The 144179-nt window shown below is 47.6% G+C and overlaps 3 protein-coding genes across 3 annotated transcripts; 1 reads left to right on the plus strand and 2 right to left on the minus strand.

Annotated features, from left to right (window-relative positions):
- Positions 1–10270: 10270 nt before the first annotated feature.
- On the minus strand, positions 10271–19030 carry LOC144099479 (uncharacterized). Its single transcript, XM_077632810.1, has 4 exons — positions 18544–19030; positions 17584–17658; positions 17333–17508; positions 10271–15928 (listed from the first exon to the last, which is right to left on the minus strand). The coding sequence occupies exons 1-4, from the start codon at positions 18781–18783 to the stop codon at positions 14809–14811; spliced, it is 1611 nt and encodes a 536-aa protein (XP_077488936.1). The 5' UTR covers positions 18784–19030; the 3' UTR covers positions 10271–14808.
- Positions 19031–25902: 6872 nt separating this feature from the next.
- On the plus strand, positions 25903–92579 carry LOC144099480 (S1 RNA-binding domain-containing protein 1). Its single transcript, XM_077632811.1, has 20 exons — positions 25903–26378; positions 27581–27763; positions 29083–29151; positions 29927–30201; positions 30745–30862; positions 38455–38602; positions 42227–42323; positions 43324–43483; positions 47682–47893; positions 59272–59429; positions 59569–59659; positions 63941–64048; positions 66310–66401; positions 70075–70157; positions 75827–75933; positions 81773–81958; positions 85534–85650; positions 87981–88066; positions 89898–89996; positions 91412–92579. The coding sequence occupies exons 1-20, from the start codon at positions 26184–26186 to the stop codon at positions 91666–91668; spliced, it is 2841 nt and encodes a 946-aa protein (XP_077488937.1). The 5' UTR covers positions 25903–26183; the 3' UTR covers positions 91669–92579.
- Positions 92580–129169: 36590 nt separating this feature from the next.
- On the minus strand, positions 129170–137360 carry LOC144097392 (uncharacterized). Its single transcript, XM_077630122.1, has 4 exons — positions 136821–137360; positions 136326–136483; positions 132922–133027; positions 129170–131468 (listed from the first exon to the last, which is right to left on the minus strand). The coding sequence occupies exons 1-4, from the start codon at positions 137356–137358 to the stop codon at positions 131242–131244; spliced, it is 1029 nt and encodes a 342-aa protein (XP_077486248.1). The 5' UTR covers positions 137359–137360; the 3' UTR covers positions 129170–131241.
- Positions 137361–144179: the final 6819 nt, after the last annotated feature.

Below are 144179 nucleotides of genomic sequence, written 5' to 3' on the forward strand. Positions count from 1 at the left end.
GGGGCGTGACATCGCATCGGCCCTGCGCTTACCACTGTTTTTCGCCCAGGCTAGTTACCGGTTTCCCGCGCTGCATGTTAATGTAGGTCCAATCAATGTATTATTGCAGTGCCGTGCCCCGACGATTTGATTTGTGGTATGAAAAAGTGTGTTGCTAAATTGGAGCATGGGCATGGACTGCTATGTTAAAATTTTACTTTTAATATGCGGTGTTGTTGAGAGCAACCCCAGTCCCTGTTTTGATACACACGAGAGGAATTCGGATAATGAAGCCATTGATAACATCTACGCTGTAATAGAACTAGAACTTCGCCAGTCGCAGTTCCTTCAGGAACTGCATATGCTTAAACAGCAGCAGGACGCTACAAGTACAACCGGCGGCAGAATAAGTCGGGGCATGCGACAGGCGGCCAGAATCAGATAAAACTGCATCGCCGCGCCGTCTGACGTTGCACTTCTGTTGTCGAGACATCGCAGCACGCGTGCGCGTCCTTTCAATGCTCGCAGCCCTGTCTTTTTGAAGCGAAAAGCTTCACTGCGCTAGTCAACACCGCGCTTCGCGCGAGCCGATGTATGTCGGAGCACGAGTGACGTCACGCACGGCGCAGGTGGCCGCCGCCGACTTCGTCGCCTTTTCTCTCTCTCTCGCTCCCTAGTTCCACCGAGTCACAGGTGTTCCGTCACTGCGACGTCCACGGAAACTGCGGCGGCCCTCCCCTTCCCCCCCCCCCCCCTGGTCCCCAAGAGTGATGCCCTAAGGGCCAACATACGTTGGGGCCAGTATCCCCCTCCCCCCTTCAATGGTACAACCACCACCACCACCACTGCGCAGCGCCGCGCCTTTCCTCAAAATGCAACTTTCAGTTTTCAGTTTTCTTTCTTCTTTCCCTCCCTCCTTTATCCCTTCCTTTACGGCACGGTTCGGGTGTCCACCGAGGTATGTGAGACGATTACTGTGCCATTTCCTTTCCTCCAAAACCAAAAAAAATAAGTGAGCCGACGGCGTTCACAGAATTCATTTCAGTTGACAACTTTGCAAAGGCTGTTCATTTTCACGAAAGGAAAGGTGCATAACCGGCTCCGTGGGTGAGTGGAGACCTCAATCTCGCTTTCATGTACATGGCGCTGGTGTCAAAAGCCTCCTTTGATTGTGTTCCGCCCACTGGATAGGCAGCGCCCTCCCTGCCACCCTGGGAGGTCGCATGCAGTTAATGGTTGATCGCGAGAGATTGATCACCAAATGAACGCTGCGGCCTAGGTATTGCTGCAGTGCCGCATGTCAGCCACAACGCTGTCAGCGCTATTCCTTCATTCCACATCTCTCCCTCACTACGAATCAAAGCACGAATGAGGCGTCCACATATCCAGGGCGCCAGTTATGCTCCCTTCCTTTGCTCAAAGCCATCGCCGTCTAAAACATTGTCAACGCCAACGCCAGTGAACACAGTGAACGCCGATGTCCTTCGCTTTGTATATCCTGTATTAGCTGAGCTGATCCACATCAATTTTTTCTCGCCTGCTGTGGACTAGCTGATAGGATGCAGCGTTCGGCGGTAGGGGCCGCTCTCCTTTAAAGCGAAAGCTTTATTCGCTATTTCGCCGTGGCGGTATTCCGTCGAGGAACGTGACGTCACAACGCGCGCCTCGCCGCGGAAGGTTACTGTGCTTCGCTAGGGCGCTTCGATGCCAGCCCCGGGTGGAGACAACTTAAGCGACGCCGCCATATTGAATCACACGGGATCAGCGGCGCTAGCGTTTGTAACGGCGCCGTTCATGCTCTCGGCGAGCTTCAAAGTGCTTTAACTTGAACGGCCTTTTGCAGCGAGAGCTACACCGGGCTACCAGTCGAGCATTTCGCGGTACATGAAAGAGGCCAGTTGTGATTCAATATGGCGGCGTCGCTTAAGTTGCCTCCACCCGGAGCTGGCATCGAGGCATCGAGGTACCTATAGTGCTTCGCGCGCTCGCCGCGCCATCTGGGATGACGTCACACCGGGCTGCTCGCCGCCGCCGCCGTTTTGTAGGACGTGACACCGCGTTCCTCGTCGTTGCGCTCGCCTCCGCTCGCTTCGACAGCTGCGTCGCATGCGTGATAAAATGTCACAGGATTGAAAAGGACAGCTGGCGTGCGCTGCAACCACAGTAGAGGTGGCAGTATGAGGGCTGGAGGAGTCCTGCAATCGACAGCGGAACGAGATGAGGAAACGAATCTCCCAGGAAACAGACGAAAAGCGCGCCGAACGGCTGGCTAAACGCCGCCGTGAATATGCCGCCGCGAGACAGGCACGTTTAACGTGCGCTGTCTCGACCGCTAGCAGCAGCGACAGCAGCCGGAGGAGACACCTGAGTCCTGCTTCACTGAAGACGGCCCGTGATGAACGATGGAATGCGACTAAGAGACTTCAGCGGCGGGCTCAAGAAACCGATGAACAACGTGCCGTTAGCCTAGAGTATAGGCGTAAGAGTGACGCGACCCCTTCAATCCTAAGATAGCCTCGGTGCTGAAATCAGACATGGACCTACAGGTTATACTGGACGTTTATGCCTGTGCTTCATACGTTGTGGAATATGTGAATAAGGCCAACCGGGGAGTTTCACACTTGCTTTCGCTACATATATCCTGGCATAGCCGATCTAAGCCACTGCCATTTTTTATTTGCTACCTGATAACGCTCGCACTTTGACGTGTGCCCGCTGAACAGCGAGCGTTACGCTCTGAATAAAGAAAGCGACCCCTACCACCAAACGCTGCATGCAATCAGCTAGTTCACTGCAGGCGAGAAAAAAGACGGGGCTGTGAGCATCAAAGGTCGCGCACGTGCACTGCGATGTCTCGACACCAGAAGTGCAACGCCAGATAGCCGCCTGTCGCATGCCCCGACTTATTTTGCTGCCGTTTGTACGTCCTTAAAATTTTTACTGAGCAGGATCGCCACACTATAGAGAACGACATGCATTCCTCACGGCTGGCCGCAAAGGCTGGTGATTCAAACGCATCACCGTGTGTTGACACCTTGACAAGGGACATTGCCCATCTTAAGGCCTGTGTTGAAGGTGTTTCCAATAGGTCCCGCAGAAATAATTTGTTTATTATAGGTCTAAATGACTTCGCAACAAAGAGTTGGTCTGAATCTGAAAAAAATGCGCGCTAATTCTCGTCTCATGTTAACCAATATGTTCCACCTGAAAACATCGAAAGGACTCATCTAATAGGTCGCTTTGTTGAAGGCAAGCACCGACCGATTGTCGTTAAATTTTGTAGTTATAAATTCAAAGACAATATCTTATCGTGCCGCCCTAAGCTGAAGGACACTAAGTTTGTCATACGCGAAGACTTCACGCCCGCAGTCAGAAAGTCACGCTTCAGGTTTTCACAATACGCACGTGATCTGGCTTTTCCTTCCAAGTTGAGATTTTATAAGCTCCTCGGCAACAAAAAGTGTTTTCTCTATGATTTTGAACATGACCGAGTCGTCGAGCTTCGAGAATGACAAAAAGGGAGGCAACTGTCCGCTCCGCTGCTCGTGCCCACTTTTCATTCCACGCCCTTGGCGTCATCAAATTTTGAATTGATAATTCTCGTCGTGAATTGCAGGAATATCAAAAATAAAACTCATCATCTTGCTACTCTTGTTTTCTCTGTAAAACCTCATGTTATAATTTTCGCTGAATCGTGGCTGGATAATTCCGTTCTCAGCTCTAAAATATTTCCCACCGGTTATGACGCGTACCGCAGTGACCGGCACTTGCATGGTGGAGGGGTCTTTTTTACTTGTTGACCACTGTTTTAGCTCTTCATTAATAACGGCGCCCCTAGTTGATTGCGAGTCGAGGTGCAACCTTCGCCTAAACAATGGAAAGAATTTGGCTCCTGGCTGAGTCTACCGTCGTCCTTCCGCTACCACCCCTGACACTTTCAGATCGCTGCTGAATTTCTACTCAGCTTAAAAAATTACTTTTTTTTGGTGGGGACTTCAGCATGCCTGATTTCAAATGGTTATACTACAAACCTCTTCGTACGAACCATTCTTCATTGTCTCCATCCTTTTATGAATTAATTACTACTAATGACCTATATCAGTACGTCACTGAGCCTACACGGGAAACTGAGCACTCTTCTTCAGTGTTAGATTTATACCCCTTTTACACGGGCGTTTTCAACGGCAGTTCAGTTGATTCTCAGTTGAACTGAACGGCAATTAGCGGTGTTACACGGCAGTGCTAACTGCCGTTGAAATCTCAACGGCAGTTGAGTTCGACTGAGATCGGGGATCCCAGTTGAACGGCCAACTGACAAGATGGTGACCTACAGACCGAAAAACTTGCCCTCTTACTGGATTGTCTTGGCTCAGTGTGCTTCGATCCCGCAAATTTCTACCGCAAAGCAAAAAGTACACAAAAATAATTGTCACTATAGTAAAGAATATATACACTACGATCATTTACAACAAGAAAAAAATGCACACACTGCTTTTTTTCTTATTTAAACTTCGCTCTAGACGCGAGGACATGTGGTTAGAGTGCTAACTGAACTGAACGCGAAGTGCTCGTGTAACAGCTGGCGATTCCAGTTGAGTTCAACGGCAATTGAAATCCTCAACTGGCGGTTAACTGAACTGTCGTTGAAAACGCCCGTGTAACACGGGTATTACTGTTCTGCGACCGGTCTTCAGTAGTGCGTGACACTGTGATCATACAGTTGTGTTGTCGCTAATGTTCGGCAGTTTCCTTATTTAATTCCAAGAAGTCGACCTCGAAACGTTTTCTTTTTTGTAGCGATAGCTACATTACGGTAACATTTCGAGTCTTCAGCGTGGCGGCGCAGCCACCTGTGGCTGCGCCGCCACGCTGTCACGTGGTTGGTCACCTGGTACGGAGCAGCTGCCGGCGGCGCGGCACCGTGGCTGATCGCGTGGTTCGTCACGTGGTTGGTCACGTGACCAAGTTCCACTCGGCCAGCTGTAGCTATCGCGTCACTCCAGGTGTAACCAAAGCTAAACCACCGCCAATTTTTTTTAATAAGGGCGACTATACATCAATCAAGAAACAACTTGCGTCTTTCCTTCCTGAATTTATTAATCTTAGCCAGAATTTAGATTGTAGTTCCCTTTGGGAAGTATTCAAGAATACCCTGGAATGCCTAATTGATCAATATATCCCATCTAAAAGTCTTTCTGGAAAGCGCCGGCGCGACAAACTGCGGATCACGCGGCCGACAGGGCGGCTTATCAGGAAAAAAAACACCGCCTTCTTGAATCACGCAAAAAAATATCGGTGCCCTGCAGTATTGCAGTCGATTCATGCTCTTGGCGGTACACAAAAAAATTAAATTAAAGCTCCTAAGGATAGCTTGTTAAATGACTTGGGGTCAAAACTGCATAATATCCCAAGGAATTGTAGACGTTTTTGAAGCACAACGGACGTGAATCAGTCGGAATCCCGAATTTAGACCTCGATGGTGAAGTTATTACTAATGATGGCGATAAGGCATGCTGCTTTAATGGTTTTTTGTTTGCTTTTCCTCCAAGGTACATAGAACTTCCGTTAACTCGTGAATCTATCACTGAAATCATGTCTGAATTGGTTTTCACTCCCCAAGGTGTGGTAAAATTGCTTATATAGATATCAATTCATCTTCTGCCGGTCGTCCTGATGGTGTTCTTAACTTTGTTTTAAAGTCATGCGCGAATGAAATCTCTCACTACTTACTCGTCTTGTTCCGAGCATCCCTTAGCTCGGCGTCTCTGCCAAATGACCGCAGAAATGCTAATGTGGTACCAGTGTATAAAAGTGGTTCAAAGAGCTCCGTTGTTAATTATCGGCCGATTTCTTTAACCAGTGTTTGCTGTAAAACGTTGGAGGGCATAATATATAGCGCAGTCATAAAACACCTTGACTCTCATGAGTATTTTACAGATGTTCAGCATGGCTTTACGTCAGGTTTTTCCTGTACTACTCACTCGCTTGAGTTTAGTCATGATCAGTTTTATTCATTTGACCACGGCTCTAAAATAAATTGCATATTTCTAGATTTAAAAAAAAGCCTTTGACTCTGTACCTCATTTATTATTATTACTTAAGTTTTCGTGGTCTGCACCACGCTGTCACCGAGTGGCTTCATTGGTACTTCAGGGCCGCATTCGTGTTTTGATTAATAGTTCGCAGTCAGATTATGTAAATGTTTCCTCAGGTGTACACCAGGGGCCTGTTTTTGCACTTCTTCTTTTTCTGATTTATATCAATGATATTGTTTTGGATCTTACCTGCAAAATTCGGCTATAGACGCTTTACAGCGCGGAAGCATGGGCACCGCCATATTTGGTCACGTGACCACTCTTTCATTGCTGGCCTTCTGACTCCGCTGCCTGCCTGTGCGGAAGCCTCATCTGCAAGCGCGTTTTACTGCGATAGTACTTATTTTTGCTCGCAAAATGGATGCAGGATGGGTGGATGACACCAAGCTTTGGCCGAAGCTTCAGCGGCCGTGTAAGTGCGCTGTTTTTTTTTTTGTATTTTAGGACTCTGCTCTTGTTTTTGTGTGAGCCTTCACGCCACATCGCTTTGCTTGGTGACGATGGTATGCTCGCTGTCTGTCTTTTCCCGCTTTTCTAAAGCCAAAAACACTGCTTGGATTTCTGTCCTGGTGTGCTTATGACTGTTTTCGTGCGTGAGTTTAAAGCGAGAACTTCCCAGATTTGATTGCAGCACAAGTTAGTTGCGCAAAGTTGTACTTTTTGTGCAGCTGGCTCGTAACGGCCTCATTCTGCAAAAAATCCCCAACACCTGCGTACCAGTTGCTGACAAATAATGAAAACTAATTATTTGTGTCTGATCGGCCGCGTCAGTCATGCTGCGACCCGCCGCATATGTTTACGATGGCTGAACGGCTGGTATTAGCTCCTGATGTTCGACTTTGCATGAAATCGAACTTTTACTCGCTTGCGGAAAGGGTTTCCGAATTTATGCTTTTTGTAGCCTGCCGCAAGGAGCGCGAGATTCAACGTGCACTCGTTTGCAAACAAGTTAGCACTTGAGAAAAGCTCTTTTGCGTTTAACCTACAGCTGCTGCATGGCATCGCGCGATCTACTGCGGTAGCCTTGCGTACGATAAGCGAAGTTTCCAGCGTGGACAGTAAGCCAAAACTGGCAGCCGCTAGTAAAATGCGACGTAAAACTATCAGCACAAGTGACAATATTCCTCACTGCATGCTTCTGCGCCAGTCATGTTAGATCAAAAAAGGCTGGAACTGTGGAGACATTTAATAAGCAGTCCTTTTATTTTGGTTTTGCAAAGTCGAACATCAGGAGCTAATACCAGCCGTACAACCATCGTAAACATATGCGGCGGGTCGCAGCATGACTGACGCGGCCGATCAGGCACAAATAATTAGTTTTCATTATTTGTCAGCAACTGAAAGCATAAGTGTATTATGCAGAACCTTACTAGATTTCTTGGCATCCAACTTTCAGCATGGGGACAAAGTTTTATTACCACAAAACTAGCTACATAAATAGCACACATGATGACATACTGTACTGATATCATTCTTTATTTCAGTTGTCTACAACTACATGGTTGAAATGCCTGACACAGATGGCAAACCATCCCTCAACTACAGAGGATTTGCTGAAGGCAGCAACCTGCTTGACAGTGGCCATGTTGGCGTGGCACTGTACCAGCAGAAAAATGGCGTGAAGTGCATCAAGGCAAACATCAGGTCGTCGCAAACAGCGAGCAGGACGTACCAAACACAAATAAATTTTGGACAACCTTTCTCAGCAAGTTGCACATGCAAAGCGGGGCTAAGTGAGCGGTGCCGCCATATTTGTGCACTGCTCATGAAGGTTGTCGAGGCAACATCCAAGGGGCTCACCGGACAGTCATCAACTGACAAAGCGTGTGCATGGAATGCGGCAACAGCGAAGAATGTCACCCCAGCAACAATGGAGGTAGTTTATTGCCATAAGAAAACACAATCGAAGACGCAGCAGTTTTTATCTGAAAAGGAGATGCTCCTTCACTTCGAAAAATGCCCTCTCGACGTCAGCAAGCTTCAGAACACCATGCTACACACTGTTCTGAAGCCACGCCGGAAACTACCCGCAGGTGGTGATGAAGATGGCATAGAGGCTATCATTACGTGCAAGTAAGATTGCCATCTGGGTTTTGTTGTTGCATAAGTGTACATTTTGTTCATTTAAATGTAGTCAGTTTATATAAAGACATTATGCATAAAGATTTGCTCTTGCAATGTTCAAAACTGCCGAAATGCAAGTGACATGTGCTTGTGGTTGAACCATCCCAATATACTGGCAATAATGCTTAACTAGTAATTAGCATTACAGCAGAGCTTGCATCTCGACATTGGAACGTGGTATAGCATCAACAAGACCTCTTTCATGCTCATTTACGCAATCTCAGCTGTTCACCATGCACTGCTGAATATGATAGTGCATGAACTACAGGACCTCCTATCAAGTTGTGACAGTTTTTTGTGCGATGATCTCACAAGGTTACTCTTAGCACCTGTGCATAGTTCCTAAGTTCTAGGTGCACCGAGAAACAGCTATTGCTGATGCTGCAGCAGACTTGATTTTTTGCAACGGCTTTTGATTGTAAATTACACCTACACATGGCCCTACATTGCATACTGACTGAGTGATTTTCAGGTTTTAGCCACCATAAGCCTGTTTCGAGTATGCACAAGAAGTCGTTAAATTAAGCAGACCCTTCTTGTACTCCACAGTTCTCCAGCAAGAGCATGGCCAGCATGACTGCAAGCGGCTGTGCCAGTTATGCCAAGATTTCTTCGTCACCAATGTGCTGCTGTCTCCTGAGCAGGCTGCAACACTGGCAAACCACCCTCAGGGAAGTGCAGCATGGCACAAAGAACGTTTCTTGAGGATAACTGCCAGTGAGGCCCGTAGCATTCCCATCAAAGCTGCCCCTGAGAAGTGGGTATCAAAGCACATACACCCAAGCTTCTATGGTAATGCCAGCACACGGTAAGGAGCCAAATATCTCACTGACTACAGCCTTTGGTGTTGTGCCTCAGTTGCTCTGCATGGCATGCTGAAGTTTACACCTTGGATTCGAAAATGCTATGGCAAGTTTTATAGTACAAGAACTATTGCTAAATACTGTTTTGCATGTTTGGTTTGGTTTGGTTTATTGGGGTTTAACGTCCCAAAGCGACTCAGGCTATGAGGGACGCCGCAGTGAAGGGCTCCGGAAATTTCGACCACCTGGGGTTCTTTAACGTGCACTGACACCGCACAGTACACGGGCCTCTAGAATTTCGCCTCCATCGAAATTTTGCATGTGATGCTGACAATAGAGCGGTTGCAACACTATGCTTTGATTTTGTACAGCAGCACTTTTGCGTATTTGCAGTATGAACTCTCTATTACTGCATTATGCAAAGTGGCAATTTGCAGGCCGAATTTGCCTGCAAAGAATGGAAGTACCACTGTGTGGTTGTAATTTGTGATGTAAATTTCTATTCATTGCTTCCAACAGCAAAGCACAGCCTGACTGCTTGTTCATCGCAAATCGCATGCAAGTTACAAGCCTGAAAGCATGAAATTGGAGGTTGATATTTGTTACGTTGTGAATGCTTGGTTTGTGTATTGCAATATACTAGTCACTGTTGAAGTTACTTTAAGATGAGGGACACTAATTCATTACAACATGAATGTGATTTTTACATGAAGGTATGGAAGAGAGTCAGAAGCAAAAGCCCGTGCCTGGTACAAGAAAACAAAGACCACGGACGTTGTGGAATGTGGCCTTATCATCCGGCCTGCCACTTCATGGCTTGGAGCCAGCCCTGATGGCATAATTCCAGACTCGAACACAGTGCTGGAAATAAAGTGCCCGACACCACTGACTGTGCAAAAGCATGGTAGCCTTGATGCCCTGTTTAAGAGCGGAAAATATGACGTGATTAAGGAGAACAAACTCACACTCAGCAAGGCCGGGAAGAACAGATATTACCTGCAAGTACAGTTGCAGCTTTTCTGCTGCGAGAGAAGTCGGTGCGACTTCGTGATTTGGGCACCGAACGAGGCATATATTATCGAGGTGCCCTATGACAAGGAGTTCATAAGTAAGCAAGTGGCACATCTTGAGGACTTCTATTTTTCACACCTGCTGCCAGCAGTTGTTGACAGCAAGCAATGAACACATTTCTATTGGAATAAATTTACAAGATTTGACTAATTGTCTTGTCATTAAGACAATTTGACCCGGTTTATTTGTGCATGCAACATCAGAATTATCAAATACATCTCTGAACATACAACAAAGCAAAAGCAGGCATAGAACAAAAACCAACAGGCTCGTACCCTCACCTGGTACTGAACATTTTTTATCATCCCAAAGTGAACACAGGGAGTACAAGCAGTAAATCTTCAAAGAATGACATCTCCAATATGGTATCAACAAAGGTTTCCATCGGGCAAGCCAATGCAGAAACTCCCCAGCATAACTTTCCATTGCATTTTAAAAATCCACAATCCACATAAACGTCGCACCTACACTGTACACACAGCCGCAAAACAAGTGCCCCTAAGTGCACCAGCAAGACAATGAAATAGGCTCAGAACATCAACCTTGGCAGCTCGAACGTGCTTTGCAAGTGATTCCAACTTCACTTCCTCAAGGAGGAAGAGTGCTTTAGAGTTTGCTCTTCCTGGACAAAAGGTAGCGGACCTGAAATTGCTGACAAACACTTTGGTAATCAGACGGCATGAAAAAAAGGCTCCAACGCGAGTTGTTTGTAGCAGCTAAGATAGCTCAGAGCCATCAGTGAAATAGCTAGCAAAATACCTGAATAGCATATCTCTGACAGATATTCTTAGGGTCATCAACAGCAGCATGCCAGTACACCAGCATGCTTGAGTTAATTACATAAGAGTTGTATACTTGAGTAAAACACGTTTTTGGGCAAGTTGGTAACATTCTTGATTCATATTGCAGCGAAGAAGCACACACACACAGAGAAGGAACACGCAAAAAAACACGGACAAACGCTGCACTCACAACTGGTTTACTGCGAAAAGAATTCAAGCTTAAAATGGCTCACGCATCTGCGCACTACAGAAAGAAAACCAAAACAAACACGTGCCACGTAATAACATCTTATCGTATTGCCGCGAAAAGGTTGAATTCCGAAGCGTACAAACAAACGGATGCATCACTAATGCAGCAATCTGCTTTTTCCTTTATGTGAAAGGCCTCCAGGAGTTCACGTGCCGTTTTATACTTGCTTCTGCCTAGGATTCGAACACTATCGAAACGTGGCGAACATGTCACGCATGACTGGCAGTGCCTAACCAAGTGCACATTCTCTTTGATCTTTAAATTCCTTTGGTGCTCCCCTAGCCGGTCGTTAATACATCGCCCCGTTTGACCGATGTACACTTTTCCACATGAAAGTGGCAGCTCGTATACCACCTCAGAAGCGCATTGCACATAGGGCGTAGTGTGCTTTTTTCCACACCCGCTTCTCCTTGTTTCGCTTCCGGATACACAAGGGCACAACTTTGACAGCTTCACCGGCGCCGAAAAAACGAGCGGCACCCCACACCTGTTCGCTACCTTCTTCATGTTATGCGACACCTTGTGTAGGTAGGGGGCAACTTCCGGTCGCAGGTTCATGTTCCTTTCTTTCTTCTTGGAGTTCTCTGTGCGTGCCTTCACTTTTTTCAGGCAAGCTTCTGCAACAGAAGTCACGACCGACAAGGGGTAGCCCGCTGACAAAATTCTAGCCAATTGGTTCTGAAAGCTAGACTGCACCTCATGGACGCACGATTTCTCAAGCGCCGAATCCAGACACAAACTAACTATGCCTCTTTTTATGACCTTCGAATGAGTAGAGTCGTAAGGCAAGAGTTGCTTCTGAACACGAGGGGCGTACATCCAACAAGTATGACCTCTGCCCAACTTCACTCGAATATCTAGAAACTGAAGTTCGTCGTTATCCGGTGTCTCGAAAGTAAATGGTAGTCCCTTTCCATACTTCCTAAAAGCATCTAAAATCTTGTTAACAGTAGCGCAGTAGTGTAAAGGGCTCTGCTGGTCCAAAAATATTAAAAAATCATCAACATATCGGTACACTTTGATGACCTCGTCCGAGTTAAAAACAGTGCTTAAAACCTGGTCAATGCTGGCTAAAAAAATGTCACTTAAAATGGGTGCAACGCAAGATCCAATGCAAATGCCTTTCGTCTGTAAATAGAGGTGATTGTTAAAAGCGATAAATGTGCCTTTAAGGTAAAATTCTAAAAGAGTCAAAAAATTGTCAACAGACATGCCAGCCGAATTTTGGAAAGGGACAACACCACTCTTGTCAATGCATTGTCTCAAAGAAGCGAACAACTCTTGGTGAGGTATAGAATAAAACAGATCCTCTACATCGACAGAGAAAGCAAAGCCGATGTTGCGGTCGTTCTTGAGAAAATTAACTACATCTCCAGAATTTTTGACAAGGAACGGATCGTGAACAGTAAGTTGTTTTAAAGATTTTTGCAGATACTGGCTAACATGTAACTGCCAAGAGCCTTTTTCACTTACAATAGTGCGGAAAGGGACCCCGGGTTTGTGCGTCTTAGCACTAAAGAAAACATTCAAAGCATTACCTTTAGACTTACGTGACTCGCGTACACAAAGTATCATTCCCAACATCCTTGCAGAAGTCTGCTATCTTTTGTTTTGCAGTAGTAGCACGACGCTTTATAAGGGTGAAATTCTTTTCAACCGCTTGAAGGGCTTTTTCATGGAAAAGGCCTTTCGGCAACACCACAAAGCCTCCTTCTTTGTCAGCTTGTAAAAGCGACAACTCATTATCAACAAAGTGTGTCACCACCCTCTGCAAGGAAGTTGTTAGGCTCCTATCCCTTGACACACCAGCTGTTTTTTGGAGGCAGTCAACACCTTCAAGCAAGCACCTCTCCTGTTGCTCCATATGCGCTTTCTTGGCAATGCGACGATTCAGGGCAGCCAGGTCTTGAATAGGTACCGTGGGAGGTAGTCCGTACTTTAGTCCTTTGCTGAGTAGCCTGTGTATATCCTTCGGCACGTCTACACCACCCAACACCGTGAGGCCTGAGCTGGACGTTGAACATGTCTGTGAGTCATGAGGCTTGAGGGCTTCATTTCTTGTCCTGTACTCCTCCGGTTTCCTGAGGGCCAGCCCAAGCCAGTACTTCCACCACTGCTCGGTCAGCTGTCCCGTGAGGCGTTTGTAATGGCCTAGTTTGCATACCGCGAGCCACTTCGAATTCAGAGCATAACAACTTACGGATAACCAATCCTGGTAAAGTCGCACCTGACGCCAAAGCTCAGAACGTAAAATTTTGCAGGCGCGTTTAACATGCCCCCACGAGGGTCTAATACCCCTGTCACACGGCCAGTTTCAATCACCCTCGAGTCGAGGGTCTTCGAGATTTTCAATCGCCATCGAATTCGCCGCTGCTACACGGCAAATCTCAATGGCCATTGAAATGGTTCTCGTGTCTTACGCCACGGATGTGTGGCGCCAGAATCGATACTTTGGATTTTGCAAAAATAACAAAAATATTTGATAAATGTATACTAAATGCTGAACTACACTCATACGCGAAAACCCTTTTAATTGCACGTACGCGACGGACATATGCAGACGCTGCTGTAGCCACTCTAATACAAGACGAGCCAAAACCCAGCCAATCCAACTGCGTCGGAGCGCTGCTTCGTCAGGCTTAAGACCTGAGAAATCGCCATGATATCTGAAAAACAAGAGCTATTTGTCTCTTGAAACCTTATGCGAGGGTAAGAATGGGCAAATCGAAGGCGAATACAACAGCTTAGAACACGATATTGCTTTGAGGGATTAGCGACGAAGCTGTTATCGCTGTGAAGCGGGCGGGCAGGGTGCCGCCATGTTGCCAACGTTAAGTACGCAAGCAACGCAAAGATTGCAACGCAAAATTAATGCGCTTAAAACAAGTCTAATATAATTTTAAAATAATTTTACAGACTGCTTGCAATAAATTTTATGCGAATAATGTTTGTTCATGTTTTTGCCCCGTGAATGTGTCGTGTACGAAAGTGCGCTTGGCACCGCTCGAAGCAACGCTAGCAACCTTGGGCAGCGCTCTAAGGCCCTCGAAATCTCGATGGAGTTCTGCGCTACTCCGTTGACTCGATAGGCTATTGACTCGATCGCCATTCAAACTGCCCGTGTGGCAGCGCTCGATCGCCTTTGAGTCGATAGACGATCGGTTCGAGGGCCCTCGAAATGCCCGTGTGACCGGGGTATAACAAGGCCGAATAGGGCACTCACTTCTTCCGGAATCCTGCCTTTTCTGAGGCATACGGCGATGAATCAAGAGTTGTATCTTGGAAGTATTCACCTATGGGGCAGAAACTCTGAAGCTAATGAAAATGCTTAAAATTAAATTGAGAGCAATGTGAGCTATGGATAGAGACAGCAAACAAGTAGGTTGGGTCAGGGAATAAATGCAAGTTAATGATATCCTAGCTGAAACAGAAATTGCCATGAGCAAAGCATGTAATATGGAGAGCTGATAACCAATGGCATCAAGGGTGGCAGAGTCAGATGGGCAGTTAAAATTGGCAAGTTTGCTGGGGTAAGGTGGCTACAGCTAGCCCAGGAGATTTAACGATTTAACTGAATGCAATTTTGAGGAGCCTTTCTCTTGCAGTGAACATGGTTACGTTAATCAGTGAACAGAGAACATGGCAGGTGCATAAAAACAAGAGACGACTAGATGATGTGGCTACTCCACATAAATCTCCATGCCTCATTCAGGTGTGTTGTCTACCACTTCCAGCTGCTTGCCTGGATGCGATGGTGACTGAGCACCAGGTTCTGACGCATCACCATGATCTCTAATCAAATTCGGTTGCAGGTTGCAGAGCCCAGCGATGGCAACAAGTACATCATTTTTGAAGGGTTTCTTTGTGAATATACTAGCAGGGAATTGCTTCAAAATCCTGAAGCATTTGAGACGCCTTATTGATCGCTCAACATGAATCCGAAGCCTTGCCAGGTGACGCGAACTTACTACATCTGAACGACAAATCTGCGGCCGGCCTTTGGAAAAGCTTGGGAGTGAAACTTCAACAGATGGTGGGAGCAGGTCATCTATGTTAAAGCCACGGTCAGCGAGGACTTCGTCGCCTTGCGTCAGGTGGTTTAAAAAACCACTGTCCAAAGTGATGAAACGATCGCTTGCACGGCCACCATACGGTTTTGACAAAAACATAATAAACCCACTTGGTGCAATGACGTGAAGAATTTTGGCCGTATTGTGCGATTTGTAGGAACTGTAAGTTGTATTTCTTCGGTGCAGTTGCCCAGGTCTGTCAATGAAAATTTCGAAACAGTCCACAATGCAAGTTACGGAGTAATTCTCCTCAAAAACATAAGGCAATGTCCTCCTGATTGCTGTTCTTGGCAGCCAGAACACTAAGAACTCTCTGGCAAACTTGGCAAGTTTTGTTACAATGAAGCAGAAAATCCTGCTAATGGCTGCAGTGGATGCACCAAAACGTAAGCTAAGGTCATTAAGCAATAGGCCAAGACGCAGCCGCATCAGTGTAAGTAGGATTTGGTCCTCAAAGGGCATTGTGAAAGGGCTCTTCACAATAGTGGAAAGAGTCCGAACTAGTTCGTCAAATACTACTTTTGACAGACCTGTAAAGAAGCGGAAGTGACTTGGTGCAAGAGTTGAGTATGCACTGAATATAGTCTGGCAAGCACTGTCTGCAGTGACCGGGGCCTGCCTGCGAGTGGTTGCATACAAATGGTCATGAGCAGCCGCTGGCTCCACTTGAGTTCCTTTTTCTGATGTTTCGGTAATCTTGCATCTGCAGCCACAGGCCAAGCAGCCATCAACGAGACTCTCAGCTCCTTCTCTCCTGTACAACGAAGGATGTGGAGGAAAGTGAGACACAATATTTAGCATAGTAGTATGAGCTAACAAGCACACAGAATAAAATTACCATGCCGTGCAACGGTTATACTACCGGGAAATAAAGAGTGTTCTGGCTGTATAATTGTGGTCTGCATCGTACTCCTGTAACAACTTGCAGAGGTATTGAAAGCTTTAAAGGGACACTGAAAGAAAATTGAAACTGGCCTCTATAGATAAGGTACTGTGTTCTAATCACAAATGCTAAGCGAACACTGAGCTTTTATGAATGGGAAAAAAACTAAATACAGGGATTCCCATCATTGGCTGACAATATTCAGAGTTTTCCTCAGTAGCCCGTGAAACAGTGCTAATGCAGCAAACTGTCAAGCTTACAGCAGACGACGAACCTGTGCAGTGGAATGGCTGAGCAATGTATGTACATGCACTGACTGAAATCAAGTCTGCTCTCATGTGCATTGATTGCTTTTTGTTCAGAATTGCACAGCAGTAAACACAAAGCAACGTGAAAAAGTCTAGTTCCAAACATAGCAGCGTGTGGCAACCACCATCTCATGGGAAAAAGAATGAAAAGATAGTAATTGCTTCATTGAAATGCAGACTGTGTATGCCTGCAGAGATAGGCATAACTCCTGCGCACATGGCAGCAAGAGATGCACAATCCGGGTCCAGGCAATAAGCTGTAACTGGGCTAGCCTATATGAGTGGTTTCAAGAAATTTTACTGTTAACTGAACATGACAATGCTAAAGATGGCAAAACTAGTAAGCAAGCTTACAATAACCATTTCATGATATCAGCAACTTTATTTGTGAACAGATTCTGCTGTTCTTAACCCTTTCACACGCCATTTCTTTTTTTCTACTCAAAAGGAGCACTCCCACCAAAAAGGCATCTTCAAGCATTGACAAAGACAGTTTGTTAGTTCTCAAGGGCAAAATACTAGTAGAGGTGCCATTATGGAAATAGCAACAATAAAAATTATGCGACTTATGAACGATTGTGGGACTAATTTCTATTTCGGAGGTGCACATTACGCTTGAAATCCAAAAAAAAATTGTCACTAATGGTGGCAAACTATATTTGCACAAAAATGGTAGATGGCATGCTACCCCGCTGACGAAATTGCTGAATATTGTTTACTTCAGTCACTGTATGACATAAAAACATCTTATTTGCGACGTGAAGGATGCAAAATTCACTTGGAACGAAGAAAGCACTGCTAAGTGCAGCACATTCTCAGCTAAAGGTAATATCCATAGTGTACCACAGGTTTAAACTCTTCATATAACTAGTGAAAGCAAACGTGCATATTGTGCACCCAAGACAGACTTGCATAAAAGCATGTAAATGAGAACCCATGAAGGATAATTCACACCACTTTACCGTACCTATGTGATACATCCTCTGTTGCAATGTTGATAGGCAGATCATCAGCTGCAGCACTCTCTTCATCTTGCTCGTCTGATAAATGGTGTGACAAAGGTTCAGCTGTTGAACAGGTCTCAGGCTCCAAAGGTTTGACATCGTGCCGCACCAGCTTCCTTCTTCCCTTGTGGTGAGCAGTCTAAAATATTGCAGAGTATGAAAATACAAAAGAATAAATAAACTGCAGTTCAGAACAAACCTCCGAAAGCCATACCGGTGTTCCAAGGTGCAGTGTTGGGTACGGGTTGTCTTTAGAGGGACGCCCATCAATGAAATGAACTGAGCATACCTGCAAGAAATGTGTATGAAGGCCACTTAAGTTCTGACAACCAGTGCAAGCGGACTACGTCAAACACCACAAATACAAGGAAATATGTGATATGGTCATTCTAAATAAACATGTAATATGGTCATTTCATGCAACTGTCCAGGCATTGCACTTCTCCTTTGTGCTCTTCAAAAATATTGCACCATAATATTTTCACAATGCATATTTGAGAAGTTTTGTTTTCCATAAACCGGGGCACACAACCAAGAAAAATTCTTTCAACCGGCGTTTGCACTCACTCAAAGATAGCCCAACAGCATTCCTCGGATGTGCGATGCCAATATTCATAAACGAAAAAAAGTCCAGCACAATGCCTGGAAAGCTTCTGGCCGTATTATGAAAACGCCTATCTCACGTGCGCAAACACACGTACGTAGTACCTCCCCGTTGTGGCGAAAATGAAATGCAGCCAGCACCGCACGTTCGCGCAAGTATTTCGAAACGAGATGGTAGAGATAAGGTACTTACAATGCAAAGGATCTCCGCTTCAAGCGCGAATGCACAGCCGACTCGAAAGGCACCGACTAAACGCGGACATGTATGTACTTACGTAGGTATGTACGTACATCATGTACATACATACATCAGCCCGTTTAGCTCGGTCCTAGGTTAGATCATTTTTACAATTAAAACAGCAGGCTCTAAGCCGTACTATCCTACTCTCAGATGAACACTGAATGCAAGGTGACTGAAGCGATACTGGCAAACCAAAACATCCCATCAGACCATGCACAGAAATTCATTTGAACAGCGGCTCGAGCGCGCAGGTGACTGCCGGCGTTACAGGTATACCGTCAGCAAACAACCTGAGCAACCGGTGTTTTCACTTTTATCATGTGTACTCACCCTAGCCGATGAGCCGGGGTTGAAGTCTTTCCTCTGTAGATTCGCAATCCAGTGCTGTCGTACCAACTTGTTCTTCTCTCCTTGCGGAAATCTATGCATTGCAAAAGGCCTAGTGCACGGACAATCTTCGTGAAGTTGAGGCCCGTGCGTTTCGCAAACAGATATATTCCAAACCTTCAAATCTGCGTCGCAGTTCTTACAACCGAACACGGAACACGTTTTGCCTCTGCTTTTCCACATTTTGGCCGCAGAGCATAGCGGATACAGCAGCGAAGTCAGCAGCCCGTAGGCACCACCTGCAGTCGCCTGCTATCCAGAATAGAGATGGGTCGCTCAGGAGTGAGCCGGATCTTCTGAGCCGCTCTTTTAAAAGAGCGGGTGAGCCGTGGCTCAGTAAAAGTGAGCGGCGGTTCTTTTGGAGATCCGGCTCACTGATCCATAGGACCGTAGACCCGCGTGGTGGTCCGTGCCGAACGGCGAACTGTCTGTTCCGTCAGAGCTGGGTCGCTAGGTCTTCTGCGGGGTGCGATTTGCGCGCCATCTGTTAGCAGCGCGAGAAGCTGGTTTGTCGTTCAGTTAGCCGTGTTACAGTGGCTAGAATTGGGAAGTGTGACGACCGCGCCCGTTCGCGCGTGGCGCCTTGAGAGGAAACCACCAGATGGCGCTGACGCTCGTTCACACGTGGAAAGTGGATTTTAAGAGGTTAGAAGTAACCAAGCGAAGGTTATCTGATTGGTGGCTAAAAGCAAGACAGGAGTAAAATTTCACAAGACATGGCTAGGTGGCTTGAGCCACCGCCCGATGTAAAGGGTTCAGCCGTATCCATCCATCCATCCATCCAACGTTGGCCGATCCGAGTCGCGCCGTCTCTTCTGCACGCCGTCCGCCGCTGACCGCTGTCGGAAGTCGCGCTCGTTTCTTTTTGTGTTACAGCAACAGAGAAGTCTCTATGCGTACTCATGCCTCGTAAACAGAGTCATTGTTTTGTGCCAGGATGTACTACAGGCTACAAGTCGTGTAAAAAGAAACTGTCTTTGTTCGGGGTTCCGAAGGACCAGGCTGTGTTGGCGCAGTGGCGGCGAGCTATTCCACGTGCTGACAAGGAACTCGAAGAAAACTCCGCCGTGTGCGAGCTACACTTCGACGAGAGGTATATATCCCGCCACTTTGAACACATCGTGAACGGTGAAATTGTCCGGATTGACAGGGGTAGGCCTCTCTTGCTTCCGGGAGCTGTGCCTACACAGTTTCCTAATCTCCCGCATTACCTGTCAAAGAAGTTGCCTACAAGCAGGAAACGCCCAGCGAGGACTCCACTTTCAGCTCCACCTAGCAAGAAGAGTGCAGGAGACGAGCTTTCACCAGTGAGTGTTGAGACCGAAAGCCTCTCCAGCTCAGTTTTATTTGAGGACTTGGCCCTGCCGTCAGCTGCATGGGGAAAGCATACGTTAAGTGTTTCGCCTCTGACTGTGGCTTACAGCGTGTGTCGGACTGCAGTGGATAAGCGCATCTTGTTCGCAGAAAAGCTAGTTTTGTTTTCAGGACAAGGGGGCAGTGTGACGCATGATGTTTTTGTCAAAGGAGTGCAGCAAAAGAATGTCGCGTGTGAAGACCCTGCATCGCTCCTCGAAAGAGTGGACGCCATGAGCATTTGTCCGGGTGCAGGCACTATACACGAATTTCCATTCGTGCTTGGCAATAAGAAGATTGTTCTTTCAGATACGGCCATATCGAGCCAGAAATGCCAGGGCATCACCACTGAAGGCAAACCATGTATTCAGTGCAAGCATTTACGGAAAGCTCTTCTTAACCAAAGATCAAGAAAACGGTGCAGTCCGACTGGAGTAGCCCGAACTTCAAAGCGTAGAAGAGCACAAGCCCAAGCCACCCGTCGATTAAAAGTCAAGGTAGCACTTTGCACTCAAACTATTGAGAAGCTGAAGAGTCAAAGTGCAGAACTCGAAGAGGGCGTCCTCGCAGACCGGTTGAAAACGCTTCCACCAAAGCAAAGACTTGCTGTTATGCAATGTTATCAAGCCGCTCGCCGCAAATCAACAAAAGGCATGCACTACAACCAGGACTGGTTGCTAGAATGTATAATAATGAGAATGAAAAGCCCGAGGCTCTATGAGCATATCAGGCGGGAAGGCATACTCATTCTCCCAAGCAGAAGCTGCTTAAAGGTCCACATGCGCAAGTACAGAAGTGGGTTCGGATTTAACCCTGCTATAATCACGGGGATCGCAAAGAGAACTAAATCTATGGATGCATTCAAGTGTCACGGCGGCCTCATCGTGGACGAAATGAAGCTGACGGAATGCTTGAACGTTTGCACAGGAGGGAAAGTGGAAGGTCTGGTTGACTTGGGAAAATTCACTTTGGAAAACGACAGACATCTTCTCTGCGATCACGGTCTCATTATTATGTTTCAGCCTCTCACTGGTTCCTGGCACCAGATACTAGGAGTCTTTGCTTCCCGGGGCAACGTAAAGGCTCCGCTTTTGTCAAAAATTTTGATAGAAGCGGTTTTACTTGCTGAAAAGGCTGGGTTGAAGGTGGATTATATCACGGCGGATGGAGCATCATGGAACCGTTCAATGTGGCGTCTTTTTGGGATTTCCGGCTCCTCGACGTTCATCAGGCCATCTACACCACACCCTGTTGACGCAGCAAGACGCCTCTTCTTCATTTCTGATTTTCCGCATTTGGTAAAATGCGTTCGAAACGGCCTTCTCAAAGCAAGGTATAAAACACCTGAAGGTTCCGTATATATTGAACATATCAGAGCAGCACACAACGAGGATAAGTGTGCGCTTACTCTCAAAGTGATGCCAAAAATCACTGCTGCTCACGTGAACCCGAACAACTTTGAGAAGATGAAAGTGAACTTTGCTTTTCATCTTTTCAGTCCGCAAGTGCTTCGTGGCCTGTTCTTCTACCAGAAGCAAATTAAGGAGCAATGGGGTGATCCCGCACCAACGGAAGCCTTTGTTTTGCTGATGTGGAAGCTTATAAAGGCCATGACAGCACGCATACCATCTGAAGGATTAAAACCCGACTCTACAGCTGAGAAGCACATCAAGGATGTACTAAACTATCTAAACAGGTGGGAGGTTCATGCAAAAACTTCACCAGCAGGATTCCTTTCAGCGAGCACTGCCGAGGGGCTAAGAGTCACCCTTCAAGGTACGCTTGATCTAATGAGGTATCTTCATGAGAAACTTGGCTTTAAGTACCTGCTGACGTGCCGACTGAGCCAAGACTGCCTAGAGAAATTGTTTGGAATAATAAGACAATTTTCTGGCTGCAACGACCATCCCACTGCTGCGCAGTTCTTGCTCACCGTGAACTGTCTAAGTTTCTACGATTTGGTTAAAGCGCCGAGCAGCGGAAACTGTGAAGGGGGAGATCTGAAGTTTCTCCTTAGTAGTGAAGATTCAAATCAAGAACTGGATGCATTGCTGGAAGGTGGGAAGATTGAAGAAGCTTCTCAGATTGTAAAGAAGTCCTTAAAGCTTTCTGACCATGAGTACCCTGAGAAGATGAGCGACTCACGGCTGGTATTTTTCATGGCAGGGTATGTTGCCCGCAAGACAATTCTGAAAACTGGGTGCAAGGAATGCAGTGATAAGCTGCTTGTTTCCGCTGATGACGCCAATGAACAGCTGGCCATGTTCACCAAGTTCTGTGACAATGGGGGCCTCATTTACCCTTCGGAAGAGCTATTCGCATTTGTCGATGCCCTCGAGACCACTTTTACGATGTGGTTCAGTTATAACGAGCTCCGCAGTGACAGCTTGGACGAGCTCGTTTCCTGCCTCCAAAACAACAATGTCACACTGGGCTGTGCACAACACGGCCCCAGCCTTAGCAACCAGATCAAAAAGTTCTTTCTAGTCACTCGTCTGCACTTCTACACGAAAGCCCTCAACAAGGAGAGAGCGTCTTCTCGTGAAAAGAAAAAGCACTTGAAGCTTAGGCGCGTCACTTAGCGAGCATCGAAGCCTGAGAATTGTATTTTGAACTGTTTGTGAGAAACTTTTCAAAGTTAACTTGTATTTCTGATAAGCGCTCAATAAATAAAATGCTTACTTCAGAGAACACCGAGGAATTTTCTGTTTTGCGTTCTGTAACGCGTGAGCGGGAGAAAATCGGGCAAAGCAAGCTTCCGCCAACCTTCAAAGCGCGCTCAGTTGGATTAACTTCGCACCTTGGAATTGCCAGTGGGTTAGCGTGACTACTCTATTGCTGTTTCCCGCCATGTTCCAAAGAAAATATATGTTACGAAGCATTCTTTTAGCGTTATCGCGTTTTAGACTGCGCATGCAGGGCTGGCGGCTGCGGCGGCGGCGACAGCGCGCGCCCCCTCGCGGCTCCTCTCCGAAGGCTTCAACGCGCCCCGTAGGCGCTGCATGCCGCTCATCACACTTCCCAATTCTAGCCACTGTAGCCGTGTCGAACCGTCCGTCAGAGCTGCTGGGTGCGATTTGCGCGCCATCTATTAGCAGTGCGAGAAAGCTGGTTGAGTGAACGGGTCGTCCGCTCGCTGAACGAGAGATCCGGATCTCCAAAGGAGCCAATCGGCTCACTGAGCCGAAGACCCGGCTCTTCAAAAGATCCGGATCTTTTGAAGAGCCGGGTCTTTGGCTCAGTGAGCCGTTTGGCTCCTTTGGAGATCCGGATCTTTTGAAGAGCCGGGTCTTTGGCTCCGTGAGCCGTTCGGCTCCTTTGGAGATCCGGATCTTTTGAAGAGCCGGGTCTTCGGCTCAGTGAGCCGTTTGGCTCTTTTGGATAGCCGCTCTTCTGGTGAACCGACTCTCTCGTTCAGTGAGCCGTTCGGCTCTTTTGGAGAGTCGCTCTTTTGGTGAGCTGCTTCTCTCGTACAGTGAGCCGTGCGGCTCTTTTGGAGAGGCGCTTCTCTCGTTCAGTGAGCCGTGCGGCTCTTTTGGAGATCCGCTTCTCTATCGTTAAGTGAGCCGTGCGGCTGTTTTGGAGGGCCGCTTCTCTCTCGTTCAGTGAGCCGTTCGAAGAACCGTTCAATCAGAGCCGGGTCTTCTGGCAAAGTGCGTATTTCTGGGCGAGTTGGTTGAGATACATTCCGAGCAAAAGAGCGCTCGCAGAGCTTGTCTTCGCTTTGTGTTGTCCTGCGGTGTTGTGTCTTCCTTGTTGTCGTCCGTTGTCTGCGAGCGCTGTTTCGCACAGAACGTGTCTTCTGGCAAATCATTGGCAAAGGATGGCGCCGTTTGTTGACAGCTGTTGTTCGATGTCTCACGACTCCCACCGATCGTGCATCGTGAGCTGGTGCAACATTTCGAAGGTATTAGTAAAAATACCTATAACACGGTTATTCTACTAATGCACATATCGTTTTTTTAAGCCAAATAACTAAACTCTTTAGCAGAGGTTACAGTGTAACATGCTAGTTTTTTGGCTTTCATGAAAACAAAACGATATATGCATCAGTAAAATAGCCGTGTAGTAAATTCAGGCATGGTCTCTTCCTTTTCTTAAGAGAGGAACAGGGCCTCTCCAGGCAGTGTTTGAAGGTGGGGACGATTGTCGAACGCAGATGATGAAGAGAGGAAATATATCTACATAGATGTTTAAAGGCAAACTGAGTTACAGAAGCAGATCTCACACAGACGGCCGAACTAACTGTAACTAAAAAAAGGTAATTCTCACACAGAAAACATACGCTACAAGACCTTATTTATCGACCCACTTGTGGAGAGAGGGAGTGGAAAGGAAAGAACCACGGCTCACTCGTTCTTTAAAGGAGTTGCTCAAAAGACCCGGCTCTTTCCTGAGCGACCCAAGTGAGCGGGTGAGCCGTTCAAATGATCCGGCTCACTTCAGTGAGCGGAGCCGTTCTGAGCCGCTCACTGAAGTGAGCCGTTTTGCCCATCTCTAATCCAGAAGGCCACTGATGTCGCGACGGCGGTGGCGCCGCGAGTGTCGACTAGGCGAACTGCTCTCTGTAAACGGTCTATACAGTGTTGTGCGTTTTTATCGTGAACACTTTAAAAAATTTCCCCGCCTCAACCGCTGGCTCATTTGCCGTGAAACTGCGCACAGAGCATGCGTATTATGGTAACTTTTGTACCGTAGCAAGATTCAAAACGGTGCTTACTTAGTTGAGCCGTGCATGATGCGAAAACGTAATCGTCTACGTAGAGATCGGCAACCAAGACCCGCAGACGACGCTTTTTCGCTGAAGGGCAGCAGTTGCGCCATCTGTTTGCGGTAGCGCAAAGCGTCACAACAAGGCCGTCGAGGAGAGCGTTGCAAGGAGCGCGGGCCGTTTGAATATGCCGTTCCTGTCGTTTCGTCTGCTTCTACTGAAGCGCTTAGAACATTTTCGACTAATTAAGCGGAAAAATATCAGAACAAATGATTTAACGAGGCTTTATCTTTTAAAGAATATTGTTTGCAATGCTCGCCTCGGCGGCCCTGTCGTGACGGTTTCCACTGCCCAAAACAGATGCCGCCACAGCCGCCCTTCAGCGAAAAAGCGTCGTCTGCGGGTTTTGGTTGCCGATCGCTACGTAGACGATTACGTTTTCGCATCATGCACGGCTCAACTAAGTAAATACCGTTGTGAAACTTGCTACGATACAAAAGTTACCATAATACGCATGCTCTGTGTGCAGTTTCACGGCAAATGAGCCAGCGGTTCAGGCGGGGAAATTTTTTAAAGTGTTCACAATAAAAACGCACAACACTGTATTTACAAAACCTCGTTCTTTCCACGGACGATCAATGAGTGGAACAGGCTGCCAGTCGGCGTCACTGAGTGCTGCATGGAAGGACAGTTCCGCGCATTCTTATCTGATGTGTGACGTGGCGCGCAGTTCTCTTGCGCGTCTTTTCATTAGTGTCATTGTTTTTATGGAGCACGGTTGTTCTCCTTCAGTGCATGCTTTTCCTCATCTATTATTAGTTGTGTCATTGTATTTTTGTTATCCTGTGTACTTTCGGGCAAACGAGCAGAAGTTATTGTTTTATCCCCTGCAATAATGCCTTCGGGCGCTGCAGGTCTCTGTACCACGGTGCTCTGTACTAATAAGTCCTGGCGCAAGTTAGATGCACAGCCTGCGGTTTACATGGCCGTTTGGTAGTGGTGCTGACAACGCGCAGTGCGAGCAGCGCGGTGACAAGGACTAATTGCTGCTTCTGCCTTCGCCAACGTGGATTCATTTCATGCAGGCTTGTGTCGTGCTACCCAAAACTCCGAAGTTCAACATATCTCGCTTCCGAGTGTCCGGAGGGCATGTTCAAAAAGTGCGCGGTACTGAAGCGCCGGAAACTGAGCCGACAAAGCAGGTGTCAGGTGGCGCGTCGGTACGTGTTCTTACGCGCGCTTTGGTGAATGCGAGCAACCGTCGTTAGCTGCAGGAGCTTCGAGGCTTCAGCGCGTCCCATTAAAATTCGCTGCGATGGTTTAACCTAACGCACCGTGAGCTGGTTTTGACCGGTATTTCGGTTACGCTTCCTTGGCTGCATACCTCTACGGTTGTGATATCCGCGGCACCAAAGGGAACCGAAGGGTCGGGTTACAGTGTACTGGTCGGTACGCATTGTGTTGCAGACGACAGTGGAGCAGCTTGCGTTCTTCCTGTCGCTGCTGCTTTCTCGTCGCGATGGCGGACGATAGTGTGTGCTTCGTAGACTCGCCGTCACCCTCGGAGGACGACGACAGCGATGAGGACTACAAGCCGGTTGCCCGCAAGGCACCAGCGAAGGCTCGCCGGCCGGCCGCCAAGAAGGCATCGACGCCACGAACCAAAACGCAGCCGATGGTGATTGACTTGGTCACGCCGACGCCTAAAAGTGCGGTGAGTTTCGAATTTGCGCAGGGCTCGAGGTTTGGTTGTGCGGCCTAAGAAAGCCAGTGAGCTACAGTGACACGTGAGTGTCATCTGATGCGCGACGAGCTAGGTCTGCAATTGTCTGGCATGGTTTTTGGGAGAGGCAGAACATGTTGAGTTTCGGAATGAAGTGCCTTTTCACTGTGTCCACTGACGTGAGGTCACTGATGTGGCTGTCTTTGATTGCTGGTCTACATTTGTACCATCCGTTGTCATTAAGTTCTTGTGGCACAAGAAATGCGGGGTATGTGTGTTGTAATGAAACATGCTTGCCTTTAGAAAAAGGTCTTAGCAAGTACACAGGGGTCACAGAACTGGAGGGGATGGCCCCATTTGAACCATTCATTCCTTTCATTTTTTTTTTGTCAAGAATATAGAGCTTAGCATGGTTTTTGAGTGTAAAATCTGTTCCTTGGCGGGACAGAGGGGAGTCTCCTACACTAATACCAGCACCTCTGAATGTAGTTCCTTTTGCTCATGCTCTTGCAGAACTGTTTCAAAATGTAACATAATCCTTGATGATGTATTCCGAATTCCTAAACCATCACATAAGAGGAGTGCAAGCCAAACAATTGTATGCTCTGTAATTCGATGTCTAATTGTTTCCATTTCCCAGAGTGCTGAACCATATCATACATGACTACACATAGCTGAAATAACATGGTACATTAAGCAGTTGCTGTTTCATGTCCATTGCTAGCTTTGCATTCAGACCTGGATGGCTGCAATATGAAATTGTTGGAGGAATTAAATATTAATCTGTACGTTGCAGCAGTTTAAGCAGTGTATATTTTTCTTGGCTGCTGCTTTGTAGACATTTCACAGCTGCTTTCCGAAGTTGTGTTCATTTTGTGAGTTCTGTTGCACTTTTGCTGTGCAACGAGCAAGAGGTGCACTTTTTTCGTCGGCATCTTATTGACTGCCGAGCAGTGTGGTGGCTGTTTTAGGTGCAGTCCATCAAAGCTGAGATTAGGTGGAGCTGTTTCAAATAGGATCTGTGAAAAGTGCTACTTCATTGTGTTGTAGAACACTTCGTCCAATTCTTAGTTTTTTAAACACATACAGCAATACAGAAAGTCTTGCTCAGGAAAAGGTGGGTGTTGCCCGAACGTTACTGCTTCATTTTTGTTTAGCACAATGGTTTGCTGAGGAACTATTTGAACTTGCAGGCCCCTAGTGGGAAGGCAGTGCCCCGAGCTGGCCGGAAACGAAAAGTTGATGCGACTGTGCCTGAGTTGCAAGTTGCGGATGGCATCAAGCAGTCTGAGTCGGAGGTCGAAGCCCAAGACCAGCCACTGAAGCGGGCACGAACGGATGAGCAAGATGTTCTACCGCTCTTTATTGTTGATTCGGTAAGGCCTTTCACATTGGTGTCTCATACCTTAGACCCACCATGGAGGCGTAGGGGTCAGGGCGCTCAGTTCCTAACTAGAAGACCTGGGTTCAGTCCCGACCACAGCGGCCAAGTTTCAGTGGAGGTGAAACGCAAAAGGCTTCTGTGTGCTATGTGACGTCAGCGCACTCTTAAGAACCCCTGGTGGTCTAAATAAACCCACAGCACTCCACTATGATGGATTTGGACATTAAACCCCATAGTTTTGTTTCATACCTTGGACTGACTTGAACAGTTTGCTGATGGTTAATCAGAGGCGGTGGTATGAAGTCTGTTTTTCTTAGCTCTTTAATATAAATCACCCTTTCATTACAAGGCTAAAATTATGAAAGTCATAAGTGACGAATGCCCTTACCATGCGATGCTGTCAGCGTGGTGTTTTCAGAGTTATTCTTATTGCATGAGGGGCCCAGTTTTCTTCTTTGTTTGATAATTACATGGGAGTTGTCAGTGAATTGGGAAAAAAAAAAAAAAGTTTGCTAAACCAGAATGACTTACATATGAAAGCGGTTGCTCTGTGGTTGTACTAAGCTTGCTCTTAGGTGACGCAGCAAAGGTATAGCTACCCAAACCCATTAAACTTTGCTTGTGGTTGGAGTACAGTATTCGGAACAGTTTAACCCTTAAGGCTCTTTGTACACATTTGCGTACATTGCAGAAACTTGTAGTCGGAGTGTGGTCTGCTTAGCTCAGATTAATTTCTTTGGTGGATTTAGCGTCCTCCATATTACATATAGGGTGCTTTTTTATCAAAACCAGTGGACGCAGCAAATAATATTCCTCAAAACGATGAGATTGGTAAAAAGTTCTCTCAGCCGTTATCTTACAGGCAGATTTTTCCACCACCTCTTTTCTTTTTCTGAATTGCTAGTGTAATGTGCGGCTCTGAAAAAGAAAATGATTCCATGATCCTGGTGGTGTTAATTTCTCAAATTGTGGTATTTGAATGTTACACTTTCCAGCTGTTTTACAATTGTTCAGAAACTGCACATGTTTGTAAAAATAGTATCCATTGGTGTGTTCCATTGGGAAAATAAGGAATTACCTGTATTGGGGCCCGGTAATATTTTATTTAAGTGGAAAAATGTTTGTTTTGGATCGAAATAATAAATGATTCCCAAAAGGGTTTAGCAAGCAGTGTTATCTTAGTCACTAACTGGTGCACTGAGCTCCTTCATTTGCTTCAAGGTCTTGCAGGGCTCTTGCCTTACTGACACAGTGCTCTTATGTTCACTTCGTCATACTGACAAGGTTTTTCTCTTGGCTCACTCTGTTCAGGCGAAGAGTTTGGCGAAAGCCCGTCGTCGCAAGCCTGCTGCAGCCGTACCAAAGAAGGCTAAATTGGAGGTAGGGGCCAAAGAGAGGTGCCATGGCATAGCGTTAATTTTGTTACCGTGTTTTCCGACGTATGAATTGCACTTTTTTTTCCTCTGAATTTTTCAGTGGTGTGACTTAAAATGGTGAAAAATGACGCGCCTCTGCTTAACATGCTTTGCCATGCCCATTAACGATGTTTGAAAAGAAAATTGATATGTAAAACAGAAGTTGAGTTATTAGTGTTCTTGAGTGCGGTGTGATCCGTGTTCTGCTACATGATCCATTTCTACGGGGGCCAAGCAGCACTGGCAGATGCGCGCTCCTCAGGGCTATCTGTGCCTGCGCATAGCTCCCCGTGGAAGTGGATCACGCTATGACAACACTGTATTTTTGTAATGCTATCCTGTGGGTAGACTCACATAATCTTGCCACAAACGAACTAAATGTGTCGGTGGCACGAAGTGCGCCGTTGCTGTCTGAAGTCGAACTGGTCCTATATTCTTGAAAGTTTTGATTTTGGTGTCGCATTCGTGTGGCTTCTTGTTCTTGCTCAACATGACACTGCCTGTGAAGCGAAGAAGCTACGATACAAAATCTTAGTTGCGGGCCGTTGAATATGGGCTGGAGAACGTGCACTGGAGAATGTGCACTGTTTGTAATAAATGGGTAATAAATGAAATCAGTTGTCACATTGCAGAAACCGGAAGTGAAGAAATAGTTCTACCAAAAGTGAAACCTGAATTGAAATGTGCCCACCAAATGTAGGACCTCCTTTGCTATGAACCACCCTCCCATCTCTCTGCAGCTGAAGGCAGCAGCTGCATCTGCTCAGCAGTCTACTGGCTCAACAGCGGATGCCCCGATTGATGTGGATGCTGAATGGGAAGCCCGCTATGGGTGGCGGGTGGAAGAGGCGGTGGCTGGGACTGTCGGCGTGCAGGTGGACGTGGTGCGCAACGTGGTGCAGCTGCTGAGCAATGAATGTACCATCCCATTCATTGCGCGTTATCGTCGCGAGCAGACGGGGGGCCTGCAGGCGGATGGGCTACAGGACATCCAGGACGCTTACACGAGTCTCCTGTGAGTGCTCTGTACTGCACCTGCTTGAGCATACACGTGGGCGTGTATCTGTTCCTGGCTGTTTGCTTACAGGGGCTGGCCTTTATAGATAGATTACCACGTTCTAATGACAAAAAGGGATTATTTACACTGAAAACAGAGCTTTTGTTAGTGAGAAAAGGCAAAAAAAAATAAGAGTACAAATTTCGACATCACCAGCTGATTTCATGGTTAAAAAACTGCTGTGCATCAACACAATTATTGGGGTGGATCCCAGAGGCCCCATCCACTTCCATTAACATCGTTGTTTGCTTTCAAATGGTTATCAATGAATTTTTTTTTCGGCCTTGATGTCATGAATTTGATTAAAGTGGCTAGCAGGGAAGTTTTTAAATGCATTTTCTTCAGCAATAAATAAATCTATTGCGGCCAAACAGGTGTCAACATAGCCAGTAAGAGCTAGGGAATTGTTCTTTACTTACAAAAATTAAACGGAGAATGTGACCTCGAAAACGTAAGCTCTTTTGGTAGAGCTCATTGACTGTTGTAAACCGTGCTGTGCAGACAGGTGAAAAAGAAGGCACGGACAATGCTGGAAACATTGACGAAGGAGCAGAAGGGAGATGCCAACCTGCGGAAGCTCATCATTGGTGCACGGAGTAGCGTCGAGTTGGATCACTTGGTGAGCGCACATCTGTTTGCCACCCCTTCAAAGTATGTAATTTGTGTGTTTGCCACAGCTTCATTCACATGTCTGACCTAACCTACCTCCTTAATCCATTTCCCCATGGCATTGTAGAGGTGTCTTCGAGAGTGAGACAGTTTGCATATTTTCCTAAATAACTTTGAAAAGCATGCTGAAGTTTTTGGCAAATGAACCTTGCACAGAGATCTAACTTTGTTATGTGGTTTATCTAATGCATGCACGTAAACCTGGATGTAAAGAAATTGAAAAAAAGTTGGCAGTTCTTCATTACGTCATACAAGCAGTTTTCCCATGAAGACTCGAAAGGGCAATGCAGAACTGAAACTAAAATGAGAAATGTAAGTTTGGGTGAAATCACCATGCAAATGTTCGTTGCTAATCGCATTACCCAAAGTCATCAATGCAAACAATACACTTTGCGATCACCCTGATAATGCGACTGCCGCAGCACTGGCCCTCATCTCTGCTGCACCTCATGCGATGCTGCTGTGCCTGAGGCGGGGAAAGTGGGGAAGGTGGGGTAGCCCGTGTCGGTCGGAGGCACTGGCCTTTTCGTGCATGTCCCATTTCTCTTCCTGCCCGGCTACCATTGCATTATTGAAATGGACTCTTGGTCTTGCTTCGCTGGCGCTGTTGATGATGAAATCTTGTGAGCAACCGAATCGTGGCGGCGGATGCAGACCTCCCGTTCCATGTCTTCTTAGCTGTGTCCTGCTGTGTATGTAGTGCTGCTTTTGAGCATGAATTGTTGTGCCAAGTGGTGCGACGTTACAAAATTTAAAGCTGCAAAGATGGCTGCATGCTCCATGGAGAGGTGCTTGCAGCATTGGAGCATGTTGCGTTGAGTCAATGTATTCACTTGTGATCATACACTTTCTTCTTGTGGTAATTGGTGTATAATTGCCGTGAAACTTTCGCATGGTTGGCCGAAGTTTAAATGATGCAGCACCAGCTAATAGATAGCTGACATAGGGAGTTGTATCAAGGTCAACTGTCACAACGCCTTTATTACATGGAGTTCACATTACACGCACCTCAATAGGGGTGATGTTGAGGAGCTGAGAAACTTCATAATATCAAGGAATTTGCTATGTGCCGATTCGTTACATCCAGGCGTAGCTGTAATGGATGGAGTTTGCAGGAGTACGTCTTTAGTTTCTTCCGATCGGTTTTGAAAGTATAGTTGGAGCACCAGGCTGATAGCAAACATGAGTTCAGCCAAAAATCTGGACTACTGTGCCATTTTCTGCGAGATAAAAACAGTTCTTTAAAATTGCTTATCAAGATGCACGTATCCCGATATGTCGCATACGCTAGAAATTGGAGAGTTTTAGTTTTTGAGAGGAACAGTGACTTCTGTGTGTTCTGGACCATACAAGCTGTCTGGCTCCCCAAGTGTCATTCACTAGTTTGTTTTTTGAAGCTTGCTTGGCTTGGCCTGCTTTCTGACTTGTGTCTGTTTTGTTTGGTTTTGAAATGCCCTGAATTCCCGGGAAGGCATATGTGACTGGCAGTCTGAGGTGAGAGTTACCTAGAGTGCAATTCGTCTCAGTAAAGATCATAGTGTCACAGTGGCAGGGCTGACTATGAAGGTAGTTTGTTCGGAGCTTGAATAGTAAATGGGCTAAAACCTCTGCATTATTTTTGAGTGAGCAGGCTTACTTTGAATTCAGAGGTGTGGACCTGCCTTGAGTGCACTGTTTTGCACTGGGGTATGACACACTTTATCATTTTCCACATTTAAACACTCTGGGTAAAAGATTTCGGCTTTGCTTTCACTGTGCCGCATCCTGTGATGAAACGTTTTGGCACTGTTGGTCTGAGCAGTGTAGTCATGGCGACGGGAATGTAGTCGACCCTGGATGTCACGTGTTATGCGTTTGGTGAGTGTATGTACAACATTTTTGCGGAACCCAATGAAAATCTATTAAATACGGCTATTTTTGCTTGAGTGGTCCACTGCCACTCCTTCTGCCCAGTTATTTACCCAAAATAGCAGTTTCAGTGGTTAGGAATGAGTGTTTTGCACAGTGACTAAGCAGGTTTGCTGAAGACGCCATGTTTTTATTTGTTGCTCTTAAAGGTGTCCATGAACTGCTGATGTAGAGAAATGGGACCTGCTTTAAAAATTCTTTTTAATGCGCGGTGAAGTGGCTGCTCCTGGAAAATAAGCCTCTGCATACATGAAAAAAATTCTTTGCTCTTTGCGCTTTCTCCCCCAGTTTGCCCCATACAAAGAGGCCAAAGGTCGCTCCACTGCCACTCCTTCTGCCCAGTTATTTACCCAAAATAGCAGTTTCAGTGGTTAGGAATGAGTGTTTTGCACAGTGACTAAGCAGGTTTGCTGAAGACGCCATGTTTTTATTTGTTGCTCTTAAAGGTGTCCATGAACTGCTGATGTAGAGAAATGGGACCTGCTTTAAAAATTCTTTTTAATGCGCGGTGAAGTGGCTGCTCCTGGAAAATAAGCCTCTGCATACATGAAAAAAATTCTTTGCTCTTTGCGCTTTCTCCCCCAGTTTGCCCCATACAAAGAGGCCAAAGGTCGCTCCACTGCCACTCCTTCTGCCCAGTTATTTACCCAAAATAGCAGTTTCAGTGGTTAGGAATGAGTGTTTTGCACAGTGACTAAGCAGGTTTGCTGAAGACGCCATGTTTTTATTTGTTGCTCTTAAAGGTGTCCATGAACTGCTGATGTAGAGAAATGGGACCTGCTTTAAAAATTCTTTTTAATGCGCGGTGAAGTGGCTGCTCCTGGAAAATAAGCCTCTGCATACATGAAAAAAATTCTTTGCTCTTTGCGCTTTCTCCCCCAGTTTGCCCCATACAAAGAGGCCAAAGGTCGCTCCACTGCCACTCCTTCTGCCCAGTTATTTACCCAAAATAGCAGTTTCAGTGGTTAGGAATTAGTGTTTTGCACAGTGACTAAGCAGGTTTGCTGAAGACGCCATGTTTTTATTTGTTGCTCTTAAAGGTGTCCATGAACTGCTGATGTAGAGAAATGGGACCTGCTTTAAAAATTCTTTTTAATGCGCGGTGAAGTGGCTGCTCCTGGAAAATAAGCCTCTGCATACATGAAAAAAATTCTTTGCTCTTTGCGCTTTCTCCCCCAGTTTGCCCCATACAAAGAGGCCAAAGGTCGCTCCACTGCCACTCCTTCTGCCCAGTTATTTACCCAAAATAGCAGTTTCAGTGGTTAGGAATGAGTGTTTTGCACAGTGACTAAGCAGGTTTGCTGAAGACGCCATGTTTTTATTTGTTGCTCTTAAAGGTGTCCATGAACTGCTGATGTAGAGAAATGGGACCTGCTTTAAAAATTCTTTTTAATGCGCGGTGAAGTGGCTGCTCCTGGAAAATAAGCCTCTGCATACATGAAAAAAATTCTTTGCTCTTTGCGCTTTCTCCCCCAGTTTGCCCCATACAAAGAGGCCAAAGGTCGCTCCACTGCCACTCCTTCTGCCCAGTTATTTACCCAAAATAGCAGTTTCAGTGGTTAGGAATGAGTGTTTTGCACAGTGACTAAGCAGGTTTGCTGAAGACGCCATGTTTTTATTTGTTGCTCTTAAAGGTGTCCATGAACTGCTGATGTAGAGAAATGGGACCTGCTTTAAAAATTCTTTTTAATGCGCGGTGAAGTGGCTGCTCCTGGAAAATAAGCCTCTGCATACATGAAAAAAATTCTTTGCTCTTTGCGCTTTCTCCCCCAGTTTGCCCCATACAAAGAGGCCAAAGGTCGCTCCACTGCCACTCCTTCTGCCCAGTTATTTACCCAAAATAGCAGTTTCAGTGGTTAGGAATGAGTGTTTTGCACAGTGACTAAGCAGGTTTGCTGAAGACGCCATGTTTTTATTTGTTGCTCTTAAAGGTGTCCATGAACTGCTGATGTAGAGAAATGGGACCTGCTTTAAAAATTCTTTTTAATGCGCGGTGAAGTGGCTGCTCCTGGAAAATAAGCCTCTGCATACATGAAAAAAATTCTTTGCTCTTTGCGCTTTCTCCCCCAGTTTGCCCCATACAAAGAGGCCAAAGGTCGCTCCACTGCCACTCCTTCTGCCCAGTTATTTACCCAAAATAGCAGTTTCAGTGGTTAGGAATGAGTGTTTTGCACAGTGACTAAGCAGGTTTGCTGAAGACGCCATGTTTTTATTTGTTGCTCTTAAAGGTGTCCATGAACTGCTGATGTAGAGAAATGGGACCTGCTTTAAAAATTCTTTTTAATGCGCGGTGAAGTGGCTGCTCCTGGAAAATAAGCCTCTGCATACATGAAAAAAATTCTTTGCTCTTTGCGCTTTCTCCCCCAGTTTGCCCCATACAAAGAGGCCAAAGGTCGCTCCACTGCCACTCCTTCTGCCCAGTTATTTACCCAAAATAGCAGTTTCAGTGGTTAGGAATTAGTGTTTTGCACAGTGACTAAGCAGGTTTGCTGAAGACGGCATGTTTTTATTTGTTGCTCTTAAAGGTGTCCATGAACTGCTGATGTAGAGAAATGGGACCTGCTTTAAAAATTCTTTTTAATGCGCGGTGAAGTGGCTGCTCCTGGAAAATAAGCCTCTGCATACATGAAAAAAATTCTTTGCTCTTTGCGCTTTCTCCCCCAGTTTGCCCCATACAAAGAGGCCAAAGGTCGCTCCACTGCCACTCCTTCTGCCCAGTTATTTACCCAAAATAGCAGTTTCAGTGGTTAGGAATGAGTGTTTTGCACAGTGACTAAGCAGGTTTGCTGAAGACGCCATGTTTTTATTTGTTGCTCTTAAAGGTGTCCATGAACTGCTGATGTAGAGAAATGGGACCTGCTTTAAAAATTCTTTTTAATGCGCGGTGAAGTGGCTGCTCCTGGAAAATAAGCCTCTGCATACATGAAAAAAATTCTTTGCTCTTTGCGCTTTCTCCCCCAGTTTGCCCCATACAAAGAGGCCAAAGGTCGCTCCACTGCCACTCCTTCTGCCCAGTTATTTACCCAAAATAGCAGTTTCAGTGGTTAGGAATGAGTGTTTTGCACAGTGACTAAGCAGGTTTGCTGAAGACGCCATGTTTTTATTTGTTGCTCTTAAAGGTGTCCATGAACTGCTGATGTAGAGAAATGGGACCTGCTTTAAAAATTCTTTTTAATGCGCGGTGAAGTGGCTGCTCCTGGAAAATAAGCCTCTGCATACATGAAAAAAATTCTTTGCTCTTTGCGCTTTCTCCCCCAGTTTGCCCCATACAAAGAGGCCAAAGGTCGCTCCACTGCCACTCCTTCTGCCCAGTTATTTACCCAAAATAGCAGTTTCAGTGGTTAGGAATGAGTGTTTTGCACAGTGACTAAGCAGGTTTGCTGAAGACGCCATGTTTTTATTTGTTGCTCTTAAAGGTGTCCATGAACTGCTGATGTAGAGAAATGGGACCTGCTTTAAAAATTCTTTTTAATGCGCGGTGAAGTGGCTGCTCCTGGAAAATAAGCCTCTGCATACATGAAAAAAATTCTTTGCTCTTTGCGCTTTCTCCCCCAGTTTGCCCCATACAAAGAGGCCAAAGGTCGCTCCACTGCCACTCCTTCTGCCCAGTTATTTACCCAAAATAGCAGTTTCAGTGGTTAGGAATGAGTGTTTTGCACAGTGACTAAGCAGGTTTGCTGAAGACGCCATGTTTTTATTTGTTGCTCTTAAAGGTGTCCATGAACTGCTGATGTAGAGAAATGGGACCTGCTTTAAAAATTCTTTTTAATGCGCGGTGAAGTGGCTGCTCCTGGAAAATAAGCCTCTGCATACATGAAAAAAATTCTTTGCTCTTTGCGCTTTCTCCCCCAGTTTGCCCCATACAAAGAGGCCAAAGGTCGCTCCACTGCCACTCCTTCTGCCCAGTTATTTACCCAAAATAGCAGTTTCAGTGGTTAGGAATGAGTGTTTTGCACAGTGACTAAGCAGGTTTGCTGAAGACGCCATGTTTTTATTTGTTGCTCTTAAAGGTGTCCATGAACTGCTGATGTAGAGAAATGGGACCTGCTTTAAAAATTCTTTTTAATGCGCGGTGAAGTGGCTGCTCCTGGAAAATAAGCCTCTGCATACATGAAAAAAATTCTTTGCTCTTTGCGCTTTCTCCCCCAGTTTGCCCCATACAAAGAGGCCAAAGGTCGCTCCACTGCCACTCCTTCTGCCCAGTTATTTACCCAAAATAGCAGTTTCAGTGGTTAGGAATGAGTGTTTTGCACAGTGACTAAGCAGGTTTGCTGAAGACGCCATGTTTTTATTTGTTGCTCTTAAAGGTGTCCATGAACTGCTGATGTAGAGAAATGGGACCTGCTTTAAAAATTCTTTTTAATGCGCGGTGAAGTGGCTGCTCCTGGAAAATAAGCCTCTGCATACATGAAAAGAATTCTTTGCTCTTTGCGCTTTCTCCCCCAGTTTGCCCCATACAAAGAGGCCAAAGGTCGCTCCACTGCCACTCCTTCTGCCCAGTTATTTACCCAAAATAGCAGTTTCAGTGGTTAGGAATGAGTGTTTTGCACAGTGACTAAGCAGGTTTGCTGAAGACGCCATGTTTTTATTTGTTGCTCTTAAAGGTGTCCATGAACTGCTGATGTAGAGAAATGGGACCTGCTTTAAAAATTCTTTTTAATGCGCGGTGAAGTGGCTGCTCCTGGAAAATAAGCCTCTGCATACATGAAAAAAATTCTTTGCTCTTTGCGCTTTCTCCCCCAGTTTGCCCCATACAAAGAGGCCAAAGGTCGCTCCACTGCCACTCCTTCTGCCCAGTTATTTACCCAAAATAGCAGTTTCAGTGGTTAGGAATGAGTGTTTTGCACAGTGACTAAGCAGGTTTGCTGAAGACGCCATGTTTTTATTTGTTGCTCTTAAAGGTGTCCATGAACTGCTGATGTAGAGAAATGGGACCTGCTTTAAAAATTCTTTTTAATGCGCGGTGAAGTGGCTGCTCCTGGAAAATAAGCCTCTGCATACATGAAAAAAATTCTTTGCTCTTTGCGCTTTCTCCCCCAGTTTGCCCCATACAAAGAGGCCAAAGGTCGCTCCACTGCCACTCCTTCTGCCCAGTTATTTACCCAAAATAGCAGTTTCAGTGGTTAGGAATGAGTGTTTTGCACAGTGACTAAGCAGGTTTGCTGAAGACGCCATGTTTTTATTTGTTGCTCTTAAAGGTGTCCATGAACTGCTGATGTAGAGAAATGGGACCTGCTTTAAAAATTCTTTTTAATGCGCGGTGAAGTGGCTGCTCCTGGAAAATAAGCCTCTGCATACATGAAAAAAATTCTTTGCTCTTTGCGCTTTCTCCCCCAGTTTGCCCCATACAAAGAGGCCAAAGGTCGCTCCACTGCCACTCCTTCTGCCCAGTTATTTACCCAAAATAGCAGTTTCAGTGGTTAGGAATGAGTGTTTTGCACAGTGACTAAGCAGGTTTGCTGAAGACGCCATGTTTTTATTTGTTGCTCTTAAAGGTGTCCATGAACTGCTGATGTAGAGAAATGGGACCTGCTTTAAAAATTCTTTTTAATGCGTGGTGAAGTGGCTGCTCCTGGAAAATAAGCCTCTGCATACATGAAAAAAATTCTTTGCTCTTTGCGCTTTCTCCCCCAGTTTGCCCCATACAAAGAGGCCAAAGGTCGCTCCTTGGCCCAGAGGGCCAAGAACCTGGGCCTCGAAGAGACGGCCATGCGCATCCTCCGGGGCGAGGCCACCGTTGAGTCCATCAACCCCGAGAGCCTCGTGAAACCTGACGAGAAAGGTCAGTGGCGCTGCAGCAGGCTGCCTTCAGAGTGGCATGTCACAATTTGCTTCTGTGTTTCACATCTGACTGGAGAGTATGGTGAGAGATTTGCTTGTACTGTAAAGCTCTTTAATTTGACCCCTGTTAATTTGGAAATCCGGGTAATTCGAACTGCTGATTCGGTCCTGGCCAACGCCCATGTACGTCTATGGCGTTGGACGCTCACTAATTCAAATGCTACACCAGTCATACCTACACCAGTCATACCTGAACACCGCCCAGGTATGACTGGCACGGCAAGCGGTCGTCAAAATAACTCAACTAAAATCTGATTTTCATGGTGCAGTTTCCCATGCACCTCTGACTTGTGTGCAGTGGCAGTTGTGATGAAAAACAGAAGGCCCCATCCTTGAGAGTAGTCCTACCACTTAGTTTCAGTTTCTCTGTACTGAGCTTTGCGCTAGCTCATGGCCACATCGGCTATCGGCTGCGCATCAGCCAGCTGACCAAGCCCATCTGCGCGCCATTGAGGACACTGATTGGCGCCGCTGCAATTCTTTCGCTTCCATCCGTGTGGTTCTATTGCATCCGAACTGCACGCTTGTCATGTGCAGTTCGCTTCCTCACGCACAATTCAGCTGCTCTTGAGGGGTTCTCCACAGCTACCACGTCGCACCGTGAAGGATGGCAGTGGAGGCACATATCATTTTGGAGCATTTCTGCTTCAACACTCCGGACAGTGTGCACGTGGTAAAGTGCTGATGGAAATGTGAAGAACAGTTACTGTCTCACTGTTCTCGTCTCAGAAGCAGACGACCACTGCGCAGTTCTTCCTTCAAAATAAATTTACCATGATGCAAGTGGGTCTTGATAGTTTTTTCGAGGCCATTCGATGATCCGAACCCTCGGATAGTTCAAGCATTTTTGCCAGTCCCTTGAAATTTGAAGTAATCATTTTTTACTACATAATTGCTTAATGCCGTTTGGCATTATGGGAAGAAACTGAACGTAATCACATTGTGGACCAGTTATATACGCATATATGCGATGGTCCTTCGTAAAGAAATGTTCAGGAGACAAAAAAACATCATTTTAAGTGTGTTTTTAGTCAGATGTGGTGCCTAGAACGATGTGCTTGGCATAGTACTTGTGGGTATTTAGCTCTTTCAGATACGCATTATGTGCAACCATTGAGAAAAATCTGAACATTCATGTGTGTATATTTTGAGCCCTCTATTTGAAAAAGTAATAACATGAGTGGCTCCAAAACTTTACTTAATTCATGCACGTCGCACAAATCCATGCTCACAGAACTTGAGCCGTATTCGTAAAAAAAAAATTCAATTATGGCCAGTTTTTTTTATCTGAAGCTGCTTCTATGATGAAAGCTTAGCTATAGCGCCCTTTAGTAAAATATTCCACTGTGTGCGAGAAGCGAAAATTTCAGCACCAGAGAGCACTTCCTAGGCGTGCCATAGAACTCCATGACATCCAACATTATTTCTTGTTTCTGAAGAGCGATCCTTGGCTGCTGGCCCGAAAGACGCGGGTTCAATACCGGCCGCGGCGGTCTAATTTCGATGGAGGCGAAATTCTAGAGGCCCGTGTGCTGTGCGATGTCGGTGCACGTTAAAGAACCCCTGGTAGTCGAAATTTCCGGAGCCCTTCACTACGGTGTCTCTCATAGCCTGAGTCGCTTTGGGACGTTAAACCCCCATAAACCATAAACCAAACCTTTTTTCTACGCACGAAATGACCCTGCCATTTTGTCCAGCAGGCATTTTAAATGTAGCCGGGATGACTGAATTCGTGAAAACAGCTCTAGACACATTGAAAAAAGTTTAAAAGTCATTTGCACAATCGTAGGTGCCATGCCACAGGGAGTTAGAATAGACATTGCAGTGCACGGAGCTTTGTTACTGACAGTGTGATGGTGGGCTCACTTCGATGTAACAGAATTAAGGTGCACACCATGCTGGAGATGGTTGGTCTGTTGTCTCCACCACCTCTTACCTCGTGCTGCCTGGAGCCACCTGTCTAATACAGTGAAAGCTCGTTAATTCACAACTCGTTAATTTGAAATTTTGGATAATTCGAAATAGTCATCGTGGTCTGGTCCGCAGTGCATAGAAGTCTATGCGCGTAACAGCTCGTTAATTCACTCAAAAATTGGCGCCGCCACCTATAATTCGAACTGCGCGCCGCCAAACGCCGCTGTTGAAAACCATCGTTGGAAGCTTTCACGGCAGAACGATAGATGGCACAACCATCGGGGCGCCGCTAGGGTGCTGGAACAAGTACTAACCAGTATTTCCTGCCACGACTGCTTCGAGGAACGACATTTTAGTGTTTTAGCCCTCGTTTTGCACGCCGCTTGCTGTGAGCTTGTGTCCGCGAGATGTGTTCGCGTGGGAAATACTGCGCCAAGACGGTGAAGGAGAAAGTGGTGATTTTACGCGAGGTGGACGAACGGAAGGCCAGCAAAGTGGAAATCGCGAAAAAGCACGGGATTCCACCAAGCACGTTGTCGACCTACGGCCGAAATAGGAAGGCCATCGAGGATGCCTACGAAGCCGAAGATTTCGCCAGCAACAGAAAAAGGCTCCGATTAGCCAAGTATCCGGAAATTGAGACCGCTGTGATCACGTGGGTGAAGGAAATGAGAAGTGCAGACATTCCACTGAGCGGCCCAATTATCGTGGTGAAGGCGGCCGAAACCAGAAGACCAGCACCATCACATTTCTCACAGCAATGCACATGTTGGTGCGTGCATGGGAGCAGGTGACGCCATCCACAAGTGCAAACTGCTTCCACCACTGTGGCTTTGCTGCTGGAAGTATGGAAGAAAGTGGCGACGATGGGAGTCCAGAGCCTCTGCCTGCGGCTGTGCGTGCTGTGCTGCAGGACGTTAGTTTTGATGATTACGCTGAAGTAGACAGCGATGCAGCAGTGTGCGGTGCCCGAAGTGATGAGGACATTGTCGCTGAAATTGTTAGGGAGCAATCTGTCACAGAAGAGGCAGAAGACGAGGATGACGACGAGGAGCAAGAGCCCGTGCGTCCGTCCGCGGCAGAAGTTATGGGAGCGCTGAATGTCGCGCGCCTTTTCTTCAGCTTTGAAGAGGGGGATGAAGACTCCCTGCGTCGCATTCGCGCGCTAGAAGACCGAGTGACTACGGTAGCCCTCAGAGAGAAGAAGCAGAAGATGATAACAGATTGTTTTGCTAAATAAATGTTTTTCGTGCCCTCCGGGCATCAAACGCGTCCATTTTTGCTCACTTTCATTAGTTCGAATTTTGGTTAATTCGAACTGGCCTGGCGGCCCCGTGGAATTCGAATTAACGAGCTTTTACTGTATAGGGCATTGAAGTGAATGGTCCGTTCCTTCTATTCCTTTTGCAAAGAGAATGGTGCAGTTGATGGCAGGCAAGCATTTGGGCCAGGTTGCAGCAGAGGACATTTTCTAGTGGCTTAGCACCCCACTCGAGACCCTGTTTTGAGTCTCGCTCTACTGCTGTATTTACATGATTGCAAGTCGACTAGAATATAAGTCGGCGCCCTTATATCGCATGTCTTATTCTCTCTGATGTTGTGTGGCTTGGAATGGTGAGACCTTTGTTCATACAATGGCACCAATTTGCAGGTCTGCAGTCTGCGAAGGAGGTGCTTCTTGGCTGGCAGCACATTATTGCGGATGTCCTGTCCAAGGACAGGACTGTCCTCGACCAGCTGGCCACCTTGTGAGGAAGGGCACTTTGCCATACATATACTCTCCTTGAACTCCCTTGGGGCTCTAGTTTGGTTAGGACACAGCAAGAGACAAAAATATAATTGCTGACATTAAATATCTTCCCGACATTTTTTTTTTCTATTCTAGCATCAGTGTAAAGCATATCAAGAGAGTGGATTACTCCTTAACCTTTTGACATGCTATGTACACAATTGTGCACGAAGTGAACATGCTGCTTTTTAGAAAGTTGACTGCATCTAGCAGTGATTTCTTTTCTTTCAAGCGAATTTTGCCTTCATCTTGCGAATGAGGAAATTTTCTTTGCCGCTTAGTGAACATAATGTTGTAACAGTACATCTTTCGGTAATGGTTCTTCCAGCTCTGGAATTGTACATCACGAAGAGCTGTCATAGTATGTGCTGGCAGATCTGACGGACATGAGTAGAGAACAGCGTGCCATCTTCTAAATCGGGGGGGGGGGGGGGGGGGGGGGGGGGGGGGGTCTCCATCTTTTTAGCTTCGGGGAACCCCAGAGGCCTTCGAAAGGTCCTGACGAATGAGACTCCTCTTGGCTTCCATTTCTTCCTGTCTGATATATATGCATTAAAGGGGCATGCAGATGCACAGCTTTTCAAAAACTGTCTAAATTAAAAAAAAATGGCTGTTTACTCTTTGGTGAAACAGTCTGCCGCGAGCAATTAAAGTATGGTCAGTCCCTGAATAAATTGAGGGAGTTGAGGCATGCATGGTGTTAGGAGCTTGGTGAACCTAAAAAGCATTCCAAGGAACACAGAGGCTCCTATGAACCTGGATTGAGAGCCCCTGTCCTAAAACCAGGAATTCTGAATCGGTGAGTACAACACTGTGTAGCCTGAGTTTATGTAGCGTATTTCACGCTGTTGCGCTCTGTGGTGATGGCTGTGTCGATGCATATACGGGACTTGGTGCCTGTAGACAAGTTGTGATGGATGTTTGTAGGATTGCTCACTGCATCATCGCCTCTGAACTAGGGCCAAGTCCCATGGCATCCTGCTGACGGCTGTCAAGAGTGCTGCAGCCATCAAGGAGGAGAAGCGTGCCTTTGCTGAGGACAAGCCGGAGACATGCGACCACAAATATGACAACTACATCAACTTCTCTCGGGACGTGCGGTTGGTGCAGCCTCACCAGGTTGGGTGGAAGAACCTCCTCTTCATACATTAAGTGCATGCTTGCAGTTTTAAGGGATCAAAAAAAAAAAGCTTGGTAATGCGAACTCCGGGGGGAATGTCGATGAAGTTAAATGAACCGAAGTTTGAACTAACGAAACAACAGAATATGCGATACACTACATTTGGGAAGCAGTCTGGTAGTGAGATTACTCTATTTTATTGTTCTAAAGGAATTTCCTCATCACCTGCTTTTTTTCCTGCAAGACAGCGTCCAACACCCTCTGTTCTAAACCTTGAACTTGTGGGAAGGCCTCTTCACCTTCAAAACTGAAGAGGCGAGCAGCTTTGAGCATGTCTAAACTTGCGCAGTGAACAAGCGGTGACCTTGTGGTAGAGCACCCTCCTCGCATTCGGGAGGTGCTGGGTTCGATCACCAGTGCTGCCGGGGACCCAACGGTTTTCTAATGGGTACAAAACTTCCCCCAGCATGGCGCTCGACTTTTCTGGGGTGAGATGCTTGGGAAAAGGGTCCATGGCGATCGAACCCTGCACCTCCTGAGTGGGAGGCAGATGCTCTACCAAGGGCCAACGCTTCGGGAAAAGTGGGCTTTTGCTGCATGAGCGGGATTTAGGGTTGCTTGACGGCACAACAAATCACTGGCCTGTCAATGCAATAGCCTGGTCCAAGACCCTTTTCCCAGAAAGTTCACCCAGAAAAGCCGAGCACCAGGCTGAGGGAAGTCTTGTACCCATTAGAAAACTGGTGGGCACCCGGCGACACTGGGGATCGAACCCAGCACCTCCCGAATGAGAGGTGGATGCTCTACCACAAGACCATAGCTTCGATAAAAAAAAAAAAAACCCATAAGGCCTTGTGACCTTGTATGGCAGGTTCTCTCAGATCATGAATGGCAGTTTACCAATATCCCTCAAGGGGAAAGTAAACAGCAGCTGTATCTTACCAGTGCTAACATATGGGGCAGAAACGTTAAATATAACAAAAAGGTGTAACGTATATAGGTGTATAGGCGTAACGTTAAGAGACTGGAAGAGGGCAGAGTGGGGGAGGAAACAAATGCTGGTTAATGACAGGAGGAAGAAATGGGCTTGGGCAGGGCATGTAATGTGAATGCAAGATAGCCGATGGTCATTAAGAGAAGGCAAGCATAGCAGGGGACAGCAGAAAATTCGGCGGGTGGGTAAGATAAAGAAGTTCGCGGAGATAAGATGGCTGCAACTGGCAAAGATCAGGCTTAATTGGAGGGGTATGGGAGAGGCATTTGTCCTGCAGTGGACATAGTCAGTCTGATGATGATGATGATTCTGAATACTCTTGTCACTGTGCGCCTGTTGACATAGGCAAGCAAAGAGTGTCCTAATGCACTGAATGCATTTTCATCTGCCTAAACATAAACTGTGAATTTTTAAGTGACAGTTGCATATTTATTATCACTACAACACTTACAAAACCAGGCCATCCGCATTATTACCCGTAGCCCTTTCTCTACTAATGCTCGTTCTTTATTGCATGAGCACAATATATTACCAGTTCACCAGCTTTTCTAATATCACCTTGGAATCATGTTCTTTAAACTACTACATGGCACCCTACATTTTCAGTTTGTAGACCCCATCCTCCTCATCAATCACATTTCACAACCCTACCAGATTTGCAGCAAAAAACAATTTTCTGCTCCCCAAAGTCCATGACCTATTATGGTAAAACAACGTCTTTTCTAGCAATTTTATTTTGGAATTCATTGCCGCCCACTGTAAAAAACATCATTTCCTTGCCTGCATTCAAGAATAACCTCAAGGTATTTTTGTTGGAATGCTGATGTTTTATTCTCTTTTTATGTATATTACCTGCGTTTTGTGCTTTTAGACTGTTTTTGTGGTGAAGTATTCATTTGCTATTTTCTATATTTTATAATTATGTGATAACTGTTGCTGTAATTATTTCTTGTACAGTAAAACCTCGTTAATTCGAACTCGAGGGGGACCGGAAAATTGTTCGAATTAAGCGGAGTTTGAATTAACGAGCGGGCGCTGAAAAAAGCGGCCATCACGCCCGGCAGCACGGGCCGAAGCTAAAACAGGCATATCTGAGATCGTTATCTCTTACTACGCGCTACTACACATTTGCGGCGGGCGATTGCGCGAATTAAAATCATAGAGCCCGAATGTCGAAGGAAATAAAGTTAATTTGTTTATGCGGTTGGAGCTAACATCAAAATGCATTCGCGTAAGCAGCAAGCTTAATGACTAAATATGACACTATGCTTCAAAAACATGTTTATTAACAGCAGATTGGCAAAGCATATCAAAGAGAAAAATAATCGGTGATGCGCATTTGTTTTCGTTTTCTTTGCCGTGACTCGACAAGCATCGTCTGCAACTTGCCCAACAGCTCCAACGCAGCATCCGAATTATCATCGGCGGAGAAGTAGCGCGCAGCCAGATCGAGTGCTGACGCTGTTTCACATGCACTCGGGGGCATGCACTCGGGGGGGGGACGCTGTTTCACATGCACTCCGTCGGACTCGTTGCTGTCAGCTGTGCTCGCCGCGCCGGAGTTGTGCGGCATCTGGTCACCGCAGGCCGCTTCAATAATCTTGGCATCGCTTAACGGCCCCGATGTCTCCACGCCGCTGTCAACGTCTACGAAGCTCTGGAAGTCAACACCCTCCGATAAAGCAGCGTAGGCAGGGTGCAGCGTGACGGAGTCATCACACTGAGCATCCAGCTCTGCCGTGCTGCAGGCTTCTGGGCCTTCAATGAAGCCGCACTTTCGATAACAGTTCGCGACTGTGTCCGCCTTGACAGCATTCCACGATGTTGCCAGCATGTGGCAGGCTCCGAGGAGATTGACGTCGTACGATTTGCCGCTGTCCACACACACAAGAATCCGCTCTAGGAGGTGGCGCCTGTACAGTGTTTTGAGGTTTTTAATAACCCCAAGGTCCATAGGCTGCAGTACAGCCGTAGTGTTTTTCGGCAGAAATTCCAGACAAATCGCCTTCAGTCCGCTGATGTCGCAATGGGCTGAACAGTTGTCGACGAACAACAGAACATTCCTGTTCTGTGCCGCGAACTTCCTGTCGAGTGTGCGCAGCCAATCCGTGAAAATTGCTCGCGTCATCCACGACTTTCTGTTGAAAGTATAATCAACAGGGAGAGTTTTTAGCCCTTTAAAGCAGCGAGGCTTCGCTGCTTTGCCTATAACTAGCAAGCGGCACCGTTCCGTGCCAGTCGCGTTTGCGCACACAAACACCGTCACTCTTTCCTTGCTTCTCTTCCCGCCTGAACACGTGTCGCCTTTGTAACTGACAGTCTTGTTCGGCAGCAACTTAAAATAAAGCGCGGTTTCATCTGCATTGAACACATCGCTGAGCGAGTAATCGGCAAGGTAGTCCTTTAGTTGACCTGCTGCAACGGCTTGCGCCGGAGCCACCGTGGCCGGAGCATAGGCGGCGCCCACGGTAGGGTGGCTACCCGCGTGACCGCGCGTCAGCCAAAAATAGACAAGCCAAAGCTTCGACGTTCCGGCAGCGAAAACCTGCTACGGCATGCACCGGAGGGTTGGTTCGGGCAACGAAATTCACGTCTCACCTCGTGCGTGCTGACATGCGTGCTGGCTTATTTTTTTTCTCATCAATCTGCATTTTTTAAAAATTTTCAGTGCATTGTATTTGCTACGAGGTGACTTCTATATGCGAGGAGCAATGCCAGCCATCGGCGCCTAGTTCGAATTAACCGACGTGGATACCGGCATATTCGAATTATCGGGAGTTTTGACCCATTGAAATACACAGGGCTTTGCCGGGGCCCGGCCGTCAGTTCGAATTAACCGGAAGTTTGAATTAAGCGATTTCGAATTAACGAGGTTTTACTGTATTGTATTAGTATTGATCTATCGTGGGTCCCGGTACAGTGTTGGACTATAGGACCCTCGTCTGTACACTTATGATCTTTTGTATAAATTTCGGGACCAGTAAACTTCTTTCTCACCAAAAAAAAAAAAAAAAGAGAGAGAGAAAAACAGAAGAAAGTTCCTCCGCTGCATCCGGCTCTGCTCTGCACAGTTTAACTGCATTAAGAGTGCTTTCAAAGCTTTCAAAGTTGAGCATTTCAGGATGCAATCCCTGGTTCTGGGGACGAACTGATTCCAAAATGTCCTTGAAGTGCAATGCTTCCACATCTTTCGTCACTTTCAGGTGCTGGCCATCAACAGAGGCGAGTCCCAGAAGGTGCTCACGGTGAAGCTGATTCTACCGCCACACATGGCACCGTCACTGAAGCGGTTCTGCGAGACGCGCCTCCGTGGCATGGGTGCGCAGATGCAGGGTCAGACGATGCAGCTCATTCAGGCTGCAGTTGAGGACGCCTACGCACGGCTGCTCGAACCTCACCTCATGCGCAGCATCAGGTGAGGGAGTTTGAGCATGCATCACAATGATGAGCGATGATGGGGAATAATGAGCGCATCATCCCTCATCTTCATGACAAAGAATAATGAGTGCAGCACAGTGAAAACATTGTGCATTCCTTCATGGTGACAGCTGTCCATGACCTGGCTTCAATTCTGGGCCAGGCGTTCCCATGCAAGATGGAAAATAGTGGTATGCATGAATATTCATTCGAATACGAAGGTATTCGATACTTGATTTAATCCAAATTTTCGGTATATGAAATCTCAAAGTATTCGTCTCGCGCGAATAACGTTTCTGGAAAGCTTAGTTCCTGTGGTTTCGGTTCAGCGTGCCTTCTCCGGGATGGCACAGTGGCACGCGTGATGTCGAAGTCCCGACTTCATGAACACTTCCTTGGCATATGCACTGCGTGCCTGTGCCCCTACATGTATGTCAGAGCCAGTCTGCACATGCATGGGGCACTAGACGCGAGCAGGCACTAGCACAGCACCTAGATCTGCATCTGCCAGGTGCCTTCGCATGTGCTTTAACTGGCACGGTGGCCTCAAAAATACTGTTTCACACCCCACAAAACATTGGCACCGCTTGTAGGTCGCCTCCCCCATTTTCCAATGGCAGAAACTCGACAGTTTTTATAAGTGTGACAAAGCTTCAATGCACTCTTTCTTCTTTTTCATGTTGTGGCCTTGTGTGTTCGAAAAATGCATGGTTTTGAAAATGTTTATTGTGCCGTTCATTCATTTTGGGTTTCAGAAGCATTCGAGATATTCACTACGAAATTATTGGAGAAAATTACTATTTGCTTCGAATAAGCTTTGAACCAAAAAATCACTATTCGCACACCCCTAGAAAGCAGCATTCTGCAATTAAGACTGCAGTCATTTTGCAGACAGATTTTGAGACAAAGCCGGGGGAAGGCTGCTATCTTTGAACATTTACAAATGAATGACTGCTTATGGTGCATTACACTTGCCAGTCATGAAGGGTGTTTGACCAGCTGTGATTTTCAACCAAGAGCAGGTCAACAGTACCAGAATTGACACAAAGAAGCAGGGCATGTAAGTTGCTTTGCTAAATGGTCTCATTCAGAATAAGAGTTGTAGGTCTTGACTGTTACCAGCAATGAGAAGTGGGATGTAGAACATGTTTCTGTTCACTTCCGAGCTACTGCTGATAAGTGTGCAGCTGCCCTGTGACTGTTGCTTTTCGACCAGTCTGACCATTTGTGACTGTTGCTTTTCAACCAAAACAGTCAACCAAAACAACACTTCCATCTCTTAAGGGGGGACGCGGCTTTCAACTCGCGGAAAATGGTCAAAAAAGCGATTTTTTGAAATATTTATTTTCTGCTTTTACAAGTCATATTTTGTGTGATTACAAATTTTCATCGTCGAAAACTATCAAGAAGTGCGCCAAATCATTGTTTTGATGATCAAGGGTGGCGGAAAATTTCTTCCAAGTAGTGAAAAAACGCCGCTTTTCAAGCCCCGATCTCTCGGCAACCGCCCAACGTAGCGCGGCCGTTTTGGTCTCTATGGAAAGCGCGTTCCTCCGACTTCAAATTTCCCGCTTCAGCGGTCTCCTCAGAGCGGAAACAAATGCATAAAAAGCAAAAGTTTCAGGGTCGCGAGGTGATTTCCGATTGGCTCCGCACGTCACGTGACAGCAGCGTGCTGCGCAATTGGTCTCCTTGGCGGGTGCGTTGTCTGCTACGCGTGCCTCTCGACTCTGCGGCTCCGCTGCTCGTCGTGTACGATAGGGTTTAGTCATTTGAGCAGAGAACCTTGGCTCGCCGTGACTTTCTCTTGCGCAGAGCTTAGTTTCGAATACGGATTACGCGGCCGCCGTGTTCGTCAGTACGCGCAGAGCATAGTTTCGGAAGCGGCTTTCACTGGCGGTCATGGGTCGGCGACCTCTGAGGTACAAGACGGCGCGTGCCTATGGCACCCGTAAGTGAAAATCGCCGATGGTGAAGAAGAAGAAGTCGTCTGCTTTAATTACTTCTGATGTGCAGCGCACTGACGAAGTTACGGGCTCGCAGGCGAGTACTTCGTGCGCGGCTACGACTGTTGGTGGCGCGCTCCAGAGCCGCTGCCGAGCACTTCACACGCGGCGAAACATCGTGTGCGAGCACGGGGGACTCTTCTGAACTTTATACTTCGCGCTCTGCATCGCCGGAAGCATCAAGCGATGAAGGCACCGCGCATGTCGCGGGTCCTCTTGGCACTTCACGCGACGACGCCACGCCGTCCACGAGCACCGGGCGCACCATTCAGGCGCACCTGGAGCCGCGATTTGTGTCGGAAACATCAAGTGATGAAGGCACCGCACATGTCGCGGGTCCTCTTGGCACTTCACGCGACGACGCCACGCCGTCCACGAGCACCGGGCGCACCATTCAGGCGCACCTGGAGCCGCGTTTTGTGTCGGAAACATCAAGTGATGAAGGCACCGCGCATGTCGCGGGTCCTTTTGGCACTTCACGCGACGACGCCATGCCGTCCACGAGCACCGGGCGCACCATTCAGGCGCACCTGGAGCCGCGATTTGTGTCGGAAACATCAAGTGATGAAGGCACCGCGCATGTTGCGGGTCCTCTTGGCACTTCACGCGACGACGCCACGCCGTCCACGAGCACCGGGCGCACCATTCAGGCGCACCTGGAGCCGCGATTTGTGTCGGAAACATCAAGTGATGAAGGCACCGCGCATGTTGCGGGTCCTCTTGGCACTTCACGCGACGACGCCACGCCGTCCACGAGCACCGGGCGCACCATTCAGGCGCACCTGGAGCCGCGATTTGTGTCGGAAACATCAAGTGATGAAGGCACCGCACATGTCGCGGGTCCTCTTGGCACTTCACGCGACGACGCCACGCCGTCCACGAGCACCGGGCGCACCATTCAGGCGCACCTGGAGCCGCGATTTGTGTCGGAAACATCAAGTGATGAAGGCACCGCGCATGTTGCGGGTCCTCTTGGCACTTCACGCGACGACGCCACGCCGTCCACGAGCACCGGGCGCACCATTCAGGCGCACCTGGAGCCGCGATTTGTGTCGGAAACATCAAGTGATGAAGGCACCGCGCATGTTGCGGGTCCTCTTGGCACTTCACGCGACGACGCCACGCCGTCCACGAGCACCGGGCGCACCATTCAGGCGCACCTGGAGCCGCGTTTTGTGTCGGAAACATCAAGTGATGAAGGCACCGCGCATGTCGCGGGTCCTTTTGGCACTTCACGCGACGACGCCATGCCGTCCACGAGCACCGGGCGCACCATTCAGGCGCACCTGGAGCCGCGATTTGTGTCGGAAACATCAAGTGATGAAGGCACCGCACATGTCGCGGGTCCTCTTGGCACTTCACGCGACGACGCCACGCCGTCCACGAGCACCGGGTGCACCATTCAGGCGCACCTGGAGCCGCGTTTTCTGTCGGAAACATCAAGTGATGAAGGCACCGCGCATGTCGCGGGTCCTTTTGGCACTTCACGCGACGACGCCATGCCGTCCACGAGCACCGGGCGCACCATTCAGGCGCACCTGGAGCCGCGATTTGTGTCGGAAACATCAAGTGATGAAGGCACCGCGCATGTCGCGGGTCCTCTTGGCACTTCACGCGACGACGCCACGCCGTCCACGAGCACCGGGTGCACCATTCAGGCGCACCTGGAGCCGCGTTTTGTGTCGGAAACATCAAGTGATGAAGGCACCGCGCATGTCGCGGGTCCTCTTGGCACTTCACGCGACGACGCCACGCCGTCCACGAGCACCGGGCGCACCATTCAGGCGCACCTGGAGCCGCGATTTGTGTCGGAAACATCAAGTGATGAAGGCACCGCGCATGTCGCGGGTCCTCTTGGCACTTCACGCGACGACGCCACGCCGTCCACGAGCACCGGGCGCACCATTCAGGCGCACCTGGAGCCGCGATTTGTGTCGGAAACATCAAGTGATGAAGGCACCGCGCATGTCGCGGGTCCTCTTGGCACTTCACGCGACGACGCCACGCCGTCCACGAGCACCGGGTGCACCATTCAGGCGCACCTGGAGCCGCGATTTGTGTCGGAAACATCAAGTGATGAAGGCACCGCGCATGTCGCGGGTCCTCTTGGCACTTCACGCGACGACGCCACGCCGTCCACGAGCACCGGGTGCACCATTCAGGCGCACCTGGAGCCGCGATTTGTGTCGGAAACATCAAGTGATGAAGGCACCGCGCATGTCGCGGGTCCTCTTGGCACTTCACGCGACGACGCCACGCCGTCCACGAGCACCGGGCGCACCATTCAGGCGCACCTGGAGCCGCGATTTGTGTCGGAAACATCAAGTGATGAAGGCACCGCGCATGTCGCGGGTCCTTTTGGCACTTCACGCGACGACGCCATGCCGTCCACGAGCACCGGGCGCACCATTCAGGCGCACCTGGAGCCGCGATTTGTGTCGGAAACATCAAGTGATGAAGGCACCGCGCATGTCGCGGGTCCTCTTGGCACTTCACGCGACGACGCCACGCCGTCCACGAGCACCGGGCGCACCATTCAGGCGCACCTGGAGCCGCGATTTGTGTCGGAAACATCAAGTGATGAAGGCACCGCGCATGTCGCGGGTCCTCTTGGCACTTCACGCGACGACGCCACGCCGTCCACGAGCACCGGGTGCACCATTCAGGCGCACCTGGAGCCGCGATTTGTGTCGGAAACATCAAGTGATGAAGGCACCGCGCATGTCGCGGGTCCTCTTGGCACTTCACGCGACGACGCCACGCCGTCCACGAGCACCGGGTGCACCATTCAGGCGCACCTGGAGCCGCGATTTGTGTCGGAAACATCAAGTGATGAAGGCACCGCGCATGTCGCGGGTCCTCTTGGCACTTCACGCGACGACGCCACGCCGTCCACGAGCACCGGGCGCACCATTCAGGCGCACCTGGAGCCGCGATTTGTGTCGGAAACATCAAGTGATGAAGGCACCGCGCATGTCGCGGGTCCTTTTGGCACTTCACGCGACGACGCCATGCCGTCCACGAGCACCGGGCGCACCATTCAGGCGCACCTGGAGCCGCGATTTGTGTCGGAAACATCAAGTGATGAAAGCACCGCGCATGTCGCGGGTCCTCTTGGCACTTCACGCGACGACGCCACGCCGTCCACGAGCACCGGGTGCACCATTCAGGCGCACCTGGAGCCGCGTTTTGTGTCGGAAACATCAAGTGATGAAGGCACCGCGCATGTCGCGGGTCCTCTTGGCACTTCACGCGACGACGCCACGCCGTCCACGAGCACCGGGTGCACCATTCAGGCGTACCTGGAGCCGCGTTTTCTGTCGGAAACATCAAGTGATGAAGGCACCGCGCATGTCGCGGGTCCTCTTGGCACTTCACGCGACGACGCCACGCCGTCCACGAGCACCGGGCGCACCATTCAGGCGCACCTGGAGCCGCGATTTGTGTCGGAAACATCAAGTGATGAAGGCACCGCGCATGTCGCGGGTCCTCTTGGCACTTCACGCGACGACGCCACGCCGTCCACGAGCACCGGGCGCACCATTCAGGCGCACCTGGAGCCGCGTTTTGTGTCGGAAACATCAAGTGATGAAGGCACCGCGCATGTTGCGGGTCCTCTTGGCACTTCACGCGATGACGCCACGCCGTCCACGAGCACCAGGCGAAAAGAGTCGGCCTATTGGTGGGAAAAGTGGCCTCACTCAGGCTTTAATTAAGAAGTTAACAAATTATTATGGCAAGGCCCTGCACGATCACGACAACGTTGAGGACATGCAGAAATCTGTGATGGCAACTTTTTATCACGTAACATCTACCGATGAACGCCCACGTCACGAGCTTTGCCCCCAAGGACCACAGAGTTGGTGCCAACACCAGGCTGCAGAAGCAGAGGGCAAACCTCTGCCCTCCCACAAGTACCAGCTTGCAAGGCATGTCGCAGATGCATTGTTGCCTGTTTACCGGCGGCTATCGGATGTCCAGCTCCTCAGCCGTTGTCTGGGGAAGAAAACCCAGAATGCGGCTGAAAGCCTTCATTCAGTAATTTGGTCGCTGCTGCCAAAAGATAAAAACGCATCTTTGACTGCAACAGAGACAGCTCTCAACGAAGCGGTTTGCAAGTTCAATGCAGGGACCCGCCGTGCTTACACAGAGTACTGTTCGACACTTGGGCTGCAAACTGGCCAACATGTTCTTCGCAGAGCAGCAAAAAAGGACGCCTTGCGGAAAAGAAAGGCAGCGAAAGCACTTCAATCTCGAGGCAAGGCATCCAAGAAGCCCCGTGTTAAAAAGGACACAAATGACTACAACCCCGATGCCTTTTGATGAGTGAAATACAAGGTGCAACTTTGGAAGCCATTTTTTCAAAACTGTTTTTCTTGTCATTTGCTCTGATTGTTCCGCTGATTTCTTCGCGACCGCTGGGGCTATTTTGATATGGTTTTTTTCGCTGCATTCCTTGAGAAATGTTTCAGGTCGTGACATTCTTGGTTTTCCGGCATCCCGTTTGCTGACTTACTGATTCGACTAGTTGTTCACTGTTTAGGTGCCCATTGTAATGTCTGCTCATAAAATATTAAAACTAAGAACTTTTACATTGTAAATAAAAAAATCTAAGAATGTCACGACCTCATCCATTCATTTTGGAATGCAACACACTTTGAAGAAGTCTTCTATCTTATTTTGTAAGTCGCTCAAGCCTGGTACAAGATGAAAAGGAGGAAAATTTTTTAAATAAAAAAGTTGTTGAGATATCAGTTTGAAATTTTTATGTTGATATCACAGAAACATTACCAGTAACCCTGCCAATTTTTATCAGAATCCATGAAGAAATAGGAAAGTTGATCCTGAATGCCACGTCCCCCCTTAAGTGTGAATGCGCCTATACAGTTGCTTACGGTCGATTGTAATTTTCGATGGGTTTGCTCAAAATTAAGGATGTATGAATATTCAAGATATCGAATAGTTTGAGACTAGTATTTGGTATTCGATTTGCTCTGCATTTTACTATTCAAAGTATTCGAAGCTCGTAAGCGTTAAGAAACTATGAAGTTTCCTATTCGTGTGATGTGCTCATGGGTCGAAAAACGACGTACAACAGCACGTGGCACCATCACTACGCCATGCCAATGGGCTGGTGATAACCGGCAGTGAATATACCAGTGGCAAAAGTGAATGGGCGCCAGCAATCCTCTGTTTTGTAGCGATAGCTACACTACGCCACCTCTTCGACCCTTCAGCATGGCACCACATGAGCTACGTGGCGGCGCCATTGGTCACATGGTTGATCACGTGGGTAGACCACGTGGTGCGGCCGTTGGTCACGTGGGTTGGTCACGTCGTGTCGAGCAGCTGCCGCCGGTGGGGCGAGCAACAGCTGTGCGCATGTGCCATGCCAAGTGGGACGAAGATAAAGAAGGAACGCCCAGCGAAACGGAGCAGTGAAAGACTGACTTTGCAATTCGACTGAGCAAGTTCCACTCAGCCAGATGTAGCCATCTCGACACTTAGGTTTAACCAGAGCTAAACCACAGCCATTTTTTTTTTATGACTACCATGATAGCACGGCACACGTGGAAGTGGGGGCTTGCAAAGGGTAGCAGAACAGGTGAAGCTGCAGACCGCATGCACTGCTGAGGCTATTTTGTGGTGACTGCTTTTAATGCGATGGCATTTAGATGGTTGTCTTGCAAAAGCCACCTGGTTTTTCCATAACGAAATTCTCTGATTGGTTGAAAGGGTCGTGTCGTCATCAGCACCGCCAAATTTGAAAGTCTGAAGACTAGAACTTTGGAGTACCTTCCATTGGATTTTCATATAGGTTTACACTAACCCCACCCTCTCTGCCTCCTTAATCCACACACTAATCCCCATAATTCTACCTTAACCTACCCACTAAGTTCACCTTAACCAACCTAGTAACTACCACTAATCCACCTTAATCCATTTTATGGTGCGGGCCTACTTCGAAAATTTAGAGGATCCTTTGGAATAGTATTTGGGGATGGGCAAATTTCCAAATGCTATTGCATTTTCTTCTTTAAGAATGCGGTTAAGAAGGTTCCAGATTTTTATCTTTCACACTTTTTTTCTGTTAAATTCTAGGAAATGGATACAGTGAAAGCTCTTCAATTCAACCCCCATTAATTCAGAAATCCGAATACTCAGTCTTGGTCACCACCCATGTAGGTCTGTGGCGTCGGATGCTTGCTAATTCAGATGCTACGGGTCCTGCACTGGTTAATTCAAACGGGCTCTCTAAGGGAAGCCGCATCGAGGTATGATCAGCGTGGGAAAAAGTCATAGGAATAGCCCTACTCAAAAACCTGTCTTCCACGCTACAGAGTCGCTCGTGCACCTCTGTGTCATCACCATCAGCTTGTACGCCTACAGCAGGACAAGGGCTTCTCCCATACCTCTTCAGTTAACTCTGTCCCATGCCAGCCGCTTGCACCTTATCCCCGCAAACTTCTTTACCTCATCCTCCCAGCTAATTTTCTGCTGCCCCTGGTACGCTTGTCTTCTCTTGGTATCCGGTCCGTTACTCTTAATGACCAGCGATTATCTTGCCTTCGCATTACATGCCTTGCGCAAGCCCATTTCTTCCTCTTGATTTTGACTAGGGCATCACTAATCCGTATGTGTTCCTCTTCCGGTCTCTTAACGTTACACCTATCATTTTTCTTTCTATAGCTCTTCGCATTGCCCTTAACTTAAGTTGAATCCATTTTGCTAGCCTCAACGTTTCTGCCCCATATATAGTTGAGTACCGGTAAGATACAGCTGTTTCTTTTCTCTTGAGGGATATTGGTAAACTGCCACTCTTGATTTGAGAAAACCGTCCAAATGTACTTCACCCCGTTATTATTCAAGTTATTTCACTTTTATGATCCGGATATGCGTTCACTACCTGCCCTAAGTACACATTTTCTTTTATCACTTCCAGCACCTCGCGACCAGTTATAAGCTGCTGTTCCTTGTTGGACATTACTTTGGTTTTCTGCATGTTAATTTTTTGACCCAGCTTACTGCTCTGCCTGTCTAACTCACTGATCATACCTTGCAGTTCATCTCCTGAGTGACTTATTGAGGCAATACAATCAGCTAATCGCAAATTACTTATGTATTCTTCATTAACTCTTATCCTCGACTGTTCCCAATCCAGGATTCTGAATACCTCCTGTAAACAGGCGGTGAAGAGCAATGGCGAAACAATGTCTCCCTGCTTGACACCCTTCCTTATTGGAATTTTATTGCCGACTTTATGGAGGACTATGGCAGCTGTTAATATATAGCATTTTTTTATATGTGGGTTTCCTATACTGAGTCAAATGCTTTCTCATAATCAGTGAAGGCTGCATATAAAGGTTGGTTATATTTTGTTATTTTCTCTCTCACCTTACTAATAGTGTGAATATGGTCTATTGTTGAGCAGCCGTTATGAAAGCATGCCTGATCATTTGGCTGAGTGAAGTCTAAAGTTGCCCTAACTCTATTAGTAAATACCTTATAGGCAACGGGCAGTAAGCTGATCGGTCTGTAATTTTTCAATTCTTTGACTTCTTCTTTCTTATGGATTAAGATGATGTTAGCATTCTTCCAAGCATCTGGTACGCTTGAGGTCATAAGGCATTGCGTATAAAGGGTGGCTAGTTTTTCTAGCACAATCTCCCCTCCGTCCTTCAACAGATCTGCTGTTGCCTGATCCTGACCAGCTGTTTTTCCCCTTTCTATTGCTCCTAAGGCTTTCTTTAATTCCCCTTTTGTTACTGGCGGAATGATGCATTGCTGTGCACTACTGTCTTTCTCATTAATTGTCTGACTACATTGGCTACTGTATAGATTTGTGTAGAACTCTTTGGCTACTTTAGGCATCTTATCCATATTGATAATGACACTGCCCTCTTTGTCTCTTAGTGCATACTACTATGCCTAGTTACCTCTTCACCACTTTTATGTTACCTCCGTTCTTTAGAGCAGGCTCGATTCTATCCTCTTACATGCATGCACCTACAGGCAGAAGACAATTGACAGCCACGCCTCTGAGAGCAATACAACCATTTATAGTTTCAGTTTCACTTGCTTCACGCTGGCACAGAGTGATGGGGGCTGTACCAGCCAGCATCAGCCAGCCTACCTAACCAGCTGAACACAATGTCAGATGCTGATTGGCACACAGCTAGTATTTTTTTCTCGTCTCTTTGGCACCTCTGAGCCGTTCCCTTCACTTCTATCCTTGTGGTTCTATTCTTCTAGTGCGTCTAAACTGCATGCTTATCTCGTGCCATTGTTTGTGCAGTGAAGCTTCCTCACACATGATTGTGCCACTTATGATGGGTGTGACATGGTAGCGGTGGAAATCCACCTCGTTGCACTGTGAAGGATGCGGAAAGCCTTTGCCATTTTGGAGAAGTTCTGCTTTGATGGTCCTAACAGTATGCACACAATAAAGCATTGATGGAAACATGAAAAATAGTTATTCTCGCACTTTTCTGATCTCAGTCAGGCAGCCATTACCCAGTCTTTCACCAAATAAGTTTACTGTGATGCAAACAGTTCTTGAAGGTTTTTTTCGCTCATTTGATAATTTGAGCTTTCAGATAATCCGAACATTCCATTCTGGTCTCTTAAGTTCGAACTAGTGAGCTTTAACTGTATCTAAGGTTGCAGAGCCCTCCCCCCTCCTTCCCCCACAAAAAAAAAAAAACTTGGACAGTGCAGTAGAGATTTCTGCAGCGTGGTGTGATATTGACATTGTTGCCTTTATCACTAGCAAAACATCCAATGCAAGCGACGCTGGCGAGGATGCCAAATACATCCCAGACACATCTCAGGCCCTGCTATTTGCAGGAAGTGTACGCATGCTAGGCATGCTGTTCTGCCAACTTGACCAAATATGAGGCCTAATAGAGCGGCTGCAACTCTCTATAAATGCCTTCGAGACCGCAGTAATAGCTGCAAGGCTGCCGCAGCAAGTGTGAGTAATGGATTTCTGTGCTCCTATGTGAATAAAAGCTTCTGTGCAGTCTTACATAGAATACCTCGGGTATCATTCATTACCAGATCAGTGGACGTATAAGCTGTTTTCATTTAGGGCGTACTGCCACTTTGCACGTAGTTTTTCCACAGTCCCGCGAGGTATGCCTTAACAAGTGTTCATGTTTCAAATATTTCTGTGGAAGGTACCTCCCATTCTGTTTTTGCTGGTCCTCGAGTGGACCATTCAGCCATCGCGAAATTCAAAGTTGGGGCTTGACACAGTCCCTTTATGCTATTGAGTCTGCCACTGCTGTAGCATGGTGTAGGTTGCCACTACAACGTTGGCCATCGCTGGGCCACACACAGCTGTAGTAACCGTGGCAATGCCTTGCAGGTCGCAGCTCACCAAAGAAGCGGAGAAGGAGTCTGTGAGTGTGTTCCGGTCCAACCTCCGCCAGCTCCTGCTCACCCCTCCGGTCAGAGGTCATGCAGTGTTGGGAATCGACCCCGGGTTCAGGCACGGCTGCAAGCTCGCTGCAGTTTCAGCCAATGGTTTGTTTGTCCGTTTATATGTGTGCATGTGCGTGCGTGGGCAGAAAAAATTACCTAAAAGAGCGTTCAGTTCTGTGATATGTCTGGCGCATTGAATTCAAGAATGCAGTGTTGACTTGACCTATCCTTGTGTCTGCAGGCAGCCTTCTGGAGCATGCTGTCATCTACCCCCATGGTGGCTCCAAAGCCCAGGCTGCTAACGTCCTCAGGGAGATGATACGCAGACACAAGTAAGCAACAAAATGGTTGCCTCCGTCTTCATCTGGAAGCATGTGGTTAGAGGCAGAACACAGCGAGGCAGGTATTGGCAAATTTTTTTTTTTGTATTGCAGCCTCATTCAATTGCTGTATGGAAAACTAAATATACATCTGTCACCCACCGCAGTGGCTCTGGCATTTGGTTGCTGATCCCAGGGGTGCGGGCTTGATTCTAACCGCAGAGGCGGTGTTTCAATGGAGGTGAAATTGAAAAAAATGGGCGTGTGCTGTGCGATGTCAGTGCATGTTAAAGAACGCCAAGTGGTCTAAATCAATCTAGAGCTGACCACTACAACATGCCTTATAGAGCATATCTCTTCGGCAGTTAAACACCACATCTGTTGCAGACACTGGCAGTTGCATCTTTCTGGGGACAAGACGTGGCAGTTATTGGTTTGATGTGGTTCAAGTGTTTGTGTTGTCCTATCGGCAACTGATGAACTATGGCAGTCTTGAAAACTAAATTAGAGGGCAAAACTTTCTCGCTGCTTAGGCCTTTGAATGAAGGAAGCACCTGCTTACCCAAATGGCAAGAAAATAGAGGCTTTTCACTACTGGTGCACAAACACTGAAATTTTTTAATACAAATCACACACTACATTTACGAAGGAAAAATACCTTTCAATATCGAATCTAATATCGAATCAGTATCACATCTGTTCAGTACATGAACAAAATTTTTTCGCAAACAGATAAATGGGCAAATGTGGTTCTGATTTTTTTTTTTTTTTTCAAAATATATTCTGATTCTTACAACTGAAATAAACAAAACTGGACTGAGTGGCCAAAAATGCTTAAAAAGTTGATGCCAAATGACTGACAAAATTAAATTCATGAATTGACACATGCCTCGAAACTAAAGTAACCTCATTAAGTTTGACTGCAAGGCACAGGAAAAATTGTCAGAATTATCCAGAGGTTGAGTTATAAAATGCTCCCCACCTTCTGGAAAAATAAAAAACAATCGAAAATATGGAAACGCGGTGAAGCTTTGTGAGGAGGCTCCATTCACAAGCAGCGAAAAGCCTCTGATGAGCATGCAGTTTCGATGTGCTGGAAGAACAATGTTGGACGTAAGTGAGGGCAACGCACATTGGTGTCGGCACGGCGGGCCTGCTTCTAAAAAAAAAAAAAAAAACACCACTGATGACCCATTTGGCGTCCATAAGCGGTGCACAACTGGGTTCGGGCTCAGCTGTGCGGATATGTGGCCAATAGCTGCCCTCGGCACGGATAGCGATGAAGCTCATAAACCAAAATCACATGACCAGGCTATTTTCAACGCAATAGCGTTAACGCTTCCGTTCCGCAGAAAATCAGGTGCTGCTGTCATCGATGTTTTGAGCGAAAAATCCCCGGAGAAGTAACCTAGGTGGGCCACCTAGGTCACGAGACCTTGTAGTTTCATCACAACCTGCCCACTGGATTGTGAGCAAACTGACCACCGTCGCAAGTGACAGTTAAATTTATGATCGGTCACTAGAGGTTGCTCAGGCAGAGTAATTTGGGTCTCACATGCCCCACTGGTGGCAGCACCTGCCATCGCAGGGCAATGGCACATCGCTTAACTGCTGCACCACTGCTTGAGGAGTGATGCAGCACTCTTGAATGTAGTAGAGAATGACTATGGGCATTAACCCCTTAACACTGGCAATGCTGCAGGGGCCCTGCTAGCGTTGCCACACCTACTACTACGCACACATCAGAAGTGCATGGGTTACAGTGCACCATTCAATGGATGGATTTTTACACATTCATTTGACCTGCTGGTGACGCCTCAACTAGGCCCCTTTTGGTAGCCCCATTCAAAATTCTGTAGGTGGGCTTTCCTGCTTCATATAATAACTGACCAAAACGAGGTGGCAGAGCTCACACAAAAGTTGTGAGGGCGACAGGACGAGTGCCATGGATGAGGCATTCAGTATGTAACACATTATGGAAGGATCCAACAGAAAACCACGCTCTTTCGTATTGTGATTGTTCAGAGTGGGTGGCGGGCTATCTTGCTGCGATCACATGTGATATGTGGGAAAGCCCACTTGCGGAATTTCGCACGAGGTCCAAGGTTAGCAGCGTCTGAATGTGATCGCTCCACGCAATAAGCAAAGAAAACGCACATAGACTGTTTTCCTGACACCTTGAACTTGACCTTCCGATAATTTGCTCAGATATTATGGTTTTGCCATGGCTGCATTTACGAAACTTGGCGCGGTAAATTCTATCACTGCTGAATATTCGGATGTTTTCGAACGTTTGAAAATTTTTGAATATCAATTTCTTGATATGTATTTTAAATGAATAATGAACATATTCAATTCGTGTTCAGAATTTTGAATATTCGCGCGCCTCTACTTTTCACCTTTCCGAGTCCTGTTCACATTTGCATAGTGTGTTGTCAGCTGCGTTTACTCGCTGCTGTCATAGACATTCCTTTCGCGACAGTTCATTTCATTGTTACAAAACTTCTGCGTATTTTGACCGAGTTGCAAGTAATGCAGCGTGAACTGATAGATAGTCGGCATAGCACGTTCATTACATCAAGGGGGCCTGCTCCTTCACTGCAAGGAGTTCACAGATACAGAAGCTCCAATGGGGTCAGTGTTGGGGAATTGAGAATATTGAGCAATTTGGTACATGGAGGTTTGTCGCATCCAGGTTGAACTTTACCGACTGCTGACTGCTGCTTTTCTCACAGCATATGGCTGTTGCTGCTATTTTTAGAGCAATTGCTACAAATTTCTCTTGCGAAAATTTTGCTGCATATGTTCACACGTTTCTCTGACACGTTGACCAGTAAGCATTAAGCAGTAAGCACTCAGGTGCACTTTGGTTTGTTTCGCGTGGCATGCTGAATTCAGGCTGGGAGAGGCTAATATGGGTGTTAGTTTGTTGCCTGGGTGACCTACAGCTTAAGTACTGTAAAAACCCACGTATAATATGAGGTTTTTTCCAGATTTTAGCATGCCCAATTTCCCCCTCTTATTATATGCAGATCTGAAAAATTTTTGGCCAGAATCCGCAGTTCTGGTTTTGTTAATATTGAGCGCTGCCACCATCACGCTTCGAGAGGCACTAAAGAGATGGTGCTGTCTAATGGTAGGTGGGTAGTTTCAATATCGACGCCATTTTACTGCACTAACTTGACCTCGTGACACCGAGAATGATAGCATCTCACATGGTATGGGGACCACGAAAGCAGCACTCGGCTGCTTTTAAATGGAGAGTAATTGTGTAGCTGCCGAAAGTATTGGCACTGCGTCAAGCGCTGCTACATGGTCTGGATGAGGTAGGGAGAGCCTGCAGATACTGCCGCCGGGCACGGGCCTCTCCAACCACTCTGTGCTGCTGGATCGCGGACGCTTGGGCCAGCATTCCCAAGGAGCTCGCTGGTTGTTATTTCAGGAAATGTGGGATATCTAATGTGCTCGACGGTACCGAAGAAGGTATCTCTGACAGGGGCCTCTTGGAAGATAGCTCACCCAACAACGACGATCGCTAAAGCTCCGACTACGAACACTTCCAAAGCGCACGCACCAGTGCATATGTTGGAACTTCGGTCTGTGCATGCTCTTGGCGCAAAATGTAAATAGGAGTGAGCGCGGTGCCTCTACCTGTCGTTCGCGCTACACGCGTTGCATTCGGTGTGTGTTCGGCCTCTGTGACTTCTGGAACGTCTTCGAGTTGACTGCCTTTCCTTACTTGCATTATACACATATGAATTTTTTTTTTCGTTTTTGCTACCCCAAATTACACCTCGTATTATATGCGGGTTTTCATGGTATGTAGAGCTCATGCTGTTCGCTCCTAAGTGTTAGTTGTGTATTCCTGTGGCATTCTGGCAGATCATCTGTTTTCATTGACCCCCTGCATATTTCCCACATCTTGTTGAACTTCCTTCCTTTGCAGAGCCTTTACCCTCTTTCCTTTCGTTCCTTGTCCACTGACTTTGCCTTCAGGAGATGTCAATAACTATTGGATAACATTGTGTTGTTGAATGCTTTTGTTAGCTACAGCTAGTTACCTTCTCTTTCATTATCATTCAGCGCTGCCAATTAAAAAAAAAATGGTCCAGTACTGGCTCAGCCTAGCAACGGTCTATTCACTCTGACAAACAGAAAAACATTACTTTTTTTTGGCCTAGCTGGTTCAGGTCGATGGGCTTAAGCAGTGCAGGAAATATGATGGGACAATCATTTGAGCATCTGCTCACCTTGCTGTAAAAAAAAAAAACGAATGTTGTGTATGTGTCACAGCTGTGACCTGGTGGCCCTTGGCAACGGCACAGCATGTCGGGAGACGGAAGCCTTCCTCTCGGAGCTCATCTCGCGTGGACACTTCGAGCCGGTCAAGCTCAAGTACTGGTGAGTGTGCGTTCTACATGCTCGTGCAGTTTGGGGCGGCTGCATTTTGCCTGCAAAGAGATGCCCATGTGCTCTTTGCTGTCAGTGCACACTAAAGAACTCCGGGTGGTTGAAATTAATCTAGAGCTCTCCACTACTGACCCCCGTCCTCTTCCTCCTTTTAGTGCAAAAGCACTTATACGCTCACTAACACCGGCCAAGAATCTTGTCACCGATCTTGTGCCCTGTTGCCTAGCAACCTGAGTTACTACCTGAGCTTATGCGAGTTACACTGGTAAGCTCGAGTAAATTCACATGAGCGTTGCGCCAGCTGCGTGAGAGGTTGCTCAGAAAGAGCTAAACATGGGTTGCACAATCGGTACCAATGGCCGTGATAAAAACAGCCACCTTCCAGTGCAGTGGCGCATCTCTTAACTGCTGCGCCGCTGCGCTGGTAGTGGTATGAGGACTCGCCACTCTGTCTATAATGTTAAGTAGAGAATGACCAATTCTGCATACCTATATAGGCATTAACCCACTAAAGATGTTACGTCATACTCTTAAGGCGGAGCTTATTAAGTGTCCCCTCTAATTAAAGAATGAACACCTGCTTTCGCACATCTACAGTCGACGACCCAAAATTCGGACGCGTGACTTTTCATACGTGCTTGATTATTCGGACTTTTTTGCGGCACCGTGACATAGCCCGTAGGACCAATGTATAAGAGTGCCTGAAATTTCGGGCGCACCTCAATTGACTGCTCGATTATTCGGACCTCGTCGCCAATACCCAAGCCACCATACTGTGTGTACAGTAGAACCTCATTCATTCAAAATGCAGGAGATATCGAAAACTTGATCAAACAAAACGAAATCCTAGCTTAAAGGGAGCCTCTTAAATTGCGATGCTGAAATTCTGCTGAGTCGGCACATTGCGCCCGCATGGTTTCGAATTTGTGCTGTTCTTGAACATCTTTTGCCGCATGAACTTGAACAGTAGTCCAAGTTTGCTGAACTCAACTGTGTCGAGTCTTTCGTCCTGAATACAGGAAGAGGTAGTAAAGCGCGTGTGAGGCATACGGCTTCACGGAGACGGCGAGCGCTGAAAGAAATAATGGTACATTTCAAAGCTAGGTCAGCATACCTGCGGCAAAACATACCGGAACTCTGACTTTTTTTTCGTAAAACCATAGACAACTGACATTTCGATGACAGGCAAGATGCCTCTCATTATATGCAAGCCGCCGCAGAGTGCCTATCGCTGGATACGATGCCAATTTTGGCTCTAGTCGCTAGGCTTAATGCTAAAGGCCAACGCCGACGGAGCACTTGCTTCCGTCGTTTCTCGGTCCTTATTGTTTCGCCATCTTCGCATTCTCATTTCAGGCTCATCGTACTGCGGGTGCAGCGGCATGTTCGCTTTCACGTCTAGACTTTGTCCCAACCCGTGCTTTCATTGGCGACATGCCAAGGGCGCAGCACAGCCAGGCCGAGGTTGCGAAAGCGGTCGCCGCCCATTGTCTGTGCACATAACGCACAGCGAAATTTTGTCATGAGCAGCTTCAGAATGCGTGCAATACAACTGACCCGTCCTTCAGGCATGCTGGCAATAAGTTCGTGATTTTTTTCGGTGAAATTTGATTTTCGGGACTGCCCGATTTTTCGATCGTTTTCGCAGTCTTTAGAGAGTCCGAAAAATCGGTTGTCGACTGTACTCGGTTTAACTACGTTGAATCCCTACCAGTTTTCTCTTCCTCCCATCATACTTTTTCTTGCAGTATGGTTCAGGTCATCCGCCTTGCATGTGGCAGATGTGTGGGGTTTGATCCCCGGTGCTGCTGGGTACCTGCTGGGTACCTACTGGGTAATAAAATGGGTACAAGCTTTCTCCTGGCGTGACCCTCGGGTTCTAGAGGGTGAATGACTTGGAAAAATGTGTCTGGGACGCCACCTTATGCTACAAACAATACCTTGCGCCATGGCGCTCTTTAGGCAAAGCTGCCATTATGCCATTAAAATTCAACATCATGATCAGTACGGTTCAGGTGTCAACTGAGAGTGCGCCCATTACTGTGCTTTTTTTTTTCTTTCCAAAGACATTTGCTTTTAATTTTGTGCTGGTCTTGGTACTGCAAATGTAAACGCAGCAACAGATAGAGCAGGTGTCTTCAGGGAAATGGGCATGCAAGGAAGTTGGTGCCAGTCTACTATAAAGGGAACAGCAACTGGTCTCGCAGTTCTGTTTTGGGAGTGGATGGATAAACAAAATAAAACAAATGCAGCACGGTCGAGGAGAGTGGTGTGTCCGTGTACTCGGTCACCAAGGATGCTGAGGCTGAACTGCCTGGCCTGGACCCGAACATTCGCAGTGCAGGTGAGTGAGTGAGTTTTTTTTTTTCTGCCATGCAGTAAAGGCGTGGGAGCTACTGATACAAACTTGCCTGTGTTCACATAACATAAATGCTTAACATATAAATTCAGTGTAAACTAAATGTGGCAACATAAACTCTAGCCACGTTGTATACTGTCAGCTATCCTTGAAACCTGTAATTTTCAGGAATCTGTAGAGTACTAGCATGTTCCAGCAGTTGCATACGCATCTATTGTCTCCCATTAAGAACAACTCGGTTAAGATGAATTCTTCCTTCTTGGATAAGATGAACGATGTGAGACTATATTGGTTGGTTTCTTATAGGAATCAATGTAAAAAAAAAAAAAATTCCCTTATAGTGGAAAGAGGGACTTTAGAAAAAAATTTTATTAATGAAGTTGCAATTATGAAATCTTCAGGGAACATGTATTTTTATGCGCCGATTCCAATTGTGTAATTTAGTTTTAAGCAATACAAGTCCTTGTGCACTTATGAAATATTTTAGGTGACTTTTTGCCGAGAGCTTTCAAGATATTTTGTTCCAGGGAACTTGCTAAACTGTGTGCTTCTGGTTTCTCTTGACATCAAGTAATGCAATAAGGGTAAAATTATCATTGTGCCTATCGTAGAAGTTGAGTTATAGGGTTTTGAATTTTCCACTTCAGAAATGGGAATACAAATTTTTCTTCCAGTTTCTGAAGTGAGAACTTCAAAACCCTATAACTGAATTTCTATGATAGGCAGGACGATAATTTTGCCCTTATTGCATTACTTGATGTCAAGAGAAACCAATGGCACATGGTTTAGCAAGTTCCCTGGAGCAAAATATCTTGAAAGCTCTCGGCAAAAAGTCACCTAAAATATTGCATAAGTGCACAAGGACTTGTATTGCTTAAAACTAAATTACACAATTGGAATCGGCGCATAAAAATACACATTCCCTGAAGGTTTCATGATTGTAACTTCATTAATAAAAAATCGTTTTCAAAACCCACTTTCTCCTTGAAGAACTTCCACAGCAACCGTGAACTTTCGATGTGCCTGCACAGCCCTGTGAAGCAAAGGAAAAAATTTATAAAATGCTTCCCTGTAAGAAAGTGCACCCTGACAAGATAGCTTCCATGCAACTTCACTTAATTCATGTGGAAAAGCTGTCTTGCAGGGGGCACACATCCTTGCAGAGAAGCTTTATCGCTGATGCAGAAAAGGCAGGGCATTTTCGCTCCTGCCTGCGTGCGGTGCAAGATGCCAGATCTAGGTATCGTGTGTGCGTCATATGCCACGCGTTTCCCCCGGCGGGCTAAAAGGCCCATAGGCGCCTTTGACTGCTCGTTGACTTAGGGCTTATAACTAGGAGCAAAGTTTCAATGAACAATGAATTTTCAGCTGACACAGTCCCATTATGAGTCAGTGAGGAATTAGGGATGGCGAGATATCAGTCCGCATGGGCGTTGCATGCGGCAGACAGAAAGGTGCATGGTGCACCTGCTCCTATAGTTGGGATACAACTCCAGGAACAAAGCAGCGGTTCCGGTCAAAGGACCCGCTTCCAGCCAATGGTGTCGGCCGATTGTCATGAGCCTGCTAGCGTGACAATGCAGGGAGTGACAGATGAAAGGGGATAGTTCCCTCCTTGTGTTGTCGGGGATAGTCTCTTTTTTCTTAATTGTCGCGCTGCTTCCCGCATTGTCATGCAAGCAGGGTTATTACAATTGGCCGATGCCATTGGCTGGAAGGGGGTCCCTTGACAGAAAAGCTGCTTGGTTCTTGAGTTGTATCAGACAACTATAGTGCTGGTAACAGCTATGGTACGCAAGGAGCGAGGTAAGAGAGGGAAGCATGGCGACCCAGCTGGCTGCCTTCTGAGTGCTCGGAGCCTCAAAAATTAAGTCATGAACAAAAAAGAAAAGCACGAATAACAGTCGCCGTATCAGAGACAGCAAAAAAAAAGAGACGGTGAAAAAATAAAATGACCAATGACGTTTTCAAGTGGGATGACAGGAGCTTGTTTCATGCCCTCATTGGTTCAGCTCACTTCATGCATAGTGCCATTATGTTTTCACTGCAAGGTAATTTTATATATATTGTTTTCATGTAATGTACATTTTTGACACTCTAGCATGCTCACATATCATTTTGAGGCTCACTTCTGATAAGACGAATATGTTTTCTGGTCTCTTCAAATTCATCTTAAAGAGACTGTGAAATGGGGCCAAAGTTGCCGATAAATGTGGTCAGTGTGTAAGACAAATGCTTTTGAGCATTCATACTAAGTACGAGTCCTTGGAATGGAGCCAGCAATTTATTAATTTTTTAAAACTCGCGGGCCGATTGATGTTTTTAAGTGACGGTTTTTGGAATTATTTTTCTAAACAGGACACGTCACGACTGTGGTGATGTTATGGTGAGCGACAAGGTGCCTAGCACTGCAATTTGCGTCTAGCATGATGTCTCAGCTACACTTCCAGTAATGGGACAGTCGTCCGCTCTACAGTTGTCTTTTGAGCTGCCAGGTGCGTAGGACTGAAAGGGGGGCGGGAATGATGCCCCTACGTCGCCACCTAGTGCCCAGGCACAGAGCGTGGAGTCATTGCTGCCGTTGCTGGCATTCAGCAGCCGGTTTCTACACAGGGCATACTTGTAAGGTTTGAAGCCTATTGTAGTGGTCACGTGCCAGAGTCGCACCTTGAGATCTGGATTCACGATGAGCTGTCAGTGACAGCGGTGAAGTATATGCAAGTGATTGCACCGACATTCAAGAAAGTGGGTGCGGCCACTGGAAGTAAATAACCTGGGTGGTGACGCGTGACATATTCATGTGCGGGAAACAGTCCCAAGCTGTTTTCTTTATCTTTATTTTCTCAGACATGCTGGAGTGCATGAGCTGGGGGGAGGGGAGGGGGGGAACATTATTTTTAATCGCTGATGTCTTCAGTTTTACTGAAGCTAGCTCAAAAATTCTTGTAATGAGGTGAGTAATGGGATACCTATCATAGCTCTGTTTCGCTTAACCTGGCGCTTAGGCTGACTCTTTTTCTTTTTTGGAAAAACAACCATTCAAAATTGGGAAGGTCGGCCTATGCTCATAGTCAGCCTGTTTGTGGGTTATAATGTAGTTTCAGTCAAGTAGTGGTAGTGCATGCCCCGTGCAAGTCCCCGTTCCCGGTAGGTTGCATGGAATCTACGCATAAAAAGAAGTCATACATTTGTGTGCTAATCAGTCCCGCTAAAGAAAATATATTTGAATTCCATGCCATTTGCCTGGCTCATTCGCTCTGCTCGTCACTTTGTCCGACAAGTGGTAGTGCAAACTTACGATAATCTATGGGGCATGATTTGCACCGGAATCTGAAACTGCAGGACCACGAACAGTTCGGTTTTCCGCTTGTCAGTACCTGCATGTTAGTGTGGAAAACATAATGGAGTGCCATTTTTACACTTTTGATCTTCATTTGCTTCCGACCGCTGGCCTTGTGATTGCATAGTTACGCGTTAATTGTGCTGAGTTACATGCATGCTGTGATACCATCCCACGGGAACCTACAGCAGAGTGAGGCAGGGGTAAGGGGTCGGTGATATGCATCTCATGGTGCTGTGTGCATGAATGCACTCCTTGTGGTTCACTATGCACGAAAGAAGTGTGTGACATCACTTGTCCTTGTGGCATGGTCTGCAGTGGGGATTGCACGGAGGCTGCAGGACCCCCTGCTGGAATATGTCAAGGTGGAGCCCAAGCACCTTGGAGTGGGCATGTACCAGGTGAGAGAGGGTAATACTGATGCCTGTTTTGCTAAAGGAATACTGCATTAAATTTTAGGCGGTCTAATTTTCTGCTGGAATGAAAGCTGGAGTTCCTAAGACGACTGAAACCGCATCGTTTTTTGCATGAAGGCAGTGGAAAGCCCTTTTTCCCCTCATTTTTTTCCTTGAACTGGTGCACCTGGCGGCGGCACCCCGAACTACTGCTCCTTGGAAGCTGTGACCTCACGCGTCTCCCTGCCTCCGTGCCCGGCTGGCCCAGCCGCTTCAGCATCATGACGTGTGCGTGCTGCAGCTGCGTGGACGTTACGACATTACGCACCACGTAGGGGACGTGCTGCGAGTGCCGTGGCTTGTGTCCAGAGTCCTTTGATGTCGAATTTGATCCACGTGGCCGCCAGAGGAGCAAGGAGTGGGGGGGGGGGGGGGGGACGAAAGCATTATTCCGCTAAAGGTTGTAACAGTAGTGCGGCAGGAGAAGAGACGCCATGTCATGCCTTTTCAAAGGTTGCTAAGCTTTGAAGAATGGATCCGTGTGGCGCAGCTAGCCTTCGCGACAAACCTTCTAGGTCCAAATTTTTATCGTGGCAATTTAATACACAGTGACTAAGATATAAATTTTTCTCTGTTCCGAATCCACATGACTGAAACGAGAGTGCCTCAAACCTGACTCATTTCTGTACGTAATGTCACGTACTGTATTTACACAATTGTAAGTCAACTCGGATGTAAGTCGACCTCTTCACATCACGTTTCTGAAAAAAAAAAAAAAAAACTTGGGAAAAAAAAAACTTGGGAGGTCATTTATGCTTGGCCTTTAATAATGGAACGCGATAGCACTATACTGCGGCCTCCACTTATCACCAGCTGCTATCAGCTCCCGCGCGCGGGAGCACTCGTGGGCACATTCCAAAACGAAAATGTGTTAGTCACTGGACTACTCATCCACACTCACGCCATTGTCCTCACTAGCGCTGCCGTAGTGATCGCTGCTGTGGTCCCACAGCTCGTCGTTCTAACATCGTTGTGCAGCGAAATCCCACACTTCGCAAACAGCCACATTATGACCTCACGTGGAGCAGCCGGTCGCTTACCGGACCCGATGCACAAATGACGAATGAAGAAGCACTACATTAAAAACTTGCGAAACGTGGCTGGCAGTAATCAAATGGATCAGAGGCAAAGAGAAACCATGCGTGAGCGGTGTCAGCTCTTCCGTTGGCTACAGACACTCCCCGGCGCCGCTGTTGTTCCAAGTGGTGGTGCCACTGTGATTGGAATAGCGGCCCTTCCATGAACTATTGACGCTCCCTTGAGCGCCGAGTGCGCAGTTGAAAATAAACAAAAGAAAACTAGGACGACACCTATTAAGAGTAGAACGCGAATGCATTATCGAGCCGCCGCTAATTTGCTGCTTACCGACAACCACCATCGGCTGCCTCGCGCGGGGTGGGGATGCCGGTTCTGCACGTTGACATAGCAGGTGCTCAAGAGCGATGCAACGGATTCACTCAGCAAAAATGACCACGCTGTGGCATCCCTGCTGTCTCGTTTGTCGCGCCATTATTTATGGTGCGATGCATTGGTTTTGATTTTAAGTCGACCCCCCCCCCACCCTCCCCCACTTTAGATTTTCAGAATTTGAAAAATAGGTCAACTTACTATTGTGTAAATATGGTATATTTGTGAGGGAGACATTATTGAAGACCCAGAGCCAGGCAGGAGGGTGCAGTTGGTTTTGTCCTCGATAGCAGTAATGGCGGTCAATAAGCGACAGCGCAAGTGCTACATCGTTGTCTTCCAGGTCAGCTGTGCACCACCTCGCAGCACAAGGTGGCAATATTTCCTAGAAAGCGCAAGACCGAAAGTATGACAGCCGCGCTTTAGCGAAAAAGGGATCTAAACTACATGAAAATTAGAGGTCACTTATAAAGAGCACGGAGTTTACTGTAAAAAATGTGCACTCTGTAGGACATGTTAGTATTTTCTGTATTTCTGTATTTTCCTTCTCAAGAGACAGTTCGGAGGTATTTTCACTTGTTCCAGTTTTTTCGCTGATTCAAACACCCTCCGACGGAAAATCATCACGGATTCGATGCGGAGCAGAAATACACATTATAAACACACTCGTCTCCCTTATTCTGAATTTGCAGTACATTCACTGAACAAACTGCCCGCAGGCAATATATGTGTATGCTTGAACGGGTAGAAAATAAATACTATATCTTGTAATAGTGTTTTCATGTAAGCATGCACAAATATAAGAAAAATTGATGAAAAACTTCCTAGCTCATGCCCGAGACCACCAGAAAGTAACAACGTTGACAATTTACTAACAGGCCAATGCCACAAGAATCGCGTGCCAGATCCCGTTCGTGAGTTACGCACGCAAGTCTGGCAGTGTAGTAAAGTGCTTCAGTCACAAAAATTGCGTGCTGCATACTTTTTCGATACGCCGATGCAAATAAGTTGGCTGCCTTTATATGTCGAGCACTCACTCGGCTGTTCATGCTGCCTACGTGATGTATAAGTCCTATTTCAAATCTCCCCCGCTCCATCACGGCATCGTGGCTGTTCTTTTTAAAGCAATGAATGAAATTCGTGCCTTGATTTACCTTCGGCAAAGGAAATGTTTTAATACTTAATTCAGGATAACTTGTCTCGGTCATATCAAATTGGATTATAACATGCTCAGCTACCACTACGAGGAACGTGCCTGTGCAAAATATCATCCTCCAGGCTCTTTTTACTCGTCGTCGCTTGGAGAGGCAGCGGTGTTGTAGCAGTATGTCTAGTCCATGGTCATTTCGATATCTGAATGATATAATCAGTACTACCACTGTAACTTTCCAAGCTGTAACTGTCGATCTGTTTCATGTTTTCATGCTGCCAACTCTGAACTTCCAGGCACGACAGCTGAACCGATGTCAGCACGGTGGGGTGGAGCAGGCCGCCGTGAGACGCGTTGTTGTCACGCGTGCCCTGCCTGAGTGGGCGCGTGTGCACAAAAACTACAAAATAACGCCATGCATGCAAAAATAAATGAAATAAAGACTGAAACTTTAGATAATCGCATCTTCTGAATCCAATTTCGGCGATTTTACAGCAAGTCGCATTTTAATGCAGTATCCCTTTAACCCACCGAACTGCTGCACCTTTCAGAGCTGGAAGACATGCCTGGAGGTTCCAGTGGTGGAGTCCCCGATTTAACTGTCTTTCTTTGGTCAAAATGCAGAACCTCGACACATGTACCCAATTGGGCTAGCTGGTTTATTTCACGATTTTCAAACTTTGGAATGCAAGACAGAAAAAGAAGACATTGCCACTGCCTTCGCTCTCTCATGCCATTCTGCCATTCACTTGGTTCAGATTGTAGCTGGAAGATGCATACAGGTTATTAAACTAAATTTGTTCCGAACCTGCTAGCATGTGTGCCATTGTAAAAGCATAGCTTGCTGGTCCAGTTGGTGCCTTATACCAGATGAATTCACAAGGACGATGCTGGACCATCGTCCTTCTGAATTCCTTCTCTTGTGTACGCGTCCTATTCTGATGGTTGCATCCTCCTTGTGAATTCCTTCTCATGTGTATGCGTCCTGTTCTGCTGGTTTCTCTACCTGGTGCTATTACAACTTTTACATTGTGCAGCGTGTGTTGATGTGGTGACCAATTATTTTCCTGTATCCATGTCATTTCCATGTCGTTGCTGTATCCATGATTGCTGCCCAGGGCACATCCAGCAATGTGAAAATTGATCGCTTATTTGTCGTCATCATGCATGGAAATATTGTGCAGCCTTGTCATGCTGGAACATGCACAGAGATTTCTATCCCATTGTTGCAGCCATAGTGCACACCATTGTTGGTATCGATGCATGGAAACAGGTGAATCGCTCTGTGAGCATGCATGTCACACATAATGATACTTTCTCATTTGGGCTAAGACTCTGAGCATTTAATAGCATTCGACTGTGCATTGGTGACTTATTGTTCTAAGTAACACTCAGCTCAGCTACAAATTTTTAACCTCTGTGCAGTTTAAGCAAGTATAATTGACATGTGGCCTCCTTGCGCATAAAACATGGCTTTATATACAGTCGAACCCACTTATAACGATACCGGTTTTAACAATATGTCGGTTACAACAATCAAAAGCTGCTGCACCGTCCACTTTTGTATGTTTTCTATGGTAAAATAACCCGCTTACCATAATGCCCCCATGCCGCATTATCGGTTATAACAATGAAGTCTGGTTCCTGAGTGCTCGTGCCGAAAGGTAGTGGAATGTGAAATCCTTGAAAAAAAATAAATAAATAAATTCCAGCCACTGCACCCTCCCCGCCGCCCTCTCATACAATACAACCTGTTTTCCGGCCTTCTCCGCATTGTCAGCCTCGCGCGCCCAACTCCCGCTGCCCTTCCACCCCTCCACACACAAATAGGCTGTGCCCATAGCTCTACGCCGCGCCACCCTCCGAAACACGAAGGGACCTCGCCAATACACTGACAGCACTGATCTGCTTGCTCGCTCTTCATTCTGCGCAGTTCTGCCAATGAATTTGGTTGTTTGTGTTAGTTGATTGCGTCGAAGTCATTCCTGGCCACGTGGTTTCTCCGTCTCGTTTGAATCGGCGCCGAAACAGAAGATGGCTGATCCGCCCGCTGATTATTGGATGACGTTGCCGGTGAAAAGAAAGCGCACGGCTATCGATTTGGAGACTAAGTGCAGTATCGTGAAGGATTACAAAGACGGTAAGAAAGTGTGTGACTTGGTTCGGAAGTACGCACTATCACAACCGACGGTGTCGGCGATCATCTGCTTCGCTGAGAAGTTCGACAAAGAAAAGTGCTCGCTTGACAGTGGGCGCAAACGTGTTCGACAAGGCGCCTATAAGGAGGTGGAGGAGGTCCTCTATGAGTGGTTTCTTGGTGCCCGTGCCCAGAACTTGCCTATCACCAGGCCGATTCTGGTCACAAAGGTGAAGCAGTTTGCCCTGCTGATTAACAATGTGGACTTCCAGCCAGGTGGCGGCTGGATACGGCGCTTCAAAGGGAGGCCATGGAGCAGGATGTCGGCAAGCTTCGCGTGAGGCAAGCAAGGCTGACGGGCATGGGGGTTTTCTCGTGCAAGCCAGTGAGAAGTATGTTGCGAGATGCTTGTGGCAATTTCACCCCAGCGTTTCTTCGGGATTTCTCAAGCTGATAGGCAGCTGCGGCAGCCTTCTCGTATTTTTTACAAGGCCCCTTTCGGGGCCACCAAAATGATGCCTCGGCGGAGCTCGCATGTCGCCATCCGTGACCCCTCTTTGCAGTTATGCTTTTTTTCGTGCAACCAGTTTATAACAATTATCAGTTATAACAATGGAATTTTCGTGGCACTCAGATATTGTTATAAGTGGACTAGACTGTAGTTGCTACTTCAATAAGGTGTTGTTGCTACTGTCAGCCAAGGTAGGACTGCAGCATGGCGAAGGCATTTTTCAGTGACCTTCAGCCATTGCAGCCATGTACCAGCCAATGGCATCTCGTGCCTGCAAGTTGCCTCATGTGATTGCTCTGTGCGAGTGCCAGTCTTGTTTTAACTTTCTGGTGTATTTTTAACTTTCAGTTTGGCATGGCTTCCCTTGTTATTGACATTTGAATTCTTTCTCATTGTCCTCCCACCTATAGCATGATGTGACCGAGTCTCTGCTGAAGAGTGCCCTCGAAGGAGTTGTGGTGGAGTGTGTCAGCTTTGTGGGCGTTGACATCAATGTCTGCCCTGAGCCCATGCTTAGGTGAGAAAATTTGCTCCCATGACCACCTCTTTTTGTAAATGGAACGGCCCCTTGCACACAACATTAGTCCCAGGCATTGGTATTTCGAGCTCTCTTTTTCAAAAAGTCTCTATAATTGGGGTACTGAATCCAGGACACCATTTTTGCATGTTTCAGCAGGCCTAGCTTCCGTTTCTTTTTCTCTTGCTGGAATGCCACTCGTGCAGCAGTTTTACAGCGAGAGCTGTTAGCGACACCGATTGCCGAACACACAGTGTTGGCGTAGGCACCTGCACAGTGATGGAGTGCGGAAGGGTGGGAAAGCAAATAAGGGGTATGGGGGGTGCTACCGTATGCACCCCCATATGTACACGGTTGTAAGTCGACTCGAATGTAGGTCAAGCCTCCATATTGCATGTCAGGAAAAAGGGGGGGGCATGGCCGTCGGCACATTCCACAACGAAAATGTATTAGTCGCTGGACTACTTGCCCACACTTGCACAATTGTCCTCACTAGTACTGCCATCGTTATCGTTGCTGCGGTCCCATAGCACATTGTTCGGACGTTGCTGTCCCGCGAAATCTCTCACTTCGCAAACAGCCGCACCATGACATTGCGTGGAACAGCTGAAAAATTTGCTTCGCTGCAACCACCACACCTATCACCTGTTCTGAAATGTCGAACTTGCGGCCTGGCTCCCAGTTGTTCATTTCTTCGGCATAAAGAATGACAGCCATCTTGAATGTAGCCGTGAGCGAGTGCCGAATGCTTACTGTACCCTGAGCACTAATGACGACTGACGAAGCACAACAGTAAACACTGGTAAAGATCTGGCCGGTAGTAATGTCAGATGCGTCAAACAGAGTCAAGGAGAAACTCTATGTGAGTGCATCGGCTCTTTCATGTTCTAACTCCCCAGAAGCACTGCCATTCTGAGTGGCAGTAACACTGAGATTGGAACAGCAGCCCTTTCATCAACCAATGACACACTCATGAGTGCCAAATGTGCAGGTAAAAGTAAAAAAAAGGAAAAAATCATTTCAAACACGCACACACAATAGCCAAAGATCTACTTTGTAGAGTCGTAGGCCAAACATAAAATTGCAAACATGCTGCAGCATCCCTGATATCGTTTGTCTCGCCATTATTAATGGTGGCATGCTTTGGTTTTGACTCTAAATCGACCGCCCGATTTCGGACCAAATTAAAAAAAAAAGGTCGACCTACAATCGTGTAAATGCGGTACATATGTAATGTTGCTTTCCTTTACTGGTGTTGTTTTCATCACACAGAGCATATTGCAATAGCTCTCACTGGGCTCTCGCATTATGCAGTATGGTATAAATGCTACTCCTTTTTATGTTCAGTTATCCAAATTCTTAATGTGCGGGGGCATCATTTTGACAACCATGTGCAGGTTAGAGCAATTGTGCATATTTTATTGTTTGTGCATGCAGTTGCAGAAATACAGTCGAACCCTCATATGTCGATCTCGCCAAAAAAACCTGCGAGTTTGATGTAACAAGTAGTTCGATATAAAAACAGCAGTAAATTCAACAACACACAGACATGTTGAGATGGAAAAAAAATGTGTTTCTATGATAGCCACTCACTGTGTGCCGATTACCAAGCGAAAATAATCGCAAATTTTTTTGTTTAATTTCATTGCCTCTGAGAGAACACATTTTTCACTGTATCGGTGGACTCCGAATGGCTGAGACCGCAGCCTTCTATCGACGCACAATAGCAACAAACTACAACAATCCCTCGTTATAATGAAATCAACGGGACGGTGAAAAAATTCCTTTTACTTGGTAATTCAATATAAGCGACCACCCGAGAAAATCTAAAGCAGTCGAGCTTTAACTGTGCCGGAACTGCATGGAAGCCAAAATAAAGTGTATTCAAAGAAGCAAAAATATATTCAGGTGCAAAAAAGGCAGTGAGCTTTGCCTGGTTCAAGTTCTTACCGGGCGCATGCAACCTCTGCTCTAATCTGACCAAGCATTGCACGAGGCCGCGGTCGCCGCCCATGCATTCAACCTTTGGGGTATTTCGAAGCGCGTAGGTACTGGCCGCTTGTATGGGGGTTCATGGAAGACTACAAGAGTATCGTGCTGGAAATCACCGCAAATGCCGTGGCTCGAGTCTGACATTGTGTTTGTTGCACTCAAAAACGATTAGCTGCTCATTGTGGGTATGCAGCGCAATCGTGAAAACTGAACGGTTTGGGATTAGGTGTTTTGAATGATTACTGGGCAACTTTTTCCCAAGGCGTGCAAAACGATGTTTGCAAAATGAGAGTTTCTCGGCGCACAGTTTTCGATGACATATGTGCTAATCTATGGTTTGAGCGTTGGTGTTTGCACAGCGTCGCTTCCGCACCGTTGACAAATGTCTAGGAACAAAAATCATTGACCCTGCCACGCATTAGGCCGTTTGTCTAGTTGGATGGTGCGAATTGAGCATGACCGGCTCGAGAAAATCGCCGGGGGAACACCATGGTTGTGTTTACCCGCCATGTTGATAGCCTGACTCGCTACTGGCGGCGCTCGGATTTTTCGTGTTTTTGGCAAGTTATCAGCCGATTTGCACCGTCAAAAGTGCAACAAAGCTAGGGGTGGTGTATTATTGTGAAGTAGTCCGATTATAGCGAGTGGTAAGCAAATTGCTAGACCGGCTTCTCCAAAATCGTCTTCCCGATTTGTTAACGTATACTCGTCGCGTCGAACATGGCAGAGGGCATGCGACCAGCAGTCGCTTGCGTCAAGGCAGCAGCTCGACAACACCATTGTTCACACTTGCAAGCGTGACCTGCGGGTCGCCTTCTCGTTTGAAGCGAAAACTCTTGGGAATGGTGTTTGCACACTTTTGAGTTTCTCCTTTGGCCGATGTGAGACAATTAGGCTTAGCGACGACTACGGCAGCCAGAGAGCAGCTCAGTTCGTTTCCCGGTGCGTCCGTGGTCAGTGTCGTTACCGAAATCTCGGCTCGCTCGCGACTCACAAGTGTGAATGAGCTCATAATCGGATGGACACTTTTGTGCTTTCAGCACCAGAAGTGCTCTTTAGAGCAGTAAAATTTTGCTCATCAAGCGCACCCCATGGAATGTTACGGCACAAGTCTGCCCGCGGTCTTTTGGCCACTTTCGGCATTCAAGAGACCACAGTTTTCTGGCATTGTAAGACGTCAGGAAAACTTTATTTTTGTGTCGATTCTATCACGAGGGACACCAGCGATGAGACTTCGACCTATTCGGGCGCGCTGCGCCATGGAATTTGACAGCTTCCGTTGCTCTGCTGTAAACAGCTGGGGGCACTCTGCATTCACTTGGTACTTGTTACTAGGCAGGTCATTGTTTGTAGGTTTGGTACTTTTGTGGCCTGTTCTGTGCTGCCTGCATGAGACCTATTCGTCTGCAGTATTAATTTGACACTGCATGCGCAAAGGGTCGCACGCTCGGCTCTGGCGATGCCTCCGCTCGCAACTTTGCTCTAAGTGTTTCAAGCCTTTCATGCGCTTTGAGTAATGCGGCTGAAAATGCATGCGTTTGGGTCAGGACCGGAAGAAATTTCAAATAAAGTGATATTTCGATTAAAGCGATTTCCTTGTAATGAGGGATTACTGTATGCTAAGCACACGGAGCACATCGAGGCACGTGGGCACAAATTCTCACAAGTCCTTGTCACAATTCACATCAATGATGTCCTGGTTATCCATGACCTTGGCAGTGATGTCTTTGTCTGCAAGCACTCCCGCGATCTCAGCATCATTGTCTGCGGAGACGGTGGCCTACAGCTGCCCCATCACAAATAGCATCAGGAAATTCGGACAGCTGGTTCCACAAATCAAGACCCACGACGGCATCGTCGAGCTCTCCTGACAAAGAATTTGCTCCATCTTCTCTGGGAAGCAATTCTGTATAATTTGGTTTTAACGTGACAGCGTTACAGACCCTCTTGTCTAGAAAATCCGTTGTCAGTGGTGTTGGCGTTGTGAGTGAAAACTCATGAGCATGACTATGGCAGGTGGTCCCCAGAGAGCAACCTAGGGCCAGGTGGGCCACCTTGGTCACGTGACTTCTTTGCGGCGTCATCACAACTTGCCCACCGGATAGTGAGAAAACTGCCCACCGTGGCAAGTGCGAGTTAAATTAATGACTGGTTGCTCGGGAAGAGTGACCTGGGTTTCACAAGACCCACCGCTGGGAGCACCTGCCATCGCTTAACCGCTGCCCCACTGCGCCAGGAGGGGTATGAGGATTTATGAATGTAAAATAGAGAATGAGCTTCTCGATATATCAGAATTAATCCAATATGCTGTCGTGCCATACCATTAAGGCAGAGCTTAAGTGTCCCCTCCAATTTTTTTACATCATTCCACGACTCATTTAGCGTAGGCAGAGTGCCTAAGAGGTCAATTTTTAGGTCTCGTCCTCGTACTCTGCATGAGTCGTTCAGTCAGCCGATTCCTACAACGAACCTTCACCGCGCGGATTATCCTTTGGCACAATGGTTGAAGCACTGACGTAGCGTTTAGCAGCAGGAAGCGAAGTTCAATGTTGCTGAATCTAGCACGGCAGAGATGGGCATGGCCATTGTCTACAATGAGGCAGACGTTGCAGTGTTGTTGGCCCATCAGGTCGTCGTTCGAAGACTTCAATCACTTGGCTACAAGTTCACAGGTCAGCTATGCTCTTCGATTTGACCTGTAGGTCACCGTAACTGAAAGCACGTTCTGCAAGCATTGCAGAGACTTCTTTTTTCCGCTGGGTCTCTTCTCTGCATTAGCCCGAACGTCAGCCTTGTGCTTCAAAATGGTGCTCAGTGCGCGTCTCGGAATCTTGTACGCAGCGGCGACTTCAGATTTCTTCTCACCTAGTTCAACTTGCTTGGTAATTTTCAGTTTCATGAAAAAGGGGAGGTTCTGCCGTTTTGTGGCTCCATTGCGTGCACAAGAGACAACGAACAAAAAAATTGGAGGGGACACTTCAGCTCCGCCTCAAGGTTATGACACGATAGTGAAATGGGTTAATTCTCATATATACAGAAGGTCATTCTCTGCTTTACATTTATACATCCCTGCCAGTCCTCATGGCGCAATAGTGCTGCGATTAAGCGATGCACCGCTGCCTTGTGATGGCAGGTGCTCTCAACGATACGCCTTGTGTGGCCCAGGTTGCTCTTCCTGAGCGACCAATCATGAATGTAACTACCACTTGCCACGGTGGGCAGTTTGCTCACTATCCGGTGGGCAAGTTGTGATGCGCCGTAAGGTCACTTAACCTGGGTTGCTCTCTGGGGACTGCCTACCAGAGCCATTCCCGTGATTTTTCGCTCGCAACGCCGACACCGGATTTTCTGGCGAACGGAGCCTTTAACACTGTTGTGTTAGAACCATGAGAAATTACTAATGGTAGCACGATACATTGTACATGCAAACTGCGTGCCAACTTGGGCACAACTCGTGCAACGCACTAAAAACACATTGTCTGTTTGGTTGGGAGCATGCCCACTGCCTACGTTATGGAAAATCCGCCTTATCATCAGTCTGCGTGCGCTACATAGCACCATTAGCACCCGCAGGTCCATGAGGGAAAACAGACGTAGGGAAATTTGCCGAGGGGAAGCCAGCTTCTTGAGTCGACCAGAGTTGTCCGAAATTCGATCTGTCGGATGTGACGGCTAATTTTCGTGCAATATAGCCGTAGATTTTCTTATACGATCACGATGTGGCGTTAAGGTGCTCAGAAATGATTTGATATAAAGGATAATTTGATCTAACAGAGTTTGATATAATCGGCTTCGACTGTGTTTGCATGAGTGGAAGTAAAAGCCCGCAGCCTTTTTTCTTCCCCAGGAGAGTGTCGGGCCTGAATGCCGGCACGGCCCGCAACATCGTTGAGTGGCGCTCGACCAATGGGCCCTTCTGCAATCGCCAGCAGCTACTCAGTGTCAAGCGGCTGGGCAACAAGGCGTTCGAGCAGTGTGCAGGCTTCGTCAAGGTCTTCCCCGAGACGGCCACGAAAGCGGGCGTGGCCAAAGTGTGAGCTCCTCGTCTTCCTGCGGGCTCCAGGGGAATGCAGTTCTCAGGACACTTCTGTCTCAGGTTTTTTAGTGCCTAGATTGAAGTGACAAACAGCAGAAACATGCTGGTATAAATGTTACTTGAAGTGTCAGTAGATGGTACTAGCTGTGCCAGCAATTGAGTGCACCTACAGCGCAAGTCCTTAGTTACGCTGCTCCTATAGTTGACTGTTCTTTGCACTTTCATATAACAATGCCCTTCTAGCGCAGTGAAAATAAACCTGGGCCCAGTTGCATGAAGCAAATAAGATTGTCTAGTTCCCATTCTAATCATATTCGTGGTTTTGAGAAACCAGGTTTGTGAGGGTTTAGACCACAAATAAGATTAGACTAGAAACTAAACTGTCTTATTTGCTTCATGCAGGTGGGCCCTAGTTAATCCCTGATTAAATGTGTTATCTACTGCTTCCACTGCACATAAGGGATTGAAACAGTTAGCGCCACCTCTGAGAGACTAATAGGTATGCAGAGCTGGGTATCAGTGACATCGTGGGCAGCCTTATTGATTGTAACTTGTGTGTGCCTGGCTTCAGTCACACAGTTCTAGGGTTGAATGCACAGACACCACTCGAAGTAGCGAATGCTGATATCATTTAATGCCAAGTTCAGGCTGTGGTATGAACAATACAAGTGGCAAGAAAAATGGGATACAACTGCTGCTTTTATTCATTGTCATTCCAGCTCTTGAGGCAGGCTTGCCTGAGAAGTGAACTGAATTAAAAGTGATCGTGCAGCCTTTATATTGCAGTTTTTTTGTACCCCACATGGCCTGTAGTTACCTTTGACATCACAGCCATTGTTCGGCTGTTCTAATCTAAACCAAAACGACATGAGAAAAGAAGTTTGATTATGGATTATTGAGTGGTTTTAGGCTAGTACCACATGCTAGTCCATGTATACTAATAAATAATTTCTTATGTATCATTGCATAGAAAAAAACATACAACCAAAATTGGATGTCTGCACTTCATTTAAAAGAAAGTCTGCGGTCACATTTATGTACACATTGCCGTGCCTACAGCTGCGTTCAGCATTTTAAAAGTACTATATTGAAAGCCTATTTTCCAGGCCTGTGCAAATATTCGATAATTTCAAATATTCGGTTGAATAATAAAGTACTTGATATTTGATTCAAGCCGAATGTTTGATATTCGAAATCTCGAAGTATTCGTCCCGAGGAGATAACGTTTCTGTAACTCTTGCTTTTTACCGGGATCGCAACGCGGCACACGCGTAGCCATAACCCTGACTCCACATCGTGTGCCTGGACTCCCGCGTGTGTGCCAGAACTGGTCTGCGCATGCAACAGAGGCGAGCAAGAGTATGCGCGGTGCCTAGATCTGTACTTGTCAGTTGTCCGCGGCCGCGCTACTCGTGGTGAGCACTTGCTGTAACCGCGCTCGGTGGAGTGCATCAGTAGAGGGATTTAGCATAGCGCGATCTGCTTCCGCGCACCACTAGTGCGCATGCGTGGATTGGTCCCACCGGGGCAGGGGTGCGAACAGCTGGCTGGCACTTTGTGACGTCGTCAGGGGGTTCTGCGCATGCGCAGTTGCTCCTTGAGGAATCTGATTGCCAGAGCGGCTGCGGATCGCGCTCTAATAGGAGGGCGCGCGTTTTTCTTGATCTCCATGGAACGAGTTTGAGCAGACTGCAGGTGCTGCAGCCGCTCTGTTAAGTGTGAAATTCATGAACCAAGCAAGACGACGCGAGCACGAGAGGAAGCTAGCACGAGGCACATTGTGGCGGGTTCTCCTTTCTGACGCCTGACTCAAGGTGGTACTGGGCACACAGTGTGTACGCTTAGCAGGCATAGGCGTGCGCACAGGGAGGCAGTGGAGGAGGCGACACTTTCACCCTAGTCATCTAATGGAGGTGCCAAATTTCCCCCCATGCATTTACTTTTTTGGATCTGTCCCATCGTTTAAAATGCTGGGTTTTGGCCATTCAAATTTTCTGACGATACTACTGAAAACTACTGCTCAATAGTATTTTGTACATGTTGCAATACCATCACATTGAAATAAATGTTTTTTAACTGTATGTCATCTTTGCGCTGCATTTTGATCTTAGGGGCTTGGGTGGGAAGGGGGGGGGGAGCGCTGCGGGGAAACTTGGCTACCCCTAATGGAGAACCGCGTACACTCTCTAGCAGGTGTTCATGGATTCGTCGCTTAACGCTTAAAAGCAATACCAGCTGCGCAATGACGCAATCTCAATTAAGACCAGCACTCAGGGGCATCATAATAGGTCCCGCCCCCCCCCCCCCAAATGTGTCGGCTCAGCATGTAGGCCAACAACTCCCCAGTTATCGATGGCCCCGTTTGCAGGATGTCGACAGACTTCAATGAGTGCGATAAAGTTCAATGCATTCTTTATTTTTTTCTAGTAATGGCCTTGTGTGGTCGAAAAATACATGATTTTTAAAATGCCTATTGTGCCATTCAACTTATTTTGTGTGCTAGAAGCATTTAAAATATTTGCTGCGAAATTATTTGAAGAAAATTACTATTCGATTCAAATTCGCTTCGAACCAAAAAAAACACTATTCACACATGCCTGCTATTTTCACATAGCAAACAGACGATGTGGGAGATTGCTGAGGCTTTCTCATATCACTGGGTCAGCCATCCATTTATCGCTGCACCCACAGAGAGGAAATCAGGTTGCTGGAAAGTTGCGTACTTATGTCCTGTGGAATTTTTTCCACGGGGACACTTTTAGTGGCTTATTTGTGATGACAGCAAAGTCGTTGGCATAACACGTCATGTGACTTTCACATGACACCATTTGACTTGAGCACCCCGAGACCATTTCACGACATATATTTCATCACCTCGTGATATCGCATGGCCTCACTGTTGCATGACCGAGACGTCACCAGCAGAAGGAGCTGTCTGAGCTTGTTCTGTACATGTGTTGATTCTCTTCTCCTTGCATCGAAAATTGTAAAAGCAGGGACAGCAGTGCTGGTAAAATGCAGGATTGTGTGAAAGCATAGTTGTTAAGGCTTTTTTTTTCTGCTTGTTTTCCAGGCTTTCTTGTGTATATTTTTATGTCATAGGCTCCTTTACATTCGAGCCATATGTGGAAAGCTCTTATCGTCTGCACATCATGTTCACAATTGGCTGACATGGCTCTGGTCTTCTGGCTTTGAAATTTTTTTTATTGCATTAACTGTCCTTAGAAATTCATGGCAAATGTCCCAGTCGTCCACGTGTCTTCATTTCCTCGGCACTATCCAACCGTAAACAACTGTACTATCTGCTCATATTGCGACAGACTCGAAGTCAATGGACTGTGCAGTGGCACAGGCGGGAGTGCTCGCGCCAGGCCGTTCACCAGTAAATCATGCTGTAACCATCTGTCATGTCATACTCTATTCATCAGCTTGCCGTCATATAGCAATGTGTAGATAAATGAACAAACAAATAAGTCTGAACATTGACATAGGGAAGTATGTTGTCGTTGTACAAGACCACTTATGCATGTAACAGGAGGAATGGCCGCATCATTTTTATTTTGTTTTTGCAGTGAAAAAAAAGATGCGCCTAGCCAGGCACAGAAATCTAAGGGGGCCAAAGGCAGTGATGGCTTCAACCCACTGGACATGACTGTCATCCATCCAGAGTCATACACACTGGCAGAACAGTGAGTGGCTTCTTCAAAATAAAGAAGTTTAGTGTCGTTATTCACTCTAAAGGTAATGTGAAATTTTTGCACAAAACTCTTGGGAATGAACCTCTGTCATTAAGCAAGTACTGTAACTAAAGCAGTCTTAAGCAGCTTTCTTTTATAGCGGCCGGTTGTGGTGTGGGACAGAAATGTTTATGGCACGAATTAGTGGCATTTGTTTTCGTGCTGAGCTCTTGTGCCCAATGGTATGTTATTGGGGCAAACTTTCTGGGTTACATTTTCAATCATTAGAGCATTATTAGACTTGTGCCATTACCTTGTGTGCTCACATTCTTGCATAAACGCACTGTGATGTTGAATTAGTTCGGTGTGAAGCATGCACAGATGTGCTTTAAAGCATTATATGCACTTAATGGTATGTTTTCCATCACTCCTACAGAATGTAATTATAGGCTGAATCATGAATAATGAAGGGAATCTCTCCTGCACCACTAATGTATCACTGGCACAATCCAAATTTTAATATAACAGATGTACCCCAAGTAATAAAAAGCATCATGTATAGCTTTTTGCACTGTCTATAGTATGTGCCCCTCCATTTTCCTCTTGATTACCTGTTAGTGTTCAGCCACTGCTGTGCGATCAGATCAGTGGGCAGTTTCTCCTTCTGCATGTTATTACTGGTTGGCCTCGTTGAAGTGGACCTGCTCTGTATCGTTGGCGAAAATTCAGTCCGAGTCAGTCAAGATGATGAAATGCTTTCTGGGGTGCTGCTCATTTACAGTGCAGTAAAACTCACTGCGCAGCCAGAGGCAGAATGTTCCGTTCAGTGTCCTTGAACCGAGAAAGCGGCAGGGAGCGATATCTCTTGTATGTTCAAGTTAAGCCTAAAGCGGTTTCCTTTGAACTGATTCTGGCTGCATGTATACCACAGGAGCAGTGTAGTAAAGTTATGCTTTCCCCAAAGACTGCTGATGGCTGATAGTAGTTTGCTTACCAGAACTTACTGTGCAGGGCTACCTTGTTTTGCCTTACTTTTGTTTAGCCTTCTTCTAGTAATTGGTAACATAGCATGCTGCTCTTTTTGGGATCTCTCTGCTTTCGCATCAATAACTGTACTGTAGGAACTTTTGGTAAACAGACTCACAGTATTCCGTAAAACTAGGGGTTTTCAAATATTCGAAATTTCAAATATGTATTTGTGAATGTTATTTATTTGTATTGTATTCGATTTGAGGAATTGATGTTCCAGAATTCCTGAATATTTGGCAGCAGTCGAATATCACGTCAACTTGCTAAAAAATCCCATCATGGCAAAACCACGTTATCCTGGCAAATTATCCGGAGATCGAGTTCAAGGGGTTAGAAAAACAGTACAGAGGCATGCTATTCACTTTCTTCTTCATCATTTATCACGTGCACCGGTCACGTTTGGACGCTGCTAGGCATGGACCTCGTGCGAAATTCCACACGTGCTTTGCCAGATATCAAACGGGATGACAAGATGACCGCCCACCCGCTTCGAACAATCTCATTGCAAAAGTACGCGATTTTATATTTGATCCTTCTGAAGAAAACTTAAGTATAACTGCTGAATTCTTGTCTGTTGTCATTCCAGCTCATGAAACACACTTTCCTGATCATTATAGTGAACTAAACCTACATGTCAGCAGTTATATAGCAGTTTTTTTTTTTTCATTCATCACGTGACCTAAACACACCCAACCTGTCACAGCCATTGTTCAGTTGATGACACTCAGACAACAGGAAAAAATTCAATTATAAATTATCCTTAGTGGTTACAGGCGAATACCGAGAGGTGATCCATGTATTGTAATGTCAAATGCATAATTTTAAAGAAGAAAACACGCAACTAAAATTGAGTGTGTGCAGTCCTTTAATGATCAGCGGCCCAGCAGAGAGCCATGGGTTTCCCCAAGTGTACTGCAACAGTACATAAGGCCGGGTACCCGTACAGGGGCTTCGGGGAGATGGAGAGATGTCGAGAAATGTTCGCAACCACCCTAGAACATTGCTCTTCCCCTTTCCCGTATTATATCTTCAGCCCCCATGCTGTGGCTGTCACAGAATTTGGATGCACCACTGTTTTTGGAAGAAGGCCGAAGCAGCCTGTGTGAGTGGTGTAGATGATGAACAGATGGGGCTGAAGTGTGATGATGTCTCCATTACGGCAGGTATATAGGTATTTCTTTTTAAATTTTGTTTGGCATTTTTTACTCAGTTGTTTGGGTGAGTGAGCTTTTCATGGCCGACAGTGAGTTAGGAGCTGTGCTATAACTCCATTGCCGTTTCTCACTTTTCACCTCCTTCTTTCCCCACCACAGTGTGATCGACCACCTGGGGCTCAGCAAGGGGGACATTGGGAAGCCACACTTCATTGAGAAGGTCAAGCAGGAGTCGGCCAAGCACGGTGGGTCCACTCACGTCGTGTGCTGTACGGAAGGATGACAGGCCGGGAACTACTAACTGGACTAGACGTGTGTTCCATTTCACCCGAGTAGCACGGGAAGATCTGGGGCATTACTGAGCCCCTGCCTTCACTCCTGCATCTTTGTGCACTGTTAGGAGAAGGCCGTGGTGTGTTGCCACTGATGCAAGGGTCGAGGTATAGGAAGTTGGAAAGGAATGCGTGGTATGAGAGAGGAAGTACTAAATGAAATGAGCACTGGTCATCAAACTGCAGCTTTAAGAATGACCAGCGGTGTTTGCTGGTCGAGGCATACATGTGCAACTGTGATTAACTTTTGAAAGTTCTCAAGAAGCAGTTTGTCAAAAGCTCCTAGGTCAGTGATTTTGTTGTTGAAACATTTAGCCAGAATGTAGAAACATGTAGAAATATTGGAAGTAGACCTGCCTCCGTTAATGGATTAAGGTGGATTAGTGCAGATTCGTTTTTGGATTACGATAAATTGATGTGTATTAGTGTGGATTAAGTTGAATTAGTGGCATTAGAGGGTGGATTAATGTGGAAGATTGGATCTGGTTAGTATAATCCCATGCGATAATCCACTAGACCAGCCATCATGGTCTGGATATTTGTCGCGTATACTGTACACGACTTTGAAGGGCAATGATTCAAGACTCTTCACTATACCATCTAAAAGAAGGAGTTACCATTCCTTGGAAAACTGTAGGGAGGGTAGTGTAGCTACAGTGTGACTAGTCAGCTTCTCTGACTAGCCACAGGTTGTGGTAAGTTTCTTTGGATTTAGTTAACCTCTGTCACTTCATCAAAAGCACAGGAAGGTTGAATTTGCAGTCTGGGTGAATAACAAGTTGAATATCCTTACGTTTCACTGAAATTGAGCTAATATGCAGAACCGCTATTATATATACTGCATTTACCCAAATGGAATACGACTGTGAATGTAATGCGAGGGTCCATTTTGTAGTCATGAAAAAGGAAAAAAAAAATGAAATGTGGGGAACGAGGCCACAAAATACGGGAAGTTGGGTAGAAGTTTAAGAATGTGAGTACAATGAAAGCTTGTTAATTCAAATTCCACAGGGATACCAACGCAGTTCGAATTAACCAAAGTTCCAACTAACGAAAGTGAACAGAATATGCGATACATTGCAGTCAGCAAGCAGTCGGATAGTGACATTACCTTACTTAATTTTTCTGAAATATTCAATCATCTCCGTTTCCTTTTTTTTGCCAGTAAGGCAACTTATCTCCAAACTTATTGGAAGGCCTCCTGTTTGCCTTCAAAACTGAAGAGGTGGGCTGCGTCAGCGCGCCTGAACTTGCGGCGCAGTGGAGGGCCCCACCAGAGCTCCAAAGGGCGTGCTGCAGCCTCCGAGCATTGTCGTCCGAGCATTGTCGCAAGACTGGAAAATCAACCAGCGTGCAACTGCCGCACTACTGTCGCTTTTCGATGAAAACAAAAGCGCAACCTCTCTGACTTGCAAATTCACACTTGCGAGACGCTGAGGTTGCGAGACCGTTTAGGTTGAAACCCAAAAGTCGCCAGGACAGCCGCATGTACATTATCCGATTTTCCAGCCTTCAAACCCCGAGTTGGAAACTGTCAAACCAATGAGCTAGCTTTTTAGCAATATCCTATTTCAATAACGCACCAGCGTCGACTTTACGCAGTTTTTCAATCTTCTGTGTAAGCATTTTGGCCATGGACCCCGCCTTCTTTGCGCTTGCGTGAGTTTTTCTGGCTTTCGCACTGTACAGCTGCGGGAACATGCCAGAGCAAGTGCAGGAGCTTGAGTTTTCATTGCTGGTACAGGTGTCAACCACTTTGTGAATCTCCTGGGTGGAAGCATAGCCACCATGCAGCTCATCATGGATGCACTGCAGCACAGCGTCGAGTACGACATCCGCTCAGGTGAGTGCGATTGTCAAGAGACAGGTGCACTGTCCGAGCTCAAAGCTCTGCTGAGAAGATTAGGGTGCTGGGTTTGTGATGTTTACTTTCCACAAAAGAAGCATGGTTTAAAAGCAGCACTGTGACCAGGTGATGGCGATGATGGTGTTTGATCAACAGGCCTGCACTTTTTTTCTATGCTGTGTTCCTTTTTTTACTTAATTTCTCCTTTTTGCACGTCTCAAAGAAAAGTTCTCGTGCTGTCATATTGCAGCGTTCTCATTCCGCCTGAGTTTCCGCAGCATACTGTATTACTCCGCTAGCCAGTCACAAAAGTAAACGAAATCAGCTTTTTAATGTTTGACTTTATTAAACAAGCCAGGTATCAAAATTCTGGTGCTCATATCTTTTTTATCGTGATTAGCTTCTTGTTTAGGTGACGAGAGAAGTTTTAACAACGGACTACTTTTTTGTCATGGAGGAATTCTGTGCGTTGGTCCTAAATGTGGGCGGAGCATCACTGCAGACTTAAGTTGTATCCGACTATAGCAAGTTAATGTAGAATCATACTAATACAGCAATGTGCAACATGGGCATTCTTGCCATCTGTAATGCATTTCTATTTAGTATTTCCTTTCTTTTTTAGTAATATTGATTTTTCAGGCAGCATATGTAGCCTGGCCATTATTCGTAAAGTTCTTGCACTTTACTGCTTTAGTAGCCACCAGTTCCTAATGCAGCCCAATCCTTTGTCTCCTGTGTTTTGTTCTCTTCTGCTGCATTGTTGACTGCAATGTCGGCATGATCAAATAGAACCATGGCTGGTGAAGCTTCACAAGCTTTGTAGTAGTTCATATTTGAACCTCTCAGAGCGCTCTGAGGCGCCCGCTCCCAGGTTGAGTGGCATGCCTCGTCGGTGTAACTGAGTGTGGAGGAGGAAAGACAGCGGTAGTGAAGAGAGCGCAAGGAGAAAAGCAGAGAAGGAGGGAACGGTGGCACTGTGAAAAGTAGGGAAGAGTAGCGCGCTGGTCGTTTGCACGAGGCAAGGCTCATTTGCAGTGGAATGCTATGCGTGCTGCCCTAATCGAAACACAGAGCTGCCTCCATTCAGTGCTGTGTGTTCCACATGCAATTGCCTACTGTTCGATTACCGCAGAAGGTGTGCTCAAAAATCACATTACTGAGAGTAGTAATCGTCGGCTAATTTTTTTTCCTTCTTATTTTAACATGCCATGCTATTATACTATGTGTCTTTTAAGCTTTAGTGTGCTTGGCTTTCTTTGTTTTTCTTTGAGGCGCCGCTGATTTTCAGTACAGGTTTTGGCGAGAGAGTGGAGGCAGAAATGTTGTTTGAAAACCCAACTCAAAAATGCATCAAAGGTTTTAAACCCTCTCTTCTTTCCGTGTCCCCATCATCCTTTCCCTCTGGCGAGCAGAGCAGCACCAGCCGCTGTTCAAGAGCGGCATTCTCTCGCTTGATGAAGTGCGCACGGGGCTCGAGCTCACAGGCAAGGTCAAGAACTGCACCAACTTTGGCGCCTTCGTCGACGTCGGCGTTGGCCACGACGGGCTTATCCACGTCAGCCAGATGAACGGCCAGACAGTTGCGCTCGGTGACCGTGTCACGGTGCGCGTCGTCACGTTCGACAAGAGCCGGCGTCGCATTGGACTGCGGCTCATCTCCAAGGGCTGAGCTCCTGGTTTTTAGAGCTAGCACGTTGTACAAGATATAATGGGACAAGGGAAAGAAAAATGCAGATAGAGAAATATTTTGACTGGTGGAAGTTAGTGCCACAGTCAGTTTTCGCTGAAAAGGTACTACAGCGACACTTTATGGGTAACCAGTGAGTAACCACAGTGTTATTTAACTTGCATCAACTGAATCATTTCCATTTTTTACATTTCCAGTTTATATTGTCCTGTTAGCATTTTCATTTTTTAAAGACAGGTTGCATGGAATTGTCATGCTAACTTGCATCAACTGAATCATTTCCATTTTTTGCATTTTAAGTTTATATTGTCCTGTTAGCATTTCCATTTTTTAAGATAGGCTGCATAAAATCGTCATGCAGCATGCTATGTAAATTTTAACTTTGAACTACATTTTGCCGTGCCACTACTGCCTTGTATGAGGGGTCATGGGCCTAGCCAAGCTGTCAAGACGGCTTTAGCTCTTGACCCTTTCCAGGATCCATTATTTCTGGAAAAATAAAGGATTGAATTGAATTGAATCTGCAGCCTACTGCCTGAATGTTAACCTAGCGGCCCTTTCGCCAAGTTCAGTGCTGCTGAAGGGGATCTTGGCTCTTGAATGCGAACCAGGAGTTCCTTGCTTTGTGTAAAATTAAATTGCCTCATACTACTCAGGGTTCCACATTCAGGGGTCTCTTGAGCACTTCAGAAAATGCTCTGTGCTGCAGCTAAGACGAACAGTACAGCCACAGGCATGCTGAAGTGAGCAAAGCTCGCTGTCTTGAGTTTCGTGTTTGATGCTAACGCAGTGCTGTCCTCCCAAGGTGGGAGTCACCAGAAACTTGTTTCATGGATTTTCTTCATTGCACCTGTTTACTTATGTATTTTTTTTGCTCAGTTGGTTTACTCAGCGGCATAGCTAGTCCAGAAACAGATCTCAAAGGTGTTGATTATTGATTTTTCACATCTCTGCTGGCTTTATAAAGCCACGGGTAATACAGTTAGTGTGATATTAAGAATTTGCCAGTGGAGCGTGATAGCCCAGTGATGGGTCTCACATGTGTGTGCCAGGACCACCAGGGCCAGTTTTCCATTTTTGATATCTAGTAGTAAGTCACGTTTTCTTTTTTACTTTGAGTGCATACGAGATAGCACCAGTTGTCAGCCAAGCTTTAAGTGGGCAGCACTGTACACATCTGTCTGCATCTTCAGCGGTTTGTTTCTGCCAGACTTACCTAGCACTGAGCAGAGCTCCTCTCTAATTGCATTTATTTCATTGGCACATCACTGAAGCTATAGGTGCACACTGAATTTTATAGTTTAAAAATTTTTTAATTGTGGGGGTTTAATGTCCCAAAACGATTCATGGCCTATGGAGGATGCTGTAGTGGAAGGCTTCAAATTTAGTTTTGATTGCCTGGGGTTCTTTTTTGTGAGCTGACATCATAGACCACAAAGGCATTTTTGTATTTTCCTCCATTGTAATACAGCTGCGGCAGCCGGGATTATAAATCCATGACTCTGAGATCACTCTCTGAATACCGTAGCCGCTGAGCCACCATGGCAAGTTCTCATAGTTTTGTGGGTTTTCAGAATTTTGCAGATTTCAGAGGAATAGTTTAAAGGCCACGTATTCTGCAGCACAAATCCAAGGTCTTTCTGCTACAGCAGTGGCATGTTGGGCATTAATGGGCTGATCAATGCTTGAAGCTTTGCTGGGTAAGCTGTAGGAAGAGTTGTAAACCATGTCCCCTCGAGATGGCCTTCTTTTTGGCCTAAACAGCCCACTCCCACCAAGGTCATTTGAGAAGAGATGTCACTGGCCTGCATTCTGATTTGACAGGCTACACTGACCAATGCGGTTTCTGTGGCAGTGAACTCGGCGAATAGACAAATATGTTGCAGACCCTGGAAACAAGTTCCTTTTATGGCTATCACCGTATAAGAGAATACGGCGGTACTTTCTGCCATTGTACATTTACCATGTCATGACTTAATGCAGCTACATCACAGGGCAGCATTTGGTAGTAGTACGATGTTTTCTTACAACATGTTTCAGTGTCTTGGGGCTTTAAATTGGGCCATATTGGTTTCCTACATTTCTTTGTAAGTGCATGTATGTGTATGTCTGGTATGAAGAGTCCTCAACAGTAACAGTACGATGTGCAGTGTCTCATTCATTAGGCTGGTTTTGAGAACAGCGGCAGAAGCCAATATGATGATTCTACTGGACTGACTGTGAGAGCGCACACTTGAGATCACACACTGTGCAAGAACTATTGCTGTGAGAAACATTCTCATATCTGAAAGAAGCACGGTATACCTGTAAAGTATGCAGCTATATGCCAAATATGCACGTAAAAAGAAGTGCTGTATTTTTGTACGTTGACTGATGCAGAAGCCATGCAGTGCTGATGGCAGCATTCTAAACAAGCAGGAAAGCAGCCCACTTGAAATACACAGATAGGACCAACTTGTTCTTGTCTCGGCAACAGCTGGGCCCTATTAATTTCGGGAAGCATGGATCGGTCCGAGTTCTGTTTAGGGACATGACCAAGTCGACACATAGAGCTTTTCTAACTGGGGGCTTTTACCTTTATGGTACTTTGTGGACGTTGATGACTTCTCCAACTTGCTTCATGTGTGCATTTTGTCCTGTTTAGTTTCTTCCACTGTTTTGGGGAATATATTGTATTTTATTGTTTAGAATATAAAGAATATAGTTCTAATATGTTTACTATGCCCAGATTTTGTAAATACGCACTAATAAAGTTGAAAAATTGAAGATGTAAAAAGTCTTCATATTCGTTATTTTAGGGTGCATTGAGGGCAATGTGCATTCATTATATTCATTTGTTGCTTCAATAACTACCATATTAATGTTCTTGTTTCTCGAAATTTATTTTTAGTGTTCACAAGTTGTGCTATCATATATTTAGTAGCCATCTCAGTGGCTCAATGGTTCTGGTGCTCGGCTGCTGATCCGAAAGACTTGGGCTTGATCCTGACCGCGGCAGTCGCTTTTTGATGGAGGCAAAATGCTAGAGGCCCGTGTGCTGTGCGATGTCAGTGCGCGTTAAAGAACCGCAACTGGTGGAAATTATCCGCAGCCCTCCACTATAGCATCCCTTATAGCCTCAACCACTTTGGTGAATTCAGCTCGCAATACGTTGCAGACAAATACTGCTTACCAGTTGCACGTTTGTTAGGCGGCCTCTTGATAGCTGTGAAGTGCGCGAGCTCAAGAAAGTCTGTTTCGGCAGCAGTGTAGGTGAACCAAGCTGGAGGAGATGGTCGCCTTCTACTAGGCAGAGAGTCCTAACGGGAAGCCCAATATACTGGAGTGTAGACTTAAGCGCAAACAACGGGCGCCTCTCACAAGTGGCAAGTTGGGTCCATTGAGCGATCACTTCGGTCTGTGCTGATGGGCTGGAGCTCCTAATGTGGAGGTGACGGCTGCGTGATAACAGGTCACTAGTCTTTCTTACTGTGCCATCTGGGCTGAAAATGCACTTTCCACAGCATAAATAACTGTGATGCGACAGTGAATGTGACAAAACTTGTGCTATAAGCTCTTGTGAGGGTTATGGTTACAGCATTTCTGCTCGAGCAGTACACCAGTCACTGCTTCACATTCGTATTTTGATCAATCTTTTGGAAGACGTCACCTCAATTCTTAAACCTCATATCTTTTGCAGTACCTCTAGTCCAGCAATTCGTCATTAAACTCCGCCTGCTTAACACGATGGCTACCGGACAAGTTCTATAAATGGAGAAGGCCTGTGACTCTGGCCATCTCCTGAACAGTTTAAGGTTATAGACCTTGGGAGAAGTAGTGGGTTTAATTAGGAAAATTAAGTGAAACTTCTCATCGCTCAGTGTTAACTAAGGCACAAAGAAAAACATGAGTGTGGTGGCTAACCCTGGAAAGTAATAAGGGACTAACTACTCATGAGAAACTCTGCTAGTGCAGTCATGCGGATACTAAGGGAAGCTAGCACAGCTTTCACAGAGATTGCAGTTGAAATCTTGACCTGGTCCGGGGACGACCAGTGACCCAGAAAAGTCATTGCAATTCATTCAGATAAACTCTGCACTAGATTTAATTTTAGCTATGGCTTATATGAACATAGAACTGCGTGCAAGGGTTATACTGAGATGTCATCAATCAGCGGAGGAAAAGTAAAGCGATAATAATCAAGCGTTCTGCCGAGGCGATATCGTCAGATCACACGTGTTTGCATGATTGTAAGTCGACCCCCATATCACGTCGGGAAAATACGGAGGTCGCTTAAGCTTGGCCTTAATTGTAGAACGCTATAGCATTATACCCCTACCCCTGCTTATCGTCAGCCGCTATCAGCTGCCGCGCGTGGGCCCATTTCAAAACGAAAATGTGTTCGTCACTGGACTACTCTTCCTCACTAGTGCCGCCGTCGTGATCGCTGCTGTGGTCCCGCAGCACGTCGTTCTTAACGTCGTGCATCGAAATCCCGCACTTCACAAACATCCGCATCACGACATCGCGTCGAACAGCTGTACCACCCGTTGCGAAGGTCGAACTTGCAGCCCGGCGTGCAGTTTTTTCGGCGTGGGTGGCAGCCATCTTGAATGCAGCCGTGAAAGAGCGCCGGACGCTTAGTGGACCCAGGGCACAAATGACGACTGACGAAGCACATTAAAAACTGGTAAAACGTGGCCAGCAGTAGACAAATACGGCAAACAGCCAAAGAGAACCTACGCGTGAGCGGCGTCCATTGTTCTATTACCGACACTCCCCGGCACTGCTGCTCTTCTCAGTGGCGGCGCCGCCGCGATTAGAACAGTGGCCCTTCCATCAACTACAACACTCGCATGAGCACTGTGTGCCCAGTTGAAAGTAAAAAAAGAAAAACTTTGACGTTTATGCTTTTCTAAGAGAACGCGATAGCCTTACCGACCGCCGCCGCTTATCAGCAGCCGCGATCTGCAGCCACCGGCCGCTGCGCGCTGGGAGGGGGTGCCGGTTCTGTATGTTGACATAGCAGCTGCTCAAGGCCAGCACCAAGAGCGATGCGACGGAGTCGTGCAGCAGAAAGGCAACCACGCTGTAGCATCCCTGATATCTCGTTTGTCTAGCCTTTATGGTGCCATGCTTTGGTTTCGATTGTAAGTCGACCCCCTACTTCGGATTTTCAGTTTTAAAAATAGGTAGACTTACAATTGTGTAAATATCGTACATACAGCTGTAGGTGCTGCAAGTATGTTGGATTTTTAGGGTAGTTAAAACATATTAGGTTTGATTTTATGGGGGTTTAATGTCCCAAAGTTACTCGGGCTATGAGGGACGCCAAAATATATTAGGAAAAGTGAGAACGCAATATATACATATATATGCACACAACCTTTGTCCGTAAAGTTTCGAGACTGATTTATTTTCTTCTATAGGGGCTCCAGTCGCTGAAGAGGGCGAAGACATTGCAAGATGAAGACAACCTCTGCACTCTGAAGTGTATAGAAACTAGACCAGTAAAGTTTATCCTATCCTATATATAGAAATGATTCCCCAAAACAAATGTTGGTGCATATGTGTAGCGCCATCTTTTCGGGCTAACCTGAGCTATTTATGTTAATTGCTATGGCAGCCGCTAGATTGCACTACATGTTGAAAAATACGTTGTCACTAGTCGTTTGAGCATTCTACTGTGAGTGAATGTGGAGAGATGGAGATCCACCTCGAACAGCGTTTAAACAAATTATTGTACGAAGGTTGGCAAGACAGCCACACAGACATATGAGCTGCTTCGTGGCGCTTACAGCAACGAGACATTATCCCGGGCGCGAGTTTTCGAGTGGCACAAGAAGTTCGTTTCGGAGAGGACGTCGGTGGAAGACGACACAAGGCAGGGGTGCCCTTCAACCTCACGGAATGAAAACGTGGCTCAGATCAGGGAGATCGTACATCAAGGCCCCACCATTGCAGTCCGCATGCTATCGGATGCTCTGGACATTAGTAAGACAACATGCAACCAAGTTTTGCGTGAGAACTTGGAGAAACGAAAGCTGAATGCCAGACTTGTGCCGCACTCCCTCACACAAAACCAGAAGGACACGCGGGCATCGGTGAGCACTGATTTGCTCTCCGAGGCAGAAAAGGATGCTGCATTTGTCGACAGCATCAATGGTGAAGACGAAACGGTGTTTTCAATACGATCCTCTAACAAAGAGGCAGAGCACCGAGTGGCAGTCCACAAGCTTTCCGGCGTCAATAAAGATGCGGTGACAGAAGACCAAAACAAAGAGAATGCTGAGAGTTCTTTTTTAGATGCCAGAGGTGTCACTCCACGAGTTCATCCCACAAGGGCAGACGGTGACTCAGGAGTTTCATATCCTCGCGGTCCGACACATGCGTGATGCACTGCGACGCCGTCCCCCTGACTTACGGGTGTCTGGACAATGGAGCCCTCTCCACGATAACGCAAGGCCGCACACTGCTCTCAGCGTGACAAAATTTCTCGCCAAGCACAGCATTACTGTACTCCCCCTTCCGCCATACTCGCCTGACCTCTCCCCATGCTATTTTTTCCTGTTTCCTCGTGTGAAGAGAGCCCTAAAAGGTTGCTGGATGGTGAGCGTGGAGGCCATTCAAGACACCGCGACAAAGGAGCTGACAGCCCTGCCAAAAGAGGCGTTTTTCAGCTGTTTCCAAGACCTCAATAAGTTTTAATTGGAAGTTGTGTATAGACTGCAAGGGAGACTACAAGGTGTGCCGCACATGATTTCGCGCATTTTTTTAATGGACTCAGTCTCGGAACTTTACGGACAAAGGTTGTATATATATATATATATATATATATATATTTACACTATAAAATCACCAAAAATTGAAGAAACACTGGTTCTCCAGCCGAAACGTCGTGAATTAAATCCTGCTATGTTTCTTCAATTTTTGATGATTTTATAATATATTGACCAAATCAGCTGCCAGAAATCACTTTTGGTATATATATATATATATATATATATATATATATATATATATATATATATATATATATATATATATATATATATATGACAGGTAAAGGAAAATGAGGGGCTCGTTTGACAAGCTTATGAAGGGGGTTAACAGTCACCGAAACCAAGGTGCATAGGGGAATGTTTTTTTTTAATGTGTAGTGCTGATCAGTGGGGTAATAATACTTGGATTAAGCCATCGCTTAAAAAAAATTGCTTATGAAGCAGCAGAAAAAAGCAACCATGCCGCCGGTGGGATCCGAACCCACGACCTCCGAATATCGCATCCGGTGCTCTACCAACTGAGCTACGGAGGCGGCACCCTCGTCCATAGCGGTGGACGTAGCACGTCCTGTAATACCGCGAGTGCGACGTAGAATGTCATCTAACGGCGAGGGCGGAACTGTGTGAGAGCCCTCTTATGCTACCTATGGCATCAAGACTGCCAGAACCGAGACCCTCGTTAAGCTATTAGCAGACAAGGTGAAGGAAAATGAGGGGCTCGTTTGACAAACTTGAGCCAACAGTCACCGAAACCTTTGTTGTTCATGTTGTACCTGCAAGGGTTGGAGACCAAGCTAGAGGTGAGTGGACTAGGCTTCAACCTTTCTTTTTTAAAGCAAGGGGAATGGATTAAACAGTCATTGCCAGGACTAATATACGCGGATGATATAGTGCTAATGGCTGACAACAAGGAAGACTTGCAGAAGTTGATAGACATATAGACATATACAGAGGGAGATAGATTAGGTTTCAAGTATAGTAAGGAAAAATCTGCAGTCATGATATTTAATGAAGAGGGCGGCAAGCATAGAATACAGGAGTTCATGCTAGAAGTAGAGGCTAGCAGTAAGATAGCATTTGAGGAGCGATTGAGAAAAATGGGGGAAAATCGCCGGGCTAGGAAAGTATTCAGATGCCTGTATATAAGGAATGTTGATACGAAATGGAGAAAGCGAACTAGAAAATTGACAAGCAAATATCTGGACAGCAGTAGGGGGCAAATAAGCAATTATCGGGGGCAAATAAGCAATTATCGGTTAAGAAAAAGGTTAAAGAAACAGAGAGCTCTGTGGAAAACAGCGATGCTGACGAAATCGGCACTGGAAACATACCGGACCTTTAAACAGGAAATTGCCAAAGAAAATATCTATGATAATTGCAGGGTAAGCTGTTTGTTGTATGAGGCCAGGACTGGAGTTTTGCGGATAAAGACGTATAGAGTCAGGTACCAAGAGATAGACACGTGAATTGCGTGAGGAGAGGAGGAGGAAACGGCTGAACACTTGATACTTTTCTGTAAAGGGCTTCACCCTACAGTGGAAAGCAACGGGGCTGATTTATCCAAGGCATTGGGGTTTAGGGATAGTGAAGGGAAAGTAGATTTTAAGCGGGTAGATGTAACCAAGCGAAGGTTATACGATTGGTGGCTAAAAGCACAACAGGAGTAAAATTTCACAACGCATGGCTAGGTGGCTTGAGCCACCGCCCGATTTAAAGGGTTCAGCCGTATTCATCTATCCATCCAAGGCTCACTTTCACCCAATAAACATAAATACCCACGAGAGCAACTGATTGGACAGCTGTCGCCGTAGCTCAGGTGGTAGAGCACCAGACGCAATATTCTTAAGTCGTGGGTTTGGATCCCAGCGGCGGCATGGCTGTTTTTCTGCTACTTTATGAATAATTTTCTTTAAGCGATAGATTAATCTAAGTATTATTATCCCACTGATGAACAGTACACATTAAAAAAATAAACATTCCCCTATGCACGCTGGTTTCGGTAAGTGTTGGCTCCCTTCATAAGTATATATATATATATTTCAGTATTCATCTCGTTCAATCCCATGATGCATGAGTCAAATTACTGCAATGATTTTTTTTTGCAAGATGTTAACTATACGCGCTAGCTTCGTCGATTATGACTGCCATCTGCAATTAGGCAAAGCCTAGAGGACAAGCAGAAAGGGAGGCCTTTAGTATATGGACCGCTTGGCTAGAATGAATATTAGGGTGTAGGTTTACCTGTATAAATTTTTGAAGTTGTAGAATGTGTACTTTTTCGAAGGCTTTGAGATGTCGAGGAACCGGACCTGGGTTGGGCAATAATGTTTCGTTTCTCTCTCAGAGAACGTGGCATCATCAAAGACTGAGTGGACGCGAAACCTTAACACAGCTTTTCTTCCACAGAGCATTTATTGATCAACATGTATGCACAATCTGCTTCATTATTACGGGACTTGGGACTCTAGAAATGCGTTTCCATCATATCTTTTGTCCAGACAGATGAGACTGCTACAACAGCGCCGCAAACGGAGAGTTTACTTGACATAGCGATTATTGTAAAATTATCACTAAAATAATCGCATTTTGCCTTGCAATAAGCAACACGCTTCGGCCTCATTACAAATTAAGACTTTACATGTACACTGGGGACAGAAACCTCGTGGAATGTGCAGCTCACGTGTGAAAAATCAAGTGTATGAAAAGCAATGCTATCTTATACCACATGCTAAAATGCTCTTCACTACAGCAACTCAGTCTTCACAACCTATGGCTTCAGCGCGCGAGGACGGTTCTCAAAACACTGGCGAGTCCTCGACATCGGCGCGCTGAAAGGACATCGGAAAGCCGTGGTGAAGTCTTCGTTGTACAGCAGCGACACATTGGTCAAGCGTGCAGTCTTGGGCCACCAGTAAGCTGGGCACCTATAGTAGGTACTCAGCATAAAGAAAAACTGTGCGTTAGAAATCCGCCACAGACTCCAAGCAGGTTTGAGTGTTTCCCAGTCAGACTTGTTGAGTGCATTAACGACTGACGACAGACCCAGAACGATCGCGACGAAGCTTTCTGTCACATCTGTTTTGAGGTCACCTAAGTAATTCTCAACGAAACATTTTTTAAAGCGGTTGATATTAGCCCGACTCCTTGATGTCCACTCAATCTTGGCAAGTACCATGTACCAAATGGCCTCCGCCAACAGTCGGCCTAGTCGAGCATTGTTAGGAAGCTCATAATCGCTCGAGCCTGCGCTGATGTAGCCGTAAATGCTGGAAGACAGCAAGAGCTGGCCTTCACCCCGGAAGCGCACTTCCTCGTAGTCGATCTTGCGTACATCTGCCAAGTTTGCCTCGCGCTCTTGCCCCAGCAAGAAATCATAAGAGCGGCCTCTTATAAGGTTCTCGCCGAAATCTTTTGTTGGTTTTGGAACCGCTATTGAAATCTGACTTTCCTCAATTGGTGTAACGAGAGTCAGATTTTCAAAGAAGCCCTGCAGTCGCTCGGCATCGTCAGCGTCCAATAGCAGGCTCGTCCGAATGTCCGCGTACACGGAGCGTTTCACGGCAGTGAATACAGCTCGAGATACTGCGTCCTTTTCTGCACTTGTTAGCATTTCGGCAGCGAACGTGCCCCAGACTTCGTTCATTTTCGACACGATGCGCTGGCAGACGCTGAACATCATCTGTGGAGAGTCGTCAGAGCTTGCGGTTAAATCTTGTGTTCCGTGCACGACGCTGTGCCAGACAAGAAAAGCGACCTTCATCGCCGTAGCTGTGCTGTTCCTCTTCTCCGAGGCAAACTGGTCGTGAATAAATCGGATTTGGCGGACGCCATCAGCGCTGACAAATTTCGCGCTGCGCATTGAGGAACCGTAGACGCTGAGGCCGGCGTCGAGGTCGTCCGTGTTCCATAGTTCTTCACCGATTTGGTGGCTCTCGTTGGCCGTAGTGTACTGCCTTTTATTTCGGCGAGAGGATGAAAGTTCTTTGCACACTTTTCTTCTGAAACGAAACGCTGCGTCCGAAGACAGAATCGTCGAATTAGCACGTTCGTTCAGGGCGTCTACCACAGCGGTCATTGCGTCATAATGATGGGTCTTGTTCCTGCATGTCGTCCAGCTCTTGATGAACACCATCGATTTGTTTGCGATGATAGACACGCTCACAGCTGATGGCAACTTATACTTAATGGACGCAGTGAAGATATACAGAATGGCTTTCCTGGTGTCCACCGGTTCCTGGTGTTCCCACACATCGTGAGACAGAGTGCGAGCGATGGACTGGAAAAAGCTTTTGGGGTGCGCAAGCGTTTTCACACACGACGTGTAGAAAGACGTGAGAAAGCGTCCGGTGTCGCCCTGTGTCATGGCTTTGGACGAGGCGCCGGTGATCAAAGATTGCGCAATCTCAGTCTTCACGTCTTTTTCCTCCCTTCGTCGTCCGCGATGGGTGTTTGAGCAGACGTATGAGAAGAAATCTTTGCAAGGGACAATGCTGTTGTTGAGGCACGATGCTAATTTGCGCGCTAGACCAGGGCAGCAGAATGGGGTTAGGTCCTTGCCTTCGTGGGGCCTTCTCATGTAGATGCCGGTTGTTATGGCTGCAGCAGCGCCCACAGCTACGCCTGCCAGAATACAAACGAAGGCCAGGTGGTTCCTTCGGCCCTTTGTGTAGAGGAAGCTAGGCGCCGCCCGAGCCCTTGCGGTTGCTCTGTTGTTGGCCTCCGGTGGAATGACTCTGTTACGGCGACTGGCGTCCTGCATAATTCCAGTCTTCTTTCTCTCCCTACCTCACGCGATAGCTGTTGTTGTTGCCTCAAAAACTATGGCACATACCCACGGTGGGCGATTGGGCAGGGTTTGGTGCAAATCCAAACAGGAAAAACTCATCCAGGTTTATCTCAAGCGGCTCATAAATAAAGAGGAATCTGAGAAAATATTCACTAATTTTGAGGGATCTGTTGTTCTTGTGTCGAACTGCTCTTCCTTCTTTCTCACAAAAAGTGCGTTTGCCTCCCCTAATAAAAGACATAATGGCAGCCCTTGTATGTTGTTCAAGAGTCATGGTATATGTGCCAACGGCTGGTCCAGCGCTAAGACCGCCTTCTATTCTGAAACATCGATGAAGCAAGTGGCGTACAAAGAATCGCGTGCACTAAAGATTGTATGCGATAAAATGAATATATGAAGCACGTATAGGTCATCGCGTTAAGTGTGTTGCAGCGAAAGCCGGGAGCTTCAGTGCGCAACCCTTCCTTTTTTAGCTTCGAGCACGAAATGTCCGTCTGTTAATGAACTAGCATTTGGATCCAACTTACCAGAGTAGTAAAATTGGAAGGTTTGGTTACCATCTGTATTGCGCATTTAATCAACAGCAGATCGAGCAACTGCACCTGTATGGGTCATCTCAGTAGTCTAGAGAAGCCTCTCGGCTATCGCTTGCCTCCGCTTCAGCGGCACGCACTGCTAAATCTTGGCGCCTACATTGTAGCGCCTTTGTTGCCGCGCCACCTACTGCGGTTATAGCTGATGAACACGTATTTCGTCATGTGCATCGGCGGCGTGCACTGCTAAATCTTGGCGCCCGATATTGTTGCACCTTGATTGCCGCAGCACCTGCCGCGAGGTAAAGCTGCTGAATCCGCCTTGCATCATGTGCATCGGCGGCGTTTAATGCTATACCTTGGCGCCTAAAACGTAACTGCGGATGTTGGGGGCCAATGCTCATTAGGGGTCCGAATGGCGGCAGCCTGGCCGCCATCTTTATTTCCACCCCAAGTAGCATTCTACTGGTCAAGCACATCCCGCAAGAGTGACAGCGGTCCCGACAGGAGGGGAAAAGACCCAAGTCGGCGAGAGGTCCGGGGAAAACGGGGAATACCGCAGGCGCCGGCGCTGAAAGGGGGGCGAGGGAGACACTCCAGCCTAGAAAGTGGGATCGCACGAATGAACAGGGAGGGGAAAAAAAGAAAAGCGGGCCGGTAGAGACACGAGGAGGCCCGATACGACGCCGCTGGGCAGTCGGTCCTCCGGCGCCCTAAGCGTCCAAGACATCGGGGAGAAGCCGAACCTGGGCGAACGGAAAAGGTCAACTCCACAGCACCTCCGTTCCACCCCAGCCTCTGCATCATGTACTCGATAATAAGCAATGCGTGAATAAATCTGTTTTGTTCTGAGCCTAACGCCAGCTCTATACCCTATAACCAAATATGACTTAACTCAGGGTAGCTCGCAACACAAGGTGAACCCTAAACGCCTATGGAAAGTGAAAATACCGAGAAGGGAGGAGAATTAAGGCAAGAAAGTTGTAAGAAAGTGGATACAAAAGTGAAAGGTAGACGGGAGGATAGAAAAAGGCGACTGCCGATTTCACCCGGTCTGGTCAGGCAGGAGGTGTCGTCTACAGGAAGCTGGAGCCAAAGTGGTGTGTTGCCTGTGCCGAGGGGCCTGAAAGGTCGAAAGCGCTTGGCTCAACTACCAGGATCCCCTTTTCTGCAGACACGGCGCTGCCGCGCACGGCTAAGCGTAGGTGCTCGAGTCCATGGTGATGCACTGCTCACCATCATCCCCCTGCGGGTATGTCCCTGTGGATGCTTGGGAGCCCGTGGTGTCGCAACTCGCCATCATCCGCATGCTGCAGATGCCCCTGCGGGGGAGTGGCGAACACGGTCAAACGCCTTCGCAAGAAGGGTCTGAAACAAAGCTGATCATGAGAGCAGGAGTTTCGAGAATTGCACCCGCAATATCTACGTACACGGTCGGTCAAAAGTTTCCTGGTCACAGGGCCTGCTTTTGAGCAGTATAGCCACGCAGTTATGAAATCCCCGAACCACAAAATCTCTGTATAGGGTACCAGAAATATCGTTCTGACTTCCGATAACACTGATAGTTTTATCGGCATCTTAGGTGCCAGGATATCCCGAAGAAAAGCACACCATGTGGCCTAGGAACTTTTGACTAGCCCTGTAATAATAATTGGTTTTGGGGGAAACGAAATGGCGCAGTATCTGTCTCATATATCGTTGGACACCTGAACCGCGCCGCAAGGGATGGGATAAAGACGGGATTGAAAGAAGAAAGGAAGGAATAGGTGCCGTAGTGGAGGGCTCCGGAATAATTTCGACCACCTGGGGATCTTTAACGTGCACTAACATCGCACAGCACACGGGCGCCTTAGCGTTTTGCCTCCATAAAAACGCAGCCGCACCGGTCGGGTTCGAACCCGGGAACTAGCCCTCTACATTATTCTGAAATGAGCGGCCTCTCAAACCACACATCTGGTGCGGGCCATTGAGAACCGACATTGCGAATTCTAAGCGATTTGATAAAACTAGCAAAAAAATTTGTAATCTACATTTGCCAATGTGGCGGGGCCTATCACTGACCGTAGTTTTTCATCAGTACTTTTTCGGAATTACTAAGATTGGGTGACTTCTTGTAGAAGACAGTGGAAGGGCCTCTACATCAAAACCCTGTAGAGCGCAGGCGGAAACAGGATCCGAAACAGTCGTCTGCTGGATTCCAGAGCAGGCTATTTTTGGAGCGATAGTTCTACTCTATGCGCCAACCCTGCTCAACAACACGTGGCCTGTCCTCTACGAACGAATGACCTTCAGCCTAGACAAGGTCAGAATGCGGCTAGCGACAAACAAGACATTGCCTAGCCGGCAGTGCTATGCAGGGCCGGGCTAACAGAGCGCTTAACCAAATTCGAGCATGGGCAACAACAATGGTGGTAACCAAAATTTATCTGGCCACACCCAAATTTGGCCCACTACTTCCCAAGATTTGACCTCGGTATAAAGGGACCAAAATCGATGTCTAGCCTAATTAGAGAATGGCCAACAGGATAGTGGCAACAAAAATTTAGCCGCGCCATCCCAAATTTGGGCCACCCATTCCCAAAATTTGACGGCAGTATAACGGGACCAAGACCAATATCTAGCCTAACCACATGTCTAGCTTATGTCGCGCTCAAACATGAAGAGGCTGCGCTGCTACAGGCAGCTCCTCTTCTAGTTAGGTGCTGGGCGACGAGTGAGTGTGAGAGGTGTGGGCTCAATGAACGCGGCGGGGTGCCGTGGTTGCAGCGGCGAGATGAGCATAAACGCGAGGTGTTGCGGAGCCGTTGAGCGGGTAAGCTTGTTCCACCTGCTCCAGGGCTACACATTCGGCGGAGCTTTTTATGCCGATTGTTTGTAGAAGGACGTACGGCGCTCCGGGACGCGAAGGGGGCCGAGATAATGCTGCTGAATAGGGCAGCAGTGGGAGTCTTGAAAGAAAACATAGGTAGCTGTCTTGAGGTTGGACGAGAGGTAAACTGGTCGAGGTGTTCTGGGGCGCGATGGCTTAGGTCGAAGATGTCGAAACACATCGAGGAGGAGCTGTATATACTCGTTGGGGCTGGGAAATGATCTCGGAATCTCGAAGAGGTCAGTTGGAAGGTGAAGTGAGGTGCCATAGACAAGCTCAGCCGTTGATCAGACGTCTGGTTTGATGGCGCAGCGTATGCCTAACAAGGTGAGCAGAGGCAGGCGCTGAACCCACTCAGTTGGTGTGGCATGGACAGTGAGTGTGGTCTTGAGGTCATGAGGCGACTAGCCATGATGGCTAGTCGCCGGACTCCCTCCCGCATGCCATCCATCCTGTACTGGAACGTGCGCTCTCTTGCGGCGCGGTACCCCGAAATGCGAGTTCGCATCGCATAGGATTTGCCGGAAGTTATCGCGCTGCAGGAGACGTACGTACGTTCACGTGACGGGGAGCACCAGATGCGGCTACCTGGCTACATTGGCTACCACTCAGCCACCAAGTGCGAGGAACCCACCTGTGCCGCAGTGCCCTGTTGTGTCACATCTCAGCGCCCCGGGAAATCAAGGTGTGCGATATATCTGCGGCAGGATGTCCAGCACACCATCGTCGGCTCGGCGGCGGCGACATCCAATGCCCAGGAGTGCGTGGTGGTGACAGTGCGTGTCGGTGCTGTGGACACGTCGGTGGCCAGTGTTTATGTGCGCCCAGCGGTGACGTGGAACGCGCTGTGTTTTCATGCAGTGTCTTCGTGCTGTGCCAAATCATCTGTGGTGATTTTAACGCCCACCATAGTGCGTGGGGCAGTGCGCGCCACTCCGCGCGTAGAGGCGACCTGCACGACGCAGCAACGCAGCCACTCACCCCCTTAAACACCGGCGAGCCCACCTTTAGACGACGCGGAACACCCGGCTCCTGCATCGACGTTGCCTTCGCATCCAGAGGCATCGAGGCGACAGGGCGCCGATCACCATCTCTCCGGGGCTCGGATCATTACTTGATCCCAATTGAACCCACTGTATCGGAGGCGCGCGCCAAACGTACCTACTCCATTACCAACTGGAGTGCGTTCGAGCGGGCGGTAGATGAGGCGGCGGCAACTGGCGCCGATTTCTTTTCAAGTCTAGTCCGAAGCGCCCTCGCAGCCACCCAACAAGCAATGGTAAGGGCGGGGCAGCCCACACCTGATAAGAAGCTGCTCGATCTGCGCGAGAAGAGAGATCGCGCAGAGAGACGGGCCTGACAGAACCGCCGACTAGACTGTCTACAACCGCCTGGACGCGGCAGCGCGCCGGCACGACAACAAGCTATACCGCCGGCAGTGGGCCTCACGACACCAAAGGATGGAGGAAGAAGTTAGCTCGCGGAGGCTGTTTAACACCCTGCGGGACGTGGCCCAGCAACCCAGGCTGCGGGGTAGCGACTAAGTACCTGGCGGTGTTGCGCTAGCTTGCTAAATTTCTCCTTCTTTTTGTCTGTTCCTGCTTGCTCCTGTTCTGGGGTGATTAGGCGCGGGGCGAGAGCTTAATGTCCACATCTCCTCCTGGCCAGGGGTTTTCCGCTTGGTCGGCATCTCTTCCTCGAGACCAGATCCCAATTGATCTCTTTTTCCGCAGTAGAGTTTCGAGCATTCCGGTCGCTTTAGTGCATTCCGATGGGGGCGCTATCCGACTGAACAACCCGAAAGCAGTACAGGTGGCTTTTCAATCCACATCCAAGCACTTCATGCGCATTACAGATGTCCGGCAGTTCGACAGGGGTGGTATTTTGTGCAGGTCACCGGATAAAGACTGCATTGAAGACCTGCTAAAGTGTACGACCTTCGCCAACCACCCGGTGAGCGCATTCATTCCGCCTCATCTAGCATGTTCCAAGGGCTTGGTCCGAGGGGTCGACTCTCGATTGAGCCCTGTGGAAACGCTTGAGAACCTCTTGCCTGCTGGAGTGATTGCTGTCCATTGATGCAGCAGGATGGTTGATGGAGTAAAAATTCCTACGTAGTCCGTCATTGCCACATTTGCAGGAATATTTTGCCCGTCAGAGATTAAGGTGTGGCCATTGGTTTTTCGAGTAGATGCCTTTAACTCTCGTCCCCTTCAGTGTCCAAACTGCTGGCGATTTGGCCACAGCGGCAAAGCCTGCAAATCGGCCTTACGTTGCTGTGCCTGTGGGGAACGTCATCGCAGAGAGGAATGTCCTGAACAGCAAGAGAAACGTTGTTTGTGTAGTGGTGCTCACCCTGCTGATTCGCCTGACTGTCCTGCACGAGCACAAGAAGTTCATGTGCTTGAGCTTATAGACAAGCGCAGATGCACGCGGAGAGAGGGTTTGGCCGCAGTCAAGGACAGAGCCTCAGGCTACTCTTGTGTGGCCGCCAAATGCCCACCCAAAATGGATTCTAGTTGGTCCCAGGCTATTACAGCGGTAGTTGAGCAAGCTGTGGCAAATGCAATGGATCGCATTATGGAAACCGTATCCACGTGCATTTCGCAGGTTATAGCTGCTCAGATGACCAATCTTCTGCAGGTATCTACCGCTCCGCTCTTGCCTTCTTTGGCTTCGGAAGCTACTCCTCCTTCTGTAGTAATCGATTCCGCTCCACAGGGCCAAAAACAATGTGAGCAACAAAAAACCTCTCAGGCCTCTCCTTCGAACAGCGTTGTGGACGCATCCTTTATGGACTGTATGGATATGGAGTCTGATCTTTGCGCCCAGAAACGAAGTGGGTCTTCTCTGAATATTGCAGGTCCATCTTGCCCCCAGTCAAAGAAAAAGAAAAGTAACGCAAGTCAAAATGCTAAGACCAGGACTCTAGAAAAGGCAGAACCCAAGATAGGGTTCTTAAGTGCACTTCAGTGGGATTGTCGATCTATATTCTCACCTTCAACAGATTTAAATTGCCTGTGCAATCATTTTCTACCAGATTTAGTTGCTTTACAGGAAACATGGCTAACTACAAATTTCAATTATCATCTCAAGGATTACCGTCCCTTCCGGCTTGACCGGTCATCACGAGGGGGAGGGTTGTTAGTGCTCATCTCTACAAAGTTTTGTCACAGGCATGCGTTTCTTTCCAATATGCAGACAATGAATGTAGAATCCTTGCGGTTGACCTCAGTGTCCCAGGTCAACAGTTCTTTACGGTAGCTAATGCATATTTCCCGTCTGGTGTGCGTGACACTCGGCCTCTTGACTCACTCATGTCTAGTAGCCGATCTCAGGTTCTATTACTTGGAGACTTCAATTCGCACCATGTGACGTGGGGGTTTAAAACAGACAGCTTTGGTTCTACACAATTTGATTGGGGTTCTGACAACAACTTGATCTGCAACAATTCCGGATTTCCAACGTTTGTTAGGAGTCAATGCCGCTCTGCCTTGGATGTAACTTTTTCCTCCCAAGGAGTCTCTGTTATGTCTTGGGCGCCTGTTGACTGTGCAACAAACAGTGATCATCAACCGATTAGTTTCAAGTTTGCGTGTAAATTAACTCTTCCTGAGTGACATCAGCACACGTTAATAAATTACAGTTGCTTTAAAGACACGCTAAAATCAGCCCTCCAAATCACTTCAGACCCTTGTGCTCAGACAAGTGCAGAAAGCAAGGCTGCACATCTATGTTCAGTACTGGACCATCAAGGCAAAAGTCTGAATTTTTGGTTAAGAGAACCAAGGGTGTAATCGCGAACAATTGGTGGAATGCTGAGTGCACGTGTGCATATAGACGACGGAAAGCAGCTTGGAAGAAACTTCTCATCAATCAATGCCCAAAAAATGGTTGGATTATAAGTATGTTGCAAGAACATTTAAGTGCACTGTCGCCCGTGCAAAGGAAGAGTAAAATACAATCATTATGATTTCCTTTCACAATCAGGAAATAAACGAGCTTTGTTTAATTTCATGAGGCGCAACAAGGTGATTCCACCGGCTGCTAACATTGAATCCCTCGTTCAGTCCCCTGCAGACATCGCAAAAGCCTTAGAGGATATTGCGTGTGGCCTAGAGCTTCGCTTTACATCTGCTCTACCTTCTCCTGCTATATTCACATGCACCTCAAGTGATTTCACTGAGGTCTCTATGCCTGAGATGTCGCAGATAGTTCTGCGCTTATCCCCAGCGGCTCCTGGCCCCGATAAGGTCACTTCTTCTATGATCAAAATTTTGTTCAATGAATCTCCTGCAGACCTGTTCGCTCTATTTAACCATTCTATTAAAGGTCCTTGGATACCTGATGAGTGGCGTCTTGCTGAAATAGTTCCCTTGCATAAAAAGCAAGGGGAGGGCTAAACTTTAGACAGTATACGCCCTATTTCATTAACATGGAACCTAGTGAAAATGGTGAAAAGGGTCCCTCTCAGCCGCGTCATGTCATTCATTTCGGAGAATGCCCTCTTGAATCCATATCAAATTGGTTTCAGGTCGAGTTATTCAATTTGGTGTGCTCATACTGACCTAGAGAGTCGTATTAATTTAGCTCGCAATAGAAAACAGTTTGCTGCGCTTGTCACCTTGGATGTCAGTAAAGCATACCACAGCGTTGAGCACTTGACTCTGTTACTAAGACTACAGGAACTGAACTTCCCAAGCTATTTTGTAGCCTAGATTTCTGTTTTTCGGAATATAGAGAATATTACTGTTGCCAAAATGGTGTTTCTTCAAGGAGATTTCCACAGACAAAAGGTGTACCACAAGGATCAGTTCTCTCACCTGCTCTTTTTAACATTTTTCCAAGCTCAATTCCATGCATTCAAAATGTGAAAACTTATGTGTATGCCGACGATATTGCATTTTTTTGGATCAGCAGGTGACGTTCACACTCTTTATCGAACCCTGCAAAATTACTTCAATGTTCTTGACAACTGGTTAGGAAGAATTCATCCTCAATGTCCCTCAATGTGAAGAAATGCGCATTGTTAGTATTTCCGGTTTCTTTTCCTGTAAATATCTGCCTGGTCTATAAAAATAACATAATACCTCAAGTTAAGACGGTGAAGTATCTCGGAGTAATTTACGTGTCTACTCTATCCTGGCGGCCACAGATTGAGCAAGTTTCTGCAAAAGGAGTTCGGGCCATTGGCATCATACGCAGGCTTTGTAGTGCTAGGTCAAGCATGAGAAGCCATACACTTCTGATGATTTATAAATTGTACATCCGCCCAATTTTGGAGTTCGGGTGTGTTTTATTCTCAGGAGCTCCTGCCTATAAACTTCGCCCTCTTGTGCTGTTGGAGCGTGAGGCATTGCGCCTTTGTCTGGGGCTTCAAAAATATGTCGCCAATGCTGTTCTGCACCATGAGGAGCGAATTCCATCGTTATCAGCTAGGCTTCGCCTTTTAACATTTGAAAAAGTTTTAACATTGTGCGACTCACCTTTTCACGCTTCCAGTATAACATTTCTTTGTGAACCTACCTTCTGCCTTTTTTAGTGCCGCCTGGTCTCGTTTTCATACTCCGCAGATATGGTACGTGCAATCCCTCCTTGATCCCATAAATATTCATTTCACAGATGTCCGCCAAATGCATAACAACTCATCATCTGTCCAGATTGAATTCGATGACATTTTCCCATCGAATGCAAAGCTGCAGCCCTTCCCGCTTCTTCAGGGCCTGTTGCAGGACCACCTAAGGTCATTTCCCTCTCATGTTCTTAATGCTACCGATGCCTCGCAGGATCGCGAAAAGGCAGGTGTGGGAATTTTTTCGCCTTCACTGAATTGGTCTTTTTCTCTCCGTCTTCCTGACTTCACTCCAATTTTTCTGGCTGAATTATTAGCAGTAATCTTAGACTTACGAAAATTAGAAGCTACCGTTTCCCAGGTCGTGGTAATGACAGACTCTCTGTCCATTTGCTCTTCATTATCCTCACCCACTGAGTTTTGGGCATTATGCCTCTTTAAGTTCCTGATTCCGCTCCATCTAAATTCGGTAAGGTTGCTTTGGGTACCAGGTCATATGGGCTTTCACTTAAATGAGGTTGAAGATTCCTTAGCAAGAGCCTCTCTCTGCGGCCCAATTGTTGCTGTCCTGCCAACGTGTGCATATACAGCTGCGGTGAGGTTTCGCAGCTACACAATATTTCAGGAATTTGCTGCACCGGCTCTTACATCATCTCCCGAATATTAGCATCTTCTGCATCCTTGGAGTAGCAAAGACTGGCGCTCACGCAGACTAGAGGTCTCTTTCACGCGTTTGCGTTGCCGGGTTCCCCTTATAAATTTCTACCTTCACAGATCTGGCCTGGCGGCTTCCCCATTGTGCCCGTTTTGTGCCGAACCTGAGCCAATAGGTCACTTCCTGCTGTTCTGCCGCCGCTTCTCTCATTTGAGGAAGCGTCTCTTGCAAATTCCATTTCATCAACTGGGGCTTGGCTGTGTCCTCCGCGGTTGTTCTTTCCATTGGCGCTTCTTTGCTTGGACGAAGCAACAGGAGTGTGCGCTCTGCTGTGCAAAATTTTCTTCAAGAAACGCAGCGACTCCCATTCTATTTTTTTCCCGCTCTTAGTCAGTACGACATTGAAACATTACAGGCATTGTATACTATTATGCACATTAAGCCATTGTCCCGTCCTCAATCTCCTAGTTAACAGGACCCCTGTCCTTCCGTCTTCCAATCTATCAGACTACATACTATTACCACTCGTTTTCCCATCAAAACTTTCCTGTATCCATCAATTAACCGCCTGTGTCTTGGCCACTCCCCCGTAGTGGGTATGTGCCAGCAATGTCTGAGGCCTTCCTTCCTTCCTCCCGAACGACAGGCAAAACTGGCCGCCAGTGGGCTGAGCTTTGAAGAGCTGGCAGAGTGGTTTGCCGACCGGTTCGCGCCGGCCAGCCCCGGAAACAAAGCTAACATAGCTGTTCTTGAGAGCCCCAGAAGCGACGCCAACCCCTCTCCCGTCGCCTCGGAAGGTCCACGTGATGCGCGGTTCACCGCGGCTGAACTGAACAATGCGCTGCAGCGCTGCCGCCGCCGCTCGGCGCCCGGACCGGACGGGGTGGCATAGCAGATGCTGCGAAACCTGGATGCGGAACAACGACAGATCCTCCTGCAGCGTATCAACCTGGTGTGGGAACGCGGGGAGCTATCGGATGATTGGCGAACCGCGGTCGTTTGTCCCATCCGAAAGCCAGGGCGCCCACCTACGAAGCTGAGCGGATGCCGGCCAGTGGCATTGACATGGGCGGCAGGTAAGCTCATGGAGCATATGGCGTTGCAGCGTCTTAACGAGCGGTCTGCGGAGGCTGATTTGTTTGACGAGCGGCAGACGGGTTTCCGTGGTATGCGGTGCACGGCTGATTCTATGTCGGGCGTTGTTATAGCGCTGGAGCATGCCAGGGTGGCAGGCCAGGTTACGCGGCTGCTGCTACTGGACGTCTCGGGCGCTTTTGACAACGTTCACCGCGCACAAATTCTCGCGGTGCTTGAGGGGGCCGGTGTGAGAGGCCTGCTTTTGCGATACGTTCACGGCTTCCTGAGAGGGCGCACCATGCGCGTATGAGTAGGGGGTAAGCTCTCCGAGCCTCGTCTGGTGGACTTGGGCGTTCCGCTGGGCTCTGTCTTATCACCAGTTTTGTTTAATGTGGCCATGTCTGTGGTGCCGGCCTCCCTCCCCACGAGTGAACGACACCATGTGTACGTGTCCATATATGCAGACGACATAGCTCTGTGGTGCCAGGGACCACCGGGATAGGCGCTCCGCGTGCGGTGGTGTCTTCAGGGAGCTTTGACCGCAATCGACGCCAGCTTGCGCGGCCTTGGCCTGTCGCAGAGCGGGGACAAATCGGTGGCCATGGCCTGCGTTTCGCGCTCGCTCGCGCACCTTGCGCCACTGTCACTGGACGGGGCTCCGATTCCTTGGCGTAAATCGGTGCAGTACCTTGGCCTGGACACCGACTGGCGCCTTTCCTTCCGCCCCGCGGCGACCATGGCCTGTCAGCATAGGAAGAGGACCACCGCCGCCGTGCACAAGCTTACCGCTCGAGGCCAGGGCAGCTCCCAGCAAGCCGCGCTGCGGCTATACAATGCCGCAGCTTTGTGGGCGGTGCTCTACGCGTTGCCGCTCATCACACTGCGCAAGCCGTACTGGAAGAAGCTCGAGCTCCAGCACCGAAAGTCTCTGCGCGTGTGCATAGGCCTGCCCAAAAACTCGCAGTGCGCCACAACGTTGGCCAAGGCAGGAGCGTGGCCACTTGAGCTCCAAGCAGCGCGCAGAGCACTGAATCACATCGACCGGCTTCACCGCTCACCGGACGGCGGCTCGCTGCTGCAGCGTATGCGCTCGCACCCGCGCTCACGAATGGGCGCCGCTGCTCGAGTATGAGCAATTGACTCAAGGCCCAGCCCTCTACGGCTCCGGCGCGCACTGGCCTGCTGCCTCGGAGGTACAGCGAGAGATCGTCGGACTCGGGAAAGCGGAGCACGCCGCTCCGTACTGTGCAGCAGCCGGCCAGAGCCGTCATACACGACGAGCTCCAGGGGCATCTCCTCGTGTACACCGACTTCTCAGTGGCCCGCGATAGCTGCTCCCTTGCAGTGACGGCTACCAGCCCCGCCCTGCGACTGCACAGCCAGCAACGCGCAACCTTCCTGGGATCCTCCACCACGGCGGAATGATGGGGATCCGGCTCGAGCTGGACCTGCTGCTCACCCTCTTCCCTCCGCCGCTCAGGAGTGCACTGCTGTGCGACTACCTTACCGCCCTCAGCCGCCTGCAATCCAACGGCCGCGGTACCCCACTAGTGCGGGACATTCGCTCGCGCATCGAGCGCCTCGTGCAGAGAGGATGCGCCGTGCGCGCATAGTGGGTGCCCGGTCATTGCGGCATCGCAGGCAACGAAGAAGCTGACGACCTCGCGACCGCTGCACACCAACTACATCCCAGTGATCTGCCCCTTGCGCTGGAGGACGTGCGTGCGGTCATCCACGACCATCTCCGAAAGCAGAATCCCGACCCACGCATCGCAGGAGGTGAGCGCATCGACAGCATCAACAGCTGTCGCGCACTTACGTGGCCGCAACGTGCAATTATCCTCCGCGCGCGCATTAGCTGCGTGTGGCCCGGGGAACGACGGGAGCGTCACGGAATCGCGACGAGTGATGTGTGTGACGGATGCGGTGCAGTGGAAACACTAGAACACCTGCTCTTTCACTGTGCCGCGTTCGCCGATGCTCGTCGCGATATGCTTGCGGCCTATAAGGCGCTGGGCATACTACCGGACTCCATCAAGACGCAATTGTGGCCGCAGGGTAGTGCGCGCACCCGTGAGCGAACCTTGGTGAGCCTCTGCGCATTCTTCGAACAGACGGGCTTGACGTCCCGTCTGTTCTCCGCCAGGTAGTTACACGCAGTGACTGAACGCTTCGCGAGTGCTACCTTGGACGATTAAAAACTGGACGCACCACTCCATTTGTAGTCAACATAGTGCTTTGCGCGCGTGATTTTAATCCTCCAACATGAACGAATCCCGCGCGCAACCTGCACACATTTCTTACTGTGTAAATAGTTTGTGTATATTACCTCTGCCCCTATCCTCTCTTCCTGTCCCCTCACCTCTTTCACTTCATTTCTCCATTCTGCCTGCTATCCTTTATTTCCGCTGCCCCAGCTCAGGTGCTTCAGTATCGATGGCAGATGCCGGGGCTACCAAAAATCTTTTTCTCCCTTTTGTTATTATTTTAATAAAAACCAGTTAATACTACTACAATTTTCTGCGCGTCGACATCAAAGATATTAGAGGGGAGGCTGTATGTTTTGGTGTAATAGCTCGCTCAAGCCTGCCGCCTACGTGATGGAGGCTAGCGCTCATATTGCGCTGTAGGGGCTTCCGGCATATGTTATCTTGCGTGCGCAGAGAAATCATGTAAGGTGTAGGACTTGTTGGGGTGGGAATGGGTGGATTAAGAGGTGGTAGGAGGAGGAGTATGATATCTGATACCTGTTTTAATATCTGCTGCAGGTCCTTAGACCCAAGATATTAAAATTATTTTTGGAATATGGCGAAGTGCTCGGCTTGAAGCACTCTGGCACAGATCGGCCCGGTATTGCACTGCCTCCGGGATCAACCCGGGGAATATTAGCGCGCGCCAGTTATTTCTAGCCTCGCTCTCCTATCATTTAACTCCTACTTTCAGCACGCGGCAGCGAGCGTGGCTCGGCTTGAGCCAGTAGGCAGGCCCATGCACTTTCTTTTTAAAGCGAAAGCTTTACTGGCCGCGAACTTGCGATTTCGCCGTGGCGGTACTCCGAGGAGGCACATGACGTCACAACGCGCGCCTCGCCGCGGATATTGTAGAGGGAGCTACACTGGGCTACCAGTCGAGCATTTCGCGGTACACGCTTTATGGTACACGCGAGAGGAGAGTTGTGCGCATGCGCCGTTACCATAGTACATAGGAGAGGATATTTGCGCGCATGCGTCGTTACCATGGACACCGGGGAGGAGGAGTGGGTGCGCCGCGCGCTTCGTCGCCGCTCTTTCTTCCGGAGTCCCTCCTTTATCCCTTCCCTTATGGCACGGTTCTGGTGTCCGCCGATATGTGACAGATACTGCGCCATTTCCTTTCCCCCAAAACCAATTTAACCTTACGGCCGCACCCGCCGCGATGGCTCAGAGGTTAGGCGCTCGGCTACTGATCCGGAGTTCCCGGGTTCGAACCCGACCGTGGCGGCTGCGTTTTTAAAGAGCAAAACGCTAAGGCGCCCGTGTGCTGTGATATGTCAGCGCACGTTAAAGATCCCCAGGTGGTCGAAATTATTCCGGAGCCCTCCACTACGGCACCTCCTTCTTCCTTTCTTCTTTCACTCCCTCCCTTATCCCTTCCCTAACGGCGCGCTTCAGGTGTCCAACGATATATGAGACAGATACTGCGCCATTTCCTTTCCCCAAAAAACCAATTATTATATTCATCTCCGAAGATATATGAGACAGATACTGCGCCATTTCCTTTCCCCCAAAACCAATTATTATTATTATTATCATCTCCGAAAGCAGCACCCCGACCCACGCATCGCGGGAGGTGAGCGCATCGACAGTGTCACCGGCTGTCGCGCACTTACACGGTCACAACGTGCAATGATCCTCCGCGCGCGCATTGGCTGCGTGTGGCCCGTGGAACGACGGGTGCGTCACGGAATCGCAACGAGTGAAGTGTGTGACGGATTCGGTGCGGTGGAAACACTAGAACACCTGCTCGTTTACGGTGCCGCGTTCGCCGATGCTCGTCGCGATATGCTCGCGGCCTATAGGGCGCAGGGCATACTACCAGACTCCATCAAGACGCTATTGTGGCCGCAGGGCAGTGCGCGCACTTGTGAGCGAACTTTGGAGAGCCTCTGTGCATTCAACGAACACACGGGCTTGACGTCCCATCTGTTCTCCGTCAGGTAGTTACACGCAGTGACCGAACGCTCCGCGAGTTCTACCTTGAACGATTAATAACTGGACGCCCCACTCCAGTTGTAACCTACACAGTGCTGTGCGCGTGTGTGATTTAATTCCTCTAAAATGAACTAATCACGCGCACAACCTGGACACATTTCTTACTGTGTAAATAGTTTGTACATATTACTTCTCCACCTGTCCTCTCTTCCTGTCCCCTCACCTCTTTCATTTCATTTCTCCATTCTGCCTGCTATCCTTTATTTCCGCTGCCCCAGCTCAAGTGCTTCAGTATCGATGGCAGATGACGGGCCTAGCAAAAATCTTTTCCTTCCTTTCTACTATTATATTTAATAAAACCACTACCACCATTCTTACGCCCGCGGACCGCGGTGTCGCTCCACGGCAGGCGCCGCATGGTTCACACCTAGCGTTCCGCTGAACGCATCAAAGTGCACCGGCGTTTTATTAATAATATTAATTGTTTTTTTTGGGAAATGAAATGGCGCAGTATCTGTCTCATATCGTTGGACGCCTGATTCGCTCTGTAAGGTAAGGGATAAAGGATAGAGTGAAAGAAAGAAAGAGGTGCCGTAGTAGAGTTCTCCGGAATAATTTCGACCACCTGGGGATCTTTAACGTGCACTGACATTGCACAGCACACGGGCGCCTTAGCGTTTTTCCTCAATAAAAATGCTGCCGACGCGGCCTTTATGAAACGCTGCGGCGTTTTATGATAATAATAATAATTGGTTTTTGGGGAAAGGAATTGGCGCAGTATCTGTCTCATATATGGTTGGACACCTCAACTGCGCCGTAAGGGAAGGGATAAACGAGGAAGTGAAAGAAGAAAGGAAGAAAGAGGTGCCGTAGTGGAGGGCTCCGGAATAATTTGGACCACCTGGGGATCTTTAACGTGCGCTGACACCACACAGCATACGGGCGCCTTAGCGTTTTTCCTCCATAAAAACGCAGCCACCGCGGTCGGGTTTGAACTTGGGAACTCCGGATCAGTAGCCGAGCGCCCTACCCACTGAGCCACCGCGGCGGGTGCGGCGTTTTTGAAAATTTGGTTTTGGAGAAAGGAAATGGCGCAGTGCCTCACTCACTGTATCGGCGGACACCTGAACCGCGCCATAAGGGAAGGGATAAAGGAGGAACTGAGAGAAGAAATGAAGAAAGAAAGAGGTGCCGTAGGGGAGGGCTACGGAATAATTTCGAACAGATCTTTAACGTGCACTGACATCGCACAGCGCACGGGCGCCTTAGCGTTTCGCCTCGGTCGAAACGCAGTTGCCGCGGTCGGGTTCGAACCTAGGTACTCCGGGTCCTGTTCCGCAAGGATTGACCTTGTGTATCTGAGAGAAAGCAACCAGTATAAATACTGTGTAGGCTGCATTGAGAACTGCGTGTTACTTTACCGATCATCAGGCAGTGTTTATCTCTGTCAAAACAATTGAATAAATAAACAATGTGTGTCACCGAATACTTCTTCAATGGTTAACATTTTAGCAACATGCGTAACCAGCGGAGAACTACAGCTCTGGCTACATATATCCTGGCGTAGCTGACCTAAGCCACTGCCAATTTTTCTTCCTGTCAGCAGCAGCAGTGGATTGAGACGGAGCGGTCGCAGTAGGCGTTGTACTGTTTCGGTGCGACTATGGCGGTCTAATTGGTTGGTGCGTTGAGTCTGTTTAATTCGATCACGGTATTGTGGGTACCAGTGGCCAGGAGACGTTTCGTGCTAGCCGTCCGTGGAAGACGTAGGGCGCAGGTGACAGCCGTGCGTATTAGGATGTCTGCCTGTTATGTTTGGCGCTGAGTCAGTATGTGGTTTGGGAGGTGGTATGTAATGCATCTAATGATGCATTTTTTCATTTATTTACCCTAAAGGCGCATGTGGGCATTACATTGGGAGGGAAAATCACGCAAGAAATACAACGAACACCATGCAGGTACACAGTATTATGGAGGCAAAACGCTAAGGCGCCCGTGTGCTGTGCGATGTCAGTGCACGTTGAAGATCCCCAGGTGGTCGCAATTATACCGGAGCCCTCCACTACGGCACCTCTCTCTTCCTTTCTTCTCTCAGTCCCTCCTTTATCCCTGCCCTTACGGCGCAGTTCAGGTATCTGCAGATATGTGAGACAGATATTGCGCCATTTCCTTTCCCCCCAAAACAATTTTTATTATTAACGCAGTATAACAAAGTGCGCCACTAAACTCAACACAACACAGTATAACTAAGGTTTAAGCAGTCAGCAACAAGGAATACAATACGCCTGAATTAAAACATGAAAGCATGGAATACACCTTACTCAGACTTTTGAAGAAGGAAAAAAACACAGAAGCGTCATTAATGCAAAACAAACCGGTCAAAAGATAAAACTTGCACACCCACTATGTCCCACAGTCTTTCAGTACTGAAATAAATTGATCGCGATCAGCAGTGTTAAGTACCGTAGGGGGAGGGCATTCCATTCTCTTATCCCCAGGTGAAGAAACGAAAATGTGACTGCGTTCGCGCAAATGGAGTTTCGAGTTTTTTATTGTGATCAAGTCGATGAAACGTCCGCAGGGCAGGGATAATTAGTGGTGCAGAGTAGGATGTGGGGTCAAAATATAATTTATTAAAAAAGGCAGCGTGTGATACCTTACGTCTGCTTTCCAATGTAGAAGTGTTTGGTGGTTCTGGCTTTATGTGAAACTCAAGCCCGTGGGCTCCTGGACCAGTTGAGGACCTGGAAGATTTTTTTTCGTCTTTGTTTCCATCCACCTTGGGAATGCCTGGTCAAAGCGGACAAAAAGTTAATGCCATACCCGATACACGAACAGTGGCAGGAGAACAGTGGCAGGAGGCTCTCACCAGCGACAACCTGGACCAGCAAGCCTGGATCATCCAGCTAGTCCGCAAGTCAGCTGTCGCCAGGAGAGTGCTGGACTTGGGGCCCCGACCACCCGGCTCCTGCGAATTACTATATGGTAAATTAAAGTTTTACGCGACCGCGTATATAGCTCATTCGGTTGAAAAGCCGTCGGCATCGTAGCAGTAGTTGAAGTAGTCGGCACCGCGTGTCGGAAATATTCCTTTCGGGTGACCACCGAGACATGCGAGACAGGAGACATTTACTTTCCTTAAAACCAATTTTAGTTTAATTTTCCTTTCCTTACGGCGCGGTTCGGGTGTTCACCGAGATATGTCATACATGACACACGAGCAGTGGCAGGAGGACTTGACAAGCGACAACCTGGTTGAGTAAGCCCATGGATCATCCAGGTAGTCCGCAAGTCAGCTGTCGCCAGCGGAGGCCTAGACTGGGGCCCCGACCACCTGGCTCCTGCGAATTACTATATTTTAAATAAAAGTTTCACGCGACAGCGTATACAGCTCGTTCGGTCAAAAAGCCGTCGTCATCGTAGTAGTAGTAGTACTCGGCACCGCGTGTAGGAAATATTCCTTTCGGGTGTCCACCGAGATATGCGAGACAGGCGTCATATCCTTTCCTTAAAACTGATTTCCGTTTTATTTTCATTCCCTTACGGCCCGGTTCGGGTGTCCACCGCGATATGTGAGACAGGCGGGGAAGGAGTCGCGCCGAACGGGCGATGGCGGTTCCGCGGAACCCTTGGTTACGCTGCAAAACACTATCGCGTGCTACTCTAAAAAATTAATGTGGATTAGCTCAGCTAATCCAGGATATACAAAGCGAAAGATGGCGTTCACTGTGTTCATTGGCGTTGGCGTTGACAATGCTCTAGACGGCGATGGCTTTGGGGAAAGGAAGGGCGCTTAACTGGCTCCCTGGATATGCGGACCCCTCATTCGTGCTTTGATACACGTGGCGGTTATGAGAGAGAGAGATGTGGCCTGAATGCATTACCACTGACAGCGTTGTGGATGACATGCGGCACTGCAGCAATAGCTAGGCCGCAGCTTTCATTTGGTGATCAATCTCACGCGATCAACCATTAACTGCATGCCACCTCCCAGGGTGGCAGGGAGGTCGCGCTGCCATCTAGTGTGCGGAACGCAATCAAAGCACGCTTTTGCAGTTGGACACCAACGCCACGTACATGAAAGCGAGATTGAGGTCTCCACTGACCCACGGAGCCGATTGTGAGCCTTTCCTTTCGTGAAAATGAACGGCCTTTGCAAAGTGTCAACGCCAATAAACTCTATGAACGCTGTCGGCTCACTTGTTTTGTTTGGTTTTTGAGGAAAGCAAATGGCACAGTAACCGTATCACATATCTCGGTAGACACGCAAACCGCGCCGTAAAGGAAGGGATAAAGGAGGGAGGGAAAGAGGAAAGAGAAAAGTGAACATTGAAAGTTGGATTTTGAGGAAAGGTGCGGCGCTGCGCAGCGGCGGAACGCCTGTGGCTCGGTGCTACTAGTGGCGCATGCGCAGTAGTGACTAGGGAGCGAGAGAGAGAGAGAAATATTTGCGGCGAGGCGCGCGTTGAGACGTCATGTGCCTCCTCGAAGCACTGCCGTGGCGAAATCGCAAGTTCGCGGCCAGTAAAGCTTTCGCTTTAAATGACGAAGCTTAAGCGGCGTGCAATTTTTCTCTCTGCCCAAGACTGTTACTGATCCGGTGTTCTCGGGTTCGAGCCCGACAGCGGCGGCTGCGTTTTTATGGAGGAAAAACGGTAAGGCGCCCGTGTGCTGTGCGATGTCAGTGCACATTAAAGATACCGAGGTGGTCGAAATTATTCCGGAGCCCTCCATAACGGCACCTATTTCTTTCTTTCTTCTTTCACTCCCTCTTTTATCCCCTCCCTTACTGCGCGGTTCAGGTGTCCAACGGTATATGAGACATATACTGCGCCATATCCCTTCCCCCCAAAACCAATTATTTTTATTATTGCCCAAGACTGCTGGGTGCAGCTGTTCGCCGGCTCTATACTTCAGGAAACTCCGTGCGCTTCCTTACATTTCTTGCCATGTCGCACATCTATTTACTCCGTTTTTCCAGAAGTCTCCGCATGTGAAGTTGAGTAAAAAAATTGTGCGCCATAAGAGATTGCATGCAATGAATGAGACGCAGCGGTGTGAGTTTGAACGCTTGCGAAATGACCAAGCGGTAAATGAAAATTTGCTACCTACACTTAAGCATGTTTCTGAAAAGTGAAACAAGGCTCAGGTGGCTGAAGGAGCTGGCTCCAGCGTCAATGCACCCTCAGTTCTCTGTACTTGCAAAAGCCGCTAATAAAAATAGTCTACGAAAGATTACTCCCACATTGAGGCAGCGATCGAGTATCGAGCGTTAACAGGCTTGACATAGGTCGCCGGTATGCCACAACCCCGAGCACACTGCGACGCACGGTTTAGCCGCAATGTCCATATGAAGATTCGAAAAGATGTGGAATTTGGGGCACATACGTCGCCGGTTCTAATCCATGCCGTGAACTAGGCGCGAACTCAACTATTAAGTTTATGCTGCCCGAAACGCTGAATCGTATGACGCCACCCAGAACAGTCTGCGGAAAACGGTTGGCCCACAAATTTTACAAGAATACCGGGACTAACTGGCCCGACATTTACGTCTCCCAGGTAAGTATACCTATATCTGATCGACATAATTTCGTTTCAACTTCCTTTCCCTCGAAAACCAATTAATTATTAATGCATTTTGGTCGGGCCTGGAAAGCAGCGTTCGTTTTTAGTTCAAACTCTCTCTCTCTCTCTTCTGGTGCTCTTCGCTTCGTATCCCGGATTGCACACCAATATTTCTAGCGGAGCTCATTACTCTTGGGCTCAATGCTTTGAAAATGACCTCCAATGTGTCCCAGGTGATCGTCTTTTCAGGCTGCACGTTTTGTTGGCGCTGGAGCCCAGACGGCCCGCTCTTTTGAGACGCTCACTAAAATCTTTTTTTCCTGGATGGGTGAAAGAGTAGCGCTTCGTTTCGATTCCAGGTTACTGTGGTATTTTTCAAATGAATCACCGGACTTGGAAAAATAAACTCTCTATGCACCTGTGCAGTGTAACGTCCCTAATCTAATTTTCTTCGGAATGCCTCGTTATATATGCCTCGTTAGTATATATCCGCTATATGCCTCGTTAATATATATCCGCTATATTCAATGATCCCTTGCTCTACCGCTGACTGCCAACATCTCATGCAATTATGGAATGCTCGTGCGTGTAAATCACCACAGTGGCTTAGAGCTTTAGTTATGTAGATGGAGGTTCAGACCCACAAACCTTTGGGTGGCTTGTGGAGAAGTAGAAACATTGGAGCTTTTCCTAGTCTTTTGCCGGAGGTTTGGGCATCAGAGAATGACGCATCTAGAAATTTCCATAACAAAATTGGGACTCACTTTGTCGGTCCCGCTTATTCTCTCCTTCGGAGCGAGCTCCAGAGGTTTTGCCTTGCATCACGTTTGCGAATACCTCCACAATTACATAACAGCTACCGGCAGATTCTCTTGGTAATTGTATACAAAATTTTCACATTTAAACCATATCAGTAATTTTGCTGGGTTGAATTTTACTATCTTGTCTTATTTTTTTCTTTTTTGGGTTATTAATTTTGACTTATTACCTAATTAGCTTAGAACCAGTTTACCCTATTCTCTTGGCCCTCCTCCCTGATCCCTGGCCTATCCCCTATCGTGGTTATGTGCCATGTTACTAAGGCAACAACAACCCGAGGCGAATGGCTGCGCGAACGGCTGAGTTGCCTACCGCAGTTGCAGGAGAAGCTGATCTGTTCGTGGCGCCGCCGTTTTAATCCTGCTTGAGACTATGCTTTCCACTGCTTTAGCAGGCAGCCAATGTGATGCTGGACGGTGGTCGAGAACTTTTCATTTAAAGAAGTCTTTTATGCTATCGCATAAAACTAAGAGGTGGTCAATATAAGCATTGCATAAATGTAGACCTCAGGTCACTATTGAAAGGTACATTGAAAGGTTTGCCCGGACTTGATGTCGCCGAGAGCAGTGAAGAGGTAATACCTGAAAAGTCTGAGTAGAGCTTTGGGGCCCAAGGCCCCTTTGCTCGGTTACGGCTGCGCGGAACGAGCGCTCATCAAACGGCGTCATCTGAATGCGAACGGATGCTTTTGAATGCACCACCGCGCATGTCCGGAAAGTTCTTTGCCGTCAGCTCAATGAGCATCCATTTGACCTCGCCAGCGGCTAGACAACAGCCGAGCGAAGAGCTCACGGAGGCATACACTCTTGTAAGTGGTGGGTACGGCAGTCGGGCGCCGGCGAGGCTTTTTTAGACCGTACCTTGAGAACGGCATCCTAGAGGATTTGCAGTGGAGGTCTACCGGCGGGGTAGACACGGTACCCGGCAGGCGTAGCTGCGAGGATGGCAGCCCTGTGGCTAACATCAAGTTGAGCTGAGGTGCTACCACCGCGTTGTTTTGAGAGGGCGTTTTCGCGCTGTGTTCTTTTCTTTACAGATAGTCGTTGGGTCATCTTTGGGTTGTAGCGCTTGTGTGTTCGTGTGGAGGTTGCGCTACTTGATCTGCCCTACTATGAGTAGCAAAGTGTTGTAAAACCGATGCGATTTTTTTCGTTCTTTAGCCTTGGAGACAGCCTTGCTGCACGGTGCAGCTGGCGCTTGCTTTTCCATTCATTCCCGCCGAGGTTCTGCCGCATATGGTCTCTTTTTCATTTTAGTGCCGTCCCATTTGCCCGCAAAAAACGATGTTGTCTGCTGTTTGTGGCTGGTCACTTGTGGGGCGATACCATGGCTTGCGAACCACCCTGAGCAAGGAGGTTCCTTTATTGGCGGCTAACGCGATTTGTACGAGCCCTTGTTCGCTCGGCGACTTCCGCCCCTTACACGACCCGTCGGCACTAGTCCGCCTCGCAGCACATAGGTAGCTAGACAGAGATTGCCAACTAGGCACGCTTGTTTTGCGGATAGCACTTTTACGCTCGCGTCCATGCAGGCCAAAGAACGTGTCACCATGGTCGAGAGGCAGACACGAAATGAAAGGGCCACGGAAGCAATTCCCGGGAATAGAGAGAATGCGTTCTTGCGTACGATTGTTCACAATAACAGCGCATATCAAGTAGCCCTATCCGAAGTGAAGTTGATGAGAGAGCAATGGAGCAGGAATTTTCCTCGGCTCACAGGAGCCTTTTGGAATTATGCCAACGATGCCATATTAATAGGTCATAAATGCGCCACCCTAGAACCTGAACAAAATGCCCACGCAGTTGCCTGGCAGTCAGGCAATGTTGGAGTGGCACACCCAAACCAAGGTCATGCCAGAACTTGTCAGGAACAGTGCATATTGCTTGCAAACTCGGGTGCAGAGAATGGCGCACTGAGAATGAGACCTCGAAGACGTGAGCCGGCTCAAGGTAGCCCGTTTTATCTCAGTGGTTCCGATGGCAACGAGAGCCGAGGTGACGTTCCTGTGCCGTCTGTCGTGGAAAACAACAGTGGCTATCGATGGCCCACGGTGCCTCCGAACACTACCGGGGACCGAGAAAATCGAGGCATAGTTCCTAAACCCACCACTGCAGACCGAGAGCGCAGAAAAGTTAGCTGCGCTGCTGTGCTCTCACTTGCCGCCAAGAAAAGCTACTGTCAAGAACAAGTTTCCTTGGCCGTCATCAACAACGGCATCGGTGGAGACCCATCAACACATCCATGCGTGCAGCAGGGCCTTATAAGTTCACCGCTGACCAACGCGATTAAACTGCTTGGCCGAAAGCACGGTCGAGGTAAAAATGACCCCCGAGCAAAAATAGGCAGTGGCTTAGCACGGCTATACCAGGATATCGGTACGTAGCGAAAGCTAAGGCATACCTTGGTTAGTCTTGGTTAATCTTGATTGCTAGTCCAGGTTAGTCTGGTTGTCTAGCTATGTTGTTGCATTAAAGATGACACACAACGTGCTCGTTTCGAGGAGGCATTTCTACGGCGTTTAGCGAGTCTTGTTCATCTGTTTCCTGGGCGATTAGTTAATTCTTAATTTCATCTCGTTCCGATGTTGATTCCAGGCCTCCTTCTGCCTAACAGACTTGTCGCCGTCCATACTGCCGCCTCAACTGTGGTTACGGCGCACGTGGGCTCTCATTTTGAATTCATCCGATATGTTATCAGGCATGTGACACAGCTGGCGAAGCGAGCGGAAGCGAGCGCAACGACAAGGAAAGTGGTGTGACGTCATACCAAACGGCGGCGGCGAGGCGCACGGTGTGACGTCATGCCAGATGGCGCGGCGAGCGCGCGGCGTCCTCCCAGCTGCGTCGGTTGCTAGGGAACGGCTCAAGGTATATCTTTGTGCCTCCTCGGAGCATAGCCACGGCGAAATCGCAAGTTCGTGGCCAGTAAAGCTTTCGCTTTAAAAGGCCCCGAAGGCGGCGTTGCGCCTTTAGCAACCGCCAAGCGGAAAGTTCCTGTAACCAGAACAGGAGGCCTTGACATGTATGTAATGGTGTAATTCCCCTGGCATTCTCCAGCTCCAGGCCATGGTTCTCGAGGGGTCGTACGACTACAGGCAGACGTATTGGCCAAGCGCAGTGTTTCGTAGCTTTTACGCAGGACGCCATCGATGGCGATGGAAGTCTTCGAGCGACCATCAGACCGACCTTGAGGTGTCGGATTGTGACCTGATTTTTCCTGCTACAGGAGCAGCTTTACCGGTCCCTAGCATGTGTTGCCTTCGAGCGGAGGAGTGAGGCGCCCCCGGCTCCTTTCGTTCACCGAAATCTACGCGGAACGAGCGCCCATCATTCCGTATCAGCTGGATGCGAGTGTTTGCTTCCGAATGTAACAGCACCGTGGAAGCCAGGCAAATTCGTCGCCAGCACAGCTGTGAGCGTGCGCGCGATCTCGCTAGATAACCAGCTGAACAGACAGCCCACTTCATGGGTCCGGACGCCGGCGAGGCGCCTCCTGGACCGAGCCTGGGAGCGGCCTTCTAACAGGCGTTGCAGCGAAGATTTACCGGCGGCGTAGCAGAGGGGCCTGGCGGGAGTGGCTGCGAGGACCGCAGCCCCGTCACGTTGATGGGTGCTCGAATTTTCTTTGGTATAGAGAAGGTGGCAAACACACGCGCTTAAACACATTATAGTGCAGAGGTACCAACACTCGCCGGCTTGTGCAGGTGGTGAAGAAATGCGTCAGTGGGGTTGCGCCCGCCGACGGGAAGTTGCGCCAGGGCGATGCACAACAACTCGACGAGCTAACTAGATATATTCGTAATCTGGGCAGGGAACTAGTCGCGGAGAGGCTGTAGGTCCGACCTTGAGGGAGGATATGACGGCGGGCCGGGAGACTGCGAAGAGAGAAACAGAGAGAGAGAGAGAGAGAGACGGTCATCCTGAGAGAGAGCTAGATAGGCGTGTCCAAAGAAAATCCGTGGGCGCGCATGGCGGCACTGGAGGCCTGAGTAGATGGCAGGATTTTAAAGAGTCCAGAGGCTGCCGGAAGCTGCCCGTTGAGCTGCGATCGGCAATAGGGATGCCGGGGTTGTGAAGGTTTGCGACACGAAGACGCACCCACATACGTACACGCACGCACACAGACACACACCAACGCGCAAGCACACACACACACACACACACACACACACACACACACACACACACACACACACACACACACACACACACACACACACACACACACACACACACACACACACACACACACACACACACACACACACACACACACACACACACACACACACACACACACACACACACACACACACACACACACACACACACACACACACACACACACACACACACACACACACACACACACACACACACACACACACACACACACACACACACACACACACACACACACACACACACACACACACGCACGCACGCACGCGCGCACAGAGCACAGCTTTTTTGCCGCTAGGAAAGTCTGCAGCACCGAGAGCACTGGAGGCGTCAGCGCTAAGCAGCCGCCACATGTCCGTGAGATTTGCGACCAGTGGCTGCTCTTGCCGAATATTTTCACTAAATAGTGGCCTAGATTACCTGATAAGTCTTTAGGCAATATTCAGGAGTAAACTTACAAAAAGAATAAATGATTCGTCAAAGCGGGGCCAGAGCTTTATTAAGCAGAAGGCATATATAAGCAACATCTGGTTTCGTACGAGAGCTGCGCTGTTTACTGTTGCAACTTGTCTTTCCCCAAGTACGGCTCAACATGTGGTTTCGCCTGCGTAGCAAATTGCTTTTAGTTTCGTCAACATGAAAACGATTTGTTCAAGGAATACTGAACAGGTGAGTTTGTTGCGAATAGTTAGGTCTAGATTGGTAGTGTAAAAACCCGAAATATTTTGAATTATTCTTTTTGTTGGCTAATAAACAGACGCCCCTCATTAGAGTGGAAGCCAAAATGAAAGATTGAAAGCTGGGCATCATTTTTCTTTCAAGATCAAAACTTTTCCATTAAGGAAGCCATGTTGTTTTTCGGCTTAGCAGTGAATGCCCTGCAGCAAACAGGAATGGCATTTCCAATGCTCTTATATGAGTGGCTCCATAACACTCCTTCGTTCGTGCCAGAGAATTATAGTACATCTGATAAAGTTGGCGCCACAATAGTGGCCAAACTACCTAACGCAGGCTAGTGACTTCCACCACCTGCAGGAGTTCAATGTAATCGCCGCGTGTACAGGTTTCGTTGATATTGCCGCATACTTTATTAACCTGAGCTACATTCATAGCCTAAGTGGCCATTATAAAGGTAAGACCATTTACCCTCAAAATGTGTGTTTATAACAAAAGAAATAAGAGGCCTACCTGAAAAGATCACACTCGGACTAACCGAGTGTGTTAAAAATCTGCACGGTATCTGTTAAAAATAGGCACAAATATTTGACAGTCAAAAGAAATAAGCGTTTGAGTGCAACTGTCAGCGCGATAATACAAGAACCACACTTTTGTCTCTGCAGAAGCCCTTCGGCAGTCAATGCAAAGTTCACACAACTTGTATTTGCACCGCCTTTACACAATGCGCACCCAAATGCGCCAAAAAACTCTGGTGAAATACCTAAGGGCACAATGGAGTCGACTCTCAACTCATCGGTGTTATTGCGCCAGATTCCGCCGCAAGTGAGTGGACAAAATCCTCTGAACAGAAGTTCAATAGCGCTCTGCCAGACATCGCGAAATTGTTCGCCTTACTTTGCTCTTCGTAGTGCTCCTTGAATGCACAGTGCGCGATAAGTAGGGAGCACGTCTACATGAAAATATGCAGAGCTCGGCCTTTTGGGAGGTTGTTGAAATCTGCTACCTCACTCAAAAGCTTGGAGTGCACCAAGCAGTGGGAGAAAAACCCCGCGTAGTGTTGGTACCAGTGTTAGAAGCTCCTCTCGGGCCGCTCGCCAGTGCTGAACACTTGTGTTGCGAGGAGGGCGCCAACCACGCCCATATCGAACTCAATGGGAACCTTGCTCGAGTAGAGCACGGGCGGCCGTCGGAGTGCTGCCGGCAGGACAATGATGTTCAATATTCACGAGTACGTGACGTCTCTTTGAGAGCTGATGGTGTCTTAAGATCGCCTCCTATGTCGACGGTTGATCCGCGAGGCGCGCTTGGCGTGTCTTCAGTTCGGCGCGCAACTTGGGCAGGGCTGCCGAGGACTTCGACATTTCGCGGGGGTGCCAGACGGATGAGTTGGGTGACGTGGTCCTCTTGGTGTTGTGGACGTGAAGGCTAACATTTTTTATATAAGCGGCCATCAAATTGTCGTCGTCTTCGTTCGTGCCCATCTTAAGGTGGTGCTTTGAGAATACATTTAAAAAGCTGCGTCTGCTCTTGTTGAGTCCAACATCAACGGGGTCGTCAGGTTATTGAACACGGTCGCCCAAAGCGGTGCAAGAATCTCTTCCGCCATCTGGAGGCACGTGTTTGTCAAGCGGCCGAGCGGAATTCGTTAGAAGCGACCTATCTCGATTGAGATCTGGGTTAATATGTAACTTAGACCAAGGGTGTTGTTTTTGCGGAATTCGTCTACGACCAATTTAACGGCGTCTATTTCAGTGGCAGGTACGTTGGAAGTGTTTTTCAACTTCAGATTGGAGGGTAGAAGATTGTTGACGAAGGTGAACCAATCATCTCCACCAATGTAGTCCATCAATACTGTTTTGGTAATGCCGCTCATTTCTGCCTCCTGCGAGGCTCTCCTTCGGAGGCCAGCTTGGACTCGGCACTATCGCAATACTTCATGACTGTGTTTGCATATGGCCACATGGCCCACATCAGCAAAACACCGGTAGCTGCCACTGCTGTTGTCACGCATACCACGGTGAATACCCTCCGCAACCCTTCGCTCTTCTGGCTAGTGGAACTCCTGGGCGTGATCTCCAGTTGAGTTGTTGAACCAACTGCAAGGAGAGAGGTGTGCTCCAGTCAGCCATAGTGAATCTAATATGTGGGTTGGTGGAAAGAGAAAGAACCTTTTACTCCGCACGCTTCTTATTAGGGTGTAAAATATAATAATACACGACCTCATTTCTATCTTCGGCAAAGTTCTCACTTGGTATTATTTTCTGGAATCACACAGGGAGCGTAATCGCAGGTTTTTAATTTTACAGTTCTGCGGAGGGTTCCGATCTTACGTATCTTTCTTATCGCTTTAGACCTTCAAAACTCTCCGTGACACCCATCTTATAAGGTTGTAAGCAAGAAGTAAAACTATTTTGTGCTTAAGTTGCTGACCGTATTTTATTTTTCACAAATAGACCACGATGTCTCTGCAACCGAAGTGCAACGAAACCAGGCTAAACTCAATAGATCACATTCGACAGAGGTCTGTCTGGTTGGTTACGCAAATTTAAATTAACAAGGAACGCTACCGAAGTTAGGATAACAGGACATTTGCGAACCTGCTCGGCTAATTCAATTGTATGACTTGAAGTTTCTCTTCTGCTGAATAATTTCGAAGCTATCTAGCAGCAGTAGGCTTCTGTGGCTATCATATCAGTGCTCTTTAAAAAGTCGCGCTTTGTGCGTGCGCGCGTCTATGTTCTATTTTATAGTTCAGCGCCCCAAAGCGACTCAGGCTATGAGGGACACCGTAGTGGAGGAAGTCAGAAAAATCCCTACCTGCAGGGGTCCTTCATGGTGCACTGACATCGCAAAGTACGCGGGTCCCTAGCATTTCACTTCCATCTAAACGTGACCACCGCTGCCGGGATCGAACCCTAACCTTCCGGTTAAGCAGCCGAGCAGCGTAACCACTTAGCATTGAGCAGCCGCTGCGGCTTTATGTGCGTGTGTGTTGGTCTGAGTGAGTGGGTTAGTGTACGTGCGTGCGTGGTGCATGAGTGGGTGAGTGATTGATCTTGTGCCTGTCTTTGTATGTGCACAGATGCGCCTCCTCCGGACAACGGAGAGCCCACCGGTACAAATGCTAGTCTTATCTACGTGTCTCCGATCACCATCCGCACATACCCACATCCACCCACAATCCTCCTCCACCCTCCAGAAGCATGCACATACCAGAAGCTGGGAAACGAAAAAGCTACGACGATATAAAGTTCAAAGACGCGATGGCCGGGCGATAATTGTAAAATCAATATGCAGAGCCTAAACATCTCGGATTTGTCGCACCAGTGCATGTTTTTGAGTCCTCAAAACAGTGGGTTTGCGAACTTTCTCTCACCATTATAAATGAACACCTCCACCATTCTCTTCTCCTTCAACACAGATAGCGAGACGTAAGCTGCAACAAGACATCTTCATTGCGGGAGATAATATTGACCAGAGCTGTCGGAGCACTCCCGCAGTTTTTGTTTTCATCCGATACGCTGTACACGCAGCCGTCATGCAACTTACAGCGGACCGATGACTTCCTCCCGTCAGAAAGTTGATTGCCCAGTTCAGTTGTGGCCCTCCAGAGCTCCGACCTTTCGGCCACATGTGCAGTCACTGATATGGGTCCCTGCATTGAGAAATAACCCACAATCTTTAACTGAATTTTTAAATTGTCGAAAAATCCTACAGCGCGGTATTCATCCGGACCATAGTGACCACGCGATATCTGCGTCTGTTACTCCCAGCATTTCGCTTGAACCTGCTCATGTGTTGTCAGATGATGTCAGTGTGGAGAGATACGAAGCATTTTGTTTATGGACAAATATACACGGATGAGCGCTGTCTGTGAACAATGAAAATCTCATTAAAGGGGTCCAGTTCTGTGGTGCCCGTTTTTGCGTTGAGCAGCGTGCCTTGGCCTCGGCCTACCCGAGCGAACGAGCGCATAGGAAGGTAAAAAGAGAACGAGCGCAGAGCGCAGCAGAGGAGGAAACATGAAAATAGCGATGGGCAGCGCGAGGAACAAGCGGAGTCAGAGTCGGCGGCGGGACTCGGCGTAACACGGCGTAGCCCAAGAAGTGGCCACGTTACAAAACTTGTGATTGGTTAAGACGATGTGATGTAATGAAAGGGGGAAATACGTTATATTAATAAACGACAGTCAGTACTAGTAATAACAGCTGCACCGACTACGACGTAATAGAATTGGAATGTAATTAGAACATAAATATACAGCAATATGAAAAGAATTAGAAATGAATTGGATTTGAATTGCAATGATCTCGCAGTACTCGCGTGTAAGCTCCTTACGTACCTGCAGGCAATTTTTAATTTTTTTAATGCTGAAAAAGCTCATATACAGCTCAAGTCAAAAGAAAAACGAATAAACATTTTTCGGACCTTCTACAATTTGGAGCCTGAATGTTGGCTCGAAATACAATAGCTGAAAATTCATTTTGTACATTTATTTCACTCCTCCGCCGAACAAAAAATCAGAACCTGATATATGAAGTAGTGAACATTAAGACCGATGCTTTCGCTATCTATTGTGCCTCGCTAGTTCTTGAATACCTGGCTAAGGTTGCTTCGGACACGCTGTGGACAGCGAGATGTTTCTCATTATCGCGTCACACGACGCCGATATACCCTTCCTTCACCTAGCGAGAAGCGAATTGGCAGAGGTGAGGAAAAACTGAGAGAATTGCCGCGCATGTCCACTACTTATAAATATCCTTGGTCACATTACGAGTTTTTCATAATTTTTTCTTTTTCTGCGAAGAAACATATTCCACAATACTATATTATTTTACATTAAATACTACATTAATGCATGACAATAGAGTTTCCAGAAAAGGTAAACACATTACTACTTTCATTCTCTGAAAGTCAACCGTAACCGGTCGCACACGTTCTCATGCAGCGTAGTTTACGGTTCGAAGCTATAGCGTCTCAAATTTGTTGCATGCTGGGAAATATCATTGTGGCAGAGGTCCAGCTGAGATACGCCTAAGTAGTAATAATAATTGGTTTTTGGGGAAAGGAAATGGCGCAGTATCTGTCTCATATATCGTTGGACACCTGAACCGCGCCGTAAGGGAAAGGATAAAGGAGGGAGTGAAAGAAGAAAAGAAGAATAGGTACCGTAGTGGAGGGCTCCGGAATAATTTCGACCACCTGGGGATCTTTAACGTGCACTGACATCGCACAGCACACGGGCGCCTTAGCGTTTTTCCTCCATAAAAACGCAGCCGCCGCGGTCGGGTTCGAACCCGGGAACTCCGGATCAGTAGTCGAGCGCCCTAACCACTGAGCCACCGCGGCGGGGCGCCTAAGTAGTAGAAATTTGAAAATTACACTAAAAATACTCTTCGCGTAAACCGTGATTTTTATTAGCAGCCACCAACTATTAGTTTTCTCTTTGTAGGACCTCCTCACTGTATAACACGGTATGTTAGGAACGTGCGAGGTCGAATAAGTCCACCTGGTTTATACCTACAGCAACGAGACGAAAACGAGTGCATGTTATGTTCACCATGACCATATGGCGCGGGAAGCGTCATTCGATATTTGTTTACAAATACAAACAATCCTCAACTGAACATAACGACAATTATTGCATTCATCCGTCCGCGAATATCACGAAGTATACATGTGGTGTACAACTTCATGTCACAACCAAAACAGGGGACCCGCCGTGGCGGCTCAGTGGTTATGACGCTCGGCTGCTGGCCCGAATGGCGTGGGTTCGATCCCGCCTGCGGCAGTCAAATCTTCACGGAGGCGAAATTATAGAGTCCCGTGTACTGTGCGATGTCACTGCACGTTAAAGAACCCCAGGTGGTCGAAATTTCCGGAGCCCTTCGCTGCGGTGTCCCTCATAGCCTGATCTGCTTTGAGACGTTAAACCCCCATAATCGATAAATCAAAACAGTGGCCTCAAAGGACAGTGCATTATATCTAAAAGCATTGCTACATAAGGTGTAGGTCTACATTGGCAATTTTTGTGTTTTTTTTTCTTGAAATTTCGTTTCAATAGACATAACTCGCGAACTGAACATTAGGCGTGACAAGCTGCCTTCCTTCGAACTTTTTGTCGCGCCTCAAAATGCATCTATCGGCATACAAAACTCGCTAACTAGTCTGCAAATGGTCCACGGTTTGAACACACTACTCGCTGTGCGCCAGTCCATGTTGCTGTGGAATCTAGCGAGCAGTAGACGTATGACAGCAGACGATATCAAAAACTGCTAAATGAGGTTGTACATCATGCGCATGTATCTAAAATGTGTAAAAAAAGAGGATCTAGTTTTCCCCAGATTAAAGGTTCCTGTAGCAGTTTCTAAAAAACATATCGGACATTGCCATTGCTGTAGTTTGAGTCGAAAGATTGTCGTTACCAGAAAAGTCGCATTTAGACGAAGTCAAAAAATTTTTGACAGTTATTCCGACCCTCTAAGACAAGTGCAGCTTAGGTCGTTGCCAATAACAAGCCCAAAGACAACATGGCCAGAATGATAGGAAATATTGGCAAGCCCTTAACAGGTAATTTATTACGTGAACAATGCCAGAGGGACGTCGAACGCTGGAGTTTATGATTGGTCACCGCGTTAAGTTGATGCTGATATCGATAAATCACGAAGAATTAATGTCTGGGAAAATTCGTCAAGGGGGTTGTTCTGAAACATCTGTCGAGTTCGCAGTTACAACATACCTAAGCGACGACAGTGACCAAATCACGCCACAAGTTTTACAAATCTCTGTTGTGTGTATGTCTCTCCTCTGTATCCCAGAGGCACGGAAAAAAAGTTATCGGGGCAGTTGTCGCAAGTGTGGCATGAACAACGCAAGAGCACATCTATAAAAAAATTATCTGGAGACGAACTTCAGACAGATTCTTCGCGCTGCGCGACTTTAAGCTCCACTACCTTGGTTGTGCTCGGTGCCTCCCGCGCAGTCTTCCTCGCAAATGGAGCCGATAGCTTGCTGCTGCGATGCGGAGGAGCCGGGCTTCGCCACTTCATGCGGCTCCCACGGCTTTCCTCACGCACTAGCGGCTCGACGGTCCCAAAAGATTTCTCGCCTCCTGAATAATTGAAAACCGGTAGTGTGAGACACACCCATGCTATTAGACTTATGTGAGTGCGGGTGATTTGAATCACAACAACGTAATAGCGGCTTAAGATGGAAGGATGAACCTCATCCTAATGATGGTGTGGTGGCTCAACGATATTTGTGGCAATGTTGATTTGGCGTATGGTCACAGTGCGATGTTTTCATTCATGCTTCCTAAGTGACACAAGTATTCGGTTACTGGTTGAATGCGTATAAGAGTGATTCCGAGCGAATAAACGCGATGTAACAAAAAGTTGTTGTTAGCCTATCAGGAGATGGAACAAAAAGAGTTCTCACAGCGCTCTCACCTTGCGGGACGCTGACGGGATGCGTGCAACACAGCTGAGCCCCTGGCGAGGGCTTCTCGTCCAAGTTCGGTGCAGCGCTGCCGGGTGGCTGGTAGTCTCTGGCAGTTTCCCTGCAACCGAGGTCCTGGCTGCCGTGCCGTTGCTCTTTTTCGGCGCGGGCGTTCGGCGAAGAGCTCTTGGCCGTGCTCGTTGGTGGCGCAAGAACTGTACCGCGGTGGTCGTCTCTGGGTGGGTCGGTGTCTCCGACGGTCGTGATTGCGGGGCTTTGCGGCTTACCTTGGGCACCAGCCGCAGGCGAAACGCTCCTCGCTTCGCTCGCGGTGGGCCAAGCTCCGGCGGGTGGCTGGTCGTCTCTGGGAGCTTCCGTAGCGTCACCGTCTTGGCTACGGCGCCTTTCCTTGTTTCGTCGGGAGCGCGCACTCGACGAAGGCCTGCGGCGTGGCTTTTTTTTCTTGACAGCGGTCGACGACGAACTGGCCTTCCTCTCTTCTTCCTGAACCTTTTCACGGGACAGCTTTGCTTCTTGGCCGCTCGCCATTGCATTTCTTCTTCTGCGCGCGGTCTGCGGAACTTCTTTCACTTTCCTTGCCTGGGCAATTCAAGGCACGCGCCTACAAGTCGGCAATATATTTGTTCTCGTCCTGGCATACAAAAGCGCCACACACTCATTTTGGAATGGTGCATAACTCTTAGGATGGAAGATCCTGTTGCATAATATTTTGGAACGAAAACTTGGGGGGGACATTCACGCTTCGCCTTAAGAGTATGACGAGATAGCGTAAACGGGTCCCTTAAGCGGCATGGGGTCATACTTGCGCATCATTTCGCAGTCACGTCACATATCGCTTAAAGTATACTCATTAATGTGCACTAAAGAGCGTTATGGAAAAAAAAATCGATTTTTTTTTGTATTTTTGTGTTTCCGTGTATAAATGGCTTCATCACAGACAAGATAGCCGCAGATTAAGCCCACGAAATTAAAAATACGTGTTATCTCGTTGCTTTTGCGAGAGACAACCTCAGAACCCTTTAAAAATGCCTGTGCCGCGGCGGTGACTCAGTGGTTGTGGTGGTTAGCTGCGGACCCTAAAGAGGCGGGTTCGATTACTGCAACGCCGGTTGCATTTTGATAGAGACGAAATGCTAGAGACCAGTGTTCTGTGCGATGTCAGTGCACCTCAAAGGACGCCCGGCGGTTGAGGCATCGCTCAGAGTCGGTGTGGATTGGGGATGTTAAATCCTATTAATCCATATCCTATAATGAAAATACCACAATCCTTGAAGACACCCGAAGTAATTTCTACTACGCATTTAGTATGTGACGTAGAAAGAGTTTTATAAAATCACACATATTTGTGGCTCAAGGAATATATCACCGAAATAACAAGGCCGAGGCAAGCGGTCAATGCCTTCAAAGCGGAATCCACTGTGTTCGAAAAATTGTGTCCAATGTTGTAACATGTAAGAGGCCCGCGAATTATGCCGGAGCCCTCCACTACAGCGCCTCTTTCTTCCTTTCTTCTTTCACTCCCTCCTTTATCACTTCCCTTACAGCGCGGTTCAGGTTTTCAACGATATATAAGACAGATACTGCGCCATTTCCTTTTCCCCCAAAACGAGTTATTAATATTATTATTATTATGTAAGAGACCAAGAAAGAAATAAAGAAGTTTCAAAGAGGAAAGAAGACGACGATGCCGATAAGAATGACGTGTGCCAATTGAAGAATAAAGAAGATGACGAAGTATTCGGCAACTGGTCAAGAGGTGATTGATGGAGAAGAGAAGACGATGACAAGGATGACGTGTATCAATGCCGACACGCTGGCCAATCCCCCGCCGTGGGTATGTGCCTTATTAAGCCTTAGGACATCATCATCATCATCACCACCGCCACCACCACAACCACCACCACCACCACCACCATAAACATCATCATCATCATCATCATCATCATCATCAATGCAAAGGTTATAAAAGCGCAAGGGATGACGCCTTCCTTTCAATCTTTGCTGTCCTGTCTTTTAACTCTCCTACTTTCATCACGTGGCAGCGATTAGTGGCTCGGCTCGAGCCAGTGGGCAGGACCGTGCTCTTTTCATTTTTCCTGGCGGCGGCGGCGGCGGTTGCAGCAGCAGCAGCAGCGGCAGCGGCGGCCGCATCGGCGGCGGCGGCAGCGGCATCCGCAGCGGTGGCGGCCAGCGGCGGCGGCGGTCGGCGGCACAGGGGCAAAAAGAGAAGCGATGGTTTCAGGGTATCTCTACTGGCTTGGGTAATGTGAGGTTGCCGTCGCGCTGTCTGTAGGTATGTCTTTCACCTCCCCGGGAGAGGGCTCGGCAGCTTGGTTCGGCAGCCTTTCGGCCAAAAGCTTGCCTTTGATTTCATTTGTAAAGAATAGTGTCGATGCAATTCCGGTGGCGCTTGTATCAATAGGCGACGGAATGCTGAAAATGAAGAATCCTAAAACTATCCAGCAACAAGTCAAGAGACTAACGAATCACTAGGTAGACATATCTAAAGTGTGACCTTTGGGAGGCATGGTACTGTTCGCAAATCAGAAAACATTGAGAGCGTGCAGGACCTGCTCCATAGTAATACACTGACTTCCATTTCGGTTAAAGCTTTCATTCCTGAACAGCTCGTGTGCACTAAAAGCGTTGTGCGTGGAGTGGACCTGTCATCTACCACTCAAGAATTTTTGGAGGAATTCCAGGATGCAGGAACGGGGGATATTTCTATGTACCGCTGCCCTCGCGAGGTGGCTGGAGTGCTTGTTGCTGCGGAGTCAATTATAACAAAGTTTGCTGGTCGCATATGCCCTTCGGTATGAAACATTTGACCAATTGTCTAACGCCTGTACCCGCTGCATCCTGGTACCCTGCAATGTACAAACTGTTGGCGAGGTACGAACTGTGGGCTTGACTTCATTGCTGATGGTGATGACCCCAGTGATGTACCCAGTTCCGGCTAGACTGCAGAACCCTGTGCGAAATCAAGCTGCGTGCCTTTCTACAAATAATACACCAATGTCACCACAAGTAACTGCCAACTAAAGCGTGAAATTGTCGCGGCAAAGATCATAGATAGTTTAGGGGAAAGCTGCGTGTCCAAGCCGTCGATTGCATTATCTCCTAAGGAAGTACAATACTTGCGCCTCCATTGACTGGTTTCCGTACTGCGCAGATTTGATGACCGGCCACGATTAGATTTTATATGCTGCTTCACGGTTCACAATAAACTGTTGAAAGTTAGCGCTCGTGTCTCTTCTTCTTTCAGCGTTCTCGTTCGGTTTTGCGCTTTAAGTTGCTGTCATGTCTTACCAACTCGCCCAAACAACCACTTTGCTTAAATATCGGGCCATAACCTTCATCCGTAGAAATTCGCGTTCAGTCATCGATTTGTCTTTGGCAGCAGGAGGGGAAGGTACAGGGGCATGGTCCACAGTTGACTGCGGTACATCTAGTGACCACTTTCCAAGTACTTCCACCATCTTGGTGAGCCCACATGAGATCGTGGTTCTACCCAAAAACTATCTAACCTTGCAGCCTACAAATCTTTTCGCACCTCCATTACGTCTGATCCTTGTTCATGTAAGACCGACAGGGCTCAGCGAGTGTTTTCTTCAGTTTTAAAGGCTACTGCGAGCTCCCAGTTCGCAGTGCGGTCTGTTGTTCGTAATAAATCACCATCCGCATGATAGTACGATGCGTGAGACAGCCTTTCGCCGCAGGAAAGGAGCATGGAGGAGCCTTTCGCATAAGCAGAGCCTGCCAAATTGGATCAACTACAAAATTTTCTCAGCCTCGTTTAAAAGAACTATAGGAAAAGCAAAGGATGACTACAATAAAATTCGAATACATATTTTCCAAACCCAAACAATAGGAAGGCTTTGTATCGTTTTATGGAACGGAATATGATCCCCTCAGCCATGCAGTTAACAAGCTCGATTGTGCTGTCTCCTCATAAGGCGAAAGATAAGTTAGAGCGAATCGCAGAAGGGCTCCTATTATGTTTTCAGGAGCAGTGTCGAGACCCTCTATTCGCTCCCTACCCCTGCTCTGACTACGTTGCGGTTGACAAATCAGAGCTACTGGCTATTGCTTCTTCCATGCAATCTTAGGCTCTGGGCTTGGACGGTGTCACCGTCGGTATGCTGAAAATCTTTGCCCAAGAGTTCAATCAGGAACTCCTCAATCTGGTCAATGAATCATTGGAAACTACGTGGCTGCAGCACTCAAGGAAGGTGGCTAAAATAATTTTAATTTCAAAAGATTCAAGGAAGGGTTTCCATACTGACAGTATTCGGCTGGTAGCTCTAACATCCAGTTTGGTAAAGCCCATAGAAAGAATTGTGTATAGCCGCCTATCAAAGCATGTTTCAGAAATCAACGCATTGAGCTCTGCCTATAGGTTGGCGTTTGCGGCGGATGCTCAAAATATTCTGCCCAAATCGATTTAGAGAGCAGGATCCGCCTTGCTATGCACAACAACTAAGTATAAGCGTTAGTGACGCTTGACATTGCTAAAGCCTACGAGAGTGTCGAACAATCGATTCTACTCAACAAAGTTTTGGTACTAAACCCGCTGTTCTACATTTATGCGTGGATCCATGAATTTTTAGCAGGACGGCAGTTTTTTTGCATTTACGGCTCCTTCACCTCACCCGCCCATGGACATACCAGGGGTGTGCCAAAAGGTTCGGTGCTTTCGCCACTTTGCAGTGTGTTAATGTGCGACATTCCTGTACAACCTGTCGTTCCAGTTTATGTTTATGCGGACGACATAGTATACTTTGGCTCTGCAGAAGATATACATGCCCTACACCGTTCTCTCCAGGCATACCTTAATGTGCTCGAGGGTTGGCTGGATAACATTAATTTGGTATTAAATGTGCACAAAAGTAGTGTGCTAATTTTTCAATCCAACATGCCTTTAATATCTCGTTACACTTCCGCTCCGATAAAATACCACTGGTGTAACCTTCGAGGTATCGGGGCGTTATTTATGATGCTAGTTTGGATTGGCAGCCCTACATCAAGACTAATGTTGAGAAAGGTGAGCGTGCACTCAGTAGGCTACTTCGAATAAGTAACAGGAAATTTCGCATGCCCTGAGATACGCTTGTACTTCTTTACAAAGCCTATGTCAGACCCATTTTCGAATTTTGGTGCATACTTTTTTCTGGCTCCCCTAAATATCAGCTTCATTCATTGCTGATGTTAGAAAGCCTCGCACTGCGCCACTGCCTAGATCTCCCTCAAACAGTTTCCAACTCAGTTCTTTACCTGGAGGCTCGTGTTCCCGACCTTAACTCCCGTTTCCACTTCTTAACTGTCAGAAGTTTCTTGCAGGTATTTGAGTTTGCTCCTGGCATGGCTGCACCTATTTTTTGCTCGCACCCGGCCCTCTTGCTCACTCGTTTTTGGCCAAGGTTCCGCCTCCCTCAAGTTGTTTTTAATCAGAACCTTTATCGAACATTGGTGTGTATCATAATTTGGTGCGTATAGAGTGGGTTGTGCAACGTCCCATGTGGATATTACTTTAGATTATATTTTCCCACCTAATACGAAGCATCTGCCTGCCAGGACACTAACTGGTCTCCTCTCTGATCACCTTGACAACATTCCGTATCACGCTGTAATTGCTACAGATGCATCTGGGACCAGCCAGAATGCAGCGCTTGGTATTTTTTCTGTCTCTCTCTCTTGGAGCTTTACGGTTCGAGTCCCGGATTACACAACCATATTTCTAGCGGAGTTTATGGCTCTTGGGCTGGCTTTTTTTGAAAATTCCCTCCAGTGTTCCCCAGATGATATTCCTCCCAGATTGTCTCGCTGTTTTGCTGCGGCTGCAGTCCACAAGGGACGCTCTTCTGAGCCGCTCACAAAAGTCTTATTCCTGGATGGCTGAAAGAGGTGCGCTTCGTGTAGATTCTAGGTCACTGAGGTATTGTTCAAAATGATGCAGCAGACTTCTTGCCAAAAACAGCTCTCAATGCGCCTGCTGCATGTAGCGTCCCCAATCTCATTTTTATCGGAATGTCTAGTTTTCAGCGTTATCAGTATATAAGCGCCACGTCCAACGATCCCTTACTCTCTACTGTTGACTACCAACATCTCATGTACCCATGAAAGGCTCGAGCGTGCAAATACCGGTAGTGTGAGGGAGCGATGACTCTCATGCGGTGCAGGATCCCCCGCTTAAATCTTTATTTATTTAGCTGCGGGTTCAGTCCCACAAACAACTGCGCGGCTTGTGGAGTAGAAAAATTGGAGCATTTCCTAGTTTCCTGCCGGAGGTTTGTGCATCAGAGAACGACGCATCTAGAAATTCCCAGTACAAAGTGGGTCTAACTTTGCCGGTCCCGCTTCTTCTCTCCTTCAGTGCGAGCGCCAGGTGTTTTGCATTAAATCAAGTTTGCGGATACCTCCACATTTACATAATAGCTACCGGCAGATTCCCTTGCTAATTGTATCGAAAATTTCCTCATTTAAAATCTTTCAGTAATCTTCATGTATTAAATTCTCTGATCTTGTCTCCCGTTTTTTTTTTGTTTTTCGTTTCCTATTAATCTCTGACTTATTACCCAAAGCACAGCCATAGGCTTAGCACGTTTGCCCTATTTTCTTGACTCTCCTCACTGAACACTGGCCAATATCTCGTAGTGAGTATGTGCCATGTCACTAAAGCAACGACAACAACAAGCGGATACTTCGGCAGGTAGGGACGCCTCGGCTGGGATAGAGCAATGCCAGCTTCTCCTCCGGTGCTCTCGTGTTCTACGGAACTGCATGTAAGCTCTCTATCTGCCGTTCCTAGGCCTGCTCCAGGGATTCAGTGGCTGACGCAACCACCTGCTAAGCCCTGGGATACCTCCAACGCTATTACCACATGCCACCTCCATCGCCCTGGTGCTCATCCCGCCCCTTCCCCCCCCTCGAACGCGAACGTCACCGCTAATGTCGCTTCTGCCAGCGCTTCGACCCGGAGCTCAACCTACACCGTACATCGCACTTCGAACGTCACATCAGCGCCCATGACACTGCCTGGACTCGCGCAACGCTTCGTCGGCACCAAACTGCGAGCTTAAACACCGAACGCTAGTAGTCTTTATCGCGCGTACCATTCGACTTTGTGTTTTGTGTTAGCCTTGTAAATTAGTTTTGTGTGCTAGTGTGTCACGGATCTCCGGAGAACACTCGGGCCGAAGGAATGGTCTAGGCTACAGGTGTATCCACAGGTCAGGTCTTTGCGTCGGGTTCAGTTCGTCGTGTTGACTGGTCTGGGTGGGGGACGGACGGGGGGGGGTGAACAACGGCGAGGTCAGTTCGGGTCTGAAAGGCTGGGACACGGCCGAGCG

The sequence above is a fragment of the Amblyomma americanum genome, chromosome 7 (assembly GCF_052857255.1).
Source record: "Amblyomma americanum isolate KBUSLIRL-KWMA chromosome 7, ASM5285725v1, whole genome shotgun sequence".
Classification (NCBI taxonomy): Eukaryota; Metazoa; Arthropoda; class Arachnida; order Ixodida; family Ixodidae; genus Amblyomma; species Amblyomma americanum.

What these genes read in the sequence shown, in the direction of transcription:
- LOC144099479 (XM_077632810.1), bottom strand. Translation starts at nt 18,783, where the DNA reads ATGTGGAAAAGCAGAGGCAAAACGTGTTCCGTGTTCGGTTGTAAGAAC. An exon ending in ACCCCGGCTCATCGGCTAGG is followed by an intron (nt 17,659 to 18,543) that starts GTGAGTACACAT and finishes CATTTCTTGCAG; the next exon opens with GTATGCTCAGTTCATTTCAT. An exon ending in ACAGAGGATGTATCACATAG is followed by an intron (nt 15,929 to 17,332) that starts GTACGGTAAAGT and finishes TTCGTTGTACAG; the next exon opens with GAGAGAAGGAGCTGAGAGTC.
- LOC144099480 (XM_077632811.1), top strand. Translation starts at nt 26,184, where the DNA reads ATGGCGGACGATAGTGTGTGCTTCGTAGACTCGCCGTCACCCTCGGAG. An exon ending in CACCTCATGCGCAGCATCAG is followed by an intron (nt 47,894 to 59,271) that starts GTGAGGGAGTTT and finishes AATGCCTTGCAG; the next exon opens with GTCGCAGCTCACCAAAGAAG. An exon ending in AAAGCGGGCGTGGCCAAAGT is followed by an intron (nt 81,959 to 85,533) that starts GTGAGCTCCTCG and finishes TTGTTTTTGCAG; the next exon opens with TGAAAAAAAAGATGCGCCTA.
- LOC144097392 (XM_077630122.1), bottom strand. Translation starts at nt 137,358, where the DNA reads ATGGCGAGCGGCCAAGAAGCAAAGCTGTCCCGTGAAAAGGTTCAGGAA. An exon ending in TCCCGTCAGCGTCCCGCAAG is followed by an intron (nt 136,484 to 136,820) that starts GTGAGAGCGCTG and finishes TCAATTATTCAG; the next exon opens with GAGGCGAGAAATCTTTTGGG. An exon ending in AGGCACCGAGCACAACCAAG is followed by an intron (nt 133,028 to 136,325) that starts GTAGTGGAGCTT and finishes TTCTCAATGCAG; the next exon opens with GGACCCATATCAGTGACTGC.